The following is a 140,186-nucleotide window of genomic DNA, read 5'->3' on the forward strand; positions in this document are numbered from 1 at the left end:
TGCTCTGGTGTTTGTGTAGACAACTGCAAATTAGAATATTTTGTAAATGAATTACCTGGAGTGAAGCAGAGTTAAAGAGCACATTTCGAAATAATTTGTGATGCATCAATCTAGTCACCCTAAACTGAAAAGGAAAGGAAGAGGTTCTTGCCAAGTCAACACCAATCAAGCCAGGAGCCATGTTCTCCAGGGAGTAAAAAGCTTAGTAGAAAATATTTGATTTTAGTTCTGCTACAGTGTGACTTTAACATTATTAATCGTTTAACAGTTAAGAATGAAATACTGTTGCTACCCGATACAAATCAAACATGAAATTGCCAGGAAATTGAAAGAAGGAAAAGCTTAACCACATTTTTGCCAGCTATATACAGAAAAATAACTCAATGACGCTTTAGCTCTTTATTTCATAATCACAGCATCCGGGGGAGGGAGAGGTATTGGGTTACCAGCCTTTTCGTGAGACAGGAAAGCATCAGAGGTGACATTCACAAACTCTAATCAGTCCCAGTACCAAGGGAGAAACTACACACAAGCCAGGTGGAAACCAGAACAGCTCCTTCCAGTGCTCATTAAAGTTCTAACGTTGGTTAAACAACTTGCCTGGATTGATGACCTGCAGGGGTCTGTTTGTTTCACCAGCATCTTAACGAGAAATGAATGCAGTGGAGTTGGAGTGGGAAGAGCAAGAGAGATGTAATTTCTCTCTCTCTTTCTCCCTCACATACCCCATTGTCCAGTCTAAATGCAATCACACATTCCTACATGACTTTGGGCAAGTCACTTAATCTCGGTGCCTCAGTTTCCCCTCTATAAAATTGGATCAAAATCTTTCCTTTCTTTCTCCCTTTAACTGCCTTTAGGACTAGCTCTGCAGAGGGTTCAGCCAGCTAACTAACTCACTTGGTGCCTACATCCAAATAGATCCTCAACCTTCCTCCCTCGGCTGTCACCTGATTTCCCTTCATGTCTCAGCTTCCAGCCAGGACTAGGCCAAAGCACATACATTTCTGCTGCGGGGCATGCACCAAGCCAGGGCAGTTTAGCAGCGATGAGACTTTCCACTGATTTAACCTCACATTGCCTTCCTTTAACCTCACTTCTTTGTCCTACCTTCAGTGGCCATCCCAGTCGCTCACTGTCCTCCTTATATCAGCCCTGAACATGTTTGAAGATTGTTGTCAAGTCCTCGCTCAAGCCTTCCGGTCTCAAAACGAAACATGCCCCGTTTTGTTTTTTTTTAACCTTTCCTCCCAGGTCGGGTTTGTTAAACGGTCGATTGTTTTTGTGACTCTCTCTAACCTGTCCGCTTCTTTCATCCGCCCCTCGGGCCCGTTCGCAGGGCCAGTTTGATCAAATCTTGGCCTCCCGCCGCCCATTACGCCCTGGGGCAAAGCACAGCTTTTGAAGACGTTATTGTGCTGGGGGGGGGAAAAAGGGGGGTGACGCGCTTATCGACATTTCACTGACAAGGAGCAGTGAGAACGGTGCGATGGCCCAGAAAGGTACAGCTTAGCAAATATTTACATACTGATAAAGCCTCCACTAATAGCTTTGCAACAAAAGCGGGTCTATAACAACTAAAGGCGATGCCGCGGGGTATTTATAGGCTATTTTCAGGGGTGCTCCAGCAATGACATTGACAGAAAAGGGGCGGGCTGTCAGCTGACCCACGGGCTATTTATAGCTTTGCCACTGACTCATGGTGTGACCTTCAGCAAGTCACTTAACACCCAGGTCGCTCAGGGTCACCGCCCCTGAAAAGGGAGTGAAACCCGTCTCCATTAAGCACTTTGGTGCCCAGCCAGGGATAGCGCGATGCCGAGTGAGGAGTCTGGCTTCAGCTCATTTTCCCAGGCCAAGATTTTCAATGAGCAGAGCGTGCTTGGAATTCAGTGGCCCACCCAGTTGGGCCTCCAATGTGCTAGTATAACCACCACCAGGTGGATTTGAACCTGGGACCTCTGGAGCAGAGTATAGGAGTCTCTACTCTGAGCTAAAAGCCAGCTGGCTCCCAGCCCATACTGTAGAGGTCTCTTGGTCTTACCTGTTGTCGGGGTCTAAGTGCCACTGCATGGGACAGTGAAGCACATGGGGGCTATGTCTACACTGGCGGGTTCTTGCACCAGAAATATGCAAATGAGGCCAGGTGTGGAATATCGCCGCGCCTCATTTGCAGGGCTTGACAAACAGTGGCGAAATCTACTCGCCAGACCCGCACTGCGCATGCACAAGACCTGCATCGTGCATGCGTGTGCCGCTGGTGAACGGGGGGGGACCGGCTGAAATCTACTCGCCACGGGCGAGTAGAAAAAGCGATTTGTCGAGCCCCGCTCATTTGCATACCTAATGAGCTGCCATTTTTTGCAGAAGAGGCTCTTGCGCTAGAAGGAGCGTCTACACAGCCTCTTCTTGCACAAGAAAACCCCTCTTGCGCAATGCCGCTTCGCTGATTATTTTCAGGAATAACGGCATTGTGCAAGAGGGTTTTTCTTGTGCAAGAAGGGGCCGTGTAGACAGCTCCTTCTGGCGCAAGAGCCTCCTCTGCAAAAAATGGCGGCTCATTAGGTATGCAAATGAGGCATGACGATATTCCACACTTGGCCTCATTTGCATATTTCTGGCGCAAGAACCCGCCAGTGTAGACATAGCCTAGGTGTGTGGGTTACACTAGGTCCACATGGTTTTTAAGACAGATAAATGCAAAGTCATGCACATTGGGAAACATCATCCCAACTATACAACATGATGGGGACTGTATCAGCTGTTACCACTCCAGAGAGAGATCTTGGAGTCATCGTGGCGAGTTCTCTGAAAACATCCCCTCCGTGGGCAGCGGCAGTCACAAAAGCCAACAGAATGTTGGGAATCATTAAAAAAGGAGTAGAGAATAAGACAGAGAATATCTTATTGCCTCGGTGTCAATCCATGGTACGCCCACTTCTTGAATCCTGCATACAGACGTGGTCGCCTCATCTCAAAAAAGATATCTTGGCATTGGAAAAAGTTCAGAAAAGGGCAACAGAAAGTATTAGGCATTTGGAACGGCTGCCATATGGAGAGAGATTAAAAAGACTAGGACTTAGAAAAGAGGACACTAAGGGGAGGATATGATAGAGGGTTATAAAATCATGAGAGGTGTGGAAAAAGTGAATAAGGAAACGTTATTTACTTGTTCCCATAACATAAAAACTAGGTGTCACCAAATGAAATGAATAGGAAGCAGGTTTAAAACAAACAAAAGAAAACGTTTCCTCATACAATGTCGTCAACCTGTGGAACTCCCTGCCACAGGATGTTCTGAAGGCCAGGACTTTAATAGGATTCAAAGAAGAACTAGATAAATTCATGGAGGATAAGCCAGGATGGGTAGGACTGGTGTCCCTAGTCTCTGTCAGAGGTTTGGAATGGGCAACCGGTGGGATCCCATTGATGATTTCCTGTTCTGTTCATTCCCTCTGGGGCACCTGGTATTGGCCACTGTCGGCAGACAGGATCCTGGGATTCTGGACTCTTGGGGCCACGCCCCAAACAAAAGACCTGAGTAGGGAGTGGTTCCGAGTTCCTAGGCTGGGAACACAGGGGGACAGTGCCTCCTTTTTCACCTGCTTACTTGGTGACCTAGCCACTAGGCTACACAGCCACTCTCCCAGGCCACACTCCCCTGGGGATGCGAAAATGAGGTTATTGTAGGAATCGAGTAGTTAATAGAGTTTTCAGCGACTAGTCAATTCGTCGATAGGAGAAGGCAGCCGGGTCAGCCCCAGCTCGCGCCAGGACCAGCCCAGAATTGTCGGGGGCCTGAGGGTTTGGAGTGAAAACGCAGCAAAAGGCTTGCGGTTCCCGGCCTCGCTGCTGCCGCGTTGCCTGGCAGCTGCCTGGGGTTGCTGCAGCTATTTTAAAGGCTCGTGGCTCCAGCCCCTGCTGGGATGGCATCGTGAACAGGAGCCATTGAAATAGGATCCTGCTGCCTGAGTCACCGCCTGGAAATTTGGTGGCCCAGGCAGCAGGATATAAATTAGGGGTGGGCAAAGGGGCCGCCGCGGGCCGGATCCAGCCCATGAAGGCCCTGCCATTCCCCTGCCCCCAGGCCAATCAGGGCCCAGGGGAGGGAAGGGTGGGAAAAGTCTCTCACTCCCGGCCCCTGCCCTGCAAGCCTCACATGCCCCTTGCAGGGCGAAGGCAGGGAGTAAGAGACAAAGCGGCCGGGTGCAGTCCGTGGGCCGGATCAAAGTGTTAGGCGGGCCACATCCGGCCCGGCCCTGCTCCAGGTAGATGCCGTGTTGCTGACATTGGCTGTTGGCTCTCCTGTCCACAGAGCTGTGAAATTGACAAGCAAGGAAGGTAGTGGGAGCCCGCCGCCCCATGCTCCCCTGGACTCTGCTCCCGGCTGGAAGTCTAATATAGGTCGACGGCAGTGTTGAGTGCAGACACAGCTGAGTCACACAGGAAGTCCTGACCGTTCAGTGCTGCTCTAGTCCTTCCTCTCTGCCTACCTAAACCCTGACATGACAAGCCACAGCGGCAAACATCTCGCCAGGAAGTGCAGCATGCACAGCTGTGTACTGGAGGTGAAATCCACCGACGGGACGTCCTGTCTGCGGGGAGCGGCCCGGCTCCACACCCAGCTAACAAGCGAGGGGTGTTTCGTAGGCGTTTTGCGCTGTGAAACCATCTTGCTCCCACTGATCTGTGTCCCGCTTCCCGCCCCTTCCCGCCACTGAGGCCGTCTCTAAACTACACCCCTCTGTCGGCGGAGGGATGGAAATAAAGCACTTGGAAAGTGCAAATGAAGCAGGGATTTTAAAAACTCCTCCTTTATTGAGGAGTACAGGGGCTGTCGAAAAATCACCCCGCTGTCGGCAGAACCGCGTCAAAGTTTCAAAATGGCGCTCGATCGAAACAGCGCCAGAACGTGAGCACGCAAATGAAGCGCGGGATATTTAAATCCCAATTCATTTGCACATTCGCAGTGCTTTATTTACATCCCTCTGCCGACAGAGGGATGTAGTCTAGAATCATAGAATACTCATAGAATCATACAACACTAGGACTGGAAGGGACCTCGAGAGGTCATCGAGTTCAGTCCCCTGCCCTCATGGCAGAACCAAGCACTATCTAGACCAGTGGTTCCCAAACTTTTTGGCATCATCCTCCCTTTTTGAGTTTTTAAAAACCCTCATGTCCCCTCTCCCCAAAATAGCAGCAAAACTTGTTGAGCCAAAAAAAAGGAAAAAGGATAGACATTTCTCTAACCTACTCTTAAATATCTCCAGAGATGGGGATTCCACAACCTCCCTGGGCAATTTATTCCAGTGTTTGACCACCCTGACAGTTAGGAACTTTTTCCTAATGTCCAACCTAAACCTCCCTTGCTGCAGTTTAAGCCCACTGCTTCTTGTTCTATCCTCAGAGGCCAAGATGAACAAGTTTTCTCCCTCTTCCTTATAACACCCTTTTAGATACCTGAAAACTGCTATCATGTCCTCCCTCAGTCTTCTCTTTTCTAAACTAAACAAACCCAATTTTTTCAGCCTTCCTTCATAGGTCATGTTCTCTAGACCTTTCATCATTCTCGTTGCTCTTCTCTGGACCCTCTCCAATTTCTCCACATCTTTCTTGAAATGCGGTGCCCAGAACTGGACACAATACTCTAACCGAGGCCTAACTAGCACAGAGTAGAGCGGAAGAACGACTTCTAGTGTCTTGCTCACAACACACCTGTTAATGGATCCCAGAATGAGGTTTGCTTTTTTTTTTGCAACAGCATCAAACTGCTGACTGCAAAAAAGACGTAGCCTGAGTGTTTTGCCCAAGGGAAAACCAGACAGAAGAAGGCTCTAAGCTTGAACGACAAGAAGACAGTCTCTGCGCCGAAGGATACATGGACACAAATCAGACATCAGAAAAGGGAACACGCATCAGCCTGTAGGGGAACATTTTAACCTTCCTGGGCACTCAATCATGGATTTAAAAGTAGCCATCCTTCCACAAAGGAATTTCACTAACCAGTTACAGAGAGAGAGTATAGAATTTATCTACAAATTTGACACTGTGACCCTGGGTTTGAATAAAGACATTAACAGGTTGGTGCATTACAAAGCCAATTTCCCCTGCCTTTAATATCCACATTTTCACTTCAAAAGCTATGAATGGGACACATTCAGCCCACTTCATTAGCCTCATTAACACAGGTCCTACAATTGACAGGGACTTCTTTTACTGTTACATATCTCTTCGTTTCTGTTATTTCCACTCCAACTCATCTGACGAAGTGGGTTTTACCCCGAAAGCTCATGATCCTCTACATTTATCAGTCTCTGAGGTCTACTCGTTGCTTTTAAGGTTACCGACTAACTCGGCCCCTCTGTGACTTTTTAACAAGGTCCATGTGCCCTTGCGTTAGCCTCTGTGCTTCTGTTCTTTCCCCATCTCTGATTTCCTGGGCAGGAGGCTGGGGACAAGAGGATGCTGTGGGAAGCTGGGGCTGATCGTTCAGGCTAGCGTCAGGTAGAGTGTAAACAGCCAGGCCTACTGTTGTCTGCAGTGGCCCCATCCAGAACGGCCGTCTCCACGTGCTACTCCCCTCCTACGCTCCATATCCCTCTCTGTCGAGTCTCAATCCTGATTTGCCTCACTCCTTTTAATCCATTTCTTGACCTCCCCCCCCCCCCTGCACCAACGTGGCTCAGCCCATCCCCATCCCAGGACAGCCCCGTCTAATTCTGACAATGCACGTCAATTCCAGCCTGTGGTGTCGCTTGCCGTTCCGCCCCAGATCTTTCTTCTGCCCAGCACGCCCACTGAGGTCTGAACATCGCTCGGCCTCACGCCCCCGGTGAGCTACGTCAGCGAAGGTTTCAGACTCCAGCTGGGAAAGCCAAGCTCAGCCAAGGTATTTCAATCACACAGGCTATTGAACCGCCCTAGTCTATTGCTCCCCTTGGCTCCCTGGTGCCAAGACGTGCGACCGTCATGGGTAACCCAGAGCTCAGCAAGGTCTATTTTACCCCAACACGATGCCTGAAATACAGCCTCACACCGACTTTCTGCCGGGCTTCACAAGCCTTGGTTTCCTGTGTTGATCACCTAACATCCCGCCTACACCTGTTGTTCTGAATGCATCATGCATGAAATATGCAAGGTTTATATTTAAACCAGGAAAGTTACTCATTAAAACTACCCAGGTGGTCGGTGACAATAACAAAGCTGCCCTCACTAGACACACCACCAATCAGGGTGAATTCCATTTCACGTTTCATTTGCCCCAGCTCTGTGCGGCACAAGGAAATGCAAAGGAGGACGGGTAGCATGTCCACAGAAGAGGAGCCGGTCTCGGACTAATTTCGAGGCTTCCCCACAGTGTGGATGTGCTATTTCAAAATAGTTGTTTTTGGAGTTGTTTCAAATTAACCTTGTAGCGTCGACTTAGCCTAAGGCGCCCCCCAAAGAGTCCCTCCCGCAGAGAGCTGTAAATAGGCAGCATGGAAAAAGGAAGGGCAGCGATCTCCGAGTAGCTGATGAGACAGACAGAGCAACTTGCCCAAGGGGTTTGTGGCAGCGGCAGGAATTAACCGAAATCTCCTGAGTCCAAGCCCCGTGCCTTATTCACAAGCCCCGTGTCTCCCTAGGGTCTTCTCCAGAAGCAGGAAATGCACAAGCTGCCGCCACACAAAACCAAACACAACCGTGCAACGTTTCCCTCCCTTCAGCCAAGGTCATGTTCACGGTGAAGAGTGTTTCAAGCAAAAGCTTCGCCCCCAGCCTTTGTTTGGGTATCAACAAACTCCAGGAACTTGGCGTGAAAACCAGCCGGGCCGGTCCGGTTCTCCTACGCAACACTCCCCCAAGAAAGCCCAGCAGATCACACAGGGGATGAGGGACTCGGGGGGCCAATGAGCTCATCACACCAAGAGCCTGGTGCAACAGCAATGCTGCCTCCGGCCACAAGAGACTGGCAGCAGACCACATGGCATTGGTGCTATGAAAACACGCCGCGTTTGCCCAGAGATAAGGGAGGCTTAAAATGGAGACAAGCAGGGATGCCTTCCCAGCAGTGACTCTCGGCCCTGTGTTTGGGTGCTTGGTCCTGCCATGAGGGCAGGGGACTGGACTCGATGACCCGAGGTCCCTTCCAGTTCTGGGGCTCTGTGCGTCTATGAAAAGGCTCCCCTCACTAAAAGGCTGATGGAAGACTTCGGTGTGCCCAACCGTTTGCACTCGGGTCGTAGCCGGACGGTTCCCTCTGTGGAGTTAGCCCGTGTCAGGTGGGCGCCAGGTTTGTATTATTTTTGGTGGTGCCCAAGCAGAGCTGTCCGGTCCATAGGGCAACTACTCCGGGTCATGCAGTTGGGGGGCCCTGTGCTTCAGGGGATGCGGGGTCTAGGACAGCCTGGAGGGTTAGTGGGGGGCCTGGCACATCAGTGGGTGACCTAGCTCCAGCCCACCCCACTTTGCTTTGCCCCCGGCTCCTGGTGTCCCTCAGGGGGTGTGGGGGCAGGGTCTTGGGGGAAGGGATGGCATGGGGGTGGGGAGGAGGCATCATTCAATTGGCCACTGGATGCTTTCAAGATCTCATGGTTGGCAAAACGACCAATATAATATCATAAAAAAAAAAATGACATTTCTACAGACATCGCCATGCCATACCAACCCTGTCTGAGCCGGCCTAAGGTATTGAGGCTCCTAATTTCCATTGAAATCGGTGCCTAAATGCCTTTGTGGATCTGCGTTTTAAGAGCCGTCCTGGGATTGAAGCCACCCCAGACATCGCATTGCTCCCTCCATCAGCTCTTGCAAGCCGGAGAGCAAGAAATGGATGCATTACAGTTTGGCTGCAGGCCAAGGGTAGGAATTTGTGTACAATGGGAAACCACACCCCTTCCGTGGAAACCCTGGCAACCCCGAGAGCCAGGAGCCCTGCTGGGCTTGCGGGGAAGGAGGCACAGAAAATCGAGACGGGCTGCGGGTTGAAGGGACTCTCGGCCAACGAGCGAGACACATCGACTTGGCAGCGTGCCAGGGAATTAACAAGGTGCCAGGGAGGCAGGTCATGCGTCCTCGTTACCAAGCGCGTCCTGCAAAAACAGGCTCTCGGGTCCTTGTGCGCCGAGCCGGCAGAACTAATGTGTGTCGGGTGGCGTGGGACTTTCCCGTCACATTCTCCCGCCAGGGTTTTCTTCTTCAGGGTAGGCAGTGACAGGCTGGCGGCTGTGACAAAGACGATGGGGAGCAATCGCTTGCCACGCCCACCAAGAGCAGGCCAAGGAGGCAGCTTAGTTTGTGGCCAAAGAGATTTATGGCAGCAGAAAAATCCCGATTTCAATATAAGGGGACTGTTGGCCCCGCCCTCCAGCTCAGTGGGGGGTTGGTTGGTTGGTTCCCAGTATCAAAAGGAAAGGGAAGGGTCTTTGAGAAATCAGGATCCTGAGACTGACAGCCCCCAGGACCAATGGGAAGCAGCCAGCGCTCCAGGCCAGCCTGATTGCCAGGGCAGGTAGGCCAATGAGGGAGGGAGGAGTCTGGGGGCGAGTCCTGGCCTCAGTGATGCAGTAGGAGCTGGTTTGCCTGGGTCAGACCGAGCCAGGACGAGACAGCCGGGGGCTGGGCTGAGCTGGGAGGGGCCGTGGCGGCCTGGGAGAGCCAGAGACGTGGCCCAGCAGCACAGCCAGGCTGGGAGCCAGGCTGCAGAGCCAGAGAAGCAGCCCGGGAGCTGGAGGCAGCACAGCAGAAAGTGGGGCTGGGTGCAGGAAGAGCAGGGGAGAGCAGCGGGGACCCTGGGTAGGCCCAGCCCAGGGTAACTCCCCCAGCCAGAGTGGGGAGGGTCCTGTCACCCTGAGCAAGTGTCTGCAGATCTGGGACCTACAAGGAACAGACTGAGGAACCTGGACGCTCCGGAGACACTGGGTGTGAGGTCCATGGGCGTCGGGTGAAAGCAAGATCCAGCCCCACCCCTTCCACCCGAGGCCCCGCCCCTGGAGCCAAGCCCCACCCACTCCCACCCAATCCTGCCTGGCCACACTGCCGGGGCAGCAGTGATGTGGCCCTGGCCTGGCCCTCCAACCCCACTGTGGCCCCATATCCCCTCATGGCCAGGCTGCTGAGCTGAGGTGCCTTCCCCATGGGCTGGGTGGAGCCAGGCTGCTGTAGTCCCAGCCTTCCCTGGTGGTAGCCCCAGCCTTAGGCAGTCGGGCATGTAGGCAGTTTTGGGAAGGCTGTGCCTCCCTTCCCCTCCGTTACCGACCGCCCACGGTGAGGTCTCCAGGCCAGAGAACGGGGCGACGTGTTTGCCAGCAACTTTTCCCATTTTTTCTTATTCTCCCTTTCTTTTAAAGTGATTGTGGAATGAACTGTATTTGCTTGGAACGGTCTGTAATCATCAGTCGGCCAGGGAAACGTTCAGTGTGACGAGAGCACTCCGTAGTGGGGACACCCTAGCCCCTGCCTTAGGTGACCTCAAGGCTGGGGCATGAGTCCCCAGGAATCCCAGGTCCAGCCTTGTTGGGGTTACGAGGACTCTGCCACACAGGAGGGCAGAAAGGGAGCCCTCGCAGGCAGGGAGGCCTCTGGGTAAAGGAAGAGGGAGCAGGAACTCAGATCCTTTCACTGGCCCATTTCAATGAGGTCGTGTAGAAACCAGGGAAGTCCCCCGCAATAATAGGACTATTGTCGGATGTGTAACCCACACACCGCCTGGGGGTGATTCACTGTCCCATGGAGTGGCACTGAGGTCACTTACAAAGAGCATCCGTCTACTCTATAGCCATAGCTGAGAGCCAGCTGGCTTTTAGCTGACGCGATAGAAGCTCATGCACTAAGCTCCAGAGGTCCCAGGTTCGGTTCTGCCTTTCGGGTTACAGATGAAAGGGGCTATAACGTCCGGTAGACCCGCCTGCGGTGCCAGGGCGCCAGTCATTTCAGCAGTAGTGTAATCGGCTCGCCAATGCGCCCTCTCTTGGCTGTGCTCCTTCAGCAGTGCCGAGTAGAACGAGCACCCATCCAGCCCCGTGGGCCTGGATGAACTGGCGTGGCTGGCCCCTGCCGGATAGAATGTCGAGTATTCACAACGGTCGCCCTCTAGTGGAGGATGCCTGCATCGGGAGAGGGCGTCCCATTGAGACTCCCACGGGTGGAGAGGTGAGCCCATCTGTACGGGGGTGCAGAGGATGGTTTAGCCCATGGCTAGCATTCCCGCTGCTGCCGGAACTGCAGCGTAATACTTGTGCAGTGCAACATGCTACCAGCGTAGCCGCCGTATCCTTTCCCCACTGCTCGTAATCTTATCCCACATTGGTGATAAACACTGCATAGACCCTGACACCTGTACCATAGCCCTCGATAAGCCACTTAATTGCGGTTCTTATCTCCCTCTCTAATAGCTGTTTGCAGTAGTTACTGGTTAATGCGGCAGCATAAGAACTCAATTCCAAAGGGAAAATAACTGAGCGCGGTGGGGGGGGAGGGGAGAGGAGCAGGGAAAACACCAGTGCACACGCAAGGTCTTCAGTCCTACCCGAAGGCAATCAAGCAAATTGAGGCAAGGGAGTTTTACTTCCTTGTTGAAGAGTGGGCGGCGGGAAATCCCCTATGCAGCACCGGGCACCAAGGGCAGGAGTTATGGGGGTGTAGGGGGCCCCCCCTCCCAGAATTGGAACCCCTGGATTGCATACTTGAGGTCTGCTTGCAGCTGCCTACCCTGACTCCAGAGGCAAGGCTTAACTGCAACAGAGTTTGAGCTGCCTGCGGCTTTGCCTTTGGGGCAGGGAGTTTGTTCTAAAAAGAGGGAGGCAGGGTGATTAAGAATAACAAAGAGCTGGGGATTCAAGCAATTGAAGGATCATTCGATCATCAGGAAAACATGGCCGGGTACGCCACTTAAAAGATAGGGGGCCAACGAGTAGGAATGAGTGTTGTGCTGCAAGGATCTGCATTTGGATCACGGCTGTGAAGTTTAATGTTCTTGAAAGTGGGGTGAAGAAGGACACATCCAAAGAGTTACCAAGGGGTCTCTCAAAACTGGACGATCGCGTAACACAAGGGTAGATGGAAGCCAGGGTTGAGAAATGCAAAGGAATGGAAAAATATAATCCCACAAAAATGATGGGATCTAAAATTGCCTGATTTCTCAAGCCCTGGCTATCTACTCGCCTGTGGCAAGTAGATTTTAGCCCAGTGCGGTCGCACAGCATGCGCTTCCGCGCAGCTGGTGAGCGGGGCTCGCCGCCACTTGGCGAGCCCTGAAAATAGCTGTTCCCACTCAAGATCTTGGAATCATTGTGGATAGTTCCTTGAAAACGTCTGCTCAATGTGCAATGGCAGTCAAAAAACGAAAAAGCTAACAGAATAGGAGGAATAGATAAGACGACAAAATACCATATTGCCTCTAGACATGGTAGGCCCACATCTTGAATACTGTATGCATTTTGGCACCTGAGGTGGGGAGCTCAAATGATGCCCCCATGTCTGCTTTTCTCCTGCCTGCCTGTTATGTCTCTTGTGCCCTCCTTCCTCCAGCACAGCACCCCAATATCTCGGTGCATCTAGAGCAGAGAGAATACATCTGCACCAGCCACAGACACGATTTTCTACACTCTGGGTCCTAGTGGTGCCCCCCACAGTCTGGCACCTGAGGCGGCCGCCTCAGTTCGCCTCACGGTGAGGCCAGCCCTGTCTTTCTCTAAACGTACCACAAGAAGCTGACGCAATTCAATGTACAGGCAGTGGATTTAAAACAAACAAAATCAATTGTTTTTTCACAGTCAACTTGTGGAACTCTTTGCCAGGGGACGGTGGGAAGGCCCAAACAACAACAGGATTATTTTCAGGAATAACGGCCCGAGCCACGCAGAGAGCAGAGCCGCAGCCGCCAGAGCCAACCTGCGCGGGGAGGAGCTGCAGTAGCCGGCGGCTGGAGGCAGAGCAGCGTCCATGGGGCTGACGCAGTTTGGGTCCGGCTGGGGCGAGCAGCTGGGCAGAGCGAGGGGGACCCTGTGCCTAGCCCAGGGAGCCCCACAGCAAGAGGCCTGGCAGGCCCGACTGTCAGGGCCCTCCTAATCCTGACAGGGGGTGGCAATGGGGGGGGGGGGTAGCACCCTGCCACCTCGAGCCAGCAGGCCACCCCAGAGCAACTGTCTGACCTGCAGCTTCCTTGTGGCTGGGCCAGGCCCGGCACACGTGCTGTGAACTGCCCTTGTAGCTGGGGTTTCCAGGTGTCCGGTTTTCTACCGGACAGGCCGGTATTTGCGCCCTCTGCCTGGTAGAAAAATTCAGAAAATACCGGACACGTGCAATGTGCAATTTCCGGTATTATCTGAATTTCCAGCTGGGCGCCGGACGGAAGCCTGGTGGGGGCAGGGGAGTGACGGGGAGGCGGGGCCGTGATTGGCGCTGGGAGCCCTGTGGTCGCATGCAAAAGGAGGGGGGAGCGGGGTCTGGGACTCCCAGCCACACACTCCCCCCCCCCCGACCCAGCTTTTGCATGGGACCAGAGGGTTCCAGCGCCAATCGCAGCCCCTCCCTCCCAGCTGGGAGCCTCTGGCTGCGTGCAGAAGCTGGGGGACCCACTCCCCCCGCCCCCGTCCGGCTTCTACTAGCAACTAGAGGGGGCGTGGCCTGTTGGACTCTAGCTGTGGCCAGGGGTTGCACCCCCCCCCGCCAGCTCTGCTTCCCGCCCCCCCCTCCCAGCCAGCCTCTCCCCGCTCTGCTTCCTGCCCTCTCCGCCTCCTGCCTCCTTTCCTCCCGGCCAGCCCCGCCCACAATCAAGTGTGTTGGGTATTTTGGGGGGGGGGGGAGGGGTCTACCCCATAACCCTACTTGTGGCCCAGAGCCGGCCGGCTGGGGTCCTGCACCACAGAACGGGGCCGTGTGGGGGCTTTCGACTTTCCCTTGTTTCTCTTGTCAACGGTTGAATAAACGGAGCTCGCTTTGAACGGCGTGGAACCGTTTCTGGGTCGGGGGCCACTGATCCACAGAATGATCGGGCCAGGTCGGCCCCCAAGGGAGAAGCCCCCCCCCCCAAAAGCCACAGCCCCTCGCTGACATGGCCCCACACTGAGGAGAAAGACGATCCCCACGTTCCCCACCAGAGCCGGCGGGGGTGGCAGGGGAGAGGGGCAGGCTAGTCCCGAGCCGGGGAGGGACGTGAGGCAGGAAGCAGCGCTCACCCCTTCGGTGGAGGGGAAAGTGAGTTCACACCCACTCAGGGGGGGCGGCTGCTCAGCAGAGACGGTCCCCGCCCCCAAACTTCACACCTTTGTGTATGGAAACTCGCCGCCCACAGAGAACAGGAAGAGAACCTGCCGCGGGGGGGTGGGGGGCCGTGAACGAGGCTGCTCGTCCTGCGGAAAGTCCCCCCGAGGCCGGGACGGCGTTTTGAAAGCGTGCAAGGCGGTGGTTTGGCGCTGGGAACGCCACTTCCCCTAGACACAACGGCAGGAACGGTAGTTGGGGTCCCGGGTGGGCCCCCACAAGCCCCCTTCACCGCCAGGGGTGTGGAAACACGTCGTATCCACAATGGAAAACAGCAGCGCCTGGGGTTTATTTGACCTTGAGCGCCGGGACTTGAGGAAAGGCAGGTTGAAGTAGAGGAGGGGGAGGGAGGCTTTCTCCAGGGCCTCTGCCCCGGCTGGCTGCCCCCTGCCCCTGCTCACCAGGAAGCAGAGAGGGGTAGGAGCAGGGCCCGAGGACTCCAGAGGAGCGGGGTGGGGGTGGGGGACAGCATGCAGCTGGAGGGAAGTGGTGGTTTCATTCAGTTCCTATGAATGCTCACCACTTCTCTCCAGGCCCTGGCTGCACGACCCCCTCACCGCTCCTCCGGCCAGCGCCTCCCCCAGTCACGCCCCCGTCCCCCAGCCTCTTGCCAGCTGCCCAGAGCTTTGGCTTGTGCGTGCGGCTGTTTGCAACCGGGCTGTTTGTAACAAGGACGTTAAAACGGGGTTAATCGACTAGTCGGTGGAATTCCCATCGACTAGTCGACCGGAGGAAGTGCCAAAGAGTCCCCAGCGGGGGCTCCTGTGCATTTCAAAGCCATGGAGGACGGGGTCAGTGGGGGACTCTCAGTCCCCCGCTGACCCCGGGCTCCATGCTATGGGCTCCCCTGCCCCTTTGAAACTGCCGCCTCCGCCCAATTCAGAGGAGAGGCGGGGAGCCCCAGCTGCTCTCGAGTTCCAGGAAAATGCCACGGGGAGTCCGAGATCAGCTGGGGATCCCCAGCTGACCCTGGGCTCCAGAGCCGACCCTTTGAATCCCCGCAGAGGTGATGTTTTAAAGGGGCAGCCCCCCACCCAACTGAGCAGCTGCTGCCTTGGGGTTTCAAAGAGGTACCGCTCCCTCCCCCCTTTGCTGCCTCTATTTCAGAGGCAGCGGTGGAGAGGGGAACTGAATTGACTGGGGAGAGGGCGCAAATGCTTATGGGCTAGTCTGTAACATCCTTAGTGTGTACCTGGGGGAGTGCCTGTCAGGAGCCAGCCATCGGACAAGGGCCGCTCCGGCCTCTGGTTACAAACACAGCTGGCTTGGGGCCCCCACCCTGCAGTTCTCACCCCACAAGCAACCTGCCAGCTCGGCAGTGGGAAAACCAGCGCAGCTGTGCCGGCACACAGGCCGATCCTCACCTTATTGCCACAGCCTGCAACGCTGCAGCCGTGGGGACCACGGCGCTGGTGCAACAGAATTAGAGACCCATGCGCTCCGTCGGCAGGGCACAGACGGGCCACTTGGCAGAGCGCCATGCACCCCTGGAGGGCCTATCACAAGAGAAGCTGGACAGGAGCGAAAAGGGCTCCAGCAAGGGCCGCACAGCAAAGCCCGGGTGAACAGCCTGAGCTGGCGGCTGGCACTGTTTCAACGGCATGGCCTTGGGCCACAGGCAGGTCGAAGTTTCCCCAAGAGAAACGAGGGTGCCTTGCAATCAAAGCCTGGCAACATACTAACACACGCCGGGTTATCTTCCAACCAAACCCTGGTGGCCTGGCGAGTGCCTGATGGAAACTTGCCGGGCACCCTCCTGCCGGCATGGCTCGTTGGCAGCACGCAGCCTCGCGGATCCTGCCAGCCCCAACTCTCTGCTAGGGTTGCCAGATAGCTTCACACAAAATACCAAACATGGCAGGGAGAAAAAAAAAAAAAAAAAAAACGGCCCCTTTAAATCACCACGCTTCCCCCCGCCCCCACCAGACACCTTCTGTCTGAGGAAAAACGAACAGAAAATACCAGATATTTTTACATGTCCAATATTTTCTGTATTTTAACCAGACAGAGGACTGTCCGGGCCAAGACCAGACACCTGGCAACTCTATTCTCTGCTGAACCGGGCTCCCTGGCTCCGGGAGGCTTAGGGAGCCTGGGACTCCCTTCACAACCTGGTCATTCGCACTGCACGGCGGGGGAGGAAGGGGGGGGTTACTTCTGTCCACTTCCAAACAACATTTTTCCTGAAATTGGGGAATTTCCCCCAGGCCAGGACTGGCAGTTTCTGACCAGCTCAGTTTTGGAGCGGCCGTGGAGGTTAGCACTGCTAACTAGGCTGTGTGCACCCCCCTCGCACACCCCCAGTGGCTGACACGCCACAGAGGCTTAGCAGAGCTCACAGGTTAAGGCTCCGAAGTCAAAACACCCACAAAAAGAGGGTGCTTGGTCCCACAGGGCTGGATTAGTCCTTTGTGGGTCCTGCGCCCTGGACGGTGGTCCTAACTCCCTGGAGGCTCTGACTTACTTCACTGTGGCCTTACCCACTGCTCCCCCCCCCAAACTCCCTCCCCCTCAGCCTCTGCCCCCCCCCCCCCCAGCCCTGCCTGCCATTCACATACAGGGTGTGGGGCACAGAGACGCACCCACGGGGCTGGAGCACACAAGCTCCTAGCCAGGGCCCCCCCCATCAGCTCCGGTGTGAGGGGACCGTGAGGAGTGACTTTCACAGATGTGGCTGCTGCCGGAGAAGGAGAGTTTTTTGGTGTGAGGCCCCTGACTGATTTTTCTTTGGGGCAGCCCGCCCCCCCAAAAAGGTCCCCCACCCCTGGAGCCAAAAGTCAGTATCTGTGCATCCAATGCGTCCGTCTGCCTTCCGAGGCATGAGATTTTTCTCTCCCTAAAAAGGGTTTTTTTTAAATTTGCTTCTGATTCTTTCAGCTACACTGGGGCTGTTTGCCAACTTTCCTCCACCCAGACGAGGCCCGGACGCTTGAAAAAGAAACAAACACCCCAGCGGAGGAGCGGCGGGGGAAGAAAGTCATCTCCAGCATGAGATCTCTGATAACGCAGTAGCTGGTCACGCTGACTCTGGGAACAGGCAGCCCCGCCCGCCTGTTGTGACACTGAAGGCCTGGGTACGCCAGGTGCTGTACGAACCCTTCAGAGACAGGGGCGCTGGCCCTCAAAGCTTGCCCCTGTTGTAAAACCAGGGTGTGACCACTGCCTCTTGCCCCGCCCCCAAACAGGCACTGGAAGCAAAGCAAAAGAAATTAAAGCAAATTAGAGGCAGGATTGAAATAGTCCCATAGCGGGCTCCTCCCACAGTGACAAGGAGGAGAGAGGGTTAGATCAAAGGGCTGCACACCTCTCTAACGGCAGTGGAGTTCCTGCCACCAGGAAGGGGCTGATGGGTGGGAAGATGTACCCCTGCCCCCTGGTGGCTGAGCTCAGGGCTGTTTTGACTGTGCACATGTCATAGAGCCTACACTGATCACAGCTAGTGGAGAGTCTCTGTTGGATCACCACAGTGTGCAACACAGGAGTTGTGGAAGCCACCGAGCCGGTACGATACAAACAGGGACCTGCCCATCGCATGGAGAAAGGCAGCATTCAGCCCCGGCTCGCTCTTTTCCCTGCTGTAGTCAGAGCCGGGCCCTGCCTCGGAGCAGCCTCCTCTTCCTCAGTGCCTTGTGGTTTCTAGCTCCTTGGGACAAGCCCTGCCGGCGCGGGGGCGGAGGGAGAGATGACCTCACGCCCTAGCCCTGTGACAGACCGGTGACTGCAGCCCAGGGGTCAGTTTCACTGTGGGGGAAGACAAAGCATGGGGGGGGGAGGGAGAGGAAACTACCCTCTGTCAACAAAGCAAAACCACCCCTACAGGAAATATTGCTGCAGGCCACGCACCCCGGGACTCCACAGGGTGCTGAGGACCTCTGGTGGCTTCAGCTGGTTAGGACAGATGGACCATATGGTCGGGTGGCCTTGTGGCACGGGTATGTCCACGCTGCAACACTATGCCGAAAGAAGTAGCGCTATTCCCAAATAACGTAGTCCGCGTCGACACTGCAGGCATTTCGAAAAAGTCAAAATACTGTCAAGCTGGAGGACTTCTTACTCCGACGCCTGTAACCCTCCTTGTACGAGGAATAAGGGACGTCGGAGGAGGAGTGCTGTGTTTTGAAATCAGTGCTGTGTAGATGCTTCCCATTTTGAAATAAGATACGCAATGGACATAGCTCAATTTGCGTAGCTTATATCGAGTTAAGCCCTGCTGTGTAAACACACCTTTTAGGGACTAAAATATATCATGCACTTCTGTGGGCAAAACCCACTTCCTCTCACACTCATCTGAGGAAGCGGGTTTTGCCCACGAAAACTCAAGCTGCTATATATTTGTTAGTCTCTAAAGCTATGTCTCCAGTGGGAATCATTTTGAAATACACTTCTTGTGAAATTGCAAGGCTTCCCTGTAGTGTGGACGTGCTATCAGTGCAAGGTAGGCACTATTTGAACATGTCTAGACTGGTGTTTTTTTCCGGGATACCAGAGGTTTCAGCTGGTTAGGACAGATGGACAATATGGCCGGGTAGCCTTGTGGCAACGTCTACATTGCAACACTATTCCGAAATAACTAGTGCTATTTTGAAATAATTTAGTCCGTGTCTACACAGCAGGCAGGCAGAGGTACCCCGGAAAAACTCCACTGCATCCAGGGAATGCATCTGCTCTTCCGCTGCTGAAAGAGGAGGGTTTTTTTTGCCATTTGGCCCCATCTACACAGGGCCAAATGGCGGAAAAGCCTCTTCCAGAAAAGCAATTGGAAAAAACTACACAAATTGCGGAGCACAATCTGCGGAGCTTTTTCCAATAAAAAGAGAATAGTCTAGACCTAGCCTTAATGTGGACACGCTACCTTGACTTAGTGCCCCAGGAAGCTAAGTCGTTACTTTGAGTGACTCGGGGAGTCGTTATTTCAAGACAGCAGTGGCTGAGCATCCACATTAATCCTATTTCGAAATCCGTGTTCTTCCTCGTAAATTCAGGGGTTATTATTTCCAACTAGCAAACCCGTTGTTTTGAAAATTTTCAAGCCAATAGGCTTGCTACTTCAAAATAGCGCTGTAGTGTAGACATGCCCTAAGCTGCCACAGGACGACTCGTTTTTAAAAAAGCAGCGAGGAGTCCTGTGGCATCTTATAGACTAACTGACATGTAGGAGCATAAGCTTTCGTGGACAAAGACCCACTTCGTTTTTAAAGTTACAGATCAACGCAGCTGCCAACACATCCAGGGGCTCTCTGGGTTCACGGCCTCAGTCCAGAGGCCCCCAGCAGTGGCCAAAGCTTACAGTGAGGCATCCTGATACAGCGGTCTAGTTTTGGTCCGAATCTACACACTCTCCCTCTGTCGATTGCCAGGGAATTAACTGGGAGGGTGATATAAAGGCGCTCAAACAATTGTAATAGAGATGCAGCCGTATTAGTCTGGTCTTGCTGAAACAAAAGACAGGACGATGCAGCACTTTGAAGACTAACAAGATGGTTTATTAGGTGATGAGCTTTCGTGGCCCAGACCCACTTCCTCAGATAAAGGAAGTGGGTCTGGCCCACGAAATCTCATCACCTAATAAACCATCTTGTTAGTCTTCAAAGCGCTGCATCGTCCTGTCTTTTGTTCAAACAATTGTGTTATTGCCAAGAGTTAGCTGGAACTCCTGCCCTGCTGGCCTGACTGCACAGGGAAATACCGACAGCCCGACTTCGGGGCCGTTTCTGTTTTGGCGCCACTGTGCATCACGGTTCCCAGGAAGCCCTGCAGAACTTCCTCACGGCAGCCCAGAAATTCTCTGGGGGAAGGCCTGCCGCATGGGGGAAGCACTTCCCCAAGCAATTCCTCCGCTGTAAAATTTCAGGGCCGGGCTGTCCGACCTGCAGAGAGCCAGAAGAGAAAAGCCAAGCCAGCAGCAGTGGCTTCTCCACTTCACCTAGAGACACTTGTGGGGGAAAAGAGCAGCTAGACCCCTCCCCATCTCCTCCCCTGCCACTAGGGTTGCCAGGTATCCGATATTGGCTCGAATAGTCCGGTATTTGTGGCCTCTGTCCGGCAAAAAAAAAACAAAACAAAACAGAAGAAAACCCTGTTTTTCAGGGATGGAAAACCAATTGGGACATTCCTCCCCTGCTGCATTGGGGGGGGGGGGGGGGGGGGGGAAGGTTGTAGAGTGGAGGGATTTAAAGGCGCAGTGACTTTTTTTTTTTTTTTTTTTTGGCTCAACAACTTTGGCCATGTTTGGTATTTTTTGACACAGTATCCGGCAACCCTACCCGCCATGCAAGGAAAGGAAGTCGAGTGCATCAAGACCAGACCCCGTTCTGTCCTCTCAACCCCCCACCACCACGCATTTCTCCTACCCAGATCACATGCCATTTGCTTAAGCTGCCTGAATGTAGACAGTTCCTAGAGGAAAGCCGATCCCGTAGGGCAGGCATGTCCAAAGTCCGGCCCACGGGCCAATTGCGGCCCGTGTTCCGGTTTAATACGGCCCCACAGGTAATTTGGCAATAACTATATTTTAAGGCCCCCAACGAATCCATATGTATTGAGATGAATACATTGTAAAATCTCAGTTAATGTCAGTTGGTCTAAATCAGTTATAAATATATTTGGACACAACATGTATACTTGGTGTTATGTTCCTGTTCATATTTTTTGAACTTAAAAGTTGACAGACAACCTTTATTACCAATAATATGTCATGTACTTTACAATGTTCCTGACATATATTTCAGCTTCCTGGATTTTTTTTTTCATCTGGCCTTCAGATATGAAAGGCAGAGTGATTTAACAGCTGTTTAGATTTGTCATCCATGTGACGAAATGAAAAGTATGCCGTTTGCAATAAACTTTGCATAAAATAGTTAATTTGCATTTAATTTTAATGGTTCAAAGAATGTCAGGCAAAATGGTCGGCCCTCACGCATGTTCACTTCATCAAATCTGGCCCTCTTTGAAAAAAGTTTGGACACCCCTGCCGTAGGGTCTCCTAGGAGCCAAGGTCTGCCAGGCTAGCCTGAAGGGATCTCCTCCCCCAGCAATCCGGGGCATGTGCATTTTGTTGCCACGCCCGTGGGAATTGCTGATTTAAGCAGGATGCTTCGGGAAGAGGGAAGACGGTCTTTGTGCTCAGGACTCAGCTAGGACTTGGGTGATCCAAGTGCCACCCCGCTCTATAGGGCCGTAGGCCTTGCTGGTGATCTCCGCATCTCCCCTTCTGCAGCGAAGTGCTGGCCCGTTCCGCGGGGCTGCTGGGGGCAGACGTTAATGGAGGGGGGGGGGGAATAAGGAGGCCCCCGCTGGGTGTGGTTACAGAAGAGACCACCTGGAGTTATTCCTACCGGGAATCCTCTCCGGTTCCCCCCCCCCCCAGGCCCACCCGTGTCCCATCATCCTTTCAACAGCCCACATCCTGCCCCAACCAGGGAACGAGCCACTCCTCTCTGCCCCCCTGCAACAAGTCATGGGGCACACACTCACCCCCACGGCGCCGCCCGCTGGTCATTCGGGGAAGCAGTGCTGCCTCAGAGCGCCCTCTGCTGGTTGGTGTCTGCTGGTCCGGCCACGTCCCTTCCTGGCCACAGCATCCTTCCTCCTCGAACTGTCCTCGGTCCGTGCCCCTTCGCTCCGGGGTCTGCCCCTCACAGAGAACCCCCAATTCCCCGACGCCCACCTTGCCTCCGTGACCCAGGGACTGTCCTCATCCAGCCTCTGCCTCAGGGGGAAACTGCAGCCTGACATGGCCCAGCATTGGCAAGATGGGGAGTGGACCTGCTGCCTTCTGCCCTGGCTGCCTCCCTGCTCCTGCAGGCCTTGCCCGAGGCCCTGCAGCCTTGGAGTGAGCTCTAGCTCAGGCATGTCCAAAGTCCGGCCCGCGGGCCAATTGCGGCCCGTGTTCCGGTTTAATACGGCCCCCTAGGTAATTTGGCAATATCTATCTTTTATGGCCCCCAACGAATCCATATGTATTGAGATGAATACATTGTAAAATCTCAGTTAATGTCAGTTGGTCTAAATCAGTTATAAATAAATTTGGACACAACATGTATACTTGGTGTTATGTTCCTGTTCATATTTTTTGAACTTAAAAGTTGACAGACAACCTTTATTACCAATAATATGTAATGTACTTTACAATGTTCCTGACATATATTTCAGCTTCCTGGATTTTTTTTTTTTCATCTGGCCTTCAGATATGAAAGGAAGAGTGATTTAACACCTGTTAAGATTTGTCATCCATGTGACGAAATGAAAAGTATGAAAAGTAAACTTTGCATAAAATAGTTAATTTGCATTTAATTTTAATGGTTCAAAGAATGTCAGGCAAAATGGTCGGCCCTCACGCATGTTCACTTCATCAAATCTGGCCCTCTTTGAAAAAAGTTTGGACACCCCTGCTCTAGCTAGAGGTCCCCAGCCCTGCCTGCCTCTCTACCCTGCTCTGTCTCAGGAAGCCTCCAGCTTCCTTGGCAGCCAGGCTCCTCCTGCTTCCCAGCTCCAGCAAACAGATGTCTGTTCTCCCCTCCAAGAGCCCTGGCTGGGCCCTAATTGGCTCTATTGGCCTCAGCTGCAGGCTATTCTCTCTCAGCCCTCGCCCAGGGCTGGGTTTTACCCTTAAAGGGCCAGCCGTCCCATCCCACAAGAGTTCAGCTGGGACATCTTCGCACTTCCCCAACTCTGGGCTTCCTCCAACGAGCCCTTGTCTTGCTAGCCTGTCTGGATCCACTTCTCTTCCTCTTGAAACGCAGAGGCCGCCTCCGGCCCCAAGGAAGCCCTGGCCAGCAAGGACCCACGACCGCAGCTGACCCTAACCCACCCACACGTCTCTCCAGACCAGCCGTCAGCTGGGGCCAGGCGGCATGTGGGGCAGAGAACCCGCCCCGCGATGGAGGCAGAAGACACATGGGTCAACAGGGCTGCAAGATTTATTTTGAAAAGTGATCAATCTGCTCCAGAAAGCGCCCAGCCCTCGCACGGCTCGTCCCGCAGCCTGGCACAAGCAGGGCCCTGCGGCCAGGCAAGGTGGACAGCAGAGAGAGATGGGTAGAGCCAACACTGAACTAGTGGAGTCCTTTTCAAGGAAGAAGGCAAGGAAGAGTTGGAACCACCTAGGGCTACAGAGCCAGACACTTACTTAGCAAAGCCAATTTCGGCCCTTCCCTCCCATTCTGAGTGCTGCAACGTCATTGGTCAGAGCAGAGGGGGAGCCGGCTGGAGAGAGTTTTATTAGAGGATGCACCTACCTGTCCCCTTTGCTGGACCATACCAAGTAGTAAGAAAGAAGAGGCAGGGAACAGCACATTATTTCACTGCAAAAACCAACTCGGGGTCCCAGTGCCAACTCCTCTGCCCCAGGGGTTTAAACAAGAGTGAACGTCACAGCAGTTCAGGGCCGAAACCCACAAGGGATTGTAAAACTTGATTTAAAAGTTTGCCTGGAAAAGGCAAATCCGGGGGAGGAAACGGGTTTGTCTTTTTTTAGGTTGAAGTTCTAGGAGGCAGGTTTTGAACCCAACGATGGCTGTTTTTTAAAATCTCAATCCACGACAAAGCAATATGCACTTCTGCTTTTTCCACCCCCCACTGTAAACCCCAAGAGGCTCCATAAACATGAAGGCCCGTCACCCCAGCCTCCTTGGCGCAGAAGCTCTGTTAGCAGGGCTACTGAATCTTTAAACAGGGATACGCAATCCCAGGAAATACAGATAACGCAGTCCCAAACGAAACAACACCGCCTCTTGAAGAATTTGCACCCCAGACAGAGTGCAAAGGTGGCCATTCCTATCGATGAAGCCATTATGGAGGTAGCTGACAATTTGGCAGACACCAGCCACGGTGACCCCAACTTGTCGCAGAGCTGATAAACGGTATTTTGTTCCATCCAAGAACTTGGCATTGCTCTTCAACCATCCTCAGCCAAATTCCTTAGCAACCCTTCTTTTACATATCTCTAATTATGCAGCGCTATTATCGAACCATAATTTTGACAACTATGAAAAAAATCTCAGCTGCTCCAATACCTCCCAGAGAGCAAGCGCCCCCCTCTTAAAATCCCTAGTGCAGGAGGGTTTTACGGCATTTGCGGCTTTGCTCCGCCGGGACTTAAAACTGCCAGTTGAAACTCAAAACCAGAAAACAAACGTTTTAAAACACTGAATAAACCCCATGCCTCCTCTTGGGAGCTCAAGGTATGTTCCATCCTGCCCCATGATGATATCACAACTGCAGAAGTTCTCCAGTCTTCCTAGTCACAGGGTTATGGAGTGAAGTTATTCAGTATGAAGACTGGGAGGCGAGGGGAGGGTTGTGTAGTTCCCCACCCCCGTCACAACATAGACACCAAAAGAAAACCAACCTTTCGAGCCTTGTGTCTAGAGCAGAGAGGACAAACCCAACCTTCCAGAGTGGAGAAGCGACTAGCACGTAGTACAGCAGAGCCGCAGCATCCTACACTTCACCCGCAGCAAACTGTGCCCCCGGCACCGCGCTCTCGCTGCTTCTCGGAGACCTCGCACGATCTCCGGTTACGAGGGGGCCTTGCACAGTACGCTCCAGCAGAGCGAAGGAGCAGTGAGCATGCTCGCCATGCTGGGTTCGTTTTGTGCGTTTCCTTAACTTTCCCCCTACTGCCCACTTGGGCTTCCTCGTGTAACTTAGCGAGGTACCACTGCGGATTTCGGGGGTGAGAACAGAAAAAAGCTTCACTTGTAACACACACAGAAAGGCCATCAAGACCCTGCCAAAGTCAACTGGCAGAGGGAGGGCTGAAGGGAGCAATGCACTACCCCCAAATCCATGGGAAACCCCTCTCACAGCAAACCCCAGGGACGATCCCAGCTGCCCTCATCCCTACGGTCAAATAAATAAATAAATTAACGCAGCGTTCTGCACGGGAAGCTGTCTGGGACTGGCAGGCTCGTGCCCGGTGGCTTGTCCTCAGAACAGCCAATCCGCTCCCAGTAGCTCAGTGTTTTAGTCACACATACCTTGAAAATCATCCGGCCCCTTCCACATTCCTCCCCTTCCCTGTGGCCACAGAAATGCAGACGGGCCCAGCTCCTCCGCTGAAGACCACCCCAACGTACCTGGAAAGCATGGCCGCAGGGAGGGGGACGTCCGGGGAATGCCAGGCCAGAATCCGCTGCAAATAGAACAAGCCGTAGGAGCGCGAGCGGCCCTCACGTTGGCTCCGGCCTGTCCCATTCGACCCTGGACCGAACCGGAGAGTTGCAAGTGATTCAGGATCTGGCTGCAGCCAGTTGGCAGGGCATGGGCTAGCCAGCTGGCAGGGACTGCAGCCAGACATCCTCAAGCATAGGCAGGCGCTTAGCTCCCCTTGAAAAGTAGTGGAACTAAGGCCTAGGGTCTTGGCCTGGCCTGCACCTGCACCAGCATCCTAGTGGTCTCATTCCTGAGCCCCCAGCTCTCCTCCTCCCAAGTTACAGCACCTCAGCGCTCTGCCCCCAGCCGCCTTCGCTGCAGCCACACACACAGTCTCCTTAGCCAAGGGGCTGGGACCCAGCTGGGGGAAACTGAGGCTCCGATCTCAGGGAACCCAACCTCCCACCTGCCTAAGGGCCCAGAGGGGGCGGGTGCCTGACCCGGGCATGGGGCTGCCACTCCCCCAGCTAGAGCATCCATTCGAGAGGTCTGTGCTCCCAGGGTGGGGCTAGCACCGGCTCCTCCACCCAGACCTGGGAAGCGGAAGAAATCGTTCTAGAGGGGCCTCAGCCACCAGACAGGACCTGGTGGACTCGGCTCTGACGGGCATCGCTGGCTCCCGCCTGCTACCGCGCAGCTGGGTTCACTCATCCCGCCAGGGGACCCCCACTAAGGCACAGGCAGTGAGGAGAGGAACCCCAGACCCTCCTCGTCCCTGAATGGCTGCCCTTCCCACACCACCAGGCAGCGGGGCCCACCCTGAGCGCACAGATCCTGGTGTCCTGGCGAGCGGGGAGCCAGCAGTGCTCACGGCAGGGCCCCCGCTGGCTCCGGGTTGCCCTCCACGCACGGGGCAGCCCCTCTTTGAAGGCACTTCTACCCCTTCCCAGCTGGCTCCCGGCCCGTCGCTCCAGCACGACGGCGGCCAGAGGGAGGCCAAGCCAGGCCGTGGTCCGGCTGCCACGTGCGAGCTCGCACGGGGAAGAGTCACGTTAACAGCCAGGCAGGGACTCGAACCCGGAGCGCCCCCTAGGTGCCATCCTCTGATGTGCACGGTGGGGGAGGGGTGGAGAATTCCATTTAAAGAGACAGGCCGCATTTCCTTGATCCTTGTTCCTCCGGATGCCGGGAGCTGGGCCAGAGCTTGGACCCAGTCAATGGTGCCCGCTCCAGAGCCGGGCTGCACCGAATCCTCTCTCCGCCCCGCACACCAGGCGTGTCACCTCCCCCAGGCAGCACCAGCCCCCTTGGCTCAGCCTCCGCTCCGGCGAGGTGCCACTGGAGGGGCAGGGCCGGACGCACGAGCCAGGCCCAGGGCGGGCCAGCCCCGCGAGCGTTAATAAATAAAATCCGGCCTGACGGCGGCAGCACGTCCTGAGCAGCAAGACTGTCCCCCCGTGGGACAAAGGGGGCCTCAAAGGAGCCGGTGCATTGAAACACCCCCTCCTGCCCAACCCCCACCCGGGAAGGGGGGCAAGTTAGTAAAGAGTCCCAGTGTTAAAACGCGGGCGGGGCGGGGCTTCTATGTCCTACAGGGCAGCGCTGCCGGGCCCAGCATGACGGCAGCCAGGGCCCCACGGAGGGGCAGCCCTGCGCCCAGTCTTCCACCCGTGGAGGGAGCAGGGGCGCCTCCTGGGGTGTCGCCGGGCCCCCACCCCTCCGGGAGTCTACAGGCCGCGGCGTCCCCCGCGCTCTCCTCTCCGTGCGTGGTGGTGCCGTGGGAACTGCGCCGGCTCACGTCTGCTCCGCCGCTGCCGCCTGCCCGGCCACCTCGTCCTTGGCGGGGGGCTCCATGTAGATGGGGGTCACACCGGAGGGCTTCTTCGACCTGCCGGGGCCAGACAGGAGGGTCATGTGGAGCTGGGGATCCGCTCCAGAGCGGTATTGAAGGGGTTCATACGGAGCCTTTAGCGCCAGGAGGTTTTGGGGGTGTCCCCTCCCCCAGGCAGGAGCCCCCCACGGTTTTCTCTGGGAAGGCACCCTACTGAGGTCACTGCCCTCGGCTAAAGGTGGGTGCAGGAGGGGAGCCCGCTGGCTCTGCCATTTCATAGGCAAGGAAGGGATCTGGCGCACCCTCCCCCACCGGCAGGGCCTGGCCACACTCACAAGGAGGCAGGCAGGCCCATCACAGGGATCCATCCCCGGCAGCGCGTGGCCATGCTCATGAGTAGGGGGAGGCAGTGGGCGGGCCCACCACAGGGATCCGCCCCCAGGAGGCGTGGCCGTACTCACAAGTAGGGGGAGGCGGGCCCACCACAGGGATCCGCCCCCAGGAGGGCGTGGCCGTACTCACGAGTAGGGGGAGGTGGGCCCACCACAAGGAACCGCCCCCAGGAGGGCGTGGCTGTACTCACGAGTAGGGGGAGGCGGGCCCACCACAGGGAACCGCCCCCAGGAGGGCGTGGCCGTACTCACGAGTAGGGGGAGGTGGGCCCACCACAAGGAACCACCCCCAGGAGGGCGTGGCTGTACTCACGAGTAGGGGGAGGCGGGCCCACCACAAGGAACCACCCCCAGGAGGGCGTGGCCGTACTCACGAGTAGGGGGAGGTGGGCCCACCACAGGGAACCGCCCCCCTGGAGGGCGTGGCCGTACTCACGAGTAGGGGGAGGCGGGCACGCCCACCACCAGGACGTGGTTCTTCTTGCGGAAGAGGCGCCACAAGCCTTTGTGGTTGCCACGGACGTCCAGGTCCCAGATGTGCAGGCACTAGGAGGGAAGCGGCGCAGGCAGGTTAGAGCGCTGGCCCGGAGCTGACGGCCTGCACCCCGCTCCGAGGCTCTCCAGGGCTGCTCGGCGGAGTGACAGAAATGCCGACCACGAAGGTTCCTTCCACGGCTGCCTGGAGAGCGTCTAACGGTACCTCCCTGCCCCCAGGAAGTAACCCCATGAGGGCAGCATCTCAGCTACTGGTACATGAGCCAGCTCCATTCGTGGGCAGAGGGGAGACTGCAGGGCCGGGGAGGGGTACGGGTAGAGGGCGCAGAAAGCTGCCTCCTTCTGGGGACTTGAGCTCATCTGCTCCAGTTTCTTCGAGGCACAGTCAACCCCAGAGTCACCCTGCTGTCTCGGGTCCAAGGGAACCAGCCAATAGGAGTCGGTGATAGGGGCCAGCTGAGCCAGACACACGGGGCATCCTAGCGTGGCTGCCGTGGGAGCCAGTGAGAACGTGATCCCTGGAGCTGGGATTTTCAGATGGCCCCGTCGCATCGAGGGGAGCTCTCCTGTACCACCCCAGGGGAGACATGGGAGATGCCCTTCCCTGACCAGCACCGTGCAGCGTGGGGGGGCAGATCTATGGGGACCAGCCCAGAGGGCAGAGCAGGGCGTCACCTTGGCGAGCTGAGTCCAGGTGGTGAAGTCGGCTTCCCGCTCCATCCTGATGTACATCACGTAGGTCTTGCCTTCCGTGTCGGGCAGGAAGGAGTCCTCGCACGGGTTCTTGCTGTGATCCAGCACCGCAGCCTCACTGGCAGGGGGCACAGGGCTGGTGAGTGGGCAATTAAGGGCACCCCCCAGCTAGGGATGTAAGCGACTAGTCCCTCGACTAGCTGCTTCCTCCCCCTAACAGAGGCAGCAAGGGAGGAGGGGGGAGAGCAGGAGCCGGTGTGGGCGGGAGCTGGTTCCCCCCAGCACCATCTCCGCGAGGGGCAGGGGGTAGCAGGGACCAGGCACGAGCTGGGAATCAGCTGTTCCGACTCACTCCGAGTCCCCCACGCTGCGCTTCAGCCTTTTAGAGGCTCTTAACACATTGAAAAGGCAGAGCTGCAGCGGGGTTATATCCTGGGCCCAGGAGCTAGGCCCGCTGCAGCTCCCCTGCTTATCGACTCGTCGATGGAAATTCCATCGACAAGTCGATTAGCTGCTTAAACTAAATGGAACCTCCTTACCCCCGGCAGGCGATCCACTGCGGGGTAAACCCAGTGCGGGAGAGAAGGCGGAGACCACGTTCGGATGATCTGCCCTCCAAGAGGATGGCTTTAGCGATACCCCTGTGAATCCCACGCCCCAGCCGGCCATGTTCCAGGCTGATCTTTCAGGCCAAGGGCCACAGAACACACTCACCCCAGCAGCCGGTGAATTTCTATCTCGTAGGCGTCCTTCTTTAAGCTGCACAGGAGAGACAGAGCGTCAAGGGACAGCGAACGCGGAGACACGTTCCACGAGACGGGCCACGGATGAACGGCACCACACTTCCTCCTCCAGCCCCGCCAGGGCCAGAGCCGGGTTGCAGGGGGGACGCCCCCGTGGGCCTTGATCGACCACACCTCCCGTCTCTCCCCCACCCCACCGATTCAGCGCCGTTCCCACTACGGCTGTGCAGCTTTCACCAGCTAACAGGGGAGACTTACTGGTTAAGGGTAACTGGGGGGGGCTGCTCCGGCCCCATGCCCGGGGGGCTGCCTGTGATGAGCCCAGGGCCTCGCAGGCAGGGGCTGCTCCGGCTGGGACGTCAGGGCAGCTCCTGTCTGCAGTGGTGGGGACCCAGCTCTGCTCATGCCCCTTCACATCGGCTGTACAACGGGTTAAACCCGTTAGCCCATAGAGCGGGACTGTCCAGCCCTAATCCCCATGTCGCTGGGGAGCATGGGAAGGGACAGGGACAGCGGTGGGCACCTCCCTTCAGAAGCGGGGGGGGGGGGAAATGGGGAGAAGAGAGGAGAGGAGGGGAGGAGGCAGGAGCAGGGGGAGCTCGTGGGAGAAGAAAGGGGGTACGAGAGCCCAAGGCCCCGGTAGCGCAGGAGGCTCAGGTCACTCACCCCTCCACGTTCTTCAGCGGCACGTTCGGGACGGTGTTGAATTTGTGCTTTTTGAAATAGGCTTCCTGGGAAACGAGCACAGAGAGGGACGTGGGCATCACCCTCCGGAGCCACGGCCACGCTCTGGGTCCCGGCCCTGCCCCGGCCCTCGTGAGCACAGGCCGAGGTCAGAGACCAGTAGGCAGCGCTGCCCCCCGCAGGCGGGAGGGCCCCGCCGGCGCCACTCACGTGGAAGTAGCCGTTCATGTTGAGCCCCACGATGCCGAAGTGGTACGAGCGCGAGACGTCGGGGATGATGCACTCCCGGCCCTTCCGCTGCTCCGGCATCCGCATCCACATGTCCCAGTCCCACAGCTGGAGAGGGGCAAGGACGCTGCTTTTAGGGGGGGGGGATCCTGCTCCTGACCCGGGCACCTGCTGATCACCCCCCCTGAGCTCCCGGCCTCGGAAAGACTTCTGTGCCAGCCCCCTTCCCCCTCCAGGTGCGCGCACGTGAACCTAACCCCCGGACACGGCTGCTGCCAGCAGCCAGCGATTCGTTAGGCGGGAGCCCAAGTAGCGCCCCCTGGTGTTTGTTACCGTAGGGCTACTCTGCTCACGGGCCGGCTGGCCAGCTGGGGCAGGGGGGGGGATGTATTTTTAGCTGCTTTACCCAGGCTCGGCAGACAGAGGCGTCCAGAGCCCCTCAGAGCTGGGGGCCCAGGATCTGGACAGTCTAAAATTTTAAGAGTCACACGTGTCATTTGGGGGGAGAAAGGGGCTGGCACATCCCTGAGACAGCCCCTCCCACACCCTGCCTGATGGCCCCGCCCCACAGCCCCTCCCACACCCTGCCTGATGGCCCCGCCCCACAGCCCCTCCCACACCCTGCCTGATGGCCCCGCCCCGCCTCACAGCTCCTCCCACACCGTGCCTCACGGCACCTCCCTGCCTCACGGCTCCTCCCTCTGCCCCTCCCCGCCTCACGGCCCCTCCCCCTGCCCACCTCAAAGCCACACCCCGCCTCATGGCTCCTCCCTCTGCCCCTCCCCACCTCACGGCCCCTCCCCCACCCCGAGGCAACACTGGATCCTGCCCGGGAGAGCCGAGGGCACCCACCTTCTCTGGGGTTGGCCATTTCGGCTCCAGTTCGTCCTTGTAGAGGCTTTTGCTCAGCACCCAGCCCAGGCCGGGCATGGTCTCCACGCGGTACAGCAGCGAGGGGTCCTCGGCCGTGTGCTCGTAGCCCTGGGGAGCCACACGGCAGCGCTGAGCGCGCCCTCGCCAGGACGCGCCGTGGGCCCCTGGAGGGCGAGCACGCCAGGAGGCGGCGCTACTCCCAGCGCTTCCCACCTTGCTTTGGGCGGGGACACCTGCCTCACCCACCTACCCCGAACCCCTTCACGCTTGTAGCTGCCTCCCCCCTTCACATCTGGCTTCTCCCCTGCCCTCTTTCCCTTCCCCCTAGAAACCTTCCCGTTCTCACCCTCCCCACTCCGCCCCCTTCCTGCTACCAGACGGCCTCTGCCCCCTGAAGCCGCCTTCCGGGCCATTTCAAGGGGCTCGTTCAGAGGAGCCAGGAGGCTGAACGCCAGCACCAGCTTGTGCCACCCAGGGGTCAGACACGATGCGCTCGCGGCCCCGACCGGGCTGTGAGCTCCGCCAGAGGATACGGGGGAACTGGCACCCTCTGCCCGGCAGGTGCCCCGCAAAACTCTCCCGATTCCAGCCCTGACTCGCTCCCACCAGATCACCCCCCCCGGAGCGGGGAGCAAGAGCACAGCGCCGCGCCGGGGCAGATGCCTCCACTCCAGCGATTGGCGTTTCAGGGGAGCCAGGCAGAGCTGGAGTGGGAGGCGCATAAGGTGAGTGGAGGCAACAGAGGGGGTCCCACGTGAGCATGGATTGGGGCGGGGAGGGGGAAGGAGTGCAGGGACACCGGAGCCGTTCGCGCCGTGGGGTTCCCGAGACGGGAGAAGCACGCAGCCACGAACCTACCTGGTCGTTCCAGGCCGAGATGCAGTACAGGCTGTCATCCTCCTCCAGTAAATAGATGGACTGGCTCAGGAAGCTGGAAGGGGATCGCCCCCGAAAGGAGACAACAGTTACCGAGGGGAGCCAGCCACCGACAAAGGAACCAGCCCACGCCCCAGGGGGCTCTGCTTACCTGGAAGTGGATTCTCTCCCACCCACTGCTATGGGGCACAGCCCCTCCACCCCCTAACTGGGCAGAGGAGGTAATGGAGGGGTATCCACCCGGCCTGGAGGCTCTTTGCTCTTAACCACGAGCCAGGCAGAGCCCCACCCCTCGAGCCAGAGAGGATGCTGGGGAGAAGCTGATGCAGGAGAAGGAAGAGGAAGACAGTTGCCAGCCTCAGTGAAGGGCAAAAGCAGGTCAGCTGAGGCCAGAGGACACTCAAAGCATTTTGCTACCGTGAGAAGTCACTTAAAGAACAAGCCTCAAATACTCAGTTACATGTCCAGGTCCATTTTACAGATGGGCAAAACTGAGGCATGACACAGTCCAGTGACTTTCTCCCTTCCCTCCCAGGAAGTCAACAGCAGAGCCAGGAGTTTTAGCAGCAGCGACCCCTCGCCCTCCAGGAAGCTGTCTAGCAGCTAAAAACCTAGGCGGCATGGAAGTCTTGACACATGCCCTCTTTGTAATTGGAGCTTGGTTGCAGATAACAGGGTCAGCCCCATCCCAGCATCAGAAGGATGCTCCCACCTCTCCTGGGACCATCCTGCAGATGGCAGTTTGCCAGTAAAGAGCCAGTAGCCACTTGTTTCTGGTGGGGCAAAAGAGGCAGACAGATGTGGCTAGGCTCCTGGGCGATAAGAGAAGTTGTGGGACCAAGCAGAGGACCCGATGTCAGCATGTTAGAGCCTCACCTGAAGAAGTCGATGGAGATGTCCAAGTCTTCTTCCAGTACCACAGCAAACCTGGCATCCTGGGAGGGAAACGAGAGACGTCAGCAGGACAAAGGGGACTCGGACAGAAGAGACACGTCTCGCGGCATCCCCTTGAGGCTCGCAGCCCCAACAAACCTCGACGACCTTAGGATCCTAGAACCGGAAGGGACCTCGAGAGGTCATCGAGTCCAGGTCCCTGCCCTCACGGCAGGACCAAGCACTGTCTAGACCTTATTTGCACCAGGCCTGCCTTGAGTCAAGCCCAACGTGGTGGGGCACGACCACACGTGAGCCCTCAGAGGCAGCCATTTTGTTTGCCAAAGGACTCCATTCCGCAGCCATTGCTCCAGCGAGACGGGCTGGACATAGGGTTGCCAGATACTTTCACAAAAAATACCAAACATGGTGAGGAAAAAATTGGTTGAGGAACAAAACAAAACAAAAACCCCCACACCCGAGGATCAAAGTTGTTGAGAAAAAAGCTACACACACACACACACACACACACACAAAAAGAGATACTGCGCCTTTAAATCCCCACCCTCCCCATCCCCGCCAGATGCAGCAGGGAAAGAATGCCCCAAGTGGCCTTCCATCCGAGAAAAAAAGCACGTCCAGTATTTTCTGTTTGTTTTTTTAAACCGGACAGAGGGGTGCAGTTCCTAGAGCTTGCAGAAAGGCCCCCATGCTGCTTCCCTCCTTCTCCCCCACCACATTCCCGGGTGCTGCAGCACAATGAGAATTTCAGCTCTTATAAATGGGCCCCGTGCGGGGGGAGGTGTTGCTGTCCTGAGGTGCCAGCACCCAGCTTGTTCCTGAGGGGGTCTGCAGGCGCTCGTTCCCGAGCGGACCTGCCCGGCAGTGAAAGCAGAGACGCGGCTCACTCACCGGATGCAGGTTGAAGGTTGCAGTCAGACTGGCCTTGTAGTGCTGTGGGCAGAGACACGAGCGTTAGCAAACATGGCTGCTCAGGCGGTGGCCGTCGATGTGCCACCAAGAGTCTACTACTGCTGCCAGCTCCAGGACCGAAGCTTTAATCCAAGCACGGGAAACGCATGCGTTTATTGCGCCGGGCCGTGGGTTCAAGCCCCCCCACCGGCATGGGTGGGGCGCACAGTGCACCAGGAAAAGGGGGGAGAATTTTCCTAAGTGGGGTGAGTGGAAAGGGACCCTCACCTGGGACACCCGAGCATTTTTAATGCTAATGGGAGTGTGCTGAATCCCTTTCAGGCCAAACAGCTCCACCACGTCCATCGGCTCCTGGAAACAAAGAGAGAGACGAGATTTGCTTGCCACACGGCCCCCGGTACGGAGCGGCTGTCTGCAGCTCCATGCTCAGCCCGTGTGACCATGAGCGCACTGCCGTACAGAAGAGGGCAGGATTGACAAGCCACGGACTTTGCCCCGTCTCCTGACGGCAGCAGAGGCTTCAGGCAAGAGTGGGGAACATCCCGTCATGGGCCTAACTACGCCATAGTAACCTCAGCCTACCTAACCTTGTGGCCTGAAGCATGAGGCTTGCTGGGGGGAGGGATAGCTCAGTGGTTGGAGCATTGGCCTGCTAAACCCAGGGTTGTGAGTTCAATCCTTGTGGAGGCCAGTTAGGGATTTGGGGCAAAAATTTATCAGGGATGGTACTTGGTCCTGCTGTGAAGGCAGGGGACTGGACTCGATGACCTTTCAAGGTCCCTTCCAGTTCTAGGAGATCGGCAATCTCCATTGTACAGGTTAACCCAGCCTGTGTAATGGAAGATGCACAGGAAGCAGCTCACCTCTAGTCTGCCTAGAGCCCTGTGAAGAATGGGGAGGTGCATTCCAGGGCTACACGCGGGCTACACGCCACATCTGTGCTTCATACATATCACAGATCAGCCTTTGCCCTCCAGCGTGAAACAAAGTCACCTCCCCAGACAAGTAATAAGCCCATTAGAGTGCCCCCTAATTATCTCAGACTCCTCCTCTCCCCCACCCCTCCCTCTCTCCACGATCCCTATTGCAGCCAGGGAAAGGAAACTCAGATTGTATCAAGGGCTTCTCCACCCCAGGAAGATGGCAGCACAGCGAGTGGCATTTCCTGGCCCAGTGCTGAGCCGTCCTAGCATCCATGCTGCTCCTCCCAGAGCCCAGGGAGCCTGCTTCTGTTGCCATGGCGACAGGATGCAGCTCTTGTTATCTGCGCTCACAAAGCATCAGTCACTGCGGCAAGTGTCCAAAAGAAGAGGATTTCGCTCCCCTCCTCCCCCAAACAAAACCCCCCCCCAAAACCCCACACTTCTGGTTTCATTCATTTTCCTCCACTCCACTCCCCCATCACCACATGTGGTGGAGAACACTTTATACTGCACTGCAGCACATGGAAACACTAGATGCGATGGAGGAAAGAAAATCCTCGACCCCACAGCACGAGCCAGGCCCAGCCACGGTGTCTGTTCGATGCCCACTAGACGCAGCATCTCCTAAGTCCCTTACTAGGCCAGGAACCGAGAGATCTGCCCCAGGCTTGGTCCTTGTGTGACCGTGGGCCACTCAACTGCCTTTGCCGCATGTCGGGCACCCTCTGCCCAGCCGAACGAGGGGGACAAAGGCCAAGCGAAGGCCCCGGTGAAGCCCTTTGAGGCCTACGGGGGTAAGAAGCGCCACAGGAGCGTTCGGCCTCTGGCTGTGTCCGGCAAGGCTGCAGCTGACAGACCCTGGGAGAAGGTTTGTGGGGACAGGCCAGCCTAGGGCAGGTTGTTTGGAGGGGCTGGCGGGGAAGGTCTGATCATTGCCAGGACTATGCAGGGCCCCCGCTTCAGAAGTCACATCACCGCTTGCCAGCCAGGAGTCTCACCCAGTTTTAATCTGACTGGTAGGGCAGGAGGCGCTATCTGGTTATTTTAGACTGGGGTGCCCAGGTCTGGAAGGGAAGGGGTCCAATGCACATGGGGCGCTGGGTGAGGAATCTGGACCCGCCCCCTACAATATGGCGAGGCACAGGTATGCAGAGCTATGGGGCAGCAGAGTTTCAGCACTCCAGACCCGGCCCGGACTAGCTTCCTGACAACGGAGCAGCCATCTTGGGGGCTTCTTACCTGGCTGCTCAAGAGGGAAAAACACAGAGAGAGACAAAAGGAAGATTTCACCTCAGGCCCTGCAACAAAGCCACATGGGGCACGTCTACACTGAATTAGAAACTGGGTCTGTGAGACCTGGATTTGTGGACCTAGTGCTTCCAAGGGATGTTAAAAAAGTGGTTCAGTAGCTAACTACAGTAATTACTCGTTTAACATGTGCCTGCTTAACATGTTTTCACAATAGCATTTTTTTTGGGGGGGGGGGGGGGGGGGAGGAGGGGGGTTCGAATAACACAACTGTCCCTGAAATAAAACACGAAAATAATCAAGTGGCGGACTACTTCGTGTGGCGGTATAAGTCGGTGAAAACAGTGGTAATACACATGAGAGGATGAATACATGTATCACAGAGCCCAAAAGGGCTTGGGCCAGCCCCGGTCACATGCAGGACAGTCGGGTTTGCCCGCAAATAAAGAGTATTCGGCCAACAAGTTTCGCTCTTGCACAAGACTGAGCTGAGATGCCGTGCCCAGCTTTTGGTGCAAGAGCGGGAGAAGTGTGAAATCCCACCCCAGGAGAGGAAAGGGCATGAGGCCTAGCCTCTGGGGTGTGGGGCACTCCAAAGGGACCAGGGACGGGACAGAGGTGTAAGCCACCCCATCGCTAGGACACAATCCCGCCCGTTGCTGTCATGCCTGGCCACTCTCCACGTAATAGACTGGCCCCGGTGAAGTCCCTGTGGAATCGCTGGTTCATCTCACAGCTCGGAGACCGGGAGAAAGTGCTTCATGTTCGAGGATGAACGGGGCTCCCTTCCCAGCCCACAGCACAGCACCTCCCCACGCCCCTCGGTCCACCTCTGCTGCCTACTCGACGTGCTAGCCAGGACCATTCGGATTGCTAATTCGGCAGGAGTGGGCCAGAGAGGGGACTTCAAAGGGCATCTGAGACCTCTCGCCCCCTGTTCCAGCCACAGGGCACTTTAAGGACGCAGAAAATAAAGTTATTTGAAGCAGGAGCCCCAGTTCTGGGCCCTGCCGCGCTTGGTGCTGTACAAAACAAATCCGTGGCCCTTCTCGATCCAAGCCGGAGACGAGAGACAACAGGCAGCGGCCTCAGCACATCAACAGCCCAACCGCTGTCACACGCAGACGCCCAACGGGAACACACCCACGAACCTGCTCCGGCTCGGCCCCTTGGGACAGATTCACAACCTCGCAAGGAGCCCCCCCATCCCTCCCAAGGGAGATCTTACCTCATAATACCCATCGATGAAGACGGTGATCATCTGGGGGTTGACCCCCTGGGCCGACAGCAGGGACCGCAGCATCCTGGGGGCCAGGAGAGTGGAAATGGGTTTGGTCACAAGTGAACGCCATGGCAACGGGCTGAGGGGGTGCCATGCAGCATCTCCTCTCAGACTGGGGGGGGTGGGGTGGGGAGGAAGGGGAACGGGCCTGACCAGACCCCTCCTCTCAGCCGACTCTGCCGGGGGCGGGTTAGACATTCCCCAGCTTGGAGAGGGTCTGAGGGGGGCGCCAAGATGAAACCTGGGCCACAGGTGCAGGAGATGGGTTCCACACTCCCGCGAGGCCTAGATCCGGGAGGGGTTGGGGCACGGTTGGCCCTTGCAAACCCAGACGCTGCCCCGTCCCAACGGCGAACGCCCCTCCCCGCGCACAGCTGGTCAGCAGGGAGGAGGCACAACCTCTGGCAGGCTAGACCGGGAACGAACCTGCTTCCAGGACAGCGCCACCCCCCCGCCAGCTCCCTGGCGCAACAGCCACTCAGACGCCCTCGAAACACTCTGGGAAAGTGAAGACGCCGCACAGGGGACCTCTCCTGCTACCACCACCAGAGCACCTGCCCCGGTTATTCCGAACCAGGCCTGGCCCTAGCAGCCCACCTGCACTAGCAGGGCTGGGTGGCTCTCCCAGGGCTTCCCCCGGCCCCAGATCTGCTGCTTTCCCCAGGAGGGCCCTCCAGGGTGCTGCGCTCACCTGTACAGGTAGTTGGGTCGGTTCCCTGCAATGACAGCCACCGGCACGTTAAAGACTTTGTTGTCCTGGAGCTGGAAGAGAAAAAGCATTGGAGAGAAGGGCTTTGGGAAGCCACCAGCAGCCCCCGATGACCACAGCCCCCCAAGGGCGGGACTGGCCTGAGAACGCCAGTGAAGAGAAGGCAGAGAGAGCTGGAACAGCCACAAGGTTTAGGAGCCCTGCCCGCAGCCCAGAGAGCTCATGGGAGTCGTTTCAGTGCCCCTCTAGGCTTGAATCGGAGCAGAGACTCTCGCCCGCAAGACCCTGGCAGATCGAATGAGTCCACCGGTCCCTCTCGGACCCCTTCCCGCCCTGCCGAGCAGGGCTGGACGTGGGCCGTGCTTGGCTGGCAGGCAGCTAGAGAAACTCTGGGGCTGCGGGACGTGGCACAGCGACTATTGAGGCCAGGTTGTCTCTTCAGGCCTGATCCCAGTCTGGTCAGAGCTGCCACGGGCGGCCTACCCCATGGGACAAGAGGGTGCTTCTAGCTGGAGTGTAACAGAGCCCTAGGCTGGCAGGGCCTCACAGGCCGCTGAACGCCATCTCCCCAGAGCTGGAGCGAAGCGTTACGGCCCACGGGCCGGGCACAGACGAGACGGAAGGGCCACGAGTGGCTGCAGAGAGCGTTTGCACCCTCGTGCCCTGGCCACTTTCTACAGCTCTCAAGCCCTTCCTTTGCGTGGCAGGCCTCCCTCCCAGAATGCACCTGGCGGCCATTTTCCAGCCCTGCCTGGGAATGGACGGGCAGGTGCATTCTGGGAGCAGGCGGATGTGATTTCGGCTAGCGCGCTCCATAGACCGCTCAGTCTCCTGCGGGCATCCTGCCAGGTTGGGGCCACGCCCGGGGCCAGGGCTTTCCCCTCCCCCAGGGCAGGGCAGGGGGGTCCGGCAGCGGCCACTCACAGGCTCCGGGTTGAACTCGATGGGCGTGGGGTCCTTGCAGCTGCAGACGCTGCCGTAGCCTTCCACCTTGCTGCAGAACCTCCGCCGCCGGCGATTCAGCTCCGTGTCCGGCCAGCGGCACTCGGCGTCTGCAGGAGAATGGGAGACTCCCAAGTTCAGACCCTTGCTCCCGAGGGAGGGGGGTGGCCGCAGCCCACTCAGTGCCAGGGCTTCTGTGCCAGCGTCAGCCATCGCGCCGGGGGCTTGCCGCCTCTAGCGACGGACAGGCGGGCCGCAGGGATCTGGTGGCCACCCAGGCTGAGCGGATGCCAAATACGGTGCCGGGCACCCCGGCGCAAAGCCACGCCCGGGCACAGAAGGCCCAGGGAACCGGAGCCATGCAGAAAGGAGGGCGCTTTGAAGGGATGGTCCTGAGACATTCCTTGCAACTGCAGTCACAAAGCGTCCCTTGGGAGCAGGAGGAGGAACCCCCGTCCGCTCTCTCCTCCCATCAGCTGGGTGCTGGATTGTTACTGTAGGGCTGCCAAGAGCGATCACCAGATTTACAATGGACGCCCCAGCTCCATTTTAAACCGCCAGTTTTGTACTCGCGAGGCCAGTGACCCAACAGCCCCCCAGAAAGGGCTCCGTTAGGACTGACATCATCCCCGACCACCCCCCTCCCCCGGGCAAACTCCCCACGGAGGGGCTGGCACACAGCAATGCCTCACCAGCTGGGCTCCCATGGCTCAGGGACCATATTTAGAGAGGGCCCTGGCTCCCCACAGAATCACAGAACCCCAGGGCTGGCAGAGACCTCGGGAGTCATCGAGTCCAGCCCCCTGCCCAAGGCAGGACCAACCCCAACTCCATCATCTCAGCCAGCACTGCCCCTCAATCATTTCTCATCTCCACATCGCCAGGTCCCCGGGTTTACAGGAGAATCCTGTTCCACTTCCCCCAACCCACCCGGAATGGGGGCTGAACTCGGACAGCTGGGTGCCAAGAGCTTTGTAAGGCAGAGTCGGAGTCTCCCCTCCGTCCCCAGCATCTGCTTTGCACACGCGCCCCCCCTTCCCCAAGCGAGGCACTGCAGTGAGGCACAGCACGCCCAGCTGCATCCTGCCCTTCCCCTGGTTCCCTACCTTCCACGGAGGTCAGCTGGACTTCGGTCTTCAGCAAGACAGGGTCCCCCCAGGCCGAGAGCGCCGGGGACTTGGAATGCTTCTCGCCGTACACCTCGCCTGTGGGGCGGACGCGCCGTCAGAGACGGGCCGCTGCCGAACCGCGCTCAAGGCCCCACCGCACCCAGCCCCAGGACAGAGCCAGCCAGACCCCATGGGATGGCTTGGTACCGCTTCCCTCCAGGAACGGCAGGCGCCTAAGGAGGAGATGTCCCCATCCCCCAACCTGCCCCAGGGAGTAGGCCCCCATCATGGCCAAGCGCCTTGAGGGTGAGGAAGCGGTTTGAGAGACCCGGTTTGAGGGGGAGCCTTTTCCATCCAGTGCACAGGACCCCTAGACCCCTTCTCCATCCCTGCCCCTGCAGCCCCCGGGCCTGGCGGGAGCAGGACTCTCACCTCCTTTCTTCCCCACAAAGCTCCACATGTCCCGCCAGCTGAGGGACGAGGCCGCTTGGCTCCCCAAGGCCTTCAGGAGGCTCTTTGCCGGGTCTTTAAGGTGGAAGGAGCCTTCGTCCTGGAACGAAACAAAACCCGTCCTGAGGCGGCGCCTTCCCCGGCTCCGACCCGACGCGACGCCTCCCCCGCCGCAGCCCCCGGGGGCTTTCCGCCGTGCCCCTCTAGCTCCCGCCGGGGCTCAATGGATGCCCACCAACTGCACAGGGTTTCACCCCCCTGCGGACAGAGGGCGCGAGGCAGACTCGGGGGGGAGGGGAGGGAGAGTCGGAGGAGCCACCCTTTCCGACTCAGGAGCGTTGCCTTGCCAAGATCAGACAGACAGACAGACAGAGCCCCCGTGCTGCAGTCCCCTGGGTCAGACGAACACACTTCATCCCTTTGGAGAACGTCTCTTCCCAGCTATTTCCCACCCAATGCAGGTGACGCGGCACGTAAGTGCCCGCCAGAAATCAGACAACAGAACAGTTTCAATACAAGGGCACCGGGGTGGTTTGCACTCAGCGCCTTATGGAGAAGCAGTAGCCACAGGATGCATTACGGGGCAGAAAATACACCCCTCCCTCCCCAGACAAGAGTGATACAAGAAGGCTGTGTCTAGACTGGCAAGTTTTTCTGCAAAATCATCTGCCTTTGCGGAACAACTTGCCAGCTGTCTACACTGGCCGCTTGAATTTCCACAAGAACATGGACGATCTCATGTAAGATCATCAGTGTTCTTGCGGAAATACTGTGCTGCTCCCGTTCGGGCAAAAGCCCTCTCGTGCAAATCATTTGCGCAAGAGGCCCAGTGTAGACAGCACAGTGCTGTTTTCTGCAAAAAAGCCCCGATGGCTAAAATGACGATTGGAGCTTTTTTGCCAAAAACTTTTCCGTTAAAAGCATTTCTGGAAAATCATGCCAGTGTAGACGTAGCCGAAAGGTATAAAAAAAGTGACAAAAGGGAGCCGGGGCGGGTAGAGTGTGTTACTCTCTTCCCACTCGTGGCGGTGGGAGACAGGAGTCACCCCATTCCGGTCAACAGCGCTACGCAGGGGTTACATGTAAATGTTGTTTTCACACAAGCACCCTTGTACTTTCTGCACATGCACAGTCCCAGCAAAAGGGAATTTGGGAGGATGCCTACAAACAACAACTTAACAGTCCCTCTGCTGGAATGCTGAGACCACTACCCGCCACGCTGACCAGTCCGGATCCCCGGTTTCCTTGTGCTTCCCTCTCGGTCTGCAACAGCTCGATGCCTCTGGTCTTATACTGAAATGTTAAACGCCCGGGGGCGGGGCCTGTTTCTGTTCTGTGTTTGTACAGCGCCCAGCACAGTGGGGGGTTGGGAGGGGGGGGTCTGGCCCGGATTCTTGGTGTTCCCAGAATAGAATCGACAGTGTAAATCGGGAGGGGAACGGCGCTCGTTGTCAGACATACGCGGTGGAACATTCACAAGACAAGACTGCAGGGAAGCAGAGCCGGCCTCAGCTCGCTTCCGTAACTCAAGCTGCGGTCCTCAGCCCCACCTACCTTAATGGAGAAGATCAGGATGCGGCCCCGGGCCACCATGTTGAGGAAAAGGACCATGGCTTCGTCCTCATGGGGCGAGTAGGTGTCGAACACCCGCTTGGCCATCACGTGCCCCTGCAGGGGTTCAAACACACCGGAGAGATGTCAACACCACCGTTAAAAAGAAGGTTCAACATTCTGGCTCACCGGGATCCCATGGGTAGGGGGCTGCTATAGCCCAGCCAGGTCGCTGGTTAACCGGTTACCAGTAATCATCAGCTGGTAAGGGTGATGCTTCCTGGTTAACTGGTTACTTGTTAACATCCCTAGCACAGCCTGCATGATGCACGTAGACCATGACCCCAGGCATCAATACTCCCTAGAACGCCTTACTGCGGCGGGGCGGGGCCAAATATACCGAGTCCTCCACTTCGGAAGGAACAATCAATCAAATGTGTACTAAATGGGAAGGGACTGCCTAGGAAGGAGCACTGCAGAAAAGGATCGGGGGGAGGGGGGGGGGGATTACAGTAGATCATACTGTTGACTCATGTTTAGCTTGCAATGCTGTTGCCAAAAAAGCAAAAATTTCCCGCTGGGGGGCTTCAGTTGAAGTGTTGTGAGCAAGACACAAGACGTAATTCTTCCATTCTCCTCAGGCCTCAAGCGGAGGGTTGTGTCCAGTTCTGGGCACCACATTTCAGAAAAAGAGGTGGGCAAAACGGGAGAAGTCCGGAGAAGAGCAACAAAAATGATTGTCTAGAAAACATGAGCTATGAGGGACGACTGAAAAAGAGAGAGAGGAAAAAACAAACAAACAAAAAACCACGGGTTTGTTTAGTTTGGGGGACGAGAAAACATGGTGGACATGGCAGCAGCTTCCAAGTAGGTAAAACAGTGGTGTCCAACCAGTTCTGAAGCAAAATGAACTAGTCACATTATTCTGAAAATGTACATAGTTGTGAACCAACTAGCCACACTCAACCAGCCAAATAGCCTAGTGTGTTGGACACCACTGATCTAAAAGGTTGTTACAAAGAAAAGGGAAAGAAAGTTGCTCTTTAATCTCTGAGGATAGAACAAGAAGCAATGGGCTTAAATTGCAGCAAGGGAGGTTTAGGTTGGACATTAGGAAAAACTTCTTAAGTGTCAGGGTGGTGAAACACTGGAATAAATTGTCTAGGGAGGTTGCGGAATATTCATCACTTGAAATTTTCAAAAGCAGGTTGAACAGACACCAGGCCAGGCTGGGCTAATTAGGCGATCCTAATTAGATCCCAATTAGAACAGGGGTCTGGCCTAGAGGAATTCTCTCGGTCCCTTCCAGGCCTATGATTCTAGGATTCACCAGGGGTGTCAGACGTGCATCCCGGCACGGAAAAAGGGGAGGCTGGTGGGCCATGGCCCAATTGCTTTTGGGGGAAGAGGCAGTGTGGGGGGAGGGGGCTTGGTTCAGGTGCCAGTGGGCCCCCCACTTTTAGGGACCTTCATCATCCTAGTACACAAAACCTGAGTTCAGTCTGCACCCCAGGAGCCAAAGCCGCCCCGGACAATGGAACGACTCCCGTTGAAGTCCACGGCCCTACCTCCAGCCTACTTCCAACCATGGCTTCCCAAGCCATTCCCTCTGGGCTGTACTTTTGCCAGGCCGAGGCCCCCTGCTACTGCAGGTCTATCGGTTGCTGCCAGCCCCTGGCACCTTCGCTCCATGCATGGTGCATGCCCCGAGCGAGGAAGAGGGTTCCAGCCCCGCCCCACATCCGTGCCATTTACCGTAGCCTGATTTAACACAATGACGTGGATCCCTCTGCCCTGCTCCCGAGCCTCATCTTCCAACACCTGCGGGAGGGGGGAAAACGTGATTATAGCCAGGAACCAGGTTTCCCTGGGTCACAGCTGCACCGACAGGGAGAATTCGCTGCACTTCAGAATTCTGGGTTCTCCATGCTCCAGGAAGAGCTTCGGCCCAAGGGCCGGGGGATGGAGATCAGGTCTGTTCTGATATCACCCAGGCCGGTTCACCCGCCCTCAGCCTCCCGGGCCAGCCACTAGGGTTGCCAGGTGTCTGGTATTGTACCGGTATTTGCGCGCTCTGTCCGGTAAAAAAAACAGAAAATACCAGACACGTGCAATGGCCGGTATTTTCTGTTTTTTCCAGCTGTGCACTAGACGGAAGCCTGGCGTGGGCGGGGGAGCGGCTGGGAGTCCCAGCTGGGAGGCGGGGCCGCGATTGCTGCTGGGAGCCCTGTCGGTTGAGTGTGAGGAGGAGGGGAAGCCTCCTTGCTTGGGCATCGCCGGGAGCCAGCGCGGGACAGGTAGTCAGTCAGTCTGGCTCCCCACCGGCCGATTTGCTCACCCCCCGCCTTCCCGGCCAGCTGGTTCTCCCCCACTTCCCCTCCTGATCTCCCCCCCCCCCCCCAATGAAGCATGCCTGGGTTTTTTTTTTTGTTTTTTTTTTTTTAAAGGACTACCTGGAAACCCCCAACAGGTCCTTGGAGTCTTCCCCCCCCCCCCCGTTTCACCCCCGCAACAAAATTTTCTTGGTGTTTTTTTTTTCGGGGGGTGGGGGGTGGGGCGCCGTGTTCGGTATTTTTGTTTCAGCCACCTGGCAACCCTACCAGCCACTCACCGTCGTCCCGTCCACAGCCACGTAGACCTTCGACCGGCTGGAGTACACCTCGATGTCCAAGAGCTTCCGGCTGCTGGTGGGGCGGCGCGGGGTCTCCAGGTGCTGCACGCCTTCATCTAAGGGGAGAAGGGCACCCCCAGACTCAGCCCTGCCTGCACCCATGTGGCTGGGCGTCAGGAGCATCAGCCGGATCCCCAGGGTGGGTGAGATCCCCAACCGAATTGCACGCCACGCGTTCTATTTTGCCCCTCCCGACGGGCTGCAGCATCCCTCTTTACCAGCCTGGGGGGGGAAACGTTCTAAGCCACGTTCTTCCGACACGCCCACTCGACACAGCCCCTGGCGCCCGCGGGACCAGGAGGCAAACCTTGAGGACCTTCAGCTCTTTAAGTACTGCAGAGGAGAGAGCAAGGCAGCCCCTGCCATCACCGGTCCTTGCTCATTTGGGGTCTCAGTCCTGTTCTGGGTGGACAGGGGTCCACGTGGCCAGAGCCCCCACGGCTGGTGGTCTGAACCGAGCAGCCCAAGACGGAGAAGGGAGCCACGCCCGCCTTCCCAGAACGCCAGCTATTCCAGTACTTCTGGGAACGGCAGGGGCCCAGCTCTGCTGGCCTGGCTCGCATGGTGCATACAAGGGCATGCTACTCAGAGAACGCCATTTTGAGGAAGGCTATTGTTCCGCCCGCCCCACACCCTGGCTCTGCTATAGTCTCAATACCAGACAAGGGGGACACAAAAAGAGAGGGCTGTCCAGCTTCACACAGGACGAATGGCCCACCAAGAATGAAACACGGTCTTTAGCAGTGTGCGTGGGGTTCCCTCAATGTTGTGGCTAGGGCTGGTCAACCATGTTCCCATCAACAACGGTCTTTCCAGAAGAAAAGCGGGATTTCGGTTACACAATTCTCACACACACTGGGAAAAAAAGTTTCAAGGTTTGCATCCAAACCACCAAATTCTTGAGAAGTGAAATATTTCAGGGCTGACATCCTGCCCCAGGGCCTGGTGGGAATTGTAGTCCTGTCTCCTCCCCTCCCCATTCTCTTCTGTGGGCTTGGCTCCCTAGGTAAACTACGTCTCCCATAATGCAACCACCTCCCTTTACCTTGAGGGGAGACCCTGGTGCACCATGGGAGATGTAGTCCTATAAGGAGCCTCACCCACAGAAGGGTGGGCACACAAGGCATCTGAAATACCATCCCCATGAGGCACAGCGGCAGCATTTCTAATGACAAATATTTTTGGTTTAGATTTTGTTTGCCAAAAAGTTGCGCCCCCCCCCCCCCCCACCCCTGCCATGGAAAGTTTTAGCAAAGCCTGTTTTCTAGCCAGCTCTAGGTGCATTGACTGCCTGCTGCTGCCGTGACCCGGGCCCCTCCGACTCACCATAGTCTTGGGCAGACTCCTCCTCCTCCTCGCTGGCAGCTCTTCTAGTGTCCAAGATCAGCTTGATATTCACAATGACCGTCACAAGCAGGAAGAGGACGGCCCCCATCTGCAAGGCAAAAAGTTCTGGTCCCATTCCATGCCACACGGCGACATGCCAGGAGAAGATCGCCATGAGCTACACTATGAGCCTCACAGAGGATCTCCGGCAGCCATAGCTTTCCCTTCACATCTACTGGAAAGGGTGGCCTAGTGGCTTGGGTGTTTGCCTGGGACTTGACACACCCAAGTTCCTTTCTCAGCTCTGCCACATGCTTCCTGTCAGACTTGGGCTCATCACTTAACTTTGCCTCAGTTTCCCCACCTGCACAATGGGGACTCTCCTCACAGAGGTGTGAGGAAAGAAGGAACCCCCACATTAGGAAAGAGTGGGGATGACAGGGAATTCGGCATTACACCTGCCCCGGAAGCCTGAACTCCCCATCCGCCCTGACTTACAATCTCTGAAGCGATTCATAGGCCCAAGTGGGCACCCTCAGGGGAGAGAGCCCTGTGGGCCGCACAGAGCGTCCCATCATCCAGCTACCTGGGATACTAGCGTCATGAGTGCGCCCGTCGGCAGGCAGACCTGTGAGGAGATAGAGGTCGCTATGGGAACTTCGAGGGTGTTCCCCACGTCAACCCCCTTCTCCTCTCCAGTGCAAGCACTAACCCCGCACTCCCATTGGCTGGGAACCTGATGCCGGCTGCTTCTGGGGTGCAGCCTGGTCTGTGGTGCCAAGGACAAGCAGGAAGCTGCCTTACTCGTCTCTCCCCGCTGCAATGCTGCCTGGGAGCTGCTTGAGATAAACCCCTCCTGCCCCAGCACCGACCCCCCCCACCAGCCTGAGTCCCCTCGCATGCCCCTAAGCTCCTCCTCAACCCCACCCCAAGCCCACACGCTAGTCACATTAGGTTGGGTCGCGGCATCAATTTTCTTCAACTGAGTCACGAGAGGAAAAAAAACCAAACCAAACCAAAAAAGCTTGAAACCCGCTGCCTTAACCTCACGGATGGAGGCCCGGAGGCTGCGGGTTCAAATCCCGGCACTGCCACGCTCCCTGCAGGAGCGCAGCAAGTCGCACCATTACTCTCGCCACGGCGGCGTCTCCCCCCACCACGTGGCACAGGAGGAAGCGAGCCCTGAACTGCCGAGGGCTACAGAGCCACCCACGGAGTCACAAAGGCGAGAACTCACGGACGGAGCCAATGGCGTTCCTGGGGAAGCCGGCCCCTCTGCCTCACCACAACGGGACAGAGCAGCCTGCCCGAGACCAGGGTCCCCTGCTCAGTTACCCACAGGGACGCCTGTGAAACCAGCGCGAGCGCTAGCTAGCATTGCGGGAGCCATCCGCCAGCGCACGAGTATTTACCACGGCAAGTCGGAAACCGACCAAGGGAAAAGGCCACTGGCTCAGGTCTAGCGCGTGCTCATCAGACAAAAGGGCCTAGATCCACCCAGCCATGTGGCCTCAGTCCTGCCTGGAATTGTGTTCTCGGACCGTGTGTGCGGGAGGAGGGGAGGTGAAGGGTTAAGCTCACCCTTAACAGGTGAGGCTTCCCAGCTATGGCTAATCGGTGGGAGATGCCCCCTGCCCTGCAAGGCCTGCCACGGGTGGGGGGGGGGGGCACTCCAGCCCACCCAGAGCAGTCCATGTCCATGGGGAGGGGGTGCACCAAGCCCCACTTCCTACATTCCCCACATTTCATCAGTTAAACATCAGGTTTAAATGGATTAAACAGAATTTTACACCCCTAGCAGGGGTGGGAGGGCTGCTTGTTTCAATAGCTGGGTTCCACGACCCCCTTTCTACAGCTGGGTTCCACTACCCCTGTTTTTAGATCAAGGATGCTTGCCCCAACCGTTCAGGTATCTAAAAGGGAGTCACAAAGAGGAGGGAGAAAAATTGTTCTTCTTGGCCTCTGAGGACAGGACAAGAAGCAACGAGCTGAAACTACAGCAAGGGAGGTCGAGGTTGGACATTAGGAAACACTTCCTACCTGTCAGGGTGGTTAAACACTGGGATAAATTGCCCAGGGAGGTTGTGCAATCTCCAGAGATATTTAAGAGCGGGTTGGACAGACACCTGTCAGGGATGGTCTAGAGGGTGCTTGGTCCTGCCGTGAGGGCAGGGGACTGGACTTGATGACTCTCGAGGGTCCTTCCAGTTCTAGTGTTCTGAGATTCTAGGATTCCTGCCCTATCCACGGTGCCTGCCCACGCTCAGACAAAAGGGGCCAGATCCACCCATCCACATGTCCTCAGTCCCACCTGGAATTCTGTTCTCTCAGACTGGGGCGCGGCGGAGGGGGAGCGGGGGGAGGGACATGCTTGAGTTTGATTACCATCTTCCTCACTAGATCAGAGGCGCTGTTTCTAGGAGCCAGGCTCTGAGGAAAGACAGCAGATTAAAAACCAATTCGTTGTTTGATGTTTCTTAACCCTGGTGAAAAGGAGCAGGCCAGGAACAGAATCTGCCTCTAGACACCCTCTCTCTCTGCGGCACCTTCTGTTCTTTTCACTGCAGCCCTGTTCTGACCCTTGCCCGGAGCTCTCCACCTACCAGAGGGAGCCTGCCCAGATTTCGTTATCGACGACAGCGTCATTACCTCGGTACCGAAGAGCGTTTACACAGCAGCGCTGCACCGAGACCCATTCCCCACCCGCGAAGGCTCATACACGCGCCACGTGTCCAGCAAGGCATGTTCCCGGCCACTCGGGCTGGGAGGGTGCCGAAGTTATAGATTAACAGCCACGCCGCAAGACAGAAGGGACTGCTGGTTACAATGAGCTAGAATAGCCACCCCGAGGGTTACATGCTGCTCATTACATCCATTACGGCGCTGCTTTTGGATGGCTGCAGGAGCAGGGGAAAAGGGCTTGGTTCACAGAGGTGCAGCATGGTCCAATAAACACGACCTATCCAAAGCCATAGTCCATTTCAGTCCATTTCACAGTCATAGGCTTGTAACTACACATGCATTTCACAGTGTCACCTATTTAAATTGTGCAGTATTGTCACCATAAGGGTCCCAGCTGAAAATGGGACCGTGGAATGGGGGTGCTGCAAGGCTAGAGAGTGGGGGGGGGGAGGTGGGGATGTCACAGTTTTGCCTCCCTCACTTGTGCTGCTGCCTTCAGAGCTGGGTTCCCGGCCAGAAGCCGCAGAGCTTCTTGTAGCCAAGGGAGGTTTCCGGAGATGGGTGACACGCAGCCTTGAGAGAAGCCCGTGTGGAAGAGGAGGAAGTCCTGTCCCTCCCCACCCTATACCGGGCAAGGAGAACACAAAATGAGCCCCCATCTGGGGCATCCTCAGTTCAAGATCTAGAGCGTGGTAATGAAAGGCACGTATGTGGGGATGTCTGACCACAGCGGCTCCCTCACCATAGGGTGCTGGGTAGTCACCGACCTCAGAGGCCAGCCCTGCTCCCCCCACCCAATTGATAACTTCCTCTCATCCCATGCCATCCTCACATCTGCACCGCTGTTAGCACGGACACGGGCTTCACAGCTGGGATCCTGCCCAGCAACAGCTGTTCTCCGGCCCCCTGGCTGTGAAAGCTGGTCTCCCCCAGTGACATGTGGCCAACGTAGGGGAGAGATCAGATTTCACGGCCCATGACACGTTTTTCCACGGCCGCGAATTGGGCAGGGCCCCACGAATCGGGGTCAACGACGGACAATGCGAAGGGGAAGGAGAGGCTGAGAGAGCAGCCAGCAAAGGCTTCGCAGGTCTCAGATACAGCCCGTGTCTCTTTCCCCCGTCACGAAAGTGCTTCTTAAAAATGTCCCACGTGGTCTACTATGATCAGAACATGCCTGGCTCAGAGCTGGCCATTTGCTTTATCTACAAACAGAAACAGCTGCAAAGCTTCCCACATGTCCCATACGGGAGGAACTATTGTTAAATTCCCAGGCCCTGTATTCGGGTTATAGATTAGCCACGGCTTCTCAATACCTACTATCAATTTTAGAGAGTCTGTCTGTTCAAGAACTACTCACCGGTAAAAGCTGGGACCATCAAGTTCCGTACACAGCTTCCTCAACAGATCTTAAAGAAAGGTCAGGATTTGGTTGTGCCAGGACAGTGGGATGTGCCTGGAATGGGATTGGTGCTCTTAAAACCATACAGAAGAAAGACAGAGTCACCAAATCATGTACGAACAACGAAAAGTCCTGCGGCACCTTATAGACTAACAGATTTATCGGCACATAAGCTTTCGTGGGCAAAGACCCACTTCGTCAGATGCTGTTCCAAAACATCTGTTAGTCTCTAAGGTGCCACAGGACTTCTCGTTGTTCTTGAAGATTCAGACTAACACAGTTACCCTTCTGATACAAATCACGTACAGTCCGCCAGAAGATCCCAGTGACACAACCCAAGTTTGACAACAGCGTTACAGGCAAACAATACGTCCCTTCCACAGGGATGGAAAAAAAAATTAGAGGATTCCAGACTCCGTGAGGAGTGGCTTGAGGGAACAGGAATCTGGTGTGCAGAAGCACCAATTTACACCCACAAGGCCCAAGGGCACTCCACTTGGGCTGCTGGAAAGAGGCCACTTCTGAAAAGCTGCACCATTTGACCCCATGCCACCCTCAAGCGTTCAAAAGCAGGGAATCAGGCCCCAAGCACTTACAAGATTGCCTTGATAAATAAATACATTTTTAAAACAGATTGGGTAGGGTTGCCAGATGGTTTCTGAAAAAAAACAACAACAAAAAAAGGGACCCCGAGAGTTGTTAAGAAAAAAACTAAACAAACAAATTAAAAAAAAAACCCAGCATGGCTCCTTTAAGAAATGCTTTTGAGACTTTTTGGCTCTAACAGGCTGCCGCCCGCCATCTTGCCTCCCTGCGTGGGGCCGGACAGCTCCCCCGGTAAGCACTAGGGTTACCAGGTTGCCTCTGTATTGAGCTGGACAGCCTGGCTGCATCTAGACTGGCAAGTTTTTCCACAAAAGCAGCCACTTTTGCGAAAAAACTCACCAGCTGTCTACACTGGCCGCTTGATTTTGCACAAAAGCACTGACGTTCTACTGTCCGAAATCAGTGCTTCTTGCACAAATGCTTTGACGTTCCCGTTTGGGCAAAAGCCCTTTTTCGGAAATGTTTTTGCGCAAGAGGGCTAGTGTAGACAGCTAAAAACTGTTTTGCGCAAAAAAGCCCCGATGGCGAAAATGGCGATTGGGGCTTTCTTGCACAAAACCGCATCTAGATTGGCCCGGGTGCTTTTGCGGAAAAGCGTCCGTGCCAATCTAGACGCTCTTTTCCGCAAATGCTTTTCATGGAAAAACTTTTCCATGGAAAAACTTTTCCATGAAAAGCATTTGCGGAAAATCATGCCAGTCTAGACGGAGCCCCTAAGATATTCACCTCCTGGCCGGGAAACTTAAAAAAAAAAAAAAAAAAAAAAAAATGAATACTGGACATTTTAGGTGTCCGGTATTTTCTGAATGTTTTTACTGGAAAGTGGTGAAAATACCAAACTGTATAGTTCAATACCAGACACCTGGCAAGCCTAGATTTGGGTTGTTTGCATGGGGCTTCTGGGTTGTGTGTCTTTAGGGGTCCTGTTTTCCAGCTTCTCTCTGCAAGCACAGAGGCTAGAAACATCTCATGTTAAAAGGGGGAGGGATAGCTCAGTGGTTTGAGCATTGGCCTGCTAAACCCAGGGTTGAGAGTTCAATCCTTGCAGAGGCCATTTAGGGATTTGGGGCAAAAATTTGTCAGGGATGGTACTTGGTCCTGCTGAGAAGGCAGGGGACTGGACTCAATGACCTTTCAAGGTCCCTTCCAGCTCTAGGAGATAGGCAATCTCCATTAATTTATAAAAAAAGTGAGAGTCTTGGAGCCAAGGCACAAAAAAAAAAAAAAAAAAAAAAGGCACCAGCACCAAATATTCTAAGGCCCATGCTCAGAGAACTGTAAGAGCCACTCTTCCTACACAAACAGCCCAGACACAAGCTCCCTGACTTACCCGGCATGGCTCGGGTCCTTAACTCAATTCATTTTTGGAGAAAAGGCCCATCTTCCATTTGAATCACTGCTCTGGGGTAGGGATGGGGGTGAGGGGTGCAGGCTGCCCTGAGGACAACCCCAGTCCTCTCTCACCACAGCAGCTCGGGGCTCCAGCTGGCACAGCAGGGGACGGGCACATGTCCCCTGGGTGGGTCAAATCCATGTTCTTCTGCCTCCTGCCCTCCCAGCCAGAGTGAGGAATGCAGCAAACTCTGCACTTTCCCTTCACTCCCTGACAAAGGGAAACAGCAATGTTGCCATATGAATTGGGAGAGGGAGGGGGACTTCAGCCTCCCTAAGGGCACTGAGGGCTGAGGTAGTTCTGGACAAGTGGGGGTGCCCCCAGCCAGCCCCTTTCACCTGCCTGGTGATTCTGTCTCTTTTCTGTATGGTTTTAAGAGCACCAGTCCCATTCCAGGCACACCCCGTTGGCCTGGCACAACCAAATGCCTGACCTTGCTTTAAGATATGATACGAGGAAGCTGCACATGGGGTGTTGCTGTTTAGGAAGAGATCCCGCACAAACGGACACTCAAATATACAGCAGGTAAGTTTTACAAACAAGATTAATGAGGCGTTTACAGTCAAAACTTAGTTCTGCTAAGAAAGGGCTACCCAAGGCCCGTGCAGCGCTGAAAGCCTCTAGCCTAGTCGCACAGAGGACCACACAACGAAAAACTCACTGGCTCTAGTTTCTCTAGCCAATACACAGTGGAGAGCCAACAGGAGTGAGTCTCACAAGGCTTTCCCCCACAAGCCAAATGCAGAGCTAGAACTCACAACCAGGCACCTAGTAAGTCCACCCTCCCCTCCAGGAAATATTGCAGGGCGTCCTGGCTATACATCCAAGATCCGTTCTAAAATCTGTGGCTGTATAGCAAGACGACATCAAGCGGGGAATTTTTTCCCCCCCGTCGGACTTCCATTTGCCCAAACTGTTGTGGGATTTATTTTTTTTTTGCATGACGTAAGAGCGGGGAATGGGAGGACTTAACACATCAGATCCTACAAGCGTCAACGACGTTCGTGCAGGATGGATGTTTACCAGGCAACTTCTAGCAGGGATGCCCTATATTTCAGAGTTGCTAAGCTGTGCAGGCCTGGTAATCAACAGCATCTAGCCACAGGTGAAATCGATGAAGGTCCCCTCTGTCTGCAGGAAAAAGATCTTTCTTGGGCACTTGCCATAGCTAGAGGAGGGTTTGACTCGTTCCATTCTACCTTGTAAGGGTGAAACACAATGCGGGTGGCTTCTCAAAGGACAATTTATTCTCTTCCCCTGCGTTAGGTCACAAGGCGGCAGCATCTGCAGCCCGACACAGACGCCATAATCCATGGGGCTTTGCAAGTTTATCTTCTCTAATCCCTGCCTCTCTCTCTCCACCCTGGCATGATTCGCATTACTCCAGGGCACTCACCTGGCACAGCCGCCGGACGGCCCTCTGGTTCATCAGCTTGTACTTCCAGGCCAGGTACCAGCTCCGGTTTTTCCGCGGGACAAACTGTTTGGCTGGAGCGTTGGGTTTCCACTCATCCATTATCACGGGGCGAGGAAGAGGGGGGAAAAGGAGCGGGAGGGGGCAGCTGTCAGGATCTGGTAGGTTCTGGTCCCATTCCTTCGAGGGTCCTTGCTGAGACAGGATCAGCACGTAGTAAGACCTGCGGTTGAACAGGATGGGGTGAACTCCTCCACTCGCTCCCAGCCTGATGTTCAGTGGAGCCAACATCAGAGCAAGAATCGGGCCCCTAGCACGCAGAATCCGGAGCCAGGGCTGCGATCAGCCGACAGGCAGCAGCAGCGCTTGGTGCAGGGGCTCGCTCACGGAGCAGAGCTTTGTCCCTGTGCCACCAGTTGCAAGCTGGCACAAGCAGGTAGCCACCTAGAGCCATTTCCTGGCCTCCGTGGAGCCAGCTGGCGGCTTCACTCCAGTTCCTAAATGGAACCGGCATCCGCAGCATGGACAGCAGCATTGCAGCTGGCCAACAGGAAACCCAGACAGCCTCAATGGGGCCTGGAAAGCCAGCTCGGCCCAGCCCCTCACCTGGGGCATTAGCGAAGGGTAAAAACCCTCTTGCACCGTCCCGCCCCACACTGCCCTGGGGGCTCATGGAGAATTTCACACCATGCCAGGGGAGCCTTTAAACTCCCCACGGTGTCACACGCACTAGACCGGATCGGGGATCACAGGGGGGCACAGCACCCCCGAACTCTCTGCTCCCCTTTAACACCCATAGGGAATCCACAGGCCAGGATACGGGGCGGGGCGGGGGGGGGGCTGAGATCTCCCTGGGGGGGGGTGCAAATCCCAAGCGAGTTGGGCCTGTGCGGGTGTGTGGAGAGAAGGGGGGGGGGGTTAGGGGAACCAGCAAGGGGATCCACTAGCCCAGAGCCCCCCCCCCAGTGCTTGGGAGAGGGGAAAAACTGGGGGGGGCGCCCCCACCCTGCATCAATCCCTCCCCCGCCCCTTTCCAGCGGAAGCGGAACAGGGATGGCTACAATGTAGCAGCGGGCAGAGGCCGATCCTGGGATCGCAGCGCCCGGGAGGAGGGGGGGGGCTGGTACTTACGGAGGGGGGGGGGGGGGGGCTGCACCGTGCGGGCGGGGCCGCTCTCAGGGGCGAGCCCGGAGTCGCCTCCCGCCGCAGCCGCTCGGGCAAGGCTGAAATTGACGCGCCCGCCCGCTTCCGGCGGCTGAGCAGAGACCAGGCTGCTCTTAAAGGGGAAAGCTGCGGGACAGGGAGGAGCCCGGGCCAGGGGGGGGGTCCCTTCCGTCCCACGTGCTCCCCCCCCCCACACTTTAGGGCTCCACCCAGCGGCTCAGAGCCCCCCCCCCCGGCCAATCCCCACTCGCTCCTTGCGCTGTCTGAGCCCAGAGCCTCGCCTCGCTGAAGAAAATCTAATGGGGAAGGAATTCGCTCCCATTGCGCTGTGTGTCATGAGCCCTGTACTGCACGCGGAGATTTCCCTGGAGCGCAGAATGCTCAGCACAGCTGTCGTCTGAGCGATGTACAAAAGCAAAGCGGTAGCATTATATATCCCCGGCTGTGTATTGTTGTGGGGTTTTTTTTTTAACAGGCAAACTGAGGGGCAGAGGTGGGGAGTCATTTGCTGAAGATCCCCCCCCAGCAAGCCAGAGGAGTAGAAGCCAGGCCTCCAGCAGGGTAGCCAGGCCAGATCGGATGTGTGTGTGTGTGTGTGTGTGTGTATACACTCATCTGCTATGTTTAGAAGGGTGACTGCTGCTTTTATTTTGGATGACTGTAGGCGCCACTGTCCAGTCACATGGGGGAAGGGAAAGGTCACAACATAAGGACTGGGGCTCCCCCTTTAATAAAAGGGTAGCCATGGCCTGGGAGCCCCCCAGCTTGCCTGGATCCAGCCTGCGAGGCTCAGGGTCCGTCTCCCCCCCAGCATTGGGGAATCCATGTGCCAGCTTTCCTGCTGCTCCACCATGGGAATGGGGCATACAAATCTACTAGGCTCCCCCCCCCCCCCCCGCCCCAGGCTCTGGTGTGCAAGGGGAATGTGGGGAGGGTCTTTCTCCGTCCCAGTTGGGGATCACGTCAGGGAGGGGCTGGTTTTCCTTTTTTGCTTCTCACTTGTGTGCGGCCCCCGACTGATTTTTCTGTGGGTCAGCGGCCCCCGACCCAACACCGGTTCCCCGCCCCCGATGTAGGGGATCTGTGTTCTTTTCCCTTCAAAGGACTGACTCAGGCGCCAACCCTGCTACAGGACTGCACGGGGGCTTACCCAGGACAACTCGTGAGGCCGGCACTTTGCTCCCCTCCGAAGGACGGAGCGTCCCAGCGAGCCGTGTGTAGAAGCTCGCTCTGCTGAACGCCCACGGCCTTTGGGAGGGGCTGTTATTCCCCTCAGCCATCCCGGCCCTGCTCCCGATCGGGGGATCCCTGTGGGCCCCCCCGAAAGCAATTAGCAGCTCTGATCAGGACTGCAATGCTGCAGCAGCTTTCATCCCCCTTGGCACCAGCTGGCAGTTACCTGAGGTAGCCCAGGGTCTCCCTCCCCACAGGACGGTGTAGCTCTCTGTGAGGGGCACCCCCGGCTGTGATCATGCCCCGCCCCCAAACACGCAGGCATCTCCCAGGCCCAGAAGGCAGGTCACTGCTTTCCTGTCCCCTGCAATCTCGTTGCGACAGAGGGCATGGTTACAGGGAGGCAGGGTGGCCTAGCCCATAGCCCCCAAGACTGCGGGATTGTGCCACAGACTGCCCATGTGACTTTGGGCCAGTTGCTTCCCCACTCTGTGCCTCAGTTTCCCCTCCTGTAAAACGGGGACACCACTCGCAAAGGGCTTGGGTAATCTAGGGATGAGGCATGCTAGAGACGAGCCAAGAGTTCTCCCTGCGGTGGGGTCATGCTATTTGTCAGCACAACTCACTCTGTCCGTGGGCCGGGCCTTGAACTCACGACCAGTCCTTTGGCACTAATAGCAAGACTCCAACCCTTCAGACTCCCCTATAGCTCCCCCCTCCCTTCCAACTTCTCCCGGGCTGCTGAACAGCCTGGCCTACGCAGGGAGTGGCGTTAGTGTGCACCGCACACACACGGGCGGCTGCATGGCCTGAGCACTGCATGGCCACGTGGGCAGCTTTCCTGGGGGACGTAACCCCCCCTCCGCCTATTCCCCCCACGGCCCTGCCCATACTCCCCGCCTACTCCACCCAGGCTCTGCCCCTTCCCTTTGTGAGCCCCCTTCCTGCTGGGCCCCCTCCCCATTGCCACTTGCCACTTCCCTCCTCCCCTCCCTCATCACTGTGGGGCCGGGTGGGGGGAAGAGACACAGGGAGGGCCCCCACAGAAGAGATGTGGGAGCAGTGGGGAGTGGAGGAGAGGAGGGACTCCCTGGGCAGCAACGGTCCCTCTTTTCCCATCCAGGTGTGGAATAAATGTTGTTCCGTGCACCAAGGCATGTGTGGATGTGCACCACCAGTAGAAACACTGGCTGAGGGTGCTCCGCTGATCAGCTGGGCGGCATTTGAATCTCTCCTGGGCATCTGCCCAAGCGCTTGGCTTCCCAGGAGTCCTGCCGGGCAGCAGCAAGTGGGGGGGGGCCTTGGCAAAGGAGCTGGAATGGGAAGAGACAGAGCGCAGGGACCACCACAGCCCAGTGTCTGGTGGCGGGACAGCAGCCAGCAGCCGCCCCTGGCCTCGCACACTCGCTGCCCATGCGTGGCTGTGCGTGCACCGTCCTTGGAGCGGCGATGGGGCCACCGCCCCGCGAGAACAGCGGTCCAGGAGCGTTCTGGCCCCCAGATGCTTCAAGAGCCGTCAATGCTGGTAGCTCCTGGGGACGACGGGCAGAGGGGAGTTCTCCGTTGCTCCCACCGAGCACGGGGCTGGATTCTCCACTCCTCTCCTCCCAGGCAGAGAGCTGCTGGTCTGCTCGCCTCCCCGGGGGAGCCCAAACGGAGGCTGATGCGCAGCCAGCGTCTTGCTGCTCCCAGAGTCCTACTGGTCCCAGGTCCTACACGATCTGCCTGCCCCTTATCAGATGAGTCCCAGGGCCCCAGCCCCAGAGATCCAGCCACAGCGCGTAGCTCAGCAGGGCAGGGAAATGCCTCTGGGCCTAACAACAACAGCTCTTTCCTTGTCAGCGTGGGAAGTGGGGGGCTGACCTGCCCGGCAAGTGGACCCATGGGGCATGCAGGTGTAACCCACATCCCTAATGTGGCTCGCTGTCCTGTGCAGTGGCACCTAGACCACAGCTAAGGCCAAGACACCTCTCCAGCAGGGGCTGAGAGCCAGCTGGCTTTTAGCGCAACGGCTCCTATATTACGCTCCAGAGGTCCCAGGTTCAAATCCACCAGGTGGTTCTACCTCCCACGAGGTGCCGCTCATCTCCAGCGACTTCCCTTGCTTGGGACCCTGCACACCCTGGCTATGTCTACACTGGCGCGATCTTGCGCCAGAAGTATGCAAATGAGGCTAAGCGTGGAATATGGCTGAGCCTCATTTGCATATCTAATGAGCCACCATTTTTGCAGAAAAGGCTCTTGCGCCAGAAGGAGCGGGTACACGGCCCCTTCTTGCGCCAGAAAAACCCTCTTGCGCAATGCCGTTATTCCCGAAAATAATCAGCGTAGCCGATCAGAGGTGCTGCAAAAATGGTGGCTCATTAGATATGCAAATGAGGCTCAGCCTCATTTGCATATTTCTGGCGCAAGAACCCGCCAGTGTAGACACAGCCCCTGAGTTTGCTGCTGGAGAGGAAGAGCTGTTTCCTCCAGCCCAGACCTTTCCACAAGGCTGCCACTGTATCAAGCCCCAAGGAGGTGTCAAGAGGGGGCCCTGGCTGTGGTTTGCCTACTCTAGCTTGCCTGGCAGTGGCAGTGTTCCACCACTAGGGGTCACTGCAGCCCATCTGAGTGTTGCAGCTTGGGGTGCTGTCCCTGCCTGGGGCATGCTGGACAATATTCCACTTTCCAGTCCATTCTGAAAATCTCACCTGTAGCCCATTGGTCCTGGAGCCAAGACTTCCCTTTCCCCGGGTGGTCCCTGCCCTGGAGAAGTCGAGGCTCCCTCCGCCTGTCCCAGCCAGAGTGGGGGCGAGGGGCTAAGACTCTGGGAAAGATTCAGAAAAGGGCAACACAAAAGATGAGATATTGGGGGGATCAGGTGCCATAGGAAGAGAGATTAAGACGAGTGGGACTTTTCCACTTAGAAAAGAGGGGGGATAGGAGAGAGGTCTGTACAATCATGAGGGCTGTGTCTACACTGGCCACTTATTCCAGAAAATCAGCCGCTTTTCCGGAATAACTTGCCAGCTGGCTACACTGGCCCCTTGAATTTCCGGAAAAGCACTGACAATCTACTGTAAAATCATCAGTGCTTTTCCGGAAAAACTAGCTGCTCCCGTTTGGGCAAAAGTCCTTTTCCAGAAAACTGTTCCGGAAAAGGGCCAGTGTAGAGAGCACAGTAGTGTTTTCCACAAAAAAGCCCCAATCGCGAAAATGACGATCGGGGCTTTTTTGCGGAAAAGCGCGTCTACATTGGCACGGACACTTTTCCGGAAAAAGTGCTTTTCCGGAAAAGCATCCTGCCAACGTAGACGCGCTTTTTCCAGAAATACTTATAACGGAAAACTGTTCCGTTTTAAGCATTTCCGGAAAAGGGTGCCAGTGTAGACGTAGCCGATAGGTCTGGAGAAAGGGAATAAGGAAAAGGAATGTACTTGTTCCTCTAAGAACTGGGGGTCACCTAATGAAATGAATAGGCAGCAGGCTTGAAACAAACAAAGGGAAGTTTTTCTTCACCCAGCGCACAGTCAGCCCGTGGACAGGTGCTCCCCACCATGCTGATTCTGAGGAAACTGCATTTTTGGATGAAAAATTGTTGAATCAACAACAAAACATCAGCCATGCCCATGTGTCCGAATTTGGAGATGGCTCCTCTGTTATAAACAATAGTAAGTGCAGCCAGAGAATGAAAGGGCACGTTCGATAGCTGTCGGCTCCTACAATGTTGCCTGCAAGCCGAGCGGCTGTGCGGCTATGCAGGAGAGATTCAAACGCTGCCCAGCGGATTAGCAGTGTCCCCAGCTAGTTTTTTGTTTCTATCGGTGGTGCCCATTTGCACACGCGTCGGTGCACATAACAAAGTTATTCCACACATGAATGGAAAAGATTCGAGGGAACTTTAGGGTCCTAAGTGCATAATTACCAGTATCCCAGACATGCTTAGACCACGTGATGCAAATGCTCCATCCGACCCATCGATAAACAGCTGGAGCCCTGCAAATCCAGGGCTATTCGCTTTCTAACCACATCCGCGGAGGTGGCTGCGGATCTCCGTGGCCCATTTTTCAGATGTGGCTGCGGATACCAATTCTGTATCCGCGCAGGGCTCTGTAGATAGTTGCTCCGTGCACCACGGGCCAAATACGCCAGGGGTGTAATTTGGCCTGGCTCCACTGAAGTCGATGGAGTGACACTGGCACCAGATGAAGATCCCACCTCATCACCCTTTTTATGTACGTTCCTTTCCGCTTCCCCCTTCCTCGCACTGTGCTCTAACCACTGTATGTGGCCAGGTGACCTCTCCGGAGCGTGGCCCGACCCCGGCTATTCACGCCCAAACACTCGGCAGCTGACAAAGCGGCTCAAGACTGGACAAGTGGCCTCCAAAGATGATGCTCCCGGCCCTGCTAGCCGTGAATTCCTCAGCGCCCTGGGGAAGGGGAAAGCCAAGGGTCTATTACGCTTTTACGCTGCCAGCTGCGGGCAACACCCTTGCAGGGGAAGGCTGGCTAATCCCTGGGGGGCCCACTGGCGTGACGGGTACAGCTGTGGCTACTGACATCTCTAGACAGCCCTACACCAGACCCACCTCTGCCTGGAGTCAGGTCAGAAATAGAGTCACGTCTAATCTGCCCTCCAGCCCCTTAGCTGGCCTGTTGAAGTGGAGCTGTGTAGCATCGCTCCAGATGTGGAGCTAGCCTGGACGTGTCTGCTCCCTCGGACTGGAGAAAGCAGAGAGGGACGCGGCCTTGGAATGGATGCACCCTCTAATCTTGCCACCCATGTGCGGAATGAATTTTGTTCTGTGCACCGAGGCATGTGCAGATGTGCACCACCAGTGGAAACACAAACTGCCAGCTGGGGGTGCTCTGCTGGGCCGCATTTGAATCTCTCCTGGGTGGCTGCGCCCCAGTGCTCAGCTTACAGGGAACCCTGATTGTAATACAACAGGAGCAAAGAGCAAGCTAGCCGTCTGGTGCGGCTCAGTCATCAGCGGGCCAGCCCTTTGCCAGGCTGCAGTGTTACTGTCAGATTCTGTGCATTTCCCCCAAGGTGCCTTCCATATGCTGGGCGAGGAAGGAGGGGCTAGTGGTTAAAGTTCAGGGCTTGTAGACAACCACCCTGCTTCGCAGGTCTGCCAGTCATTCTCAGTGCAGCTAGAATCCACACCGGCTGATTCTGTGGACCCCTCAACACCCACCGAATCAAAGAGCCTGATCCCTCAAAGTATCAGGCTCAAGCCTCTTCCCCACCTCTGCCCCGTGCCTCAGTTTCCCCATCTATCTGCAAGATTAGCAGTATTGCCCCTCCCTGTTGGAAGGTGTCAGTCATAGGAGGCTGGAGAGATCTGTGCACATCTGGAGTGTAACGTACGAGGATCAGAATCAGGGACGGCTGACGCTGACCAGCTGTTACGGGTAGTTAGGTTGGCTCATAAAAGTGGATCTAGAAAAGGGGGGAGGGGAGTGATTGCTAATGGGAAGCAGGCTGTGTAGCTGTCCGGAATTCCCTCCTTGGCCTGAGTTAAACTGTGCGAAGCAAGAGGGGAAAGCGCTGAGTAATCGGAAGAGCTCAGAGACATCTCCACCGCCTCGTGTCATCTACGCAGCCGGGGAAGCATGCAAGGGGAGGCAAAGATGTTCTGCTGGAGGCCCAGAGATGACTCCCAGCTGAGACAGGCTTAGCAGGGCCCCTGCCAGCTCAGCAAGGAGGAGATGGAGGGGAGCAATGTTCCCTGTAATTTTTTTCCATCCATGTGCAGAATAAGTTTTGTTCTGTGCACCAAGGAATGTGCAGATGTGCACCACCCATAGAAACACATGCTGCCAGTGGTAGGTGCTTTGCTAATTAGCTGGGCAGCATGTGACTCTCACCTGGGGGGTTGCCCAAGCACTCAGCTCGCAGGGAACACGGCGTGTCATCATGGCCTCCTTGCTCTGCTAAAGCCGAGCTAGAGCAAATAATAACCGTGCCGAAGGCTAGGGATAAAGGAACTTCCTCCGCACTGGAAGGAGTGTCCTTGAAGAGGACAGGAAGCGGCACGTCCCGGGCACTTCAGGGCGACGCAAGTCTGGGGCTGCAGTGGGTACTGCGTGCCAACTTGGCTGTGCTTTGCAACACTTCAGTGGGAAGCCGGGGAGAGCAGCAGCTGCCAGCTAAGCCGGTGCTGCCAGACAGGATATTATATTGTATCTGCAGCGAGGCTGGGGAGGACCTGAAATGCTTGCTTTTTTGCCTGGGAAGCTCAAAATTAGGATTCGGGCAGCACAAGACCCCTTCATGCTGCCTGTGCCAAGAGCAGACGTCACCCTTCCTGCTGCCATCAGCATGCCAACTACAGCCTCCCTCCGTCTCCCTCACTGGCCTCCCCACAGCCCCCTGGCAAATTTCCTGCACTAAGCGCTGACCGTTGACTCCAATGGCAGCCCTGTGTAGTAAAGAGTTTTAGTCACCTGCCTCAAACCCGCTCTGCTAAGAATGCTTTTTATACAACATACCGTTAACCTGTGGAACTCCACGACACATGATACTACAGAGGAAATTAAAGAGAGAGCTAGACCCTGCAGGTACACTGGGTGCTATAAAAGGAAAAAGGGCTCTGCATACTCTCACCTCATGATACAAATTTTGAGCCAATCACTCCCATTAAAGTGAATAGCAAGACTCCCATTTATTTTAGTACCATGACATGTTCTTCTTCTGGGAATGAGAAGAAATAGTCCCCAATATAGAGTATTACATATTTTGTCCAACGCCTAGGTCCATGACTGGAAATCAAGGCACTAACGCACAGTCCCTGCAGATCCCTGGTCAGGGTAGGAGGCGGGGCCTGGCTCTGTGTTCCTGGGCAGGGCTTCAGGCACAAGGGGCGGGCCTTCCAGCCTCAGAGCTGCCAGGAGCACGTGATGCAGCCCTCCAATGGCGATTTAAAGTGCCCGGGGCAGGCGTCCGTCGGCAGGGCCTGTTAATGCAATGCAAACCCATAACCATTGGAATTGCAGTTCCAGGTTTTGCATCTACCCCTGAATTCCCCAGCGCTGTTTATGGCTATTGATGACTTGTATTACAGCAGCACCCAGAGGCTCTAGCCAGGATCAAGGCCCGGTTGTGCGAGGTGCTGTACACACACATAGGGAGAGGAAGTCCCTGCTCCAAACGGACGAGAGAGGCAAAGGGCAGGTGGGGAAACTGAGGCACGGAGCAGGGGAAATGACTTGCCCAAGCTCATGCAGCCATCTAGAAGCAGAAGGGGGCGACGGGAGAGGTCCAGGTTGGATATTAGGAAAAACTATTTTACTAGGAGGGTGGTGAAGCACTGGAATGGGTTACCTAGGGAAGTAGTGGAGTCTCCATCCCTAGAGGTGTTTAAGTCTCGGCTTGACAAAGTCCTGGCCGGGTTGATTTAGTTGGAATTGGTCCTGCCTAGAGCAGAGGGCTGGACTTGATGGCCTTCTGAGGTCTCTTCCAGTTCTATGATTCTATGACACCCCAGCTGAACTCTGTGGCCAAACTCCCATGATGGTAAATAGCTCACGATGGTGTTTCCTCAGGCTAAGGCCGTACTAATGCTTTGGCACTGTCTGTCAGAGGAGCTCATCAGGTTTTTGCAAATAAGAGCTCGGTACACAGCCCTGTTCCCGGCATGGGACATGTGGGGAAACTGAGGCACAGAATGAGGCGTGGCTGGTTGCCCAACCTCACCCTGGAGAGCTGGAACAGATCTAGGGTTAAAGTTCACCATTGCCTCATACCCAGGCCTGTTCCCAGGGCCATCCCTAGGAGCATACGGGGCTTGGGACAAGTCTGTTTATATGACTCCCCCCTTACCATTTTGGATACAGGTAAAATCCGGTTACAGTGACCTTCAAGGGCAGTTGCAGGCTGCCAGTTAGATACTGGAGACGGAGCCCGAGTCCCGCAATACTGAGCACAACAAAGAAATCCGGTGCTGGCTTCCCACCCATGAGTGTGGGCCTGATCCCACTTCTGGCACCAGACCTCTGCTAGCCCCCCAGGATGAACTGGCGCCCTGAACCCTTAAGCACACCCTCTGGACCTGCCCCCCAGCATCCTTACTCCCACCCCAGCTGGCCTAGCATCCCCCCCACAACACACACGCCCTGAAGTGCAGGGCCCCCCAAAGCGTGGGGCCCCGAACGGTCACCCCAATCTGCCATACTCAAGAAACAGCTCTGCCTATCCTGTCACCTCAAGACTATCCTTCCTCTATCCATATGAGGCCTGCCATCAAAATAAGCATGTTTGGCACTTCCCGAGGGCTTTACAGCTTCCAAACTCTGCCGAAATATTCCCCACGGAACCCCAAAGCACATTCACAAGTAGAAAGACAAACTCTACTGAATGTCAGTGTGTTACACTGAGGCCGATGCTTACCAGCATGTGGCAACACAGTGTAGGACAGTTTAGAAAAGAGGAGACTGAGGGGGGATATGATAGAGGTCTATAAAATCATGAGTGGCGTGGAGAGGGCTGATAAAGAAAAGTTATTTATTAGTTCCCATAATAGAAGAACTAGAGGACACCAAACGAAATTAATGGGTAGCAGGTTTAAAACTAATAAAAGGAAGTTCTTCTTCACACAGCGTGTTGTCAACCTGTGGAACTCCTTGCCAGAGGAGGCTGTGAAGGCTAGGACTATAATAGAGTTTAAAGAGAAGCTAGATAATTTAATGGAGGTTAGGTCCATAAAAGGCTATTAGCCAGGGGATAAAATGGTGTCCTTGGCCTCTGTTTGTTTGTCAGAGGCTGGAGAGGGATGGCAGGAGACAAATCGCTTGTTCATTGTCTTCGGTCCACCTCCTCTGGGGCACCTGGTGCTGGGCACTGTCGGTAGACAGGATACTGGGCTAGATGGATCTTTGGTCTGACCCAGTACGGCCGTTCTTATGTTCTTATGTTATGTTAGGAGGCGAGGAGCTACCAACCCCAGGGGGAATAATATTGGCAAAGTCAATATGATGCGTAGGTAGCAAGAGGATGGAGGCTTTGGAAATACCCTGCAAGCTCTGGGATTAAGTATCCAATCCAAGTGCTCCACGTAGGAAGGAACAATCCATTTCACACATACAGAATGGGAAGTGACGGTCTAGGAAGGAATCCCGTCAAGGGGTCAGAGTGGACCACAAGCTAAATATGTGATGCTGTTGCAAAAAAAGCAAACTGATTCCGGGAGGCATTGACAGGAGTGTTGTGAGCCAGACACGAGAAGTCGTTCTTCCGCTCTGCGCTGATTAGGCCTCAGTTGGAGTATTGTGTCCAGTTCTGGGCACCGCGTTTCAAGAAGGATGTGGAGAAATTGGAGAGGGTCCAGAGAAGAGCAACAAAAATGATTCAAGGTCTAGCGAACATGAGCTAGGAGGGAGGACTGAAGGAACTGGGCTTGTGTAGTTTGGAAAAGAGAAGACTGAGAGGGGACATGATAATGGTTTTCAAGTATCTAGAAGGGTGTTACAAGGAGGAGGGGAAAATATTGTTCTCCTTGGCTTCTGAGGATAGAACAAGAAGCAATGGGCTTAAATTACAGCAATGGAGGTTGAGGTTGGACATTAGGAAAACCTTCCTGTCGGGGCGGTTAAACCCTGGAATAAATTGCGTAGGGAGGATGTGGACTCTCCATCACTGGAGATATTTAAGAGCAGGTTGGACAGACACCTGTCAGGGATGGTCAGGATGGTGCTGGGTCCTGCCGGGAGAGCAGGGGACTGGACTCGATGACTCTCGAGGTCCCTTCCAGTTCTAGTGTTCTACGATTCTTTGCTATTTCAGAGATTTGTTCTTTGACTTTAAGGTGAGAAAGGACCCTGGTGACCATTGAATCCGGCCTCCTATATAACCCAAGCCAGAGAACTCCATCCAGCGATTGCAACATCAAGACCAACATTTCTGATTGAAAGATTCCTGGGGTAGCCAAGTTAGTCTGTACAGGATACACTTAAAAGACAACAAATAGCCTGGTAGCAATTTAAAGACTAACAAAACATGGAGATGGAATCATGAGCGATCGTGGGCAACATCTCCATGTTTTGTTAGTCTTTAAAGTGCTACCAGACTATTTGTTGTTTTTTAACTTTATTTCTGATTGAGTTAGAGCACATGTTTTTAGCAAGAAAGATACCGGCTTTAAATCTTGATTTAAAGATCTGAAGTAGCGGAGAATCCAGTACACCCCTCTGTGAATTGTTCCAGTGGTTAATTACCTGCCCTGCTAATAATTATTGCTAATTATTTCTCTAGCTTCAGTTTCCAGCCATGGCTCTCATCATGCCTTTTCCAGCTAGCTAGCGGGTCGTCTCCTCTCAGGAATCTCTCCCCCGTTGTCATCTGAAGGGATCTGTCACCAAAGCATGTTCACGGGGGTTCAGTGATCTCTGGGCCATTTTTGCTTTTTTTATTCTGATTTGGGGTTTTTCCCCCCGTTTTCTCCTGGAATCCTGGGAGTGGCAACAACATTATCTGGGAAAAGCTGTGACCAAAAGGTGGGATCTGGACACAAGCTGATCTCCAGCGGCAAGATACTCCAGACCTGCGGTTCCAGTACCAAGGCAGGGACATCTAAGCGCTATCCCAGGTCTGACACTGGTTTGCCAGGTGACCTTGGGCAAGGCACTTAAACCACCCAGGATTTATCCTTGCAACCCCCATTGTACAAGGGGAACCAGGAGAGCCTAAAACCTAGCTCTTCAAATTAGTGGCACTTCAGAGCCAAATACCTTGGACTTTAGATCAGGCCAGGCAGGTAAAGATGTCTCCTGGTACAACGTCAGCCAGCCCAATTTGCCATGGCTCAGGCATGTGGCAAGTAAACCAGCACCCCCCCCTCCTCCCGCTCAGCACGTGTGGGACACCTCCACCAGGAACCAATAACCATCAAGGCATAACTCCAGCTGGTGGCAACGTGGTGGCTTGTTCTTGGCTGAACAAAAGCTGGGGAGAAATCTCAGACTCAAATCCACGGCAGAGAAAGCCTCAGGCAGCTGGCACGGCCACCCAGCTCCGCCCTCCGGCACCTCCTGAGGCTCTGCTGGCTCTTTGACTCTGCCCCGGGGGTGGGGAGGGCTTTGGGCCCTACGGCAAGGCCCCGTCTCTTTTCCCCTCACCTAGGCGTACGTGGGGCAAGTTCGGCCGGCACAGGCCTGGAGACCACAGGGTGAGTGAAATGCTGCAGCGCCTCGGCTGTTGTCTTTGGAGGCAGACAGCTGCCAGCGGCATCCCTGTGGGAGCTAGGCCTAAGCACCACCCAGGAAGCCAGCGAGAGAACGGGGACTTGCGCCCAGCTCTGGCAAGCCTCCCTACTGCCCTGCAGACAGCCCGCTGCCCCTCCAGCACCCCCACCCTGGCGGACATTTCCCCCCTCGCTGGGGCTGCCAGCTGGATCTGGGGAGTTCATTCTGCTGTGCATCTCTCTTGCACACACACTTCCCTGGCCTGCACACACACACACTTCCCTGGCCTGCACACACACACGCACACACTTCCCTTGCCAACACACACACTCTTCCCCGACCTGCACACACACACACACACACACACACACTTACTTCCCTTGCCTACACACACACACACTTCCCTGGCCTGCACCTGCACACACACACACTTACTTCCCTTGCCTACACACACACACACACACTTCCCTGACCTGCACACACACACACACACACTTCCCTTACCTAAACACACACACTTCCCTGGCCTGCACACACTTCCCTTGCCAACACACACACTTCCCCGACCTGCACCTGGGCGCGCGCGCACACACACACACACACACACACACACACACTTACTTCCCTTGCCTACACACACACACACACACACACACTTACTTCCCTTGCCTACACATACTTCCCTACCCCCTCCCCTCCCCTCCACTTACTTCCCTTGCCTGCTGCGCCAAGCAGGATTGGTCCACACCGCCAGGCGCTCCCCCCCCCCCCCCACACACACACTTTTGCGCGTGCGCTCCACTCGGGGAAATAAGGCAGCTGCGCTGCGCCTACACACGGAGCCTTACGGCCGCGGGGTGTATCGGCCCGCGGGCAGCGGCCGGGCTGCCTGCAGCCGGGCAGGTGGAGGCGGCGGGGCCGGGGCTGTCGGGGGGCCGGGCTGCGGGGCAGAGGCTGCGCTAGGCGGCCCGTCGGGCAGGAGCGGGGATGGAGGGGCCGGGCTGCGAGCCGCTGCCCCCCGACCTGAAGGAGCTGGAGGGCAAGGTGGGGCGGCGGCCCCCCGACGGGCTGCTGCGGTGGCTGCGGGAGGACCCGGCCGCGGCGCTGCTCGGGGAGAGCCCGGCCCGGGGGCAGCGCCGGGGGCTGGCCGGCAAGATCAAGGCGCTGAAGCTGGAACTGGTGAGTGGGAGACCCCCGCCCACTGCCTGGTCTGCCCCCCCGAGCCCCTCCCCCGCCTGACCCCCCAGCTCCCTCCCCATCTCCCCCTGTCCCCCATCTTCTCCCCCGCTGCCTGGTCTGCCCCCCCCCCGCTTTCCTCTCCCGCCTGACCCCCCCAGCTCCCTCCCCATCTCCCCCTGCCCCCCATCTTCTCCCCCACTGCCTGGTCTGCCCCCCCCGCCTGACCCCCCAGCTCCCTCCCCATCTCCCCCTGCCCCCCATCTTCTCCCCCTCTGCCTGGGCTCTCTCTCCGGCTTCACAGCCTCCTCCTCACCTTCTCCCTCCCCATCTCCCTCCTCCCCACTGCCTGGCCTGCCCCTCCCCCGCCTGACCCCCCAGCTCCCTCCCCATCTCCCCCTGCCCCCCATCTTCTCCCCCACTGCCTGGGCTCCCTCCCCGGCTTCACAGCCTCCTCCTCACCTTCTCCCTCCCCATCTCCCTCCTCCCCACTGCCTGGTCTGCCCCCCCCCCCCGAGCCCGCCCCCCGCTTTCCTCCCCCGCCTGACCCCCCCAGCTCCCTCCCCATCTCCCCCTGCCCCCCATCTTCTCCCCCACTGCCTGGGGTCCCTCCCCAGCACCACCGCCTCCTTCTCATCTGCCCCCCCGCCTGCGCCTCCTCATCTCCCCCCCACTACTGGCCTGCCCCCCCAGCTCGCCCCCATCCTCCAGCTCTCTCCCCCTGCCCCCCATCTTCTTCTCCACTGCCTGGTCTCCCTTCCTAGCACCACAGCATCCTCCCCATCTTCCCCCCCCTCCGCCTGCCCCTTCTCATCTTCCTCCTCCCCCCTCACTCCCTGCTGCCTGGTCTCCCTCCCTGGAGCTTCAGCCTCTTCTCCATCCCCCCCCCTTTGCCAGTCCCTGGGGCTATACTCCTTCTCCCCATACTTGCCCCTGTCCCTTCCCATCACCCCTGGGGCCCCAATCTCTCTACCCCCCATGCCACTCCCACCTGCTCCCTGTGGCTTCTGGCAGCCCTGCTTTCCCCCTTGCCTGCCCCCTTGGGCTACGGCCTCCCACCTCCTCTTCCCTTCCCTCTTTGGGCTACAGCCCCCCTCCCCATCTGCCCCTCACCCTGTCTGCCCCTCGGGCCTGCAGCCTCCCATCACATCCTCCCTTCTCCACTGGAGCCACACCTCCCCCTTGATCTCCCCGGGGGCGAGGGTTGGGACAGTTCTTCCCCTCTCTGCGCTAGGGCCAACACTGCCCTCCTGCCCCATGGAGTCACCCCCCACCTCCTCTCCCTCTCTGCCCCATGGGGGGCTCAGGGCAGCACCACTCCCTGCTTCCCTGCCCCGTGGGAGGGCGGGGACCGTCCTCTCGCTGCCTGCTCCGTGGGGTCACCGATATTCTGCTCTGCCCATCGCTGGGGCATCTGGCCCCTCCTCTCTAGAGCCAAGCCTGGCTCGGTGGGTGGGGGAAGGGGTTCGTTGTGGTGGGAGAGCCCCGGGGTCTACGCTCTGAACGTGGGGACGTGGCCCCAGGGTTGAGATGCCCGACCCGGCTGGAGTTCCCAGCTCCTCTGGCAGTCAAGCTGCAGGCCCAGGGGGGGGGGGCAGGAGGAGGCAGTGTGGGGTTGGGACTGTCCCCTGATGTCCCTTTGGGTGTTGGCTAGGTCGGGGAGAGCAGCCTCCAAAGGAAAACACTGGAAAGGGGGCCACTGTGCTCCCGGCCTGTCTAACCATGGCTGTTTAAAAGCTTATCGTTAGGGAAAGGAGGAAAGTCTGGTGGATAAACCACACGGCTGGAGTCCAAGAGACCTGGGGCTCTTCCACTGAGTGTCTTGGACAAGTTCCTTACTCTTGTCCCATGCCTCAGTTTCCCCACCTGAAACTCCTCCCTCTAGTGGCTCGATTTTTGCTGGCAGTTGTGCGCATGCACTAGTCTCTCCCCTTGTCCATGACTCAGTTTCCCCTGCTATAATGAGGCCGGTGGGCACATTACCATATCTCCTAGTGGCTTGGGCAGGGCGACTTTTGGCTCATTGAATGTCAAGCGCTTTGAGATCCTTGAAGGGTAGCGGGCATAGAAGGGCAAAATATGATCTAGCCAAAAACTGGGTAGGCAGGTTTTTCTCCCCAAAAGAGCAGGGATCATCTTTTAAGTGTTATAGGCAGGGAATTCTAGCCCTCTTCCCCCTTCCATGTGTCAGCTGCTGTCTCAAGTCGCCTCTTTTCGCCGTCTGTGGCTGCTTCCTACCTCCGCCCCCCCCCCCCCGTTCACCGCCAGGAAGAGGGAGCTGGCCTCCTGCAATGTCAGCTGTGTTCTGAACACGGAATCCTAACGCTGCCAACGGCAGGAAGCAAGCAGCTGGCGAGTGACTCACGGCATCGCGACGGGGTGACTTGGGAGTCGGAGAGCAGTTATTGTCGTCAGGCGACCCGGCAGGCCGGAGGTTAGCGAGGAGGAGGGGGGAGTGATCTGCTGTAGGGGCAGTGAACCAGCCAATTTCCAACCCCCTTACTCTAGTTTAATGATTACAAGGGACCTTAGATTTATAGCTCACTGGAAAGACACACTACATCCAGCAACACACTGATTTCCCCCACCACTGTGCGAGGGCATTGTCTCAGCCCTGAAACGGAAGGGAAAACAGCCACTACCGCTTCTTGCAGCATCCAGAGAAGTCTCTCTTCTAGAGCACTCGCTCTGCCTGGGAGAAATGCTCCTGTTGTAAGCCATCGGGCTGCTACGCTCCACCCCAGAAACAGCTGCATGGAAGTGACGTCTTACGGCCCAAAGCTTTTGAAGTGCATCGTGATGCAAACAGCTGTGTGTGCTCAGTATATTAGCAGATGGGAGCTTGGGCTTGGAAGCCTGAATTCAAAGCTTCTCCCTTTCATTGATCTCTGGGGAACCAGGATTTGCATCCAAAATGTGGTCTAAGCCCAAATGATCAGTATTTAAAAAATTCCCCCAGACGGCCTCCCTCGCCTCTGTGCTAGCATATGAGAACTGAGAAGAAACCCCTAGGGGGAGCCACTGACTCTATCCCCTTAGCTTTAAATATCTCAGGTATAATTAGCAACGTGGGCGGATTTTTATGTAGCAGGACAAATTCGTCCCTGTTGGAGCAAGGGAGGCTTACGGCCTGTTGTTCCTTGGCGGAGTCTCTTTCACGTGCTCTGGTTGGGTGGGAGAGATGGGATGCTGTTGCTTTAAAGAGAGCAGAGACTGGGAGACAGTCAATCTTCCCAGGCCTTCATGCTGGGAAGAATCAGCCACCCAGGTTCACAGACGCTAAACTCGCTGCGTGTTACAGTCGCAAGCCAAAGCGGGGACTTTGTAAGGGGGCGGGGAGGCTGAGTGGATGGGAAATGACAGCATCATCTGAGCCATCCATGCAGGTAGAGACCCCAAGCGCTGAAGATGCTCCGTGGAGGCTGATGCATTCCACAGCCCAGGTGATCTAGGTGCATCTGAGCCATCCGTGCAGGTAGAGACCCCAAGCGCTGAAGATGCTCCGTGGAGGCTGATGCATTCCACAGCCCAGGTGATCTAGGTGCATCTGAGCCATCCGTACAGGTAGAGACCCCAAGCGCTGAAGATGCTCCGTGGAGGCTGATGCATTCCACAGCCCAGGTGATCTAGGTGCATCTGAGCCATCCGTGCAGGTAGAGACCCCAAGCGCTGAAGATGCTCTATGAGGCTGATCCACTCCACAGCCTAGGGGCTGCACAGTAGTGCCCCACAACAGTGTCAAAACCTTTGTTATATTTGACTGGATTCAGGTCCTGGCTGCTTTGCCTCTGTCACAAGCGGCGTTGATCCCTCTGCTCAAAACCGATGCCTGCTGAGCCTCCTTTCCCTGCCGCTGGCTGAGAGGGGATGGCCGGCAATAGGGACAAAGTACCTGCCATGGCTTCAAGCTGCTGGTTCCTCTTAGAGACACCCTCCAGAAAAGCCCTGCTGTCTTGGCAGGCTAATTGTCCCAGCTGTGTTGCTCATGGTGCCTGGGCTCCATGAAAATGGAGCGCAATTGAAAACCTCTTATTCACTCTTGCGGCTCTTTACCAACTGGTCAGTTTCACGTTTCCAGGTAGTTTCATGTCCTGTTTCTAATGCATGCATCCAGTGGCGTGCTGGCTATCTTTGGTACTTACCTCCCCGTTACTGTAGGATCCAGATGCCTTGCAATCTGTAATTTACTTAGCTTCTCAGTCCCTGTGTGAGGCAGGGTACTGAGAGATAGGGAGAGGTTATCCTAGGTTGGATCTTAGGAAAAACTCTTTCCCTAGGCGGGTGGGGAAGCACTGGGATGGGTTCCAATCTCCATCCTTAGAGGTTTTTAAGTCCCGGCGTGGTAAAGTCCTGGCTGAGATGATTGAGTTGGGGTTGGTCCTGCTTTGGGCGGGGGGCTGGACTCTATGACTCCTGAGGGCTCTTCCAACTCCAGGAGTCTCTGATTCTATTACATAAATCGTCCCCTAGAGCAGGGGATTGGCGTATAGTTCTGCCTTGTCATTTTTTTCACCCTGCTCGATGTAACTGTGGCCGTTGTCCATACAAGGGTCAACTCCCTTCTTTGGGATCTGCTGACCTCCACTGTGGACATCGGCTCTGGGCTTACTCGGCCTTCCCAAGTTCAAAGGTCAGTTTCATTTCTCCTCCGCATGGCTCATGCTGCAGCAGACTCGTGGAGGAAAACATTGACAGGTTGACGAATTCTCCGAGGAGAGGGGGATTAAAGGAGCTACCGGCAGCTGGTATTCAAGAGCATTTTCCCAACCTTCAGAATAATTCCAGGGGGGAGTTTTTTGCTTTGCTGGTTTCAAAGAACCATAGCACACTAGAACTGGAAGGGACCTCGAGAGGTCATTAAATCCAGTCTTCTGCCCTCCTGGCAGGGCCAAAAGCTGAACTGAGGAGGGAGCTGGGTTTGGGTGAGGATTCAGAGGCCAGGTCGAAGTCTCTGGATCCTATGGCAAATGGGTTGCGCTTAGAAGGGCTGAATGCTTCTCTGCATTGGAGAGCAACCCACGTCCGGCACGTTCAAGCTAAAATCCCCCCAGTCAGTTAATCCACCTTGTATCTCCTCTGGTTCTGGGTCCGGGGAGCCAAGGCTGGAGAGGCAGGTTCTAAGGGAGATTTTCGTTTAGTTCCCAACCCTGCTGCCCTACTTCGCCACTTCGGGAAAGATTGGGAGTCGATCTTCTGTATCTGACCCTCCGGGTGCGGCAGCATTCCTGGGAAAGCCAGGTTGTGGTCTACAAACTGTGGCACGTAGGGAAATTTCCTGGTTCCTGCCACGCTCTGCCCTCTGTGTGTGGCCTACCTGTTCCCTGCTCCGCTTTCTTTCTCCGTGCTTCTGGGTTATGCCGAGCAGTGACATAGTTGGCGACCTGTAAGTGACCATCCCCGGGGTGCGGTTTGCACTTCTGGGTGCCGGTGTGAGGGCTACCAGTCACCATCATGGCATGGGTTAGGCTTGGCTTGCATTGCAAGAGGGTGCTTTACGGTCCTCGCTGCTGGAGCCTGGCTCTGTGTTTTAAGGACCGGCAGAGACTCGGGGGAACAGTCGGGAGGCCCGGCTGTATCCCCCGCGAGCCCTCTGCACACCCTGGTTTGGAAACACAGCAGCTGCTCCCAGAAGAACACCTGCTGTTGCGTTTCCCGTTTGTTCTGTGCTTTCCTGAGGCCCGTGACCACTTCCTGCACAGCGCGTCCTTCCCCGGGCCTGGATTCCATCTGTTCCTTCCCCTTGCTGAGATCTGCCCCGATGTGCCCTTGGGGTCAAGCACAGGCTCAGCGACAAGTCCTCCGGCCCCTCTTCTCTCGCAGCGTGGGACGTGCAAGCCGGGCCAGTCGTGCTGAACGCTCAAAGGAAACTCAAGCGTGATGTTTCCTCCCGGTTTCTCCTCACCCGCCATCCTCCTCCTACCGGAGCTGGGGTTGACCGAGGGAGGGAGCAGCCGGAGACGTGGGGGGGGGCGTTTGTGCTGCTCCGTTGCCAGGGCGTGACCACAGCTAGCTTGTGGGTAGTGGCGGTGACCCCAGGCTTGGACGGGAGGGCGTTTCTCTCAGGCCCCTTTTGGAGGGGCGTCTGGGAGGAATGAGAGAAGAGGGGACCCTAGACATGGCGTTGGCGGGAGCATCTGTGCTGCATGGAACAGCCGCTACAGCGCCCGAACTTCCAAGTAGGGTTGCCAGGTGTCCAGTTTTTGCCTGGACTGTCCATTATTCCGGTCCCCCATCTGGTAAAAAAAACCAGAAAATACTGGACATGTGAAATGTCCGGTATTTCCTGTTTCCCTTGGAACAAGCCAGCTGGGGACAATTTTCCCCTGCTGCATCTGGCGGGGGTGGGGGAGTGAGTGGGGAGGGGCCATTTAAAGGCACAGTGCCTTTTTTTTTTTTTTTTTTTCGTTTTGCCCAACAACTTTGGGTCTCTCCCTTTTTTTTCTCAACAGAATTTTGTGTGTGTGTGTGTGTTCAGTATCTTTTGTTAAACCATCTGGCAACCCTACTTCCAAGCTGGAAATGAGTGCGGACGTTCTGGTTGGAGCCTGGGGTCTGACATCTGGCGCAGGGGGAGGATCTGGGGATGGCTACGCCGCTGGGTTTTCTCCTCTAGTTCGAGTCAGTTAGTCCAGGTGCAGACTCGGGGCTGGGAGTTTCCCTCGCAGGGTGGCTGTGCCCAGGGAGGGGAAAGATGCATTAAGGCAGCAGTTCCCAGGTGTAGAGTCGTGCCTCCCTCAGGTACCAGAAGGAGACGCTCGCCTGTCGACCTTCGAGCAGCTCTTATTCCAGTTTCTTTCCAGGTGCTGTAGGCATCTTCGGGTCTCTGCCACCCCCCTAGGCCAGTATGTTTTGAATTTGGGTGGTGGAGAGAGACCCACCCGGGGGAGAGGGGGGAATGAGAGGCCGGCTGGGGAGGGGTGAGGATTCGAGGCTTAGTTGGGATTTTTTTATCCCACATTTTTTTTGGCCAGGAGATGCTGATTTGTGAAACCGAAACTTTTTTTGCGGGAATGTGCCGCTCTTGCTCCACTTCTCATCTGGAGAGATCCCTCAGGGCCAGGCTGGCGTTACTGGCCAGCCCGGAGAGACCCACAGCCCCATGCAGTCGGCTGGGATGGGGGCGAGCCAGGTTCTCGTCCCCACCCCATGCCTATGTGTACGTCTCGAGGAGAACAGCTGTGACCGGAGAGATGGAGAGAGCCCCTCCCCCGCCCCCTTGCCGGAATTAAGGATGCGAACATGCCATGATCCCGCTAACCGTGGAGCCGACACAATTGGTCTCGGCTATCCGATGAGTCGACACGCGCCGCGCTGCAGAACCACAGTGGGGGTAGATCCAGGGCTCTGGAGCCACCCGCTCTGCTGGCCTGTATTTTAAGTGTAGGAAGAGCCGCGGGGCTCTTGCATTTAAACTGCAGAGGCGCAGCGATCGGCGTGAGCTGGGATTGTTCCGTCCCGGCTCGCGCTGAGTTCAGGAGCCCCAAGGGCTGTGCCGGAGCAGTCTCTGTTGGCAGCAACCAGGGCTGGCCATGGACTGGGGTTGCGGCCTGAGGCCAGCCCTGGCTGCTGCAAACGGGGGCTGTTTGGTGGCACTTCTGCTTTTGAAATGCACAAGAGCAGACGGCCCGCAGTGGGAACCGGCGCCAGTGGAGACCGACGCAGTTCCTGCTTTTGCCAGTTCCCCACTGGGCCTCTGCCTCCCCTGCCCCCCGCGGACACGGTGCTGGGGGGGGGACCAGCTTTAAGCTAGTCCCCCCCCAGCACTGGCTCCTGTTCCCACCCCCCCTGCTCCTGGCGCCTCTCTGATGGCGGCAGTGGGTGGGGGGGGTGTGTACGTGAAGTGACTGGTCCAGTCGCTGCTTGGCTATCGGATAAGCATTTGCTCATCAGCTGGTGGACTAGTCGCTTACATCCCTAGCCAGAATCAGCAATAGCTCAATCCAGCGCTCGCCCCGTCGACTGGCTGTCCTGCGGGGGGGATGGGGGACGGTCTCTCTGGGTTTTCAAGAGAAGCTTTGCGAGGGTTCTGGGTTGTCCTGATAGCAGACAGGAGAGTTTCTGAAGTCCCCAAAGTGTCGCGGTTGGGGAAGAGGGTGGTTTTCCCCTCTCCGTTGTGGGCTGGGTCTGGCGGGAGTGCGGCTGGCTCTGGGGAAGGGCTCACTGGAGCGGTTGAGAGGTGGGGGTTTCAGGCTGGCAGAGGGGAGTTTTTGCTGCTCCCCAGGCAGTTCCAGTTTCCCCTCATTCCAGGGATGCACGTTCCCAGTTTCCCACCCGAGCCAGGGAGTCCCAGCTGTCTGCTGCAGCCCCGGCCTCTCAGCTGCAACTTTCCCCCAGGTCTTCTGCTCCAGGCTCACTCCTCCCTCTTGGCAAAGGGCTTCTCCAGTCCCGTGCCACAATTCAGCCAGGCCCCTGTGCTCCTAACTCGCCCTCCGCCACCGGCTGTCTGTTTGTTTTCTCCCCTAACCCCTGGGGCTGTGTCTACGCTAGCAAGATCTTGCCGCCTGTCTACACTGGCTGCGAGTATTTGCACAAGAACACTGACGTTCTACTGTATGAAATCAGGGCTTCTCGCGCAAATACTCTGACGCCCCCGCTAAGGGATAAGCCCTCTTGCGCAAGTGGCCAGTGTAGACCGGTAACATCAATTTCTTGCGCAAGAAAGCCCAATGGTTAAAATGCCCATCAGAGCTTTCTTGCGCAAGAGAGCGTCTACACTGGCACAGATGCTTTTGTGCAAAAGCACATGGTTTGCGCAAAGGCACACGCCAGTGTAGACGCTCTCTTGCACAAATACTTTTAACAGAAAAACTTTTCCGTTAAAAGCATTTGCGCAAAATCATGCCAGTGTAGTCACAGCCCGGGGGTTTATCCCGTTCCGGAGCTACCTCCCAGATTAACACCTGCCTCGATTCCCCAGCTAGCTGGCTGCGCCCTTGAGCACCTATGGCCATAGAGGGGCTGTCTTGGGGCCCCAGGCCTTACTCCCATTGAAAGGGGGCAGAATATCCCCGGGCCGTGCAGTGTGGCGTCTGCATTAGCTCGTCCCGTTCCGGCTGTTCAGCAAATCCCTGTGCGGCCTAGTTCCAAATACGCCGTTCACTGTGATCGGCCCATGCTGGGTGCGAGCACAGGGCCGAAGAGCCGGTCCCTGCCCCGCGGCGACACGGCGGAGAGATGAGCAGGGGAGGGAGGATGAGGCAGGCCAGGTGGCCAGCAGCACTCCCAGCCCGCCTGTTGCCTCATGTAGCTGGCAGCGCGGGGAGGAGAGTTGTGGTCTGAGGGCTGAGGTTTCCACCTGGCCCTGGAGCGGATGAGGGCATCCCCTGAGGGGTCACAGAGATATTTAGCCTTGCCTGACTTCATCCTTAGCCACCACCCCTCCCCTTTCCTAATGTGTGTGTCCCTCAGACACGTCCCACCGTAGGGCCAGGCCCCTAAACCCCCTTCCCCTGCCCCACTCCTCTTCCAGCTTTGCGTCAGCCCCACTCCCCTGCCCCGGCCTTCCCAGCTTGGCTGGGGTTTCCAGCCGGCTCTGGAAGCAACACAGCGGCTTGTGGCAGGGAGTGGCGCGTAGGGACAGGAATGTGTTGGCAGGCCGGGCTTTCTGTGAACGAACCAGATGTTTATAGCAACGGTTGATGCTGCAGCAGGCCTGGCTCCGGCCCTCCACCGGCGCGACTCGGCGATTCGAGGAACGCCGTCGCAGAGAGCAGGGTGTGCTCTGCCCGGACGCCGCTGCGCCTGTATCGTGTCTTCTGGGGCGGCTGCTGCTCGGCGGTTTTAGGGGTGTGGGCGTGCCCCCACGGTTCCCTCTCCTGTGTGGTTGGCAGGTCAGGGAACAAATTAAAATGTCCTTTTGTACCCCCTCTTCCCAAGCAGGGCTGTTTCCTCCAGCAAGGGGGGGACAGGGATGGACAGATGGACATGTCCTTCCCCCCCACCCGCCCCCCAGAGAGCAGGACTGGTTCCTCCAGTAGGGGATGAGAAGTGGGGACAGATGGACACCTCTCCCCACATACACACATGCCCCAGGAGCAGGGCTGGCCCCTCCCGCAAGTGGTGTGTGTTAAGGTTAGGGATGGATAGACAGACACACCCACCCTCCAGCAGGGGGCAGTAGGGACAGATGGACACCCCCCCCCCCACACACACACACAGCAGGGCTGGCCCCTCCAGTGGGGGTGGTAGGGGCTGACACATGTTGCTTATGTGCATGCGCCCCCCCCGTGTGTGTGTGTGGGGGGGTTACTCCTGGTGTTACACTGCAGTCTAGTCTCACCAGCCAAGGCCCAGCAGTGACCAAAGTGTGGTGCCCCCTGTGGAGGGTGGGGGCTGGCGCTAAAGAGGCTAACAAGCTGAGAGAGGGGGCGGGGGCTAGGGCCAAATAGGCCTCAGCCCCTGGGGGTGAACACTCAGATAACTTCTGCTCTGGGGTGTGAGAAGATCCACCACAGCCCTGTCCCTCCCATCCCCCTCTTTCAGCAGACCCCTCCAGTGGGCGTATGCTGGGTGGAGGGAGTATTGGCACACATACCTTGTCCCATATATGTCACTGCTGCGGGACCTGGGGGTGAGTTGCAAGAGACACGCAGGGCCTAGGTGTGTCTTGAACTGGTCTCACTCTGTGCTTCGGCTGCCTTCCCTCGTGTCAAGGCTGTTCCCCCTTGTTCAAGTGCAGGACCTGCAAGAGACTTTAAAACACCCAAGTTACAGGGTGCCAGGGGGTCCGCGGGTTCCGCACAGAGGAGTTAAACACCCAACAAATCACTAAAACAACCCGCTTGCGTCTAACTAGACATTCCCTGTTCTGCTTACATCTCTCTTGTGCCAAGGTTTAGTCTTTCCCTAGGCATGGATATCACTGGAAATCCCATGCCTTCAGAGCAGCCTGTGGGGCGGGGGATGTTTGGCCAGGCTCCTGGGGGGTCGCTGACATGTTTGCAGAGCCAGTTCCTGTCCTGCCAGCTCTGCTGGGGGCTGGCGCAGCAGAATGGCTCGTGGAGCTGAGAGGAGGTGGTGGGGGGACAGGTAGATGCCCAGTGTCTCGGTGCCTCCCCGTCTGTGATTTATTTGTCCCTCCCAACAGCCCTGTGAGGCAGGGCCCTGCTGTGATCCCCTTTGTCGAGATGGGAAACTGAGGCACAGCGCGACTCAGAGGTGGGCCGTCTCTGAGGTGAAGGTAGCAGGGGCTCTCTTTCCTTGTGCCTTGCATGGCATGGAGGCTACTCTCCACACGGGATCGATGGGAGGCCCGCCCCTCCTCGTATTCACCCACCCGTGAGGCTGGCTCATTATCAATCCATTGCAGGGGCAGGCAGTAGCAGACAAGGCCGGGGGGGGGGTCTGTATCTCCCCCTTCCCCCCCACCCATGAGGCTGGCTCATTATCAATCCATTGCAGGGGCCGGCAGTAGCAGACAAGGCCGGGGGGGGGGGGTCTGTATCTCCCCCTCCCCCCCCCACCTGTGAGGCTGGCTCATTATCAATCCATTGCAAGGGCCTTGGGCTTTGCTGGCACTTGCATCTCTTCTGTTCTCTGCCTGGGGCACAAGGCAGCCTCATGGGTGGGGGGGAAGGAGGTGGGAGCTTTGCTTTAATTCGGCCACTGGCCATGGGTGTGTGTGGGGGTGGGGTGGGAGGGTGGAGCCTGTGATATGCAGGGGACAGTGGAGTTGTCAGAAGGGGGCAGGGCTGAGGGGGAAGGGGCGGAGCCAGGGACAGCCAATCCTGGCAGTGCAGTGCTGTTCCCCCCCCCCCCCCCCCCCCGCCCTCAGAGCTGTGTGGAGCAGTGCTCCAGCGGTGATTTAAAGGGCCCAGAGCTCCAGCCACCACTGCTGCCACGGTAGCAGCTGGGAACCCCAGATCCTTTGAATTGCCAGGTCCCCTTCCCCCCCCCGTTGGCAGGAGGCCAGGCTGGATGGTCTGGCCGGCCCTTCTGGTCTTTGACTCTGTTGGGGACGCTCCCTGAGCCCCCTGCGGCAGCCCTAGGCCTCCCGTGTGCGCCCCCCCCCCCACAGGCTCGCCCGGGGGGAGCAGCCAGGGCACAGGCTGACCCGGGTGCCCTTTGTCTCCCCGCCCAGGCCTACCTGCGAGCCATCGACGTCAAGATCCTGCAGCAGCTGCTGGTGGTGAACGAGGGCATCGAGGCCGTCAAGTGGCTCCTGGAGGAGAAGGGGACCCTGACCAGCCATTGCAGCAGCTTGGCCAGCAGCCAGTACAGCTTGGCGGAGAGCCAGGAGACCTCGCGCCGGGGCAGCTGGACCAGCCTGCAGGACCCCAGCGAGAAGCTGGACAGCATCTCGGTCGGCAGCTACCTGGACACGCTGGCCGACGAGACGGACGTGTACTGCCCGGGCGCCGCGGAGCCTGGCCTGTGCTCCACGCCGGGCCGGCCGGGCCTCCCGCAGGACTGGGCCAGGAGCGACCCGGATTGGGGCCCGCCCAGCAAGGCAGAGCAGGACAGATGCAAAGTGGACCCGGCGTGGCTCCGGTCGGACCGTTCCTCGGCCCGGCACGCCCTGGAGCACAGCACCGGGGATCCAGCCGAGCAGCTCGCCGGCCCTCCGCCCCCCACCGCGCCTAACGGCTTCTTGGGCAGGCAGATGTCTGCCTCGGGACCCAGTAGGGAGGCCAGATCGCCGCCTACGGCGGGGGAGCCGAGCCGGGGCAGCGCGGGCCTGAAGGCCTGGAGGAACGGCCCCGTCGACTTGGAGCCCTGCAAGCTCAACAGCAAACTCCACCGGGAGTACGACGCCCACTGGCGCTGGGTGCAGTCGCAGGACGATGTGACGTTCTTGTAGCGCCCGGAGCCCGGCCTGCCGGCGCCGTGTCCTGCCGATCCTCGCCCGGATGTGGGGGGGAGGCCAGATTGGCGACATTGAAAATTACCCATGAGCCTCGGCAGGAACAGCTGGCGGAACACTCCACACCATCCTCTTTCCCCGGGGGTCTACATGGGACCTCGCTCTGCCAGACAGTAGCCGGAAGGTGCTGTTGGATTTACCTGAATAGCGTGATCTCGAAGAGGGGGGATCACAGGGAGGAGCCAGGCTGCCCTCCGACAAAGCCACCTTGTTCTCAGCCCCCTTTGATTAGTGCAGACGCCAGCACTAGAAAGAGAGCACTTTCCCTCCTTGGCTTGATCCCGTAGCCCAGCCGTCCCCCTGGGTTTAAGGAGGGGCGGGAGGTAGTTACAGCATGGGTCTGTTCCTGGTTCTGCCTCGGACTGGGACATGAGCCCCTTAACTTTGCTGGGCCTCAGTTTATCCTTCTGCAAAATGGGCCAACAGGCTGCCTGCCTTGCAGGAGTGGTTATTTAGTGAAGGGCCAGCAGTGCTGCACAGGAGGCAGACCACAACCGAGCTGGGGGGCGTACAGTCCAGCAGAGCCGAGCCCCAGAGCCCTTGGGCGTTGCATCCTTGGCCGCGGCCAGGCCTGGGGTGTCTCAGGCTGGGTTTGACCTCACGGGAAGATTGGGCCAGGACAGCAGAGAGGCTGCGGGGAGGGAGAGCCCCTTGTTTCAACAATGCATCCAGGTTGCTTCTGGAGCCACTGTGCTTTCCTTACCTAGCCCTGCCTCCTCTCCCGCCCTGCTCCCGTCCTCACCCCCTCCCTCCCGCCCTTTAACTAGGTAACAGGCCTGGGGTGGCCTAGTGGTCCCCTAAAAGCCCCAGTTGCATTTGGGGCAGGCACAGTGGAGAACAGCCACAGGGGCATGCTGGGAGCGGGACTCGGGGTGGAGTTGGGGGGTATGCTCTAGGCAGTGCTGCAGAATATGGGGCAGGCTGGGGAGGCTGTTGTAACTTAGCCAGACCCCCCCCCCCAGCACTGCCCAAGTTAGACCCGGGGCTCTAGACCAGCCCAGGGCCAGGGGGTGCAACGCTGGATTTAAAGTCTCCATAACACCCCTCCGGGCAGTGGGATATAGGCAGCACCTCTTGGCACAGCACCGAACCTCCCCGCGGCGTGTGTCCAATTTGTAACGGTCCAGCCTTCGGCCTCAGCCAGGGAAGTCCAGTTTCCCCTACCCCCCGTTGTCTGCTTAGCCCTGGACTGCAGACAGAGCTGGTGCAGTTTACATCTGGCGCACCGAGGTGTAAAGACGATGCGTGAGCCAGCTCGTTCTCCCCAAGCCGGGGTGGGTTTTTGGGGGGCCGGAAAGCAGCAAAGGGATTCCATCTTTTTTTCTTTAAAACCACCCAAATTGGAAGCCGCCTGAGGAGCTGCCTTGCACCATTTGGACACGGGCACTTGAACTGCATTTGAAACCAGTTTTTACGTTTCCAAACGTCGCTCAGTTCTGGGCATTGGTGGACCGACAACCCACCGTTCCAGCTTGAGATGCCGACCTGCCCCAGTCGTAGCCGGGGGGTGGGGGAACCAGGAGAGATGGGTACCTAGCAACCCATCACCCAGGAAGCCAAGGGGGAGATGTTTTAAAGGAGACACAAGACCATGTACCCATGGTAGGTCATAGAATCATAGAACCATAGAGCTGGAAGAGGCCTCAGAAGGTCATCAAGTCCAGCCCCCTGCCCAAGACAGGACCAATCCCAACTCAATCAACCCGGCCAGGGCTTTGTCAAGCCGAGACTTAAACACCTCTAGGGATGGAGACTCCACTACTTCCCTAGGTAACCCATCCCAGTGCTTCACCACTCTCCTAGTGAAATAATTTTTCCTAATATCCAACCTGGACCTCTCCCACCACAACTTGAGCCCATTGCGCCTTGTTCTGCATCTGTCACTACTGAGAACAGCCTCTCTCCAGCCTCTTTGGAACCTCCCTTCAGGAAGTTGAAGGCTGCTCTCAAATCCCCCCTCACTCTTCACTTCTGCAGACTAAACAGACCAAGTCCCTCAGCCTCTCCTCATAAGTCATATGCTCCAGCCCCCTCATCATTAGGTCTCTGTGTCTGTTTCAAGCCCAGCCCAACCCAACCGTTGCTCCCGGTGCGCACTGGCTGGACATCAAATCAATGGAGCAGGCAGATTCTCAGCTCGGGTGATGGCCCGTCTCTTTCTGTGCGGAATCAGGCTTGGCCTGGGAGGTTTGTCTGAGTCTCAGGCCGAAAGAGCTCTGCAGGTGCTGACTGCATTTGGGACCCACTCAAACTGTGAGAGCAGCGGACACCTGCTTTTCTCATATCCCTGAAGCAGATCAAGGGGCTGTGCCCGTATTGCGTCTGCACTGCCAGGTGCCTGGTGCCCCTGGGAATGGCAACGCCCGCGTGACCGGGCAGCCTGACTCCTAGCGCATTCAACCTGTGGGATTTAGCAGGCGCAGCTGCGCCTTGGCTATGTACCATCAGTTCCCTGCCAAGCCCTGACGTCCATTTGGTGCTTTGATTTTGGGTGTGGTTCAGACTAGGGATGCAAGCGACTAGTTGAGTCACTAGTTGCCACCCCCTCCCCTTGCTGCCTCTGTATCAGAGGCAGCAAGGGGGGAAGGAGCAGGAGCTGGTGCTGGCGGGAGATGCTTAAAAGCCAGTTCTCCCCAGCACCGTCTCCGCAGGGGGCCAGGGCTGGCAGGGGTGCAGCGGGGGACCTGGTGTGAGCTGGGGCTGCTTCCTAGAAGCGGCGGCTCTGCTTTTTAAATGTAGTAAGAGCCACCGGCAGCTCTGACTACATTTAAAAAACAGAGCTGCAGAGTCTGGGATCCAGTGCAAGCCGAGACTCAGCTGTTCTAGCTCGCGCCCGGTCCCAGACTGCTGCGGCTCCCACTGCTTTTAAAAAGCAGAGCCGCAGCGAACCTCCGTTATCGACTACCCCATTAGCATACTAACCGCTATTTAACATCCCTAGTTCAAACACGTCTTCACAGTGCAGCCGAGCGCAGCACTGGCTTATTTCCCCCTCCCCCAGCAGCAAAACTGGCTTCTCCAGGCTGGGTGATACTTCGACCGAGACTAACCGTGTGTGGCGTGGCTGGCGAAAGCAGGACATAACTGGAATTCGTGGCAGAGGGCTGGGCTACCAAAAGGGTCTCTGGAGATCACAGCGACAAAACCCAGCAGCCCTTCTGTGTCGCCGCCACCGGACCAGTGCTCAGCGGCAGGGAAAAGACCGACCGTAAATAGGCCGGTGTCCGTCTCCACCTTGCCAGCCTCTCTTGCTTTGCTGCGCCCCATAAATGTGTGTATATGTAACGCCGACAGCAGAACTGAACCTGGGACCCCCTGGAGCCTGCATGAGCCTCTGCAGTAGAGCTAAAAGCCAGCTGGTGCTCAGCTAAGGCTGTAGAGCAAACCCATTCTCTCTCTAAGTGGCCTAGTGCCGCTGCATGGGCTAGCGACCCACACCCAGTTGGTGCGTGGGTTACGTACACAGCTACCTTCCTTTCCCATGTAACCGGCTAAGCCAGGGGGTGGGGGGCAGGGCACCTTGCTTTATTGATCGATGTGCCAACTAAAGCTTCCGTGCTCGTGTTGCATGCCAGCATGTGGGTGACGCTGCTCTGAAGGCTGAGGAGGGAGGATAAAACACAGGCCACGAGGCGCGCCAGGAGCAGGGACGGCCGATGCTGTTAAGCCAGCCACTGTCAACGTGACTATCCTGCTTAATAAACGATAACCTTTGGAAACCCGGCACAGAGTGTGGCACTCTTTCCTGGAGATTTGGAGCCCGGAAGTCCTGGGCAGCGGGCGATCCCATGGCCTGGGGAGGCGAGGCAAGGTCCCCCTCACTCCCCCAGCCCTGCCCTTTCCACACCTACCACAGCCTGCTTCCCCGTTGTGGCCACGTGCCATTGTCCACGGTCCCAGCCTGCCCTGGCCTTGAAGTTGAGACGAGCCGGCAGGCAGGTTTGCACAGGGATGTGGGGGGCTGTGCCACCCACACCCCCGGACCAGCCAGGCCCCTGCAGCCGAGCACAAGCCCCGGCATTGGATGGACAGTTTTCTCAGTGCTGGACAGACAGGCTGCGTCTAGACTGGCAAGTTTTTCTGCAAAAGCAGAAAAACTTGCCAGCTGTCTACACTGGCCGCTTGAATTTCTGCAAGAACACTGACGCTCTCATGTCTAGGAAGGAGCATGGCGGAAAGGGATCTAGGGGTCATAGTGGACCACAAGTTGAATATGAGTCAACAGTGTGATGCTGTTGCAAAAAAAGCAAATATGATTCTAGGTTGTATCAACAGGTGTGTTGTAAGCAAAACTCGTGAAATTATTCTGCCGCTCTACTGTGCACTAGTTAGGCCTCAGCTGGAGTACTGTGTCCAGTTCTGGGCGCCACATTTCAAGAAAGATGTGGAGAAATTGGAAAGGGTACAGAGAAGAGCGACAAGAATGATTAAAGGTCTAGAGAACATGACCTATGAAGCCAGGCTTCATGAACTGGGCTTGTTTAGTTTGGAAAAAAGAAGATTAAGGGGGGACATGATAGCGGTTTTCAAATATCTAAAAGGGTGTCACAAGGAGGAAGGAGAAAATTTGTTCCTCTTGGTTTCTGAGGACAGGACAAGGAGTAATGGGCTTAAAGTGCAGCAGGGGAGGTTTAGATTGGACATTAGGAAAAAATTCCTAACTGTCAGGGTGGTCAAATATTGGAATAAATTGCCAAGGGAGGTGGTGGAATCTCCCTCTCTGGAGATATTTAAGAACAGGTTAGATAGACATCTGTCAGGGATGGTGTAGACGGAGCTTGGTCCTGCCTTGAGGGCGGGGGGCTGGACTCGATGACCTCTCAAGGTCCCTTCCAGTCCTATTATTCTATGATTCTATGTAAGATTGTCAGTGTTCTTGCGGAAATACTGTGCTGCTCCCGTTCGGGCAAAAGCCCTCTTGCGCAAATGCTTTTGCGCAAGAGGGCCAGTGTAGACAGCGTGGTATTGTTTTGCGCAAAAAAGCCCCGATGGTGAAAATGGCCATCGGGGCTTTCTTGCGCAAAACCGCATCTAGATGGGCACAGATGCTTTTCTACAAAAAGTGCTTTTGCGGAAAAGCGTCCGTGCCAATCTAGACATACTTTTCCGCAAATGCTTTTAACGGAAAAACATTTCCGTTAAAAACGTGCAGAAAATCATGCCAGTCTAGACGTAGCCACAGAGTTTTCCCAGCGCTGGGAGGACAAGGCGACATGGTGCGGCCCCCCAGCCTCTGGCATCACCACAGCAGGCTCGGGGAAGGGGTCTGGGGGACTCTGGTGGAGCATGGGTGGGCCGGTTTGGGAAGGCTGTGCCTTCCTCTGCCTAGGATACCCATCTGGGGAGAACTGGCTTTTAAGCATCTCCCGCCAGCACCAGCTCCTGCTCCTCCCCCCTTGCTGCCTCTGATACAGAGGCAGCAAGGGGGCGGGGCGGCAACTAGTGACTCAACTAGTCGCTTGCATCCCTAGTCTGAACCACACCCAAAATCAAAACCCCAAATGGACGTGCAGGAAGGTGAGCAGCAGAAATGCCTAACACTGGCAGCAGGATGGCTTACAGCAGGGAAGGAACCCTTCTGTGCTCTGCATCCCAGACGTACGAGGCACCTTAGGTTGACCTCCAAAGTCTCGGTATTTAGACCATACTCGGCAGCATAAAAACAGCACAGAAGTAGCAACCTCTCTCAGCAACTTTTCCTTGCCCTCTGCGTTCTGACTGCAAGTCTAGCTGGGTATCACGTTAGTGGGGGAGGGTGGATCCCTGCTTTGGGGAGGAATTTCTATAGGTATCGTGGAAACACACCTGGAGCGTGGACTGGAGTCGATTTAGTTGGAAGGCATTAAGGCCATTTTTAGGAGAATCATGCAGTGGCTGGAATTTCTAGTCCACGGAGGATTTTGAGATTTCCAACTGTGGTCCAGCTCCAATCGAACCCCCAACCTTTTGAAATCCTTGGCAAAAGAAACTTCTGAAAAAAATCCTTGGATTGGTCAAACGGTTTTGGTTTTGAGCGAATTGAAACATTTTAGTTCGATTTAGGCTTTGGGACACATTCTAATAGCGCACGTAGTACCAAATTCAAAAGAAATTGAACCCAAAAGTCTTACTGAAATGAGAAAAATATAAACAGTTTTGATCTGGAAATGTCAAACCGAGACATCGCTAGGAATTATTAGGAAAGGGATAGAAAATAAGACCCAGAATATCTTACTGCCCCTGTATAAAACTATGGTACGCCCACATCTTGAATACTGTGTACAGATGTGGTCTCCTCACCTCAATAAAGATATTTTGGCCTTGGAAAGGGTTCAGAAAAGGGCAACTAAAATGATTAGAGGTTTGGAACGGGTCCCATATGAGGAGAGGTTAAAGTGACTGGGACTTTTCAGGTTAGAAAAGAGGAGACTGAGGGGGGATAGGATAGAGGTCTTTAAAATCATGAGTGGTGTGGAGAGGGCTGATAAAGAAAAGTTATTTATTAGTTCCCATAATAGAAGAACTAGAGGACACCAAATGAAATTAATGGGTAGCAGGTTTAAAACTAATAAAAGAAAGTTTTTCTTCACACAGCGTGTAGTCAACCTGTGGAACTCCTTGCCAGAGGAGGCTGTGAAGGCTAGGACTATAATAGAGTTTAAAGAGAAGCTGGATAAATTCATGGAGGTTAGGTCCATAAAAGGCTATTAGCCAGGGGATAAAATGGTGTCCTTGGCCTCTGTTTGTCAGAGGCTGGAGAGGGATGGCAGGAGACAAATCGCTTGATCATTGTCTTCGGTCCACCCCCTCTGGGGCACCTGGTGCTGGCCACTGTCGGCAGACAGGATACTGGGCTAGATGGACCTTTGGTCTGACCCAGTACGGCCGTTCTTATGTTCTTATGTTCTTAGCAAATCCCCTTTTCCTCCCCTCTAACTGTACTTTCAGCAAAATAATGTCCATTTTGCAAAGCGTTTCAGTTTCAGCAGAACCTTTCCCCCAACGTTTTCCCAAAAAGCTCTGGTTTCTTTCTCTGAAATGGTGATTGGAAAAATGAGTTTATTTCTAGCCCTCCAGCAAATCGAAGAACCTAGAGGAAAATTAGTGGCATTGTTTGCATGCAGCTTGGTAGTTTGCTATCTCTTAGGTAAGGAGTGTCCTTGGGAACTTTTAGAAAATGGGCTTCTTTGGGTGGCTCCCATGCTGTGGTGAGTTGTTGGTGACAGCTGTTGGTTGAACTGTGGGCAAGGAAGGGAAGGATGGTCTAGTGGTTAGAGCACAAGACTGCCATGGGAGACCTGAGTTAAGTTCCTTTCTCTGCCACATACCTTCTAGGGTGGCCTTGGGTAAGTCATCTAAGCAAGTTAGAAGCCTAAATAGCTGGGCCATAGTGTATCCGTGCCTCAGTTTCCCATCTGTAAGATGTAGACGACAGCAATGCCCTGCCCCGCATTGACAGGCATTAAAAGATTGTGAAATGCTCAGAGACTACAAGCTCTAGTCTAGAGGATCCTAACTATTGGAGACTTGGCAAAGCTCTTCAAACAGACCAGAACATTCCTGGTTTTCCTACGACAACCCAAGCGTTCTGAGAACAGAGCCAAGCATCTCAGGTCTCCAGCACGTAGATCCCTCTTGCTCTGCCCAGTAGAGAGCAGAGGAGGTGGCTAACCGCGCAAGCTGCCCCTTTTCGTGGGAGCAGACGACAGATTTGTACTCTCTGGTCGAGTCGGGAATGACTGGGGTGGATTTTTTTCCAGCCACAAGAGCAGTTGCTCATGAAACCACGTCGTGTTCCAAGGAAAATGCAAACCATATTCTCCCAGAACAGGCTGCAGTCTTAGCGTTCATTATGTCCCCCTGCTTTTAAATACGAGCGCTTGCAGATGGCGACGCAGATGTCCAGGCTAGTGGATTTATGTAGGATTGCTTATTTTCCTTCAGGATTAAAAACTCATGGATGCTCCAAAAACTAATCGGGGAGGGGGAGATGTTGTAAATTGGTACCAGACAAAGAAGCCTTTACTTTCACTCACTGATTCTATATCAGGCCAAGACAGTGATGAGAGGCACAATGGGCCTGATAGTTCAGGCATTAGCCAGTGAGCAAGATGGATTCAATTGACTGCTGTGTCGCAATCTTCCTGTGCGACCTTGGGTGAGTCACTTAATGTCTGTTGCCTCAATTCTCCATCTGTAAAATGGGGTGTACACCACCCCCCTGCCTACAGATTGCGAAGCACCCAGATACTAGTGAAGGCCAGTGGGGGCCAGAGAAGTACTACTGAGGAGGCAGACGTGTGTTAGGAACAGTGCCAGGGTGTGATAGATCTGACAGTTGTGATGATCTGACAGCTGTTGGCTGCACTTCTGAAAAAGCTGCTGGAAAGAGGGAGAGGCTTGGGAATGAAAGGAACTCCGTGTTTTCCAGAGTAACTCACCCGGCAGCCTAGGAAATCCACTCCAGGAAAAGCCGAATTTGAAGAGACGAGGGCTATCTGGGAAATTATTTGACGGGAGAAATGCCAGAAGCGTGTCTTCCTTTGGGATCCCCTCAGTGGCTTTAAAATAAACAGCAGCCCAAGCTGCCGTTTTAATGTCCTAACATTCCCTAGCTTAGATGAGGCCTAAAGCCACGCACTGAACTTGGCGCCTTGACTCTAATTACAGCCCAGCCTTTTATCCCAAGCCCAGCCCGCCGGAGCACGGTGCCACCCGAGCAGAACGGTTGCCTCACTCGGATTCATCCAAGTATTTGTCAGTTTCCTTTTTAAAATCTGAGCTTGCCATTCCCACAGAGACAAGAGCTGTGCGAACACGGAACCTACTCGCATGAAATGAAACCTGACATTTCTCCTGAGCGTTGTTTGAGGCCAGGGAAGTTCCGATTTCCTTTTCCCCATGGCTGTGACTACACTGGGCCACTTATTTCGGAAAAGCAGCCGCTTTTCCGGAATAACGTGCAAGCTGTCTACACTGGCCGCTTGCTTTTCCGGAAAAGCAACGACGATCTACTGTAAAATTGTCAGTGTTTTTCCGAAAAAACTATGCTGCTCCCGTTCGGGCAAAAGTCCTTTTCCAGAAAAACTGTTCTGGAAAAGGGCCAGTGTAGACAGCACAGATTTCTTTTCCGCAAAAAAGCCCCGATCGCGAAAATGATGATCGGGGCTTTTTTCTGGAAAAGTGCGTCTACATTGGCCACAGACGCTTTTCCGCAAAAAGTGCTTTTCTGGAAAAGCATCCTGCCAATGTAGACGCGCTTTTTCCAGAAATACTTATAACAGAGAACTGTTCCGTTTTAAGCATTTCCGGAAAAGGGTGCCAGTGTAGACGTAGCCTATCTGTCTATAACTGATCTCCTCCCCTGTATTTCAACTCTTTCTTAGATGCTCTAAAATCCCACGAGAGAGGCTCTTCTGCTATTTCCATCCTAGTTGGAAGGTTCAGAATGATATTTCTGCAAGATCTGCAGCCCCCTCACTCCAATGTCTGCTAGTTCAGGGAAATCACTGGATGGTGGGGTGTGCCTCTCCACCAGTGTTCCCTCTAATACAATGTTTCTTAAACTGTGTTCCGTGATACACTGGTGTGCCATGAGGCAGTCGGAGGTGTGCCACGGAGAACAGAATTCAAAATGGCTGCCCTTAAAGGGGCAGGTGACTTTTTTTTTTTTTGCTCAATAACTTTCCTCCGACCCTTTTTTCCTCAACTTTCCCCCCGACCCTTCCCCCCACTTTTTTTTTTGCGCTCAACAAAAAATCTTTGGTGTGCCCCATAAAAAAAAATATTGTTTGGTGTTCCTCGGTCTTAAAAAGTTTAAGAAACACTGCTCTAACCCTTTCCAGACGTGTGTGGATTTTTTCTATCCATGTGCAGAATAAATTTGTATATGCACTGAGGCATGGGTGAATGTGCACCACCAATAGAAACAAAAACCCTCGCAGTGGGTGCTCTGCTAATCAGCGGGGAGGCATTTGGATTTCTCCTGAACAGCCACACAAGCGCCCAGCTTACTGGGGATACTGCTCACCATCGAATCTCTGACTTGTCTCAAGGTCACCCCTGACTAACTGAAATGCCCTAAAGGCTGCTGGGACAGGGATCTTTTAGAGCCTGCAACAGCCTCTCAACATGCTAACTGCACTCAGGCAAAACTTCCCTAGAGTGGCAGGTAGGTCCTGGTGAGCAACTGCCGAGGGGTGGCGGGTGATGGCCCAGCTGGGGAAGGCACGCCCAAGCCCCACCTCTTCCACTCAAAACCACACCCCTTTTCCCCAAGACCACGCCCCTTCAACAACCTCCCCTCCCAGCCAAGCCCCACCCAACCCCAACCTTCAAGCCTAATCCTTCCTGGCCTCCCGGCAGTTTTGAAACGGCAATGCCTTCCCTTGCCTACAATATCCGCGGCCCATGCAACTGCCGCTCTCTGTGTGTCGCTAATCACTATCCCATAGAAACCATCTCATTCAAAATAGCTGTTTCGCCCCCCCCCCCCGCCCAATTAAATCCTGTCATGGAACAATCACTCACCAATCTCGCTGGCTCAAGGACTTAAGAACATCTCGGAAGAGGAAACCTGCCTCCCGTTTCCTCCCATTGTTCAGTCTACCCCAAACTTTCCAAGAACGTGCTAATGCGGGCCAAGATGCAACCCGGGGCGTTTCAAGTAGAGAAGGTTAGTTTGGGGGGATTTACAGGGGCATCCCAATTAGGCTCCTAAACCAAACTGGGCATCATTTCTGAGGGGTGGCCATGTTAGTCTGTTTCAGCGAAAACAATGAGGCACCTAAAAGACTAAGGATAAAACCAATACACTTAGGCCCTAATCCATTCGTTCGTCTTTAAGGTGCCACAGGACTCCCCATTGTCTCTACATCAGTGCTTACCGTGTCAGGAAGGAGATATGGGGCTTTCCCCAATTGCTTGCCGGGGCTCAAGCAATTTTTTTACATTTAGAACTAATGCAGCAAGTCCAGAGGTGCGGGACTCAATGGCTGCGTCTAGACTGGCAAGATTTTGTGCAAAAACAATCGCTTTTGCGGAAAAACTTGCCAGCTGTCTACACTGGCCGCTTGAATTTGCGCAAGAGCACTGACTTTGTAATGTACAAAATCAATGCTTCTTGCGCTAATACTTTCACGCTCCCACTCGGGAAAAAGACTACTTGCGCAAGAGGGCCAATGTAGACAGGGAAGAACTGTTTTGCGCAAAAAAAGCCCCGATGGCTAAAATGGCGATCGGGGCTTTCTTGCGCAAAATCGCATCTAGATTGGCCACGGATGCTTTTGCGCAAAAGCACTTCTTTGCGCAAAAGCATCCGTGCCAATCTAGACACGCTTTGGCAGAAATACTTTTAAAGGAAAAGCTTTTCCGATAAAAGTATTTCCGCACAATCATGCCCGTCTAGACGCAGCCATTCCTGTCCAAAAAGGAAGTGCTGCCTGAACTGCTCGTAACAGAGATTTCGCTTTGTCCCTTCGCAGGCCCAGACCCCACTCAGAGTAATGATCGAGGATGGATTTGGCCGTTAGCTTGATCTCTCCCACACACCACGGTGTGAGAGTCATAGTAACAGGCTAATCACAAAGCGATCAAGCCTTCCACTTAACAAGGCACACTCCCTCGCTGGGGCATCGCCCTGTCTAGTCCCCTTGGGCATGTCGCTTCTCAGCCCGATCAGATGGAGCCATTTCCGTAAGTCATTGGCTGCTCCGTCACTTGCTCGGAGGGCTTTGCCTTGCTCAAATCATTCCGCCCACGCAGCCTTCGGGGGCAGGAGGGGGGCGTCTGCAACAGAATCCCAGCTCAGTCACAGCGAACCAGGCCAAAGTCTGTCTGCGGAGAGCAGCCCGGCCCCCTTCCCCCACGCGGGGATCCAGCCCCTCTCTCAAACAGCTGTGCCCTTGCCTGGACTGCGTTCTCATGACCTAGCTGGGCGGGAGAGGACACATCCCCCGAGGGGGCGTCCAGACGCCATGTGGGCTGCTGATGCAGCAAATCAAGGGGTGAAGGCTCTCTACTTCCACCCTGCCTCCACCCCACCCCGCCCCGGCTCCCGACTTGCTGGGCCGGTCTGGGAGCCACGGTCACAGAAGCTCTTCTGACATACCTGGCGTGGCCGAAATACAGAGGGGAGGGGCCGCTCTAGCTAGACATGGCAAACGTTCAGCGCTTGTTCCGCACCCAGCACGGGGGAGCCAGGGGGAACGCAGGCGGGAAGGGGTCTGAGGGCAGGAGGAGCTGGGGGGGAGAGGTGCGAGCCGCGAGCGCTTTCCCACCTTGTGGGTGGGCAAGTCGTACGTTAGTCCTTGTGGGGGGGGGCCTGAACCAGCCCCCGGGCGCTGACCAGGTGCCCCCGTGCCAGTTTCACTGGCCAGGGCCGGGCTGTGGGGGGCTGTGGGCAGGACTGAGGGGTGTCGGTGAGCTGTGTGTGGGGGGCCCAGGGCCGGGCTGTGGGGTGTCGGTGAGCTGTGGTGGGGGGGGCTCAGGGCCGGTCTGTGGGGGGCTGTGGGAAGGACTGAGGGGTGTCGGTGAGCTGTGTGTGGGGGGCCCAGGGCCGGTCTGTGGGGGGCTGTGGGCAGGACTGAGGGGTGTCGGTGAGCTGTGTGGGGGGGGCCCAGGGCCGGTCTGTGGGGGGCTGTGGGCAGGACTGAGGGGTGTTGGTGAGCTGTGTGGGGGGGGCCCAGGGCCGGTCTGTGGGGGGCTGTGGGCAGGACTGAGGGGTGTCAGTGAGCTGTGTGTGGGGAGCCCAGGGCCGGTCTGTGGGGGGCTGTGGGAAGGACTGAGGGGTGTTGGTGAGCTGTGTGGGGGGGCCCAGGGCCGGGCTGTGGGGGGCTGTGGGCAGGACTGAGGGGTGTCGGTGAGCTGTGGTGGGGGGGGCTCAGGGCCGGTCTGTGGGGGGCTGTGGGAAGGACTGAGGGGTGTTGGTGAGCTGTGTAGGGGGGCCCAGGGCCGGTCTGTGGGGGGCTGTGGGCAGGACTGAGGGGTGTTGGTGAGCTGTGTGGGGGGGGCCCAGGGCCGGTCTGTGGGGGGCTGTGGGCAGGACTGAGGGGTGTCAGTGAGCTGTGTAGGGGGGGCCCAGGGCCGGTCTGTGGGGGGCTGTGGGCAGGACTGAGGGGTGTCGGTGAGCTGTGTGGGGGGGGCCCAGGGCCGGTCTGTGGGGGGCTGTGGGCAGGACTGAGGGGTGTCAGTGAGCTGTGTGTGGGGGGCCCAGGGCCGGTCTGTGGGGGGCTGTGGGCAGGACTGAGGGGTGTCGGTGAGCTGTGTGTGGGGGGCCCAGGGCTGGGCTGTGGGGTGTCGGTGAGCTGTGGTGGGGGGGGCTCAGGGCCGGGCTGTGGGGGGCTGTGGGCAGGACTGAGGGGTGTCGGTGAGCTGTGTGTGGGGGGCCCAGGGCTGGGCTGTGGGGTGTCGGTGAGCTGTGGTGGGGGGGGCTCAGGGCCGGGCTGTGGGGGGCTGTGGGCAGGACTGAGGGGTGTCGGTGAGCTGTGTGTGGGGGGCCCAGGGCCGGTCTGTGGGGGGCTGTGGGCAGGACTGAGGGGTGTCGGTGAGCTGTGTGTGGGGGGCCCAGGGCTCTGTGCCACCTCGTCAGGCCTCCCCATATGAAGGTGCCTTCTCTGCCCCCCTCGTCGACGTGCCCCACTGGCTGCTCCGAGCGCAGGTGCCCCCGACCCACGGGCCGGCCCTGCTCCTCCGCTGAGCTCGCCAAGGATAAAAGTCCGTCCCCCGGCCTGGCCTGCCCCAGCTCTGCCTGGGGGGCCTGAGCACCCCGGACCAGCCGCTCAGCCCCCGGGGGCTGCACTTCCCCAGCCCGGAGCAAGGGACGCCCTAGCCAGCCTGGAGGGAGCCCCCCGGGCATTGCCATGGAAACCGAACCAGGCCGCACAGGGAAACCCGTATCCCCTCGGCTGTCAGGCCTTGGAACCCTCCCCCCCACAGGGCCTGAGGAGGCCTAATTTACATAACTATGTTGATTAGGCAAATGACTGTGTGTGGACAAGGCGCCATTGTCTGGGCTCTTCGCAGAGGGGCCTGTCTGCGAGCAGGGCTCTCCCCACCGGAGGGGGGCCCGGGATCAGTCGCCCACACTGCACAGAAGCCCCCTTGTCTCTGGCTAATTGGATGAAAAGTCGCTGCCCGGGCTCCGCTGGGCAGGAGAAAGGCAGAGGCGGGAATGCTAAATCCACGCAGGCCGGCTTCCCGGCCCACCCACACACAGGCGCTTCACAGCCACCATTGTCCATGGGGCTGGGGCTGGCCAGCCCCCCACGCTCTGCATTCCCCGGGCCCCCCCAAACACACACACAGCTCCGGGCCCCCTCTCTGCCCGGCCAACTGGCTCAGGATTCAGCCGGCGCCGGAGACGGGAAGGATTCTTCCAACGCTCCCGACACGTCTTCCTTTGGCGGGATGCGAAGGGGCCCTCAGTCCCGTCCCTTCAACCAGCGGCACCGGGGAGCACAGACCCATGCCAGCTGGCTCAGTGCAGGGTGGGGGGCACCGGTTCCTGTCGCTCCCACTCTGGTGCTGACCGGGCCCCCCTCCTTGGTGCTCCGAGTGAGGGTGGCTGGCTTCCGGGGCAGCAGGCCAAGACAGCTTGCCGCAGCTGGTCTGTGGGCTCGGAGTGGGGCTGGCAGGTGCTGGGCGTTGCTTGGTGCATCTCGGGAATAAGGAAATGCTGCTGCAAAAGCTGAGCAAACAAAACACCGGGCCAAAGCAACGGCACAGGGCAGGGTGGGCCGATGGGTGACCGGCTGCTGCAGACACACCCCTCTGCATTCTCCTAAGCTCTCTGCTCTGGATCCTCAGGCGCTGAGGCCTTCCTTCCCAACAGTGTGGAAAAAGCCGGCATGCTAAGAGTTAAATGGACAGCAAAGCAAAAGGCTTTGCACAGGCATCTGATCCAGAGACGGGTGCTTGTGCAGCCATCATCCATGCTGACTCATGAAATCACGAATCGATGTTAGCCCCAGAAGCATAAGAACGGCCAGACTGGGTCAGACCAATGGTCCACCTATCCCAGTATCCTGTCTGCCGACAGTGGCCAATACCAGATGTCCCAGAGGGAGGGATCACAACAGGGAATCCTCACATGATCCCTCCCCTGTCACCCATTTCCAGACACACAGAGGCTAGGGACACCATTCCTACCCATCCTGGCTAATAGCCACTGATGGACCTAACCTCCATGAATCTATCTAGCTCTTTTTTGAACCCTGTTAAAGTCCTGGTCTTCACCACATCCTCTGGCAAGGAGTTCCACAGATTGACTTTGCACTGAGTGAAGAAAAACCTCCTTTTGTTTGTTTTTAACCTGTTGCCTATTCATTTCATTTGGTGACCCCTAGTTCCTATATTGTGGCAATAAGTAAATAACTTTTCCTTATTCACTTTCTCCACACCAGTCATGATTTTAGAGACCTCTGTCATATCCCCCCTTAGTCTCCTCTTTTCCAAGCTGAAGAGTCCAAGTCTTTGTAATCTCTCTTCATATGGGATCTGTTCCAAACCCCATTAGCATTAGCCCATTTTACAGAGGAGGAAAATTGAGGCCCAGGATCAATCCAGGGACTTGCCTAAAGTCACACAGGAAGCCTGTAGCTACCTGAGGAATAGAACGGAGATCTCTCACACCCCAGTGACCCATTCCTTAGCTTTTCCTTCCCACCAGTGCCTATGACTCTAGGGATGTGCCTCTGGGTATGTGCTCACAGGGCAGCGGGTGCATATGTGTTAACCGCCAAGTACGGTGAGAACAAAACCAAACCTAGGGAAATACTGCTGGAACCCGCTGCCTAGCAACGCCGCCAGGCTCGCCTGATTCGCTGTCACGCTGGGCCTTACGGTTAGTTTCTGCACTGCAGATTGAGCAGCTGCCCTGCGCTGTGCTGCATCCTGTGCTGGCAAAGCTGGCAGGAGGGGGAAGGAGGTTAAAACTGCCGGCTGGATTCGGTAGCATCCCCCACAAGCTTTGCCCTCACATTTCACAGGTGAAAAGTGGGCGTTGCAAGGGGTCAGATCCCAGCACAGGTGCTACCTAAGTGGAGCACTCTAGTGGCAGCAAGAAGTCATAGCAGCCCCGGTCTAGCGGCTGAGTCGATGGCTTGGCCAGGGAAACCGGCACGAGCCGTAATAAGGGCAGGGCTGGACCGAGCCATTCCGGCGCCTGGGGCTGACAGTTTAATTGTGCCCCGGGTTGGGGGAGGGTGCATGTGCGGCCCCGCCCCTGCCCGGTGCATGCGGGAGGGCATGCAGAGCTGGCGGCAGCAGCATGCACGTGCCCGACCCGGCCCAGCCCGGCTACCACCGCTGGCGTGCAGCATGGGACTACCCGGGGCGGGCCAAGCCTGGCTGTGCAAGGTCCCATGGCCACCGGGGGGAAGGGCACAGCTGGCTGGCGCTGCAGGGGTTAACACGGCAGCCGCTGCATGGGAGCCGGGCGCGCGGCGCCTGATGGCAGCTACAAGGGGCGCTGTGCATCCTTTACACCTGCCATCAGGCGCCCCCCCATAGATTGGCACTCTGGGCAGCTACCCGGCTAGCCCATGCCTTAATCCGGCCCCGAATAAGGGATAATTCCTCAGAGGACTGGAGCCGGCCTGGCTGCCTGATTAGCCTGTTCCCTGCCCCGAGGAAGAGGGGGAAGCAACCCAGCTGGGCCCGATAAAAGTGGGCAGCAGGAACAGGGGGAATGCAACTTCCTCTGGGAACATGCACCTCTGTGGTGCTTCCCAATGGCCCACCACTGGCGGCTCAGCTCTGGGAAACCAAAATTGGTGCAGGGGGTCTCTGAAGGGTTGGGAGGTCTGAGCCAGGCGGCCTCATTGCAGGAATTCCTGGCACGACCGGCTGACTTGGGGAAGGGATAGCTGTGCTTGCCCAGGCTCTGGGGGAAGGGGTCTGCGTAACACCAACTGTGACCATGTTGTCCACAGCCAGGATCCAACCGGGGACCTCTGGAGCTGAATACATGCACCTCTACTGCACGGGTTACAAGGCACAGCTCCGTTAGCCCAGGCTGTAACAGGCTCGCTGGTGGGGGGACAGTGCCACACCTCACAGGCATGGGTTACGTCTGCAAGGGATGGGGCAGGGGGTTGTTAAAAGGTCACAGTTAAAGAAACTGCCCCTGCTGAAGGCAGCATCTTTGGCTACCTCAAGGAGGCACAGACAAGGTCACCCTAGGGCGGGGGTCTCCAACCTTTATAAGCACAAGATCCCTTCTTGAATTTAAGTGCAATCCAGGGACTACCTCAATACCGTTGCCCCGCCTCCTTCGTGCCCCTTTTCTGACGCCCTACCCCTGCTCACTCCGTCCTCCCTCCCTCCTCCATCCTTCCTCCCTTTCACCAGGCAGGGCAGTCAGTTGGGGCACAGGCTAAAAGATTTAGCGTGTGAGAGGGGTTCTGAGCCGAGCCTGGGGCAGCAGGTTAGGGTGCAGGACGGGGTTTGGGATAAAGGCTCTGTAAGGGAGTTTGGGTCCAAAGGGGGGTGTAGGAAGGGATTCATGACGGGGACGGGGGTTCGGGATTCTGGCTCCAGTTGGACTCTGCTTACTTCTGGTGGCTCCAGGGTGGGCGTGCCGTGGGGCTAAGGCCGGCTCACCCCTGGCCCTGCACCACTCTGAAAAGCAGCCAGCAAACTCCCCCCATTCCAAGCCCTGTTGTGCCTCCATCCATTCTGTGGAGAGAGGATACAGGGTGGGGAGGGGGTACCCTGACATCAGCGCCCCTCCTCTCCCTCCCCTGCCCTGCACAGCAAGGGGGGGGGAGCAGCTCCAAGGCAAAGGGCAGGAGATGCACAGCGGAAGTGGGGAGGGGCAGCTGAAGGGCTGGCGCTTGACAGCCTCTTGGCCAAACCAATCAGGATCACCTGTCAGAGGGACTCTAAGATCTACCAGTCGATCCTGAGCTGCTGGTCGGTGACCAGTGTCCTCGGGCGTGAGCTGACCCGGCAGAACACCACTTGCCCCACAGCAGGGGGTGCTAGAGGGTGGGCCCAATCTATCACAGGGTGTGGCCGTCCCTGCCTGGCGGAATGGGCCTTTGGGAGCGGCTGCAGCTCGGAGTAATTCGGAGCCGCCTCGGGGCTTCTCCACTTGAGCCAGGCGCTGAGACAACCCTAGGCACTGCGGAAAGTAGCTCAGAGCTCCATCCTCTTCCTCAGCTGCTATGCCTGGCACAGCTGGGGGCTCAGGTGCAAAGGTTTCCTGCCCGGCGTGTCCTTGTGGGCCACGGCTAAGTTCCCAGGGCCCCTCCTTCTCTGTGGGCTGCATGCGGCGAGCCCGGGAAGCCATGCTAGGGTCCCAGCAATTGAGGAGCCCACCCTGGTGCCCAGGCCTGGCAGCGCTGATCTGCCGAGCTGGGGCTCTGTGTTTGTCCAGAGAGGTGGAGAATGCCCCGGGACCCCCCTTTTACTCCCATTAACGCTTCTCAGTCCACGGCTCCAGTGCAATCCAGCTAACGCGGACCCTTGCCTTGACTCGCAACACGGCACTGCTCTCAAAAGCTGCCACCCCGTGACCTGAACCAACCCCCAGTGCCTTGTCTCTTAGGCTGCGTCTACACTGGCATGATTTTCCAGAAATGCTTTTAACGGAAACGTTTTCCGTTAAAAGCATTTTCGGAAAAGAGCGTCTAGATTAGCACGGACGCTTTTCCGCAAAAGCACTTTTTCCGGAAAAGCGTCCGTGGCCAATCTAGACGCGCTTTTCTGCAAAAAAGCCCCGATTGCCATTTTCGCCATCGGGGCTTTTTTGCGGAAAACAAATCTGAGCTGTTTACACTGGCCCTTTTGCGCAAAAGTTTTGCGCAAAAGGACTTTTGCCCGAATGGGAGCAGCATAGTATTTCCGCAAGAAGAACTGATTTCTTACATGAGATCGTCAGTGCTTTTGCAGAAATTCAAGTGGCCAGTGTAGACAGCTGGCAAGTTTTTCCAGAAAAGTGGCTGATTTTCCAGAAAAACTGGCCAGGCTAGACACAGCCTCTGGCTACGTCTATACTGCATCCCTCTTGCGCAAAAGCCTACGCCAATGAAGCGCAGATTAGCATATTGTTGCGCTTCATTTGCATAATTAATTAGGGGCCGTTTTTGCGCAAAGGCGCCCTCTTGCGCAGGAGCCGTTCTTCCTGAAAAAAATGAGGAAAGAGGGAACCTGGGATGTGTTTGGAAACGAGCGAAGCCACGCAACATCGGGAGAATAGTTGCTCTCCATGGCTGCAGGGGAGACACAGGCAGCTGGGCAGTTTGCTTGCACATATTTCCGAGCCAAGCAAGCCTAATGACTCTGAGCTGTCTTGCTGATGCACCCTCTCTCCAGCCAGCCAGCTCCTTAGCTAGTGTGTTTCCTTACAGGCAGCCTCCAAACCTTCTGATCCCATGCTCCGGCCGAGGTGGCAGAGAGCGATTCTGCCGGCGGCAGCACAAGAAGCTGAGCTACCATCCCTCCACCCCTGCCAGACTTTACTCAGGTTTGGATGTCTGTTTCCTGAAGAGGCAGCCATGCCCTTGGGAGATACAAGTCAGCCTTCGATGTCTCCCTACCCCGCCCCCCTCCAATACCTGGCATGGTGCCGCCAACAAACAGGGTTGCTTCAGGAAATTCTGGGAAAGCTTTTCCATCTGGGCACATGGTCTCCCTCCACTCTCTTGTCATCCGGGGGCTCTGAAAGCTTCCTACTGAGGAAGAGCCGTTTCTTTATCCCCCTTGGGGAAACTGAGGCTCAAAGCAGGACTGTGACTTGCCCAGAGTCAGAATGAGGGACATATCACCAGTCGCCTGATGCCCAAGCCAGTGCCCTGTCCACTAGGCAACACTGCCTCCTCGCTGAGAGAAGATACTCTCCGGAAAACCCAGGACTGTTTTGCAAAGAGATCTGTGCTGGTGGCTGGTGCTTTCCTGTTAATCCAAAGAGCGAGGGGCTCTGACGTGCCCCAGCAAGCGGGGTGAGAAAGAGAGAAGACAACAGGAGCACAGATCTCCCTCCAGGGAGTCTGAAAGCCGCGACACAGCAAATATCTGTCTGGTGTTTCACCCGGTGCCTCCTCTCCAATGGCCCTGCCGCAGAGAGAAACTGAGGCAGACAGAGCGCGGGGTCTAGGGCCTCTGGAGTATGGACAGCATCCCAATGCCGAGGCATGCCGCTGCAGACTCGCCCCCTGGATCTGTCGGGGGCAGAGTAACAGACGAGCCCCATCCCACCGGGCACTGGCACCCAGGAGGGGGGGGGGGTGTTCAGACCGCTCCCCCACAGTTAAAGAAGCAGTAAGAGCACAAGGTCAGCAACTTGGATCCTACGAAAACCTGAGCCATCCATTGGCAGTGACCTCGGAGCACATCACAACCTCGCCAGGCCTCCATCCCTCCCGCTGGGGACGGTGTCAAGAGCTCTCTCCAAGCGGGCCTGGGCAATAAATTACAGTTTTGAATCCCCCTGGAGAAACAGGCCAACGGTAGCGTGAAAAGATGCAGTGGGGGTTTACAATGTCCTTGCTCAGGTACCCCGAGCAGAGGACTGATGGCCGGGGAGCACGTGTGAACCATTCGAGCGTCCGTCGCTCCTGGGAGATGGACTTGCCACGAAATGCCACGAATGCAGGAAGAGCGGCATGGATTTGGGGGCGAGGCGAAGGTTGTGTGTGTGGATCGGACATGGCACTAGGGAACGCAAGTCCAGGAAGGGGGCGTCTGAAACCACAGCCATGCACTGTCCCAAGGGGGAATTGTTGCTAGCCCCGTTTCTATCTCAGGAGATCAGGTTTCCGAACATGAATCATCCCTCCCTGCATGCAGCCAGGGGCACGGGTGTGATCCCCATTTGGCTATGACCTTCGCTGGCCTCAATTGACCCACAACAACCGGCCTGTGTCTGAGCGGGACATGGAATCTGCTCTAGCAGCTGCACCGCTCTCGTCCATAAGACGCAGTCAGATGCTGAGCCCGGCAGCTGCAGGGTGGAAGACGTGATGTGTTGTCTGCAGCTGGCACCGCCGACCTTGGCCAGTGGCACCCTGGCTGCATCGGCAAATGCAGGCCGGGCTTATGTTTTGTTCCAGATTCTTTTCGTTCCATGGCAGAGTCCCTTCCGCTCCTGGGGCCCCGGCCATGTTAGATGATCCCTAAGCGCTTTGCTCGCCTTGCTCTGTCCCAGTGGATCACTGCGCAGGGCCATGCTGCCTTTTCGGGCCTCGGTGCTGCTCGCCCTTGCACCAGGCTGCTACGGGGTGCCACGTGGTTGGGACGTCAGGACGGCCTGGCTATGCCCTGCCCCAGAATGGTGCTTGCCCCTCCAACTTTTGCTTGGGGACAGGTTTCCATACACCCTGGGGGTAGCAATGACTAGGGCCTAGTGTGTGCAATCCATACCCCCTGTGTAGCTCCTACGCTCCGCATACGAAGCACATTGCTCACCCAAAGGGGCCTGCCGGAGGAGTGTGGTCTAGTGGTTAGAACCCAGCGCCTGTGCAGAAGACAATTCTCCTTGTCTGCCCCTTGGCCTGGTGTGCTCAGGGTGATGGCAGGCAGTGTTACACCATGGTCCAGGTGTGGGGGAGGAGAGATGGTGGGGGAGGGAAGGAGGAGGACCAGCCGGCAGGAAAGCAAAGAGGATGGAGACAAAATATCCAGAGCCCGAATGCCCGAGTTGAGTGAATGATGGAGGCTGCTCCCACCCATATGGAGGTGGGGGAGGAGACGGCTGGGGTGGGGGGGAAGGGCTCTGTTGGTGTGGGGAGGGGCTAAGAGGGCGCTGGATGTTCTTACAGTGCCATTTATATGCCTAAATCTGAGATTGCCTGCCAAACGAGCCCTCCCCCCAAAATCACTGAGTTTAACACCACACTCATGGGTAAGGGATGGTGACCTAGTGGTTAGAGCTTGAAGCTCGCACTCAGGACAAGTAGTTTTTAATCTCAGTTTGGCTACTAACTGCTGCTGTGAGCCTGGACTCAAGGCCAGAAGGGTCTGACCCTAACAGCAATTCTCTTCCCGTCGGACAACGGGCACTTTGTCACTCCATTACTTATTAGATGTTAATAGAGTGAAACATTTGCCTATCTCTATAGGTGTGATTCTCAGTGACACTGAGTGCTCACGTCTATTAACATCAGTACGAATGTGCCTCTTAAAATCAGCCCCAGCATGAAACGGGCACAGTCTCTAATCTCCCAGGGTACGTCTACACTACAGCGCTAGTTCGAACTAACTTAGTTCGAATTAGTTAATTCGAACTAAGCTAGTTCGAACTAACGCATCTAGAACTAAAAACTAGTTCGAACTAGCGTTTTTCTAGTTCGAACTAGTAAGTCCACATTGAGTGGACTCTGAACAGAGCTTAATGATGGCCGGAAGCAGTGCCGGCAGGGCATAAAAGGAGGACTTAGAGCATGGAGATACTGTCTCAGGCTAGCCGAGGGCTGCGCTTAAAGGGTCCCGACCCCCACCCCGGACACACAGTTCTAAGGGGTGCCCCGCTTGCAAAGAAGTTCTGGCTTGGAGTGCCCTGAGTGCCCACACTGGGCACATCACAGCACTCGGCCATCAGCCCGGCTGCACTTGCCGCAGGCTGCCATCTGGGGAGAGGGAGTAATTGGGGGGCTGCAGGAGAGCTTCCACCCCCAGAAGCCCGCAGAGCCAGCCCAGTCCTCCCCATCGGGGGCTCGTACCCCATTCCTCCCTCACCTCCTTCCACTTGCCCTTCCCTAGCCCCCCTTCTTATTGATGTACAAAATAAAGATAACGTTTCTTCCAACATTGACTCTGTCTTTATTGAAAAAAACTGGGGGAGACTGGGAAAAGGAGGTGGGAGAGGGGAAGAGAAAGGCTGGGAGAGGGGAGGGCAACTAACATGATCAGGGGTTGGGAACAGGTCCCAGATGAAGAGAGGCTACAGAGACTGGGACTGTTCAGCTTAGAAAAGAGGAGACGGAGGGGGGACAGGATAGAGGTCTCTAAAAGCAGGGGTTGGGTGGAGAGGGTGCATTCAGAAAAGTTCTTCCTGAGTTCCCATAAAGAAGGACTAGAGGACACCAAAGGAAAGGAATGGGTAGCAGGCTTCAAACTAGTAAGAGAAAGTTGTTGTTCTTGACAAAGCAAATAGTTAACCTGTGGAACTCCTTGCTGCAGGAGGCTGGGAAGGCTACAACTAGAACAGAGTTTAAAGGGAAGTGAGATCAAGTGATGGAGGTTGGGTCCATGGAGTCCTATTAGCCAGAGGGTAGGAGTGGTGTCCCTGCCCAAAGTTTGTGGAAGGCTGGAGAGGGATGGCACGAGACAAATGGCTTGGTCATTGTCTTCGGTCCATCCCCTCCAGGGTCCCTAGGGTTGGCCGCTGTTGGCAGACAGGCTACTGGGCTAGATGGACCTTTGGTCTGACCCAGTACGGCCATTGTAAGCTCAGGGCTCAGGGTCGGGGGTCTCAGTGGACCCCCTTGATTTTCATGCACACCTGGTCCTGGGTGGCCAGGCTGGCAGCTCTCCTGCCCTAGACGGCCACTTTCTTGTGCCTAGTGCGGAGATCGTGGACGAGGTCCACGATGTCCGCACTAGCCCAGGAAGGTGCCCGCCTCTTGCGGTCCAGGGCAAGCTCCCGGGAGCCGCCAGCCTGGTCCCGGCAAGAGGGGGTGGGCTGGGGGGCATCGGGTGGGTGGCTCTGTGCCGTGCCAGTGCAGGGTCTGCTAGCTGGGTGCTGGCAGGCTTGCACCTGGCACGGGCACCGTAGCCAGCCCGTGCCCCTTTAAGGGGTCCGGGGCCGGGAGGGGGGCATAGAGTTTCCCTGGTGTTGGCCAGAGTGGCCACCAGGGAAACCTGGGGAGGGCTAGCCTCCCACTAGTTCGAACTAAAGGGCTACACAGCCCTTAGTTCGAACTAGCTAGTTCGAACTAGGCGTTAGTCCTCGTAAAATGAGGTTTGCCTAGTTCGAACTAAGCGCTCCGCTAGTTCGATTCAAATTCGAACTAGCGGAGCGCTAGTGTAGCGCATAGGAAAGTTAGTTCGAACTAACGTCCGTTAGTTCGAACTAACTTTCTAGTGTAGACATACCCCCACATCATCTTGCAGACAAAGGAGACACCACTACAAGGGTGTACATATACTGTTCAGCCACTAGAGGTCCTTGTGTGCAGTGTACAATTCCAGGCAGGTGGTGGGTGCTGGTAAGCAGGGGAGACAAAGTTGGAACTCAAGCTAGGTGCAAGAGCATCTCTGTTTAGAGCTGTAGCTGATTCCTTTAATAAACACCTTGTATTTCAGAAAGGTGGTGATTCTGGATAGTGGAACCACTTGCTGCAGTTATCCCCTTATCTCCAGTACTGTGAAAGCATTTTGATAGGACACCTCTCCCCTACCCCAGGACCAGAGTGCCTTAGTAGTCGCTGGAGCAGCAATGCTACTTCCTGGTTCTGCTGGCTCGGAGGAGGTTGTTTTTGTTCCTCTTTCCTTCCCCACTCACAGAGCCTGCAGTGGCATTGGCTAAGCCAAGCGGAACACCTTTGTGTGATTACAGTTTCTCAAAGCCCTTGCTGGCTGCCAGCCAGGCCTTCACTCTGGACAATAATCGCTGAGCTCTGGCTTTGTTCAAAACCTTTCTGCATGCTCTGTGGAAACAAAACAGAAGCCGAGGCTGCTCAGCCTCATCCCATTGCTCTCTCTGCTCAGGGGAGGGAGTCAGGCAGGGGCCTGGGGCGTGTCCAGAAGAGAGGGGTAGATGTCTGGGGGCTTGAACACCTTTATTCTGATGCCTTTTAGCTGCGTGTCTCTTCTGCCCAGCTGCTCGGCCGAGGACTGGAAAGACCCCTTGATTCACGTGTGTGCGCCAACGTTCCTCTCCCTGCCATGTTAGTGCGAACGCCACACCACTGAGCCAGTGATCCCTGACTCTGGAGGGTGTGCTCATCACATCACCAACTCCTTGGGCCCTATCCCCATGGCTCTTTGGTGTTAATAGGAACAGTAGGACCTAGTGGGTAGCATTTTGGACTAGGACTCAGGAGACCTAGATGCTCTGCCCCTGACTTGCTGGGGGACCTTGGCAAGACACGATCCCGCTCCGTGCCTCAGTTTCCCCTTCTGTCAAACTCACTTTCCTTTGTAGAGCAGTTTAAGATCTACTGAGGAAACGCCAGGGGCTGTTGTTATTTGGATAAGCAGTGTCTGCTGTAACATGCATTATATTTCAGTTCTCTCCAGTTTCTCACGCTGGGCCCATCTCCGGGGTATTGGAGCTCCTCAAAGTTAGAAGCACACTGCCAGCCCTTCTGAATTCCACGGTGATGCCTAAGCGGGTCCCACGTTATAGCAAGATCCCATTTATAAATAATCCATACACGATTAGTCAGAGTTTTAAGAAATGGTTAATCAATGGGGATAGAGTCCAGCAGGGCAATAGGCAATTTATAACTATGGTTTATACGCATCTCTAACCCGTCTTCTGGTGTGATTATACTAATCCATTCCACATGCTGTTCCTGTTTGCAACATGCTTGGAATTTCTATTAACCCTTTGTAAATGTACAGTATGACCCTTCAGTCTTCTAGATTTGATTCCCAGTCAAATCCCTTAATCTCTGTGTGTCTTCATTTTCCCATGTGCAAAATGGGGGCGTGGAAATAGACATGATTAAAGTTCTCCACGGCCACATGGACAGTAGATCAGGGACACTACTGGGCCACTGGTAAGTGATGCTTAAGCACGGGAAGTGGGGGTGTTTAGGAGATATAAGTGCTGACCCTATCTCTGACACCGAGTAGCTGTGCAGGCTTTGTCAAGTCACTTAAAGTGATTATTTGCAGGGCCTAGTTTGAATATATGGAGTGGGAGCAGAGCCTGCCTATCTATCTATCTATCTATCTATCTATCTATCTATCTATCTATCTATCTATCTATCTATCTATCTATCTATCTATCATTACACCTCAGCGCATGCATTACAGACTTCCTTATGGTTCTTGGTTTAAAATGGACCGATGGATTTCGACCTTATATGTGTATGTCATAGGGAACATTTTCCTGCTACAGAACAAATGTCTGTCCATAGGTATTTTTAAAATAATTTGAACTTTTAATCATTATCATTTTCATATATAATAAACTAAAGGGTCTAAATCTTTGAGATTTATGTGAGAGTAGAGCCTGAAGCGGGGCCGATACTACAGTGTGGGGCAGGGGGGTGTCCTTGTGCGGGAGAACCGACTGCCCACACCTCACGCCGGCCCTGGAGGAGGGCGGGGACCCTGCTTCTGCTGCCTCCAGTTCCTTGGCATGAACCAGACCAGCAGCTTTCCGGCTGCTAACGTGGCTGCCCCAGCTGTGAGAACTTGTACTCACTGGTTTGTGCTGCCCGCATTCTGCCAGCTCGTCTGATTGGCGCCTCTCGAGCGGGCACTCGGAAGCTACATGGCTGATGAGCCATTCAGAGGGAGAACACAAGAGGGGCAGAAAAGGGAGAACAGCTGGGATGTTTCTCACCCAGCTAGGGGAAAGCGAGGGGGGCGGGGAAGAAGAAAGGTCTCTCAAAAGGCAGCACCTGCCCAACTGGACTTTGAATCGTGTTGCTCGCACGTGCCCCAACTCGGTGCCTCCTTCCCGGTTGTCGCGCTCGCAAGGCGGAGGAGACGAAAGCGCCTGCGCCATTCTCCTCAGGACCGTGCTCTGGAGGATGGAGGGGTGCTCGGAAGGCACCGGCCTTTGCAAGGAGAGACACGCCGAGCCGACGCTGCGAGGCCGTGACGCTGGCATATTGCCCACGGGCCTGGGGCCGTTCCCAGCTGTAACTAAGCTCGGCTGCTGGGTTCTGCTTTCGGCCTGAACAGAAGAGTGTGCCCGCCCCACAGACTCCAACCGAGAGAGCACAAGGGGCATCTCCTCCCTGGCCTGATCAGTGGTCCCTGAGGGGCTGGGTCTCTGCTACGAGGCAGCACAGAGGCCAAGTGTCTGGGTCCTGTCATGCCCGAACCCAGTTCGGGTTGAGCTTAGCTACAGCTAGGAACCTCCCTCCAGCCCCACGCCTGTGGGCAATATGCCAGCCCCACGCCTGTGGGCAATATGCCAGCCCCACGCCTGTGGGCAATATGCCAGCGCGACCGCCTCGCGGCGGCGGGTGCTTTTGTCTCAGGGCCCCTCATCCCGGCTCCAGGCCCCTCAGCCCGTCTCCACAGACGGGAGCGGCAAGAAGGGTCTTACAAAGCCCCCAAGCAGACAGGGAAGGATTCTCTTGGTGCTGGGAGACACAGCCGGGCCTTGTCCAGGCCCTGGTGTACGGAGCTGGAGGGCACGGCTGGGAGGGAGGCGCAGCTGTTGCGAGGCCAGGCAGCGGCCGCCCAGGCAGGCTGGTGGCTGTAACGGAGGAAGGGCTGGGAGCCTGGAACAGCTCAGGATGGGGAAGATGCACCCTCGTGCCCACCCGCCAGTCCCCACGCTGGGAATGCTGCATTGGGCAGAGTAGAAAGCGCCCCCCCTCTGCCCCCTGCCTCCACTTGTCAAGGCAACATCATAAACCTGCAGCTGTGGAGATAACAACACCCCTGTCCTTGCTGTTAATTAAATAAACCCCAACGGCAGCCGCTGCCTGGCCTCCCTTCCTTTCCCAGCCTCAGTCTGCCAGGGACATTCCTCTCAGCGCCACGCTTCCAGGACGGGGCAGCTGCCGTAGCTTTCCCACGGGGATCTCCGCTCCGCGGGGCTTTGCTTGGCAGCCGGGCCAAAGGAAACCCATTCTGCAGCCAGGCTGAGCGTCCCCCTGCGGCTCCCCTCCCCACACCGTGGTCTTGGCAAGGGGGCTGTCGTGTCACACGAGCCATGGTCAGGGCTGAGCTGCTCACTCCTAGGCTGCTGGTTCAAATCCCACCACAAGCTGGGAGCCAGCAATGTTTTGGTGGGTGCCCAGGGTTTTGCAGGGATCCCCTAGCTCGGAGATCTGCCATGGATGGCACGTGCAGTGCTGAGCAAGGACCCATCTCCCCCTGGTCATCAATACGTGTGAAATTGCCTGTATGGACAATACTGAAGGGGTTGTTTTTATGGAAAATTATGGTTGGGAGGTCTAGGAATGAAGGCCGTGTCCACCCTACAAAACTAACTTGACTTAACGTCGGGGGGGGGGGGGGGGAGCTGCTAGGAGAAGAGGGGGTGTTCAGACTCCTCCAGAATCGCCACTCAGCCCTTCTGCTGCAGGAGCAGATAAACAGCTGGCCACATCTGGCGCACAGGTGCCTGGCGTCCCCAGCAGATCCATTCCGCTTCCAGGGAGGGAACAGTCTGGATATTTGGAACGAGTAATAGAATCATAGAACACTAGGACTGGAAGGGACCTCGAGAGGGCATCGAGTCCAGCCCCCTGCCCTCGCGGCAGGACCAAGCACCATCTAGATCAGTGGTTCTCAAACTTTTTGGCCCGTGGACCACCTGGCTCAATGTAAACCTTTCCGCGGACCACCAGCTGCTAATGGACACTCGCCGTTAATTAAATAATTATATCTGAGCCATTTTGTCAGTGCTGCAGTTAGGGAGTCTGGTTTAATTTAAATTATGAAACAAATGAAGCATTTTAAATGTCTCATGTTAGTTTATCAAACTTCATTTTGAATAGAGTAAAATATTAATTTATGTCTAACACAAAAGGTTTCAATGTTTTCTTTATTTATGGCAGGGGTGGGGAAATTTTTTTGGATCAGGGGCCATTGACCCACAGAAAAATCAATTGGGGACCACACAAGTGAGAAGCAAATAAATTCCTCCCAAACCCCCATCACTGATAGAGTTGCCAGATGGTTTAACCAAAAATACTTAACACCATCCTTCCCGCCCCTACTCCCCACCAAAACAAAAAAACATACTGGGGAAAAAATTCTGTTGAGACAAAAAAAGGGGGATATCAAAGTCGTTGAACAAAAAAAAAAAAGAAAAAAGAAAGAAAAAAAAAGCATGACCCATTTAAGAAATGCTTTTGAGGCTTTTGGGCCCTAATAGGCTGCCAGCAGCCACCGGCCATCTTCTCTTTCTGCTCTGGGCCAGACAGCTCCTCTGTGGAACCAGATAAACACCCGGGATTTTCGCCTCCTGGCCGGGAAAAAAATCAGAAAGTACCAACATTTTAGGCGTCCGGTATTTTCTGAATTTTTTTACCGGACAGGAGGCGAAAATACTGGAGTGTCCTGGTCAATACCAGACACCTGGCAACCTTAGTCACTGATGTGTCCCTCAAGTGAGACACCTCACTCCTCGGGCGCTCCAGCCCAATGGGTTGAGGGGAAGGGGCAGGGAGGACTGAGATTCAGGGCTTCCTAGAGGCCAGATTTACTTTTCTGTGGTTCCAGAGTTAGTGGATTTTGTGGATCCCTTAGGCTCTGAGGTAGGGACAAAAATGAGGGGTTCAGTGTGTGGGACAGGGATGGGGTGCAGGATCTGGGAGAAAGGTGGGTGTAGAAGGGGTGAGGGTGCAAGGTCTGAGTGGGAGGTGGGGTACAGAAGCAGGCTCAGAGTAGGGGGTCTGGCCAGGGGGAGTGAGCAGGAGCAAGTGGATGCAGGAGCAGAGTCGGGGGTAGGTGTCTGGCCAGGAGGGAGGGTGCAGGAGCAGACTGAGGACAGGGTGTCTGGCCAGGGGCAGGGAGATGGGGGCAGGGGGTGCCTGGGGATAAAGCTGGGGGGCAGAGTGGCTGAGGGGGTTTAGGGAGATGGGGGGCAGGGTGCCCCTGGGAATAGGGCTGGGGTCATGGTGGCTGGGGGGAAATGGAGGGGTAGGGAGCAGGGAGGCTGGGAGGGCAGGAAGGCAGGGCTGGGCAGGTAGGTAACCCTGGGGTGTCCAGCCCTGCAGGGGGTGGGGTCCCACAGGGGTCCAGTCCATGGCGCTTTGGCTGGGGAATCTCTTGGCTCACGTTTCTCCCCTGCCTCCAGGTACCTTGTGATCTGGGGACGGGGATATCCGAGGGTGCAAAGTGCTGCTGCAGCTTTGTGCATTCTGGGTGGCTGGAAAGATGTTGGCTGGTGCCAAATGGGAATATGGGACTGGGGGCATGTGTCCATCTCCCAGGATTTCTCCTGCTCTAGCTCATAATTCATCTAGCTCCTTTGGCCATCATGAGCTGGCTGGTGCTTCCCCGTGGCTGGCAGAGGAGGCGGCTGGTTGTTTGTGGAGAGCGTCGTCACCTTGGTTATTTAATGGCCACAAACCGGGCCGGCTGGATCTATTTCTGTCTGTTAGCCCTGGAAAGACAAAGACTGAGTCCCCTTAACTGAGCTCCCCCACCCCATGGCATGGCCAGCCGTTAAAGGCCCCCGTACTGGCAATTCCAGGACCAAAGAGACCGACTTAAAAGGGAAGAGGCTGCATCTGGCGGCTTGCCGACCACCTGCGAGGGCTCCCCGGTGCTCTGTAATGAATGGCGACCCAGTTCCACTCCGGCCTGCGCTCACGAGCCTGCGGCTATTTTTAATCGGCAAGAACCTTAGAGGACGCAGCAAAGCTCATTAGCTCACCGCCGAAGGCTTTAGTGAGTAGGGCTGGGATCTCCGCACTATTCCCAGCGGGGCCAGGAGAGGGGTGTCCCTTCAGTAGCATCTTTCGCCCTAACTCACAGTTAATTCAGCCCCCCAGCCCCTGAGCAAAGCAGGGAGGGAGATAATATTGTCCCCCTTCGGCAGGTGGGAAACTGAGGCACGCTGCAATCACCCGTATCTCAGTCTGCTGCCCCAGCCACAAGCCAACACTCCCTCCCTACAGGCTCCTGTTTGTTCTTGCAGCCTGCTAGCCCAGGGTAAAAATGGGGTGACTTGTGCCTGGCTGCTTAATGGAGCAGCCTGTTTTCTCTCGCTCTCCATCCCTGGCTGCTCGTGCATTATTGTTTTGGCTGCTCAGAAATAAAGCAGTGTTACAGTGCAATGAACCAACAAGAGGGTTTTTTTTTAATCACACTTCTCCATATGCCAGGAATATCACATTGGGGGGACAGGGGCTGGGTAGCAAAAGATTTTTCTGCTGTGTGGCCTTCAATGCAGGGCTGGGCAAGATGCGGCCCGGGGGCCGTGCCTGGCCCTCCGAACCCAGTGACCCGGCCCACAGACTGCATGGGGCCACTTCCTATTTATATACGGCGGAGGGTCATGCAGCAGGATCCTATTTAAATGGCTCCTGGTTGCGGTGCTACCCCGGCAGGTGCCGGGTGGTTGCCGGGCAACGCGGTAGCGGCAGGGCCGGGAGCCACGCGCCCTTTGCCGTGTTTTTAATTCAAAGCCTCTGGCCCCAGACAACTCAGCCCCTCCCCTTCTGCCCAGGCTCCGCCCCTGCAGGAGCCAAGCCGCCACCCCCCTACAGCACCATGGGGAGTGGGGAGTATGGGCCCCAGCACAGAAGGGGCGGGCGGTAGGGAGCAGCAACACTCCGCCTCTAGTTTGCCTACTGGGGCCGGAGTGTGGGCGGGGCCAGGCTGGTGGTTTGGAAAGGCAACGCCTCCCCCTGCCTAGCGCACCAGCTGCCCAGGATGCAGCTGTCGGGCCCCCGTTGCTGGCCAAAATAATGCTCGTCCTTTCCTTGCAGGGATTTTCTTTAGGCCTCCTTGAGCTGATCTCTCCGGCATTTGCTCCATTCGAAGCTGTGTGTGGCCACGGCCCCTGGCAGACACTCAGGGGCGTTCAGACAGACGGCCCAGGCTGGGTAAACGGGGAACAGCCAACCACGCCTTGCTGGGAATGGGCGTTTGCTGAGCTCCGGCGGCTCGGAGCCATGTGGACCTCTTGGCGGAAGAAGGGATATGGGGGGAGGGCAGTCACAGCTGGGGACCATTAGCAGCCTGCATTCCTGCAACTCCCTGGAATGTTTGGATGAGCCGTCAGCCGGTCCTCCCAGCCGGCGGGTTAAAAATAGGCCGAGGCGGGTGGCAAACGGCTGTGAAGCACATCCGTGAGAACCAGCCGGGAAACCAGCAGCCGGATGCCACGCTGGTATAGGGGTGCTGCGCACGTGCAGCGTTGGAGCAGGGATCATCAGGCCTGGATGCAGGAATTTTTGGCGGGAGCTGTGGGAGGGGTTGGTGGCTGCTCCCCTCCCCCACCCGTGGCCCAGCTCTGCCCACCTGTGGCCCAGCCCTGCCTCCAGCCTTGTTCCTGGGTGAGGAAGGGGGAATCAGCCCCTGCCTTCCTCAGCTGGCCGGAGCATAGAGGAGGGAGGCTGGGGCAACATGCCGCCCCTGCCCCCCCCTGGAGCCGGCTGGAGTCGGCCCTATGGTGTACCATGAAGGACCGTGGGGGAGGGGAGGGTGCGTTTGCACCCTTCACACCTACCTTGCATACGGGTCTGATCACACCTGCAGGCCCGTGCAAAACGGTGCACGGCAAAGCAAACGTCATAAGAACAGAAGAACGGCCAGACTGGGTCAGACCAAAGGCCCATCCTGCCCAGTGTCCTGTCTGCCCACAGTGGCCAACGCCAGGTGCCCCAGAGGGAGTGAATCGAACAGGCAATGATCAAGCCTCTCTCTCCTGCCATCCATCTCCACTCTCTGACAAACAGAGGCTGGAGACACTATTCCTTGCCATGCTGGCTAATAGCCATTAATGGACTTAATCGCCATGAATTTATCTAGTTCTCTTTTAAACCCTGTTACAGTCCTAGCCTTCACAACCTCCTCAGGCAAGGAGTTCCACAGGTTGACTACGTGCTGTGTGAAGAAGAACTTCCTTTTATTTGTTTTAAACCTGCTGCCCATTAATTTCATTTGGAGGCCCCTAGTTCTTATATTATGGGAACAAGTAAATAACTTTTCCTTATTCACGTTCTCCACACCACTCATGATTTTATAGACTCTATCCTAACCCCCCTTAGTCTCCTCTTTTCCAAGCTGAAAAATCCCAGTCTCTTTAATCTCTCCTCATATGGGACCCGTTCCAAACCCCTCATCATTTTAGTTGCCCTTCTCTGAACCTTTTCTAATGCCAGTAGATCTTTTTTGAGATGAGGAGACCACATCTGTAGGCAGTATTCAAGACGTGGGCGTACCATGGATTTATATAAGGGCAGTAAGATATTCTCCATCTTATTCTCTATCCCTTTTTTAATGATTTCTAATGTCCTGTTTGCTTTTTTGACTGCCGCTGCACACTGTGTGGACGTCTTCAGAGAACGATCCATGATGACTCCAAGAGCTCTTTCCTGATTAGTTGTAGCTAAATTAGCCCCCATCATATTATATGCATAGTTGGGGTTATTTTTTCCAATGTGCATTACTTTACATTTATCCACATTACATTTCATTTGCCACTTTGTTGCCCAGTTACTTAGTTGGGTGAGATCTTTTTGAAGTTCTTCACGGTCTTCTTTGGTCTTAATTACCTTGAGCAGTTTAGTATCATCTGCAATCTTTGCCACCTCACTGTTTACCCCTTTCTCCAGATCATTTATGAATAAGTTGAATAGGATTGGTCCTAGGACTGACCCTTGGGGTACACCACTAGTTACCCCTCTCCATTCTGAAAATGTACCATTTATTCCTACTCTTTGTTTCCTGTCTTTTAACCAGTTTCTCAATCCATGAAAGGATGTTCGCTCTTATCCCATGACAACTTAATTTACACAAGAGCTTTTGGTGAGGGACCTTGTCAAAGGCTTTCTGGAAATCTAAATGCACTATATCTACTGGATCCCCCTTGTCCACATGTTTGTTGACCCCTTCCAAGATAAAGGGGTCAGCTGCTTTATCAATGACCCTGGTGCTGATTTGGTTTCCAAGTGAAAACCCAGGGCTGCCAGGTCCCAAGTGGATCCTTTTCTTATAGCTCCACCTCCTGGAGTCAGGCGCTCCCATAGACATCTTGGCTTCCGTTTCAGAAGATGGACGCGATGACCTGGGGATGCCTCTACACAGGCTCAGCAACCAGCCGGCAAAACACAAAGATCTCATGATTTTGGGGGGCTCCAAGTTGGGCTTGCCTGCGCTGCACGCTGCCTTGGATGGCGACCGGCGGCAAACACCTGACCGACAGGCACCGTTGCTTCCAATGGCCATCTCTAACACAAATGAACCAAGGAGAAATCAATGAATGAGACCCAGTGGGCTCAGAGCAGAGGCCGGAGCGGGGTTAATGACGTTCCCCTGCCTTTCGGGGCCAGCAGAGCTCCCTGCAAACAGAGATGTATTGGCATCCACCCTGGACGCACCAGGCAAAGCAAAGCAAACGGGCGAGACCGGCGACGGCAGTAAAGCCAAGAGGGGAAATGGACATTTTGGACTCATTAGGGAGCGTGGGAGGGAGACTCCAGCATTGTCCTTTTTTGTGAAGTGGGTGGCAAGACAGATAAATGCCCGGCTTGGACACGCTCCCCCAGCCGCTGCGCCATTCCCTTGGCGAGGGAGCAAGGCAGGGCGTTGCGGGCCAACTAATTAGCCAAGAAGCTCCTGCTTGTTGGCAGTCCGGCACTCTGGGACGGTGCCAGAGCGGGGATGGCGCTGCAGCCGGTGGAGGAAGGCCCGAAGGGGAGGCAAGTGGGGTAGCCCATGCATCTCTCAGAATCCCCGCTTCTGTTTGAGAGGGAGTGTGGTCTAGTGGGCAGGTTGCTTGACTGGGGAGTCCCAGGGCCAGGACTGGTTCCCAGTGGTGCTGTGGGGCTTGGGGTAGGTCGTTTATCCTCACTGTGCCTGTTTGCTCTTTGCTGGCTAGAGAGTAAATTATCTGCGGTGGGGGCTGTGTCTGTACAGCACCTTGCACTTCAGCTGGGCTGGGTTCTTTCTCTATGCCATGTGCACAACGCCCGCCCGCACGCCCCGTGGTCCAGCCCAATGCACACGAGGCCAATTGGGAGTCTCACACCTCCTGGCGTGGGCATGTACAAATTAGGGAGCACTGCTTCATTTGCATATGCGAAATGCATGCCTGCCCATTTCGGGAGAGGCCACGAGTGACTGGAGGATGGGGGAACTAGCTGATTAAGGCAGCTCCTCAGCAAAGCCACGCCCATCTCAGCCACTCAGCGCCTTAGCGCTCTTGGGGATGATCCCCGTTCTGCTCCCCCTCCTCGTCCGTGGTGCGAGTGGGTCTGGGGAGGAGCCAGGCACCAACCAGCCGGCACAGAACCAGCTGTTAACTAAGAGCCTGTGATAGAGACTTCGTGCCCGGCTCGGTTAGCCTCAGCTGCTTGTGAAACGTGTCAGAACGGGACAGCTCCATTGTGCCAGAGTCCCAGAGCGGGTTCGGGTGGCCCCAGAGAAGCGTGGCTTGTGCGTGGCTCTGGGAATCAGTCCCCGCTTCCTCTGTGCCTCAGTTTCCACACAGTTAAAATGGGGATAATCATCCCTCCCTTTTAGCCCAAGTGGTTAGCCAGAATCTGGGGGGGGGGGGGGGTTCACTCAGCCCCTCCAGGCCTGTCTCTGCCTCCTTGCCCTCTACTGGATGGAACCCGAGTTACCTGGATGTGTGTCATGGGCCCCATACTACTGGAGAAGAATCTCTGTTTAATTCAAGGGTTGCTGCTGATCCTGGACAGGTGTGCACACCCTGCTTTTATGCCCAGCAGAGCCACACCCGGGGGCTGTGTCTACACTGGCCACTTATTCCAGAAAATCAGCCACTTTACCGGAATAACTTGCCTGCTGTCTACACTGGCCCCTTGAATTTCCGGAAAAGCACTGACGATCTAATGTAAAATCATCAGTGCTTTTCCGGAAAAACTATGCTGCTCCCGTTCGGGCAAAAGTCCATTTCCGGAAAACTGTTCCGGAAAAGGGCCAGTGTAGACAGCAGAGGTTTCTTTTCCGCAAAAAAGCCCCGATCGCAAAAATGGCGATCGGGGCTTTTTTGCGGAAAAGTGCGTCTACATTGGCACGGACGCTTTTCCACAAAAAGTGCTTTTCCGGAAAAGCATCCTGCCAATCTAGATGCACTTTTTCCGAAAATGCTTTTAACGGAAAACTTTTCCATTATAAGCATTTCCGGAAAATCATCCCGTCTAGATGTAGCCGCTCAGTCTGAGGTCTTGGGACACCGGCCCTCGGATTTGTACAAGTGCGGAGATCTTTGAGAGCCAGCCCAGCCTGCGCTGGGTTCCGAGGCCTGGGACTGATTGAGCTGATGGGGGCCAGGAGAGGAGAGACCCTAGATTCTGGTTTTCTGTCATCTGGGATGACTGGTGGTGGTGGTGGTGGGGGGCCTCCCAGCTAGTTTCGGATGTTTAAAAACAGACAAAGCAAAGGCCCTCGATTGCATCCCAATACCCGTCTTACTGTGTTCACTCTCTGCCCCCTCCCTCTTGCCAGGCTGCACGATTCTGCCCATTGCACAGCTGGGCAAACTGAGGCCCGGAGGCTATGGGACTGGCTCACGGGCTGCGGTGGAAGTAAGGACTGTTCCCTGTGAAGAAACAGGAGGAGTGACTGACACAGAGACAGAGAGATGCAAATGAGAAAGCCAACTCCTGGGCTGGTGTGAACCGGGAGAGCTCTGTGGCAGTCCATAGAATATGCCCCTACACCGGGGCCACCACACAGACGGAGTTACCCCGGTGCACACCAGTGGGGCATCTCTCTCTGCTGTATCCCGGGCAGATTTCGGGTCTGTGCCTCACACACTGCGCGGGCTTCCCTGTAGCTCTGGCGCGTGGCCGGGTTTTGCTCTGCACTGATGTCCGGGATTTTAATTCCAGGACAAAGGCCCACCACAAACTCCTGATGGGAGGCAAATCTCCTTGCACCCGATGCACAGCACGAGCCATTCCCCATCCACCTGGGTTGGACCTGACCCAAAAAGGAAAAGGGGGTGTTTGCTGGGATTCTGGTCCCCTGCCTCCCCCTCCCCCCGCATCCCTGGCTGCTAACTGCATCCTAAGCAGCTTGCCTGCCGCTCCAAGCGCTCGTCTCCTGCAGGGCTGGGACTCTCGGCCCTCGGTGTCCAGGGGGTTCTCCAAGAGGCGGCGTTTCCGGCCGTCCAAGGGGGTCATGTCCTCTCCCGGCGTCTGTCCAGATTCACAGCGGCTGCAGCGTATTTCAGCGAGGGGCCAGCGTCTCTCGGCTGCCGACGGAGGCGGTTTTGCCGCCTGGTGTTTGCTGTCTGGGCGCCCCATTGGGGGAACATTTTCCACTCAGAGGCGAGGGGCCTGCGGGTGGGAGACGACGGAGCTCGGTGCCAAGGAACCTCTCGTGAGAGCGAGCAGTGTCCGGGGAGTGCGGGAGGGAGCCAAGCAGGGGGATGCAAGGAGACTTGTGTTAATGCTCTGCCCTACCCCATAGACTCCCCCACAGCCCGGCCCTGGGATCCCCACACGCAGCTCAGCCAACACCCCTCAGTCCTGACCCACAGCCCCACAGCCCCACAGCCCAGCCCTGGGATCCCCACACGCAGCTCAGCCAACACCCCTCAGTCCTGACCCACAGCCCCACAGCCCGGCCCTGGGCTCCCCACACGCAGCTCGGCCAACACCTCTCAGTCCTGACCCACAGCCCCACAGCCCAGCCCCGGGCTCCCCACACACAGCTCAGCCAACACCCCTCAGTCCTGACCCACAGCCCCACAGCCCAGCCCCGGGCTCCCCACACACAGCTCAGCCAACACCCCTCAGTCCTGACCCACAGCCCCACAGCCCAGCTCTGGGCTCCCCACATGCAGCTCAGCCAACACCCCTCAGTCCTGACCCACAGCCCCACAGGCCAGGCCTGGGATCCCCACACGCAGCTCGGCCAACACCTCTCAGTCCTGACCCACAGTCCCACAGCCCAGCCCCGGGCTCCCCACACACAGTTCAGCCAACACCCCTCAGTCCTGACCCACAGCCCCACAGCCCGGCCCTGGGCTCCCCACATGCAGCTCAGCCAACACCCCTCAGTCCTGACCCACAGCCCCACAGCCCAGCTCTGGGCTCCCCACATGCAGCTCGGCCAACACCCCTCAGTCCTGACCCACAGCCCCACAGGCCAGGCCTGGGATCCCCACACGCAGCTCAGCCAACACCCCTCACTCCTGACCCACAGCCCCACAGCCCAGCTCTGGGCTCCCCACATGCAGCTCGGCCAACACCCCTCAGTCCTGACCCACAGCCCCACAGGCCAGCCCTGGGCTCCCCACATGCAGCTCGGCCAACACCCCTCAGTCCTGACCCACAGCCCCACAGCCCAGCTCTGGGCTCCCCACATGCAGCTCGGCCAACACCCCTCAGTCCTGACCCACAGCCCCGCCCTGGGCTCCCCACATGCAGCTCGGCCAATGCCCCTCAGTCCTGACCCACAGCCCCACAGCCCAGCCCTGGGCTCTCCACATGCATCTCGGCCAACACCCCTCAGCCCTGCCCCACATCCCCCCACAGCCCAGCCCTGGACTCCCCACACGCAGCTCGGCCAACACCCCCGGATAGCCCTTCACCAGAGACACAGCCCAGGCTGGAAATTCGGGGTGTGTGGGGGGGTGGTTGATCTTCCTCTGCCTCCACTTTGTGTTGTTATTTCCCGCAGGGCTGGGCGGGGGAGTGCGTGGAAACAGCTGGTCTGTGGCACTTGGCACAGGGAGCAGGCAGGGAGGGGTGCCAGCCTGTCACACACCCCGCCTGGGCACTGGGATCTGCCCATCTGGAGACGGGGGGGGGGGGAGCCAAGAGCTGGCTGGATGGAGGGGAGGGGTGGTTGGGCGGACGTCACACCTGGGCCTGGGAAGGCTCTCTGCCATCCTCCACCCCTGTCCCCAGCTGCTGCTCTGTGGCTGGCCCTGGTTTGCAAGCCCCAAGGGGAGGGTGCTCTGGAACGGGGAGGCGCTTTGCACCCTCTGCCCATTGGCACCCGAGCCACAGCCCACGCAGGGCACTGGGGCAGGGACACACGTGGGGGGCTGCGCTGGCATGGGAGCTGGGAGTTCTCATCCCTCCACTCTCACCGACACCCCGTGCCTCAGTTTCCCTGCTGTAAAACAGGGCGGCTAATCCTACCTCACAAGGTTAGCGTGAGAGCTCGGAGATTGAGATGTGCTCCGATGCTGGAGGGGAGAATGGGTGAAGACCCTTGTTAGCTACCTCCCACCTAACATGTCACTTCACTCGTCTGGCCACTGCTCACCTTCCAGAGCCACGAGAGGGCAGACTTTGCAACCGGAATTATTAAAGAGGGAAAAGATCTAGCTCTTCCCTTCTGGGTGGCATTCCCTGTAAGACGAGCACTGGGGCAGCCATGCAGGAGAGATTTCAACACCGCCCAACAGATTAGCCGAGCGCCAGCAACCTGTGTTTCTACTGGTGGTGCACATCTGCACATGCCTGGGTGCATAGAACAAAATTTACTCCACACATGAATGGAAATAATTAGAGGGAACATTACTTCTGGGCAACAAAAAAAGTACCTGGAGAATTGGGTGGGGTTGAGTGGGTCCCGACCCATTTGGGCCCACCTGTGGCTAGCCCTTGGCAGGTAGTGGTTGTTAGGAAGACAGCTCCAATCCGGCACCCGGCCCAGCCTGTCTATCGGCAGTGGGTGGCTGAGTGGAGAGCCCTCCAGGAAGAAGATGGCCCACAGAGCTGCCAGTCTGGATTAAGGGTGCTAAAAAAAGCTGCCGTGTCTCTCCCCGCGTGCTCCCCTAAGGTGCTTAGGGAAGGAAAGTCGGACTTACAAGGAAATCGCCACCTGTGGCTAATAGGAGGGGGGTGGAGGAGGCGGGAGTGGGCTGGGGAGGGCCCACCACGAAGGGCGTGTACTACGTGCCTCAGGGGCCATGCAGCCGGGATGGGACCCGCCGCCGGGTGATGCAGAGCAGGCCTCGGGTTTGTCATGGGGCCCTTGAGCGAGCCAAGCTCCCGACTCCCACTGAAAGACGAGGTGCCTAACTGCACAGCTATTCCCAGCCAGAACCTGTCCCTCTGGCTGGCAGCACCTGACTCCTCTGAGCTCCAGCCATGGCTGGCGGTGGGGCTCGCGGGGGTGTTTTTCCGCTTTATTTATTATTGGTAGGGGCGGTAAGAGGACGTGCCAGGCTCTGGGTGCACAGGAGAGGCGTGGCTGCTTGGTTTCCTCAGCGTACCTTCTCCTCAGAAGCCGGCTGACCGCCGAGGGAACCGTGTTGTCACCACAATGCAACGATTATTAGCACAGCCCCACCCAAGATCAGGACGAGGAGCTGCGCAAAGAGAGACAAAGAGCCAGAGCCAGCCCCAAAGAGCTGGCAGGCTAAACCGCCAAAGCGTGCGATGGGGAAACTGAGGCACAGAACGGGGACATGCCTTGCCCACAGTCACTCTGTAGGGCAGTGCCCCAGATAGGGCTAGGGCCCTGCCCACCTGAATCGCAGGCCAGCAGCCTTCCCACTAGACCATACTGCCCTTACTCTTTGAGGGGCAGCTAGATAAGGTTGCCAGGTTTTCCAGGTTTTCCAGGCTTGGCCCTTGCTGGATGGAGCTGTCCTGGGATATCTCAGTGCCTAGCTGGGACATTGAAAGTCCTGGGGTTTGCCGGCCACAGCCCAGGGGCTCTAGAGCGTGTGTCAGGGGAACCCTAGCTCTGGAGGGGGGGGGGAAGGGCAGCACCCAGTCACTGCCACACTGGTACCGGCTGCAGGGCATCAGGGCTGGGGAGAATGAGGTGGAGCCATCTGGCGCCATGTCCCGCTTGGTGAGTCGGTGCCTGAGGTAACCCTGGGGGCTGGTGCCCGCTCCCGGGGGTGCAATGGGGAGACAGTGGGGGCAGGTGGCATCTGGGGGTGCCTGGGGCAGGCGTTTGGCACCTCAGCGGGAGCCGGCCTCCCCCAAGAGGCTCTTTAAACTCTAGGGAAAGTTGTCTCTGTAGAGGAAGTTAACACCCGTCTTCTCTCTCTCCCCCCTACGGCGGGTCCCACCACAGAAGCACCTTGAGGTGGAAGCAGGCCCCGGCACCGTCCCTGCACCCGCACTGTGTACCCAAGCCCCTCGCCGGCACCATGCCCAGCCCGTGCCAGGAGCCCTGCCACTTCACGGGTGGGTCTCGCCACGCCGGACGGAAGGCACCTGTCGTACCTCGGTGTTCGGTACCTCGGTCCTTCGGTGGCCTGGACTGTCAGTATCAGCATCGTCTGGGCAGGGACGTCCTGGCGCACTCCTGACAGGACCTCTACTCCGTCAGTGGTGATAAACTTGGCTGCGTGCGTAACAATCGGTGCTGCCTTTACCTAGAGCGTTAGACCCTCTGCACTTGGGTCAACACAGGAGATCTCTGAGAAACGACAGATGCAGGCAAAGTTTGAAATCAATCGAGCAGGTTTATTGTCAAATGCGAAGCTCTACCGGTCGGTAACAGAGATCGGTCCAATGTGAGACCACTGGGCACTATGGCCTGCGTTGACAAGCTACCAACACGGAGCAGGCCTATTGCCCTAGAACAGATATTAACAACGGTCAGTGAGAGTTAAGCGACTGTGCGTTCTGGCAATGACACCTGCCGTTCAGGCGCCTAGTGCGCCCCCCATGGTCGGCCGGAGAGCACCCTTTGCGGTGTCCTTTTATAGACAGGTACAAACAACTTACATCACTTCTTTATGTACCAAGTTGCCACCCTCTGTTGCCTAGTTACCACCCCTCACCTCACGGAAGGGCTTACCTTCTATTCGGCATCTTGTCAGTTCCGAGCCGGTCCTGCACCTAGGTCGGTCTGAGCATTCGTTTTCGGGGAGTCTTTGTACCAAGATATTCCTTATTAAGATGTTCTGCCACTCCCCTTTGGCTCAGTCTGTACCCCCACTGCATCCCATGCCTCCCCTAACTCCCATGGTTATCAGTACGGCCTCTTTCTTGGCTCCTGTGTTCCTGAACCAAAGTCTTGCTCACTAGATTGCAGGCCTGTTGCTGTTTTCATGGGACAGGCCTCTACTCAGGGTTGCTGACTCCATGTTACTGACCCTCAACTTACCACAGTGCCTTAGCGGGACGGGCGCTTTCAGGAGGAGGCTACCGGGGGCTCCCTCTCTGAAGTGGCTGCACCATGGGATGGGATGGGAACCTGTAGCCCAGGCCGAGGAAGGAGGCTCAGGGCAGACCTGCCCCCTAGTGGCAAAGAGTCTTCCATGCCAGACGAGCATCTTTTGTCTCCGCTTCCTTCTCCTGGACACAGCTCGGGTGTACCAGGCAGGGCAGGGTGGATGCTGGGGGGACGCCGACAGGCGGAACTGAACCTGCGACCTCTGGAGCTTAGCGCAGGAGCCTCTGCAGTTTGAGCTAGAACCCGGCTGGCTCCCAGCTAAGGTGGCAGGGCAGGGGTGGGGAACATATGGCCTGGGGGCTGAATCCGGCCCCCGGCTTGCCTGGATCTGGCCCCCGAGGCTTGGGGCTCCCCCTGGATCAGAGCACCAGTACTGGCATGCCAGCCTTTGCAACCCCCCAACTCCCACTTCGCTGCTGCACCCTACGTCCTGACCAGCTCTCCCGCCTCAACCTGCTCCTGCACCCTATCACGCTCCCACACCCAGCGACCCCCCCCCCCCCCACTGCAAACCCACTTCCTGGCCGCTCCCTCTGACACGCTGAACAGTCTGTGATTCTATAAACACAAATATCAAACTGTCTGATTTCTCTTTTCATGGGCCTCTCTTAGAACAATACACATTGTTTTGGCAATGCTACGGGGCCTCTTCAACATGACACAACACACGGCCTCGGCATGTCTTCATTAGGGATGTAAAATCTGCCAAGAAGAATGAATTGTTTCAGCCCCATTGCCCACCGGGTCCGGGGTCTTGCCAGCCAGGCTACTATCGGGGGGATCCTCTGGTTAACTGGTTAGCCGGTAAGCGTGCCGGGAAGGTGTATGCGTATTGGTTAACCGGTTAACCTTTAACATCCCTAGCCTTAATTGGGCCTGGGGGGGGGGGGGGGAAGGGTTTGTCCCTGGTGTCAAATGATAAGTCAGAACGTCCTGGGCTTTTGCAGGTTTCAGAGTGCAGCTGAATCCCAGGTATGATGGGGACCCTGGCACTTGGCTGCCCCTAGACAGACCTGCTCAGACACACCCCCTGCTCACTCAGCGCTTCATAAGGGTGCAGCTGAGAGAGACGCCTCTAGCGGGAGCCAGGACACCTGGGTCTTATTGCTGACTTTGCCACGGCCTAGCCAGGTAAGAGCCTAAGAGCGGCCATTCTAGGTCAGACCGAGGGTCCATCACGCCCAGCAGCCTGTCTTCCGACAGTGGCCAGGGCCTGATGCATCAGAGGGAATGAACAGAACAGGGCACCTACCGAGTGATCCATCCCCTGGCGTCCAGCCCCAGCTTCTGGCTGTCAAAGGTATAGCGCCCGGGGTTGTGTCCCTGACCATCTTGGCCAGTAGCCACTGATGGACCTCCCCTCCAAGAGCATATCGAGCTCATTTCTGGACCCCGTTATGCTTTCGGCCTTCACAGCCTCCCCTGGCAAGGAGTTCCACAGGTTATCAGTGTGTTGTGCAGAGAAGCATTTTCTTCTGTTTGCTTTAAACCTGCTGCCTAGTAATTACATCAGGTGACTCCTGGTTCTTGTGTTGTGCGAGGGGGTAAATAACACATCCTAGTCACTTCCACCGCACCATGCATGACTTCACAGACCTCTGTCACGCCCCCTCCCTTATTCATTTCTTTTCTAAAATGAACAGTCTCAGTCTTTTAAATCTCTCCTGTCCCCTAATCATTTTTGAAGCCCCTTCTCAGTAGCTTTCCCAATTCTACTACAGCTTCTTTGAGACATGGCAGCTGGAACACCACCCAGTATTGCCCCTAGGCAAGCAGCTTCCTCTCTGTGTGCCTCAGTTTCCCCAGCAGGGAGGACACCCCTTAGCTATCTTTCTGAAGAGCTTTGAGATTCTCAGAGGGAAGGAGACGCGTGAATACAAAGCACTATAAGTCAATGGAAGGGTTGGATAGGGTGTCACGGAAGCAGCCGGTAGGTTCAGGTATGAATGGCCCGAGAGAGACTCATTCAATTGCTCAAACGTTTTACTCCTGACGGAAGCTGAAGAACAGCCTTGAGAAGGACTTGGAAGATGTGGATGGAAGGTTTGTGTGTGCCAGGAATACAGGGAATATGGATCCTGCTATTGCAGTTTGCAGAAAAAGCCACGTTGCTTCAAATGTCTTCAGGCAAACTGGCTTAAGGCCCTTTGAAGTGGCAAAGCTTTAAGTGCTCATCATCATGACTTCTGCAGATGTTTCAGCCTCAGATTAGGGGAATTATATTAGCCTGCGGGAGAGGGATAATATGCTGGGGATTGCTAGGCGTGAAGGATTGTGGTGCGGAAAATGGAGAGGAAGGGCTAGCAAGAATACAGCTAGGATTTGGGGGGTCATGCAAGAAAAAGTGGCATTTGGTCTCTGTCAGTTGCAGCCCTCTGCTGCTTCTGCAGTCGGGACACTGATCCATGTAGGTGTTTATTGAAGAACCAAACCAACAGGCTTCCACTCAGCTTAAGTCCCAGCTTTGTCTCCCTTGTTTACCAGGCATCATACCTTGCCTGGACTGCTGCATAACTCACAAACACACCTAGTAGCTAGTTAATATACTGCAAAAAAGTGTGATGCCAGCAGTCTAGTGTGCAGCACTGACTTGTGTTTCCCAGCCTCAGATGGTGACAAGCTGATTACCATGTACATGCAAGGGTATGCGTGCACACCACCGCTCCCTGATGACTGAAGAAAATACTCATGTGAGCACTAAACAGTGGCAGAAGAAAAATGCCTGACTCCCGCAGACAGCTCCTCCTTCCAGGGCAGCGGCTGTGGTGTCATGGATGTCCTACATTGAGCCAGCATGACTGAGAACAGACTGTGAAGTGACAATTCAGGCCGGTGAACCTTTTTCGAAAACAAAACCAGCTCTCGATTGTGTGTGGAGCTCTTTGCCTCACAAGGCACCGATTTGGACATTCTCGGCTTCAGAGAAACACAAAGGCTGAGTGGAAAGGCTTCTCTTACGGTGTCGTTACAAATAATACGAAAGCAAAACCTACCTGGGCCAAAAGGTTTCCCCGTTGTCAAACCAAACCATTTGGACTTGTTGCCCCACAAAAGTCTGGTGAAACGATCCCGGTCCCTCCCAGATGATGTTGAGGAAACCACATTTTCCCACTGGAAAGTCGTTCTGAGGAGAACTTTCCAACCAGCCCTACGTTGTGCTGTTGATGTCAACAAGGGGATGGAATCCGGTTCCCAAGGGGGAGGTCTACTGGCCTGCAGAGTGGCGCGTTCCACAGGGACTCGGGGTGGGGGGGACGGGTTAGCCAACACACTGGGTCCCTTTACAGTGCGTCTACACGGCACCGTTAAGTCGAGATAACAATGCGAGCGTGTACACGGCCACTCCATTATTTCAAAAGAATTTCGAAATAACGGCCGGCTTATTCCAAAATCTGTAACCCTCATTCGACGAGGAATAACGTCTATTCCGAAATAGCTATTTTGAAATGAGGCGTGTGTAGACGCTCCACTGCTGCTGTTTCGAAATAGCCCCTCACCGGGATCATTCTAAGTTATTCCTCCCCAGTGCCTCCTGGGGCTCTAAATCGAGATCGCACGTCTACATTAGGGAAACCTGCCTCCGACTCATTTTGAGGCTTCTTTGCAGTGTAGACGGGCTATTTCGAAATAAGCGTGCCGTGTAGACGTACCGGGATTCCTCGCCTTTCTTGCTTTGCATTTCAAATGGGAATCGTCAGCCGCTGACTCCCAATTATGAAGTGACTCACAACTTCCCATGTTCCTCAGGCCCTGGGGAATTCAATTAGCAAGCCGTGTGCTGGGCCAAAGCAAACAGCAAAGCCCTTTGATCAACCCTCCAGCTCAGAGGAGCCGAGCAAGAAGGAATGAAAGGAACGTGACTTCAGTTTCACTGGGATCACTGCAGGGCTGCCAATATCTAAGGAAAAGCAACTGGCCACAAGAGGGTGCGCCAGGCCTACTCTACCTACCACGTACAGGTTGGTTTTGTTTTTCCAGGGCCCAGATGGATTCGGTGAAGAGAGACAAGTCCAGAAGCCGGCAGGGCTCTCCCGACCCGACAGAGTAAAGGAACACACGAGGCTCTTTGGCATCAGCTCGTATTTTTCAGACATCTGACCTGGTTTCTTGCAAACCAAGCCATGGGGCGGTCTCAAAATATTTTGGCTTTTCTCCTGGGAGAGGCAATAATGGGAAGCTAGGCAGCCTCGCGAGACCGGATCAGAGAGCTGAGGGTGGTGCTGGTGAGGACGGAATTGTTAGAGAGGGCTTGGAAGAGGGAGAAGTGATTTGGGGGCCCAATTGATGTGGCACAGGTGTTAAAAACAGACAGAGAAATGGCATCAGGAAGGGCCTCATGAATTTGGCCAGTTATACCTATAAACGTCCTGTATCGCCGTGACTCTTTCTCAGTTCTCGCCCTGTGCTGCGTCCTGTGGCGGGGAGTTCCACAGGCTGCTTGTGCATGGAGTGGAAAAATATTTCCTTGCCTGGGTGAACAGATGGGCTACTTTCCAATGCCATTGGAAGGCCCCTTGGTCTTTGAGCCAGCTGCTGCTCTCCCTGCTGGGAGAGCTAAGAACAGCCAGCCATTCTGAGCAGCCTGGGGCTGCGGCAGGCAGGGAGCCTGCCTCAGGGGTCTGCAGGGCTGCTGGCTGGGAGCCTGCCTCAGGGGTCTGCAGGGCTGCTGGCTGGGAGCCGCCTAGGTAACTACAGCCCGTCTCTGGCACCCCAGCCCCTCCCTCCCCTCAGCTCCTTGTCCCAGGTCATCATCCAAACCTGCTATATTCCCCTCTCTGCCTCCCCCAGATCACAACTCCTTCCTAGAAACCTAGACACCCCCCCTACAACTCTTCCCCCGGGCAAGATTCCTCTCCTGCGCCAACCCCCTCCCTGATCCTGCACCCCAAGGCCCTGCCCCAGATTACAACCTCCTCCTTCACCCAAACTCCCTCTCAAACCCCACACCCTCCCCTGCACCCCGGTCCCCTACCCTGAGCTCCCTTCCGCACCCCACCTCTGTCCCAGACCCCGCACCCCCTCCATAGAAAAGAACAGCCCTTGACCACTTCCCAAAATCATGGAGTGTCCCCCCCCCACATCAAAAATCATTGCCCAGCCCTGCTATAGATGCTCTGAGAGGCAGGTGGAGTTGTAGGCGTTAGATCTGCACCGAGCATGCTGAGAGGCCGCTTGTGGCTCTAGGGTCAGTGTGCAGGCAGACTAAGCCTGGCCCTGGCTTGGTACCCTGAGCTACCTGGTGTCCCATCCAACTCAGTCCCTCCGGCAACTTGTCTCTCTCCATTCCCACCCCCCATACCACCGAAGAGGCTTGGGGCCACACACGAGTCTTCATGCCCCTGATGGAAACTGGACGGAACTCCTCCACCCGTGGGAGAGGGGCTAGTGATGGGGCTACCTTCCCTCTGGATCTGGCAACCAGCGAGATCTCCTGCTGTGGCTTGTCCCCGGCTCCCGCGCTTCCTGGCGGATCTTACGCCGCCTCAGAGGCTCGCGGTGACCCTCCCATTGCCTCTCGGTATTTTCAGAGGCGAGGGTTCCCCGCTTAATGAGCCCTCCTCCTCATCAGACAGCCATTGGCCGAGAGGGAAACACCCTCCCACGGTTCACAACGCCCTTTTGCCCTCAATGGAAGTCCACCAGGCGTGGGGGAAGTTTTTTTGGGGAGGGGGCAGATCTCAGAGTTGTTGACTCGAGTCCCACGACTTGAACTTGAGTCAGACTTAAGTCGCCTAGGTGACTCGACTTGAGACTCGACTCGGGTTCATCGTTTGTGACTCGAGACTTGACTTGAGACCATCGACTTGGTGAAAAAATTGTCCGAAAATGCCGCTGTTGTTAGTAACAATCCGCCTACAGCGGCGATCGCGGCCCCGCCTCCCAGCTGGACTATTAGTAGTTAGCAAGTACGATTTATGTTAATAAATGAAACCAGAGCGTGATGATTGTTATTTATCGATATTGATGGCTTGTACAAAAGTGACTTGGCATTTTTTAAATTAAGACTTGAGACTCGACTTGGGACTTGACTCGAAAGTGACGTTAGGGACTCGAGACTTGAACTGTAGTGACTTGAGACTCGCCTTAGACTCGGCTGGCGACTTGAAGACAACGCTGCCAGATCCACCCACTTAACCCAGGGACCTTAGGGCTACTAGTGGGGTTCCTGCCCTTGTCCCCTCTGGATGGTAGTCTTTCCCTGGATCACTTCCCTAGCCACTCCCGTACCTTCCCCCGGTGCCTTGGGAGAAACCTCTTCTGTTTGCCCTTCGCAATTTCTCCGTCTTTGTCTCTCCTCCCCTCCCCCAGCAGCAGCAGTCTCCAGCAGTCTAGTCAGGGAAGAAGAACTTGTTCACCCATCAGCCCTGTCCCCAGAGTCCCAGCTGAGCGGTGGAACTTGGAGGGATCCTCCTGAGCTGGGGACCTCCAGCTCAGTTGCCTGTCTGGGAAGAGAAGGGTGGAAGGCTGGGAGCCCAGGGAGCTCTTGGGAGCCTGGGGTCCCATTCTGGCTCCGGTGGGACTCAGTGGCAAGCGGGAGCTGGATTTCCCAGATTCTCTGCGTTTCAAAGCCAGAAGGGGCCATGAGACCGCACTCTGCCCCGCTGCGTAACCCCAGCTAGGGTTGCCAGGTATCCGGTATTGACCCGGACAGTCTGGGATTTTCTGATCTTTTCCTGGCCAGGAGGCGAAAATCCTGGGTGCTCACCTGGTTTCGCAGGGGAGCTGTCTGGCCCGGAGCAGGAAGACAAGATGGCGAATGGCCTCAAAAGCATTTCTTAAAGGGACCATGCTTTTTTTTTTTTTTTTTTGCTCAATAACTCCTTTTTTTTTTGCTCAACAACTTTGGTCTCCCCTTTTTTTTCTCAACAGAATTTTTTCCCCAGTGTTTTTGTGTGTCTGTGTGTGTGTGTGTGGTTTTTTTTGGCAGAGGTGTGTGTGTGGTATTTTTGGTTAAACTATCTGGCAACCCTAACTCCAACCCCGGCTCTGTGTCCAGGCTGTAACTTGTGTGCGAGCCACAGCATCGCACCTGCCTGGTTCAAAGGACAGAGCAGCTGCCAGTCCCAGGGAAAATGGCTCCACAAGTCATTAAAGCAAATTGCTTCTTCCCAAGTTCCCCAGTGGGAAAACCCCCTCTTTAACCCCTGAGCAGCTCAGCCATCCATACACGGCTGTCCCACAGCCTGTGTGTCTAGGAGCCAGGGCCAGGGACCAGCCCACGGAAAGCTGCGTGTCACGTTAACATGCTAGACACACAGCCGCTAATTAGCAGTGGGAATCGGTGTCATCGCTCCAATCTTTGTTCACTACCAGAGTGTGTGTGTGTGTGTGTGTGTGTGTGTGTGCGCGCGCGGGTGCCTGTTTCTAATGGGCCTCATTAAGCCACATTCACATCATATCGTGGGTTAACGGCACATCCATGTCTCATAATTGCTTTTAAAAAGGGAAGAGGGCGCCCAGGCCTGGCAATTAGGGAGTTGCAAGGGGGAGGGAGGTGAAGGGGAGAGCTCATTTTCATGCGCACCAGGTGTAACAAGCACCCAGGGGCCTTTCTTGCATGATGAAAACTGCCTGCCGTGGGAGGACCAAAGGAAATGAACGAGACGATCCCAGCCAGGGTTTTGCATGAGGGCCGGAAAAAACGGTGAGCTGTGCTCCGGCCACAAGGCCGGATTGTTTCTGGAAGAGATGGCCATCTGAGCGTGGCTCGGTTCTTCTTGTTGCCTTGTAGCGGGTGTGTAAACAAACCCTGGGTAACCGCGTTAACCTCTGCTCAGAAAAAGCTCCCCCTGATCCCAGGCACCTCTTGCAATAGGACTGGAGCCAAGCCGACCAGAGAGCAGTAAAACCTCGCATCTAGCAACTGAGCAAGCTGCCTTCCAGGAGGTGCCTTTGTAACCTGGGGCTTCTGGAGCTTAGTACATGAGCCTCTAGAGCAGGTTCCCAAACTGGGGGGCATGAAGAAATTCTGGGGGGGGGGGCACGAGGCAACCCAGCCCCTCTCCCCCATCAAGTTTTGCTGCCCCGGTCAGTTCCTTTTTTTTTTTTTTTGCTCAATGAGTTTTGCTGGGGGGGGGGGGGGGGAGGAAGGGGCGTGAGGGTTTTTCAAAAATCAAAAAGGGGGCGTGATGCCGAAAAGTTTGGGAACCACTGCTCTAGAGCAGGGCTACTCAACTTTGGAAGCCCCGGGGGTCACAATGATACTCACAGCTCCGGCTGCAACGTAAGTGTGGTTGCATAGACATGCAAATAGATGCAACTAGATGCAAATAGCTTCTTTCACACGGACGGGCATGGATACAAAGATTAAGGCAAGACTACACAACACACAGGCCCTGTGTAAGTCAGTTCTGCTGGTATTCATAAAATGCAATAGTTACTCCATTTCTACCCATATGGCAGCACTTTTAATGAGCAATGACAGTCTAAAATATATAATGGAGATGGCCTATCTCCTAGAATTGGAAGGGACCTTGCAAGGTCATTGAGTCCAGTCTCCTGCCTTCACAGCAGGACCAAGTACCATCCCTAATGAATTTTTGCCCCAAATTCCTAAATGGCCTCTGCAAGGATTGAACTCACAACCCTGGGTTTAGCAGACTAATGCTTAAACTACTGAGCTATCCCTATCTACTAGCATGCATGGTCACAGAAGACCATTCTATTGACGACTTTTTTGTTTTGGTTCCCGCCTGCAAGCTGTGTGTTGAGCCCCATGTAAACCCAAACTGCACCACGGGCCACAAACAAATAGGCCATGGGCCGCATGTGAATTGAATAGCCCTACTCTACGGCATGAGCTAAAAGCCAACCGGCTAATAGCTAAGGCTGGAGAGCAGATCACGTGCCACTAATCGGGACAATACAATGCACCCCTATGGTCTCTGGGTTACATGTTCTTTATTCTTCTATCGCATTCAAGGAAGCAGCACTTCGTGAAGCGGGGGTTGAGATCCCACGGCGCAGAGGTGAGAGCAAGAGCTGGCGGAGCTACTGAAAGAGCTGGTGGGGATCTGAGTTGCAAAAGGACAGTGCCTGTAAGAAATCTGATGAGGTTCAGCAAGGACAAGTGTAGAGTCCTGCACTTGGGACGGAAGAATCCCAAGCATTGTTACAGGCTGGGGACCAACCAGTTAAGTAGTAGTTCTGCAGAAAGGGACCTGGGGGTTACAGTGGATGAGAAGCTGGATATGAGTCTACAGTGTGTCCTTGTAGCCAAGAAGGCTAATGGCATATTAGGGTGCATTAAGAGGAGCATTTCCAGCAGATCCAGAGATGTCATCATTCCCCTTTATTCAGCTTTGGTGAGGCCACATCTGGAGTATTGTGTCCAGTTCTGGGCCCCCCACTACAAAAAGGATGCGGACACATTGGAGAGGGTCCAGCGGAGGGCAACCAAAATGATTAGAGGGCTGGAGCATATGACTTAGGAGGAGAGGCTGAGGGACTTGGTCTGTTTAGTCTGCAGAAGTGAAGAGTGAGGGGGGATTTGAGAGCAGCCTTCAACTTCCTGAAGGGAGGTTCCAAAGAGGCTGGAGAGAGGCTGTTCACGGTAGTGACAGATGCAGAACAAGGAGCAATGGGCTCAAGTTGTGGTGGGAGAGGTCCAGGTTGGATATTAGGAAAAACTATTTCCCTAGGAGGGTGGTGAAGCCCTGGGCTGGGTTCCCTAGGGAAGTAGTGGAGTCTCCATCCCTAGAGGTGTTTAAGTCTCGGCTTGACAAAGCCCTGACTGGGTTGATTTAGTTGGGATTGGTCCTGCCTAGAGCCGGGGACTGGACTTGATGACTCCTGAGATCTCTTCCAGTTCTATGATTCTAAATGATTTCACGGATGCACTGCGCTGAGTTCCAGATAACGGCAGCATGGAAAGAGAGCCCTTGCTGCAAAGTGCAGGCAAACTAAGCAAGACCGTGGAGTCGAATCACTGCCTCTTCCTTTTCGCCCTGTCGCAAAAGGCCCGGTGTCCGAGGCTGAAGGCCTCGGTGTGGCGCCACTTGCAGGCTGGCGTTCAAGCCAAGAGCTACAAGGTGCTTTGAAAACCTCCCTGGGGTGTCTCCCTGCATCGTTAGGTGTCTAAATACCTTTAAAAACCCAGCCTTAACCTGCTCTGTGCCTCATTTCCCCACCTGTACAACACAGAGAACAGCAGGGCCCGGCCTTTCCAGGGCCTTGTGAGGCCTAACGCATGGGAAATTGTGAGCACGTGGATGCTGGAGCAGTGGTTTTCAGCCTGGGGTCTGGATCCCCAGACTCTCTAAGATTTTCAAAGGGGCCGGCACCTCCATTCGAAATGTTTTAGGGGTCCACAAATGAAAAAAAAAAAAAAAAAGAAGGAAAACTATTGGTCTAGAGTAACAAGGGCCAAAGCAGAAGCTTAGACAGACTATTTCACTTATAAGCCAACACGCATATATTGAAAAGGACTAGAATCTATGTCAGGGGTGGGCAATAATTGTTGGTATATGGTTGTAGACTGGTTGTAGTGGGGTGGAGACCTCCCCCACTACCGGAAGGGAGATAATGCCCCTCCGGAAGCCATCTTGGGTGCAGTCTAACCCCGCCCAGTCACCTGACCGGAAGGCAAGGGGCGGGGCTAGGACTATAAAAAGCCTGGCTGAAAGCTCAGTCAGGGCCCAGCCACTGAGGGAGACAGAGGTCTGTCCTGAGTTCCCTGACCTGGAGGCTGAGGCTGCCCACAGCTGCCTTCCACGCAGCCAGGGAAGATGGCTCTGCCAGGACTGCTGACACCTGGCCAAGCCAGCCAGCCAGCCAGCCAGCCAGCCAGCAGAGCTACCCTCTGACTCAGAGGAGCCCGGGGCTCTGCTGGTGCCTGATGAACTTGAGGACCTGCCTAAGTCCCAAAGCCTGGGGACACCTGGAGCTCCTACAGTCCTGCCTGAGCCAGAGGACCTACGGACTGACGGGGACCCTGAGAGCTTGCCAGAGCCGGTGGACCGGCTCGAACCCCGACGGCTGCCTGAACCCCGGGGCCTGACGAGGACGCTGCAGAGCTCCAACCCATCGAAGCCTGGATTGGGCCACCCGGACCCTGCTGGGACGACACCACCCTTGATTCCCTGACGGACCTGCTGGAGGTACAGGTACCCGCGAAGGGGGAGACAAGAAGTGGCCCAGGGGGTAGCATGGGCTGATCGCAGCCTGCGGCCAGCAAGTTGTGGGCTGGAGCCCCTGCTGAGCCAGTAGCAGCTGCACTGCTGCAATCAGAGCCCCTGGGCCGGGGCGCAGTGGAGTGGGTGGGCCTGCACCCCCCTGCCACCCACTAACCGGGTGCCAGTCTCCCCCTTGCCACCGCTGCAGGTGCACTACCTGCCCGGCTCCTGAACTAGGAGCTTCTACAAACGGGTGTGTTTGTTTGCTGCCCTGCCCTGAGTTTGGACGGGCTTTGCTTATTGTGTTGGTTGTCCCGCCCGGCTCCAGGGCTAGGGCTTACTCACTCTGTCTGGTTTGCGGCCACGCCTTGCACTAGGGCCTGGCCGCCATTGTTAATTAGCTGCCTGCCCTGCGCCAAGGGCCTGGGCTCAGCTTACTGTGTTTCGCCGCCCCGCCCTGCTTGCACCCTGTGCTTCGTTGCCCTGCCCGAGGGCCTGGGCTTCCGTACGGTGTTTTTGGGACCCGGCCAGGATCCGGACTGGACCTTTTAAAGGACCAAGACTAGGACTGTTGCCCTACCCATAACTGAGTTAAGAGACTTGAATATTCGGAGAACTTCTTCCCAAGTGGCCCAGGCCTGAAGCAAGGCCGGGCCCCTGAACTATTGTCTCTTTCCCCGACCTGAAATAAGACGGGAAATAGACTCATAGGCTCGGACTATTTTAAGACACGGTAGGGCCATAGGGCGGACTAGCCACCCCCTGTACTGGGGCGGAGGAAACGCCTCCAAAGGCCTGCCGACCTACAACCAACCGACCCCCAGAAGGGGGAAGTATAGAGGCTGTTGTGGGCACTGCCGGAGGGCGGTGTCCTGAAAGGGATCCCGCCACCTGCCTGCCAAGCTAATTCCCAGAACTGACAGCAGGTGGCGCTGTGGCGGTACGTGAACTCCGCTACACTGGTCCCCTGGAAGGGGCAGGGCCTAAGATGGAAGGGGTGGGGCCACAGTGGAAAGGGGAGGTTCCCTCTAGATGCCCCGGGTCCCAATTTGCCTGGGGTGGGGGAGCGGCAGGGAAGCTGTGAGCTGGATCAAATAGCTTGGTGGGCTGGATCCAACCCGTGGGCTGTAGTTTGGCCACCCCTCATCTATGTGCATGTGAAACATGGATCTAAAATATTAATATTCAATATACAACTTTAATACAGAGACAACCCATGCCAGCTGGTAGTGGAGCAGAGTGAGGGAAGCCGGCTTCAGCAGTGTTACTGAGCATGCTCTGTCTGCGTGAGCATGCTCAGTATAAGCCAAACAGCTCATTTTGGGGGGCATGTGACTCCTGTACGTCCCCACACATCACCTCTGCTTTCATACATTCATAGTACTAGCTGAGGTGATCAGTGAACATGCCCTAGATTTGGTGGGGTAGCCATGTTAGTCTGTAACTTTAAAAACAACAAGGAGTCCTGTGGCACCTTAGAGACTAACAAATTCATTAGGTCATGAGCTTTTGTAGGTAAACCCCATTTCATCAGATGAGTTGGAGAGCAAATTGCAGACTCCAGGATATATATAACAGCAAAAGACGATAACTGTCAATTATAGGACCTGTGTTCATGAACCTAATTAAGTCATGCTGGGTGTGTCCCACTGATAGCATCTGATGTGGAAATGTGAATGTCAAAGGTGGGGGAAATGCCTTTGTAGTGCGTTAACCAGTTAAGATCTTTATTCAAGCTTAAGTTGATAATGTTCCTTGTAAATGAATTCCAGCCCAGCTGTCTCGCACTGCAATTGGGTGATGATATTCTTTTGTAGAAGAACGGCTACTGAATGTCCAGGCAGGTTAAAATGTTCCCCCATTTCTGATGTCTGGTTTGTGTCCATTTATCCTTTGGCGCAAAGACTGTCTAGTTTTGGCCGATATCCATGGCAGAGGGGCATTGCTGGCACTTGATGGCATAGATCACCTTACAGGGGGTACAGCTGTATGAGCCCCTGGTGTGGTGGCTTCTGTGGGTAGGTCCTGTGAGGGTGTCGCTTGTGTAGATGTGTGGACAGAGCTGGCACCGGCGTTTGTTGCAGGGGTGGGTTCCTGGGTGAGCGTATCTGAGGTGTGGGGCGTGGCTGCTGGTGAGCGTTTGTTTCAGGTGGGGGGTGTCTAGGCCTGTGTCGCCAGGCCTGTGGGAGTGAGGGATGGTTTTCCAGGAGAGGCTGTAGATTGTCAGTGACGCACAGGAGAGGTGTGAACTGGTGGGGTGCTGCTATTTCCCTTGCTGGGCCTGTCCTGAAGCAAGTGACTTCTGGGTCCTCGTCTGGCTCTCTCTGCCCTAGACGTGTATGCAGCGGTTGGGGGAGGGCAGAATTTCTGGCATACGATGGCATTGGGGGCATTAGCCACGCCTCTTTGTCTGGGGGTATGTGCCATGGGGTGGGCCTCCCTGCTGCGGCGCCTCCTGCTGGCAGCGCCAGGGAATTTGTTCTGTCGTCAGCAGGGCACCTCCGTCTGGCTGGTGCCCCCCCCCCCCACACTCCACGCTCCGGGCCTGCATTGCTCCCTTCCGGGGGTGTATCCACAGTCCTCAGTTCCACCTGTCACCTCGTCCAGCCACAGTCTGGACAGGCCACCATTCCTGATGGCAAGGTGTAGTGTAAAGAGGGGGGGACCCAGGCCTTCCTACCACTCTGGGTCCCAGCCCCAGGACCTTAAACTGCCTCCTATTCCCTGGGTCACTTCCCCTCTGACCCCTTGCACCTCCTGGCCTTTATAGCAAGGCCTCCAGCCTGGCATGGATCAGACGGGAGCCTCTCTTGCTCTATCTAAAGCCAGCCTAGCTCTCCTGCACTGCAGATACCTCTCCTTGGCTGGGAGCTGAACCTGCATCCCTACTAGTTGGGACCCCAACTGCCCCTCTCTGCTGGGCAGCTCCTTATATACAGGGCTGTCCCAGCAAGCTGCCCTCGGATAGGCTTCTTAAAAGCCTCTCCCTGATTGGTCAAGCTCCGCGCAGGCTCCCTCCAGCCTGCTTTCACCCCTGTCAGCCAGTGCGGGGGCAGCCGCCCCCCCACAGTCGGTCTGTCCTGCCGTTGCCGGGTGCGATTGCTGCTTGCGCTGATGCACCGGAGCTGGTATGCGATGTCGTGGTAGCCGTGTCGGACCCAGGATACTAACGTGACAAAGAGGGGGAGGGAACGGTTTGTGTCTCCCACCCACAGAAGCTGGCCCAGTAAAAGCGACTATCTTCCCTGCCGTGTCTCGCTGACATCCGAGCTACCCCTCATCATCCTAGTGCAGGGCCGGGAACAGGTAAGACATGGGCAACCTGAGCTGGATTTGTGAGTTCTGGGCCGGTTTGTACAGCTTCCCTGCTCCCTCCCTTCCAGAAGCACAGGGCCTCCCCCCATCTTTTCCAGGACTCCTACGAGTCTGTCGGCCCCCTGCAGACCCTGGCTACGTCTACACTGGCATGCATTTCTGGAAATGCTTTTAACAGAAAAGTTTACCATTAAAAGCATTTTTGGAAAAGCGCGTCTAGATTGGCAGGACGCTTTTCTGCAAAAAAGCCCCGATCGCCATTTTCGCAATCAGGGCTTTTTTGCAGAAAACAAAACTCTGCTGTCTACACTGGCCCTTTTGCGCTAAAAGTTTTTCGGAAAAAGACTTTTGCCCGAACGGGAGCAGCACAGTATTTCCGCAAAAGCACTGACAATCTGACATGAGATCGTCAGTGCTTTTCCGGAAATTCAAGCGGCCAGTGTAGACAGCTGGCAAGTTTTTCCGCAAAAGCAGATGATTTTGCGGAATAACTTGCCAGTCTAGACACAGCCCCTATGTCTCTCTGTAGAGACCATTGTAGTAACCGGGCCCTGAATCATAGAACACTAGGATTGGAAGGGACCTTGAGAGGTCATCGAGTCCAGTCCTCTGCCCTCCCGGCAGGACCAAGCGCCGTCTAGACCATCCCTGACAGGTGTCTGTCCAACTTGCTCTTAAATATCTCTAGAGATGGGGATTCCACAACCTCCCTAGGCAATTTATTCCAGTGTTTAACCACCCTGACAGGAAGTTTTTCTTAATGTAGCCCTTTGCTTCTTGCCCTGTCCTCGGAGGTCAAGGAGAACAATTTTTCTGAAAGGCGAGAGAGATGCCAACAAAGAGCGTTTCAAGTTACTGGGGCTGACGCACATTTTCCATTTTGCTCAGTAAGGCTGACAGTCAGTTTCACGTTGTTCCTAGCCGATGTCGCTGTCCGGCTCCCATGGGCTAGCATGGAGCAAGAGGGACGGAGCAGCTGTGCCCCACAGAGGAACGCCTAAATGTTTAAAAGGCCGCTGGGTTTTATTGACACGTTGAAACAACCATGAAAACCTTCCTCTTCCTGCTGGTGTTAATGACTCCCCCCCGCCGTTTTGGGAACCCTCCGGCTGCTCTGACCAGGTTGCTTTGAAGTCTCTTCCTTTAAAAGGGGAACAAGGCTCCTGTTTTTGAACGGCACGGTCACGCCGGCACAGATCCGTGAGCCGCTGGGAGCAGGGAGCAGAGTTTGTTCCACTTCAGATGATCGGCATAACAGAAAGCACTTAATGTGTCTATACACCTCCACACTTCTCCCTTGCCCTCTGCCCCCTATTACACTGATGGGTCTGACTCCAGCAGGGAGAGAGAGGGCTTAGCTGATGGTTTATTGGGCACAATGCAATAATGATAGTATCTCCCTAAAGGAGGGAGAATCTTTGGCTGGTTGGAGTCTGGCTGCTTCTATTTGATCAGCAGTTCCTGTCTGTGACTAACGCATCTGGCCCTGGGTGAGAAATGAGTGCGATTCAGTCCTGCACCTCTTAGAGGTGACTTTAAGTCACTTTTTTTGGCCTCCTGACTTTAGGCAGCTCACCAGCAAACTGCCCCGAGCTCTGGGGGTTGCTTAGGTTTACGGCAGCTTCCCAGGTTGCTCTTTTGGCTGTGTGTTCTAGCCCTGGCCTGCCGTGCCCTGGGCACGTTTCCTGCTCTCTCTGCCGGGGGTCCTCAAAGGCAGCCTCTGCAGCGCCTGCAGAGCACCCTCCACCAAGCACAGTTTTGATGCCACTCCCGCATTTTTGCCCATTGGTGGAGAGGTCTGTCTGTAGGCAGGGCTGGCAGAACCATGTTCCCGCGCTGTGTCGCATGATGGCACAGGACAGGTTCACAATCCCAGAGAAAGGCAGCAGAGGACAGGTGAGGACCTCGCTTTATCTGGCCAGGCAGGGTCTAACACCCTCATCTGAGCTGGGGGCCTCTAAGCATTACAGAGAAGAAATCATCACGATGGTGACAATTCCTGTAACACTAGAACGAAGGGGGTCACTGAATGGCATGAATAAGCAGCAGGTTTAAAACACTAAAAGAAGTGTTTCTTCATGCAGCACACAGTCCACCTGTGGAACTCCTTGCTGGAGGATGTTGTGAAGACCAGGACTTTGACAGGATTAAAAAAAAGTAGATAAACTCACAGAGGATAAATCCATCAATGGCTATTAGCCAGGATGGGTAGGAATGGTGTCCCTAGCCTCTGTTTCTCTGGAGGTGGGTGACAGGGGAGGGATCGCTTGAGGATTCCCTGTTCTGTTCACTCCCTCTGGGGTGCCTGGCATTGGCCACTGTCAGCAGACAGGACCCTGGGCTAGATGGACCTTGGGTGACCCAGTCTGGCCGTTCTCATGTTCTTAATTACTGAAAGGGGCCCGGTTCTGCATTATCCTGCCCAGCAGAGCTCCAGAGCTGATCCAATGATGTTAGAACAGATTTGTGGAGATAACTGGAACTCAATTCCTACTCATCACCCCGACCGGTGACTCTATGGATGACAGCCAGAGCCAGGGCGACCTTGAGTGACATGCCAGACCATTTGCCCCCGGATCCTGTGATTAGTGAGTCTGCTGGGAAATTGTTTGATTCAGCCAATCCATCCACAGAAGCCATACCCCGTGCCCTGCCATGTGGAAGATGTTGTAGTGATGG

General features: G+C 56.1%; 2 protein-coding genes across 4 annotated transcripts; one reads left to right on the forward strand and one right to left on the reverse strand.

Moving 5' to 3' along the window:
- Positions 1-23,144: 23,144 nt before the first annotated feature.
- On the reverse strand, positions 23,145-53,921 carry POMGNT1 (protein O-linked mannose N-acetylglucosaminyltransferase 1 (beta 1,2-)). 2 transcript variants are annotated; one of them, XM_075935903.1, is made up of 22 exons: positions 53,650-53,779; positions 50,213-50,308; positions 46,171-46,279; positions 44,785-44,900; positions 43,929-43,994; positions 42,177-42,290; positions 40,605-40,722; positions 40,170-40,268; positions 39,046-39,173; positions 38,104-38,174; positions 37,359-37,434; positions 34,227-34,310; positions 33,939-33,980; positions 33,030-33,088; positions 32,136-32,208; positions 31,257-31,385; positions 30,387-30,512; positions 30,159-30,223; positions 29,464-29,508; positions 28,732-28,867; positions 27,998-28,107; positions 23,145-27,226 (listed from the first exon to the last, which is right to left on the reverse strand). In XM_075935903.1, the coding sequence occupies exons 3-22, from the start codon at positions 46,277-46,279 to the stop codon at positions 27,133-27,135; spliced, it is 1,860 nt and encodes a 619-aa protein (XP_075792018.1). In that variant the 5' UTR covers positions 50,213-50,308; positions 53,650-53,779; the 3' UTR covers positions 23,145-27,132. The 2 variants fall into 2 exon arrangements, with proteins under 2 accessions (XP_075792018.1, XP_075792017.1); XM_075935902.1 differs by lacking the exon at positions 50,213-50,308 and having other exon boundaries at positions 53,650-53,921.
- A 14,063-nt stretch (positions 53,922-67,984) lies between these two features.
- LURAP1 (leucine rich adaptor protein 1) lies at positions 67,985-82,410 on the forward strand. Of its 2 annotated transcripts, none has more exons than XM_075935904.1 (2): positions 67,985-68,351; positions 80,428-82,410. In XM_075935904.1, exons 1-2 carry the CDS (start codon positions 68,160-68,162, stop codon positions 81,145-81,147), a joined length of 912 nt encoding a protein of 303 aa, XP_075792019.1. In that variant the 5' UTR covers positions 67,985-68,159; the 3' UTR covers positions 81,148-82,410. The 2 variants fall into 2 exon arrangements, with proteins under 2 accessions (XP_075792019.1, XP_075792020.1); XM_075935905.1 differs by lacking the exon at positions 67,985-68,351 and adding an exon at positions 76,109-78,178.
- The last annotated feature ends 57,776 nt before the right edge of the window (positions 82,411-140,186 follow it).

This window comes from Pelodiscus sinensis, chromosome 9 (genome assembly GCF_049634645.1).
Source record: "Pelodiscus sinensis isolate JC-2024 chromosome 9, ASM4963464v1, whole genome shotgun sequence".
NCBI lineage: Eukaryota > Metazoa > Chordata > Testudines > Trionychidae > Pelodiscus > Pelodiscus sinensis.

Bases quoted from the DNA above. Each gene is read 5' to 3' on its own strand.
- POMGNT1 (XM_075935902.1), bottom strand. From the start codon at position 53,769: ATGGATGAGTGGAAACCCAACGCTCCAGCCAAACAGTTTGTCCCGCGG. The intron at 43,995-44,784 runs GTGAGTGGCTGG...CCCCTCCCGCAG, and splicing joins TGGCTGTGGACGGGACGACG to GTGTTGGAAGATGAGGCTCG. The intron at 31,386-32,135 runs GTAGGTTCGTGG...GTGGCTCCCCAG, and splicing joins TCTCGGCCTGGAACGACCAG to GGCTACGAGCACACGGCCGA.
- LURAP1 (XM_075935904.1), top strand. From the start codon at position 68,160: ATGGAGGGGCCGGGCTGCGAGCCGCTGCCCCCCGACCTGAAGGAGCTG. The intron at 68,352-80,427 runs GTGAGTGGGAGA...CTCCCCGCCCAG, and splicing joins AGGCGCTGAAGCTGGAACTG to GCCTACCTGCGAGCCATCGA.